The 144,179-nt window shown below is 37.6% G+C and overlaps 2 protein-coding genes across 2 annotated transcripts in view; one reads left to right on the top strand and one right to left on the bottom strand.

The window, feature by feature from the left end:
- Positions 1-10,693: 10,693 nt before the first annotated feature.
- On the top strand, positions 10,694-74,396 carry JMY (junction mediating and regulatory protein, p53 cofactor). The gene is made up of 11 exons (XM_014881388.2): positions 10,694-11,751; positions 29,880-30,053; positions 42,964-43,114; positions 44,953-45,122; positions 50,383-50,548; positions 52,913-53,100; positions 59,552-59,638; positions 62,129-62,224; positions 63,432-63,984; positions 65,575-65,885; positions 69,059-74,396. The coding sequence occupies exons 1-10, from the start codon at positions 10,912-10,914 to the stop codon at positions 65,880-65,882; spliced, it is 2,733 nt and encodes a 910-aa protein (XP_014736874.2). The 5' UTR covers positions 10,694-10,911; the 3' UTR covers positions 65,883-65,885; positions 69,059-74,396.
- An 8,938-nt stretch (positions 74,397-83,334) lies between these two features.
- The window catches only part of HOMER1 (homer scaffold protein 1), an 87,013-nt gene continuing 26,168 nt past the window's right edge, over positions 83,335-144,179 (bottom strand). Inside the window, exons 3-9 of the mRNA XM_088156794.1 lie at positions 140,495-140,626; positions 135,987-136,079; positions 129,755-129,897; positions 106,165-106,321; positions 93,188-93,298; positions 91,476-91,556; positions 83,335-85,940 (exon numbers count right to left, since the gene is read on the bottom strand). Of these exons, the coding sequence (XP_088012920.1) occupies positions 85,752-85,940; positions 91,476-91,556; positions 93,188-93,298; positions 106,165-106,321; positions 129,755-129,897; positions 135,987-136,079; positions 140,495-140,626 (906 nt within the window). The 3' untranslated portion in view covers positions 83,335-85,751. The remainder of the gene's footprint in view (positions 85,941-91,475; positions 91,557-93,187; positions 93,299-106,164; positions 106,322-129,754; positions 129,898-135,986; positions 136,080-140,494; positions 140,627-144,179) is intronic.

Here is a 144,179-nt window from a genome sequence, read left to right on the forward strand (position 1 = left end):
TTCATATTGGATGAGTCTAAGTGCTGAAGAATCCAAAGGTAAATTAATTTTAGCAATTTGAGTCACAAAATTATTTGGATTGGATTAAACCTCAAGAGGTCATCTGGTTCCACTGATGAAGTGTCAATGGGTAAATGCATTTTTCTTAAGTTTAAAAAAATGCCATGAACATACTTCAGCATAAGCAGAGCTTATGCATTCTATCATCTGACTGACCAACTAAGACACATGTACCTGTATTAACATAGCTCTAGGTGAGTCACAGCACATACCTATGCTTACCCAAATGGGATGGCACCCTGGGGAGGGCTGGGTGAGTTAGAGCATTGAATTGAGGATACAGAACATAAATCTGTAAGACAAGAGCTCTGAACATTCTATTGCTCATAGAACTTAATTGTTTGCCTGAGGCAAAAATGTAAGAATTGAAAATAGTAAGACTTATTAAATAGGCTACAAAACAGTAGCATAACATCTGATACAGGTAACCTTCTAATTTCAGTTTAAAAGGTCATATTTCATTGACTTTATAAAGTAATGACACTGGCATTGCTTCTATTTTGAAGGGCCCACAATCAGAAGGTGAATTTTTATGCAGAGTTTGAGACACTGCTTGAAGGGAAAAATATTTATTTCTAAAAATGAAAGCTTCTTATTATTTGCAAAGTTGTTTTTCTTTCTGATCATGTATTCAGCGGCAGTTACATGAAAGTAATACTCAAAGAAACAACCACCCTCTACAAATGCTGAACATTATTCAAATTTCTGATCAAGACTCCTCTTCCTCCTTCACCACTTGCATTTAAATCACAAATTATAGCTCTGTATGATCTCTCTCAGACTTTATTACTCTTCAAAATCTGATCTGAATTTGAGGAGGGATGTTATCCATCTGTTGGGAAGAATGGAGGCTCCTCAGCAGAAGATCTGTACTTGTTTTTAGCAGGACTGCTCTGCTTTCCTCAGTGCAGGCAGTGGGATCACATGGCAATTTATCTGAAGATGGAGCCAGATGAAGATACCATCTGTTTCTTCTGTACTGTGTAACTGGATCAGACTCAAGTATGTAGCAGCTGTGGGTGTAGCTATCTCTATAGACAGCAGCTGATGCTATCCAATACTTCTTCAGAAAAGTTTAATCAGGATGAGAATTCTTTGGTAAGTCAAGTTAAATGTCAGGCCTTCTACTGCTTCAGAGAGAACACCTTAGATCTCCTAGATGTAGGTGTCTCATCTTGACATGCTTTGATATGAACTCTCGGGAGGAAGTCTTGACTGCAACATAACAGCATTATTGTGACCTTTCCCTCCATAACACGAGTTTTACTGCTGTGTGGAGTGTGTTCCCACAGTAATCTTGAGAATTTTGTTGCAAGAGTTTCTCACTCGTGTATTTCTTTGCCCAGCAGGCTGTCCTGTGTCTTGAATTGTCTCTAATCTCATTGGATCCCAAAATGCTGGAACACGTATCTGCCAAACTGTTACTGCTACCAGTAGCTATTTCTGCTGAAAAGCTGGTAAGGTTTAAACTTTAACCTGCTGGCATGTGTTTTACAAGACAACAGAATTTCCAAATGCCTAGAAAAATAGCTGTGTTTAGTAAGTATCATAGAAGTCTAGTATTTTTTATGTTCTAAAGTCTGTCAAAACTGATGTTTACTTCTGTTTTACCTCCTGTCCCAACTCTGCCGCTGTTTTAGTATACTCTGTTGCTCTTGTGGCAACCAAACCGAAATTTTCTAAGATGTTGCTCCTCAAAGGCTTTAAGTATGTCTATAGTGCAGTCAGAGTGGTGACTGATCCCTGCACAGACTTATACAAGGCAGTTTTAACAGAAGCATGTGGGATATTTAAAAGAGCAAAGCTTAAATAGGAGGGACATTAAGTACAGGCTGAATATACTCTAGTTTCTGTGTTGAGGCTAGCAAGTGACTTAAAAGGCACTGGACAACCCTGAGAGAGTATACAAATAATAAATATCACTAATTATTCATGGGCCTCCCTGACCTGTATGAAAGCTGGGCAGAATGATACATATCATAATATCTTGGGGGAAAAAAATCACAGTGTTCTTATAAATATAAATCACAGTTTACAATTGAAACTTCTTAGAATTGTAAATAAAAATAAATCAAGCAATAAAGATTATTGGAACTGGAAAAGATAGATTCCCTGTCATTTCCTGAAGGTATAGCCTTGATTGACATAAAATTCCTTGTCTGGTAAGACAGCTCAAGCACTGAAAACAAACCCTGATGCTTTCTTGGATCAGTGTAGATTTTTTTATGTTAATAAATTTTAAGTTTTAAATTTTAATTTACCAGATTTGAGCTAAAACCTCTTGAGTATTGGCTAGAAATGTCACAGTTACCTCATAATCATGTAATTGAGTCATTTAGGTCCATTACTCAATATACTCTTGGCCTTTTCAAAAAAAGTTTTTAGAAAGTTTACAACCCAAACAGTGACCCAAGGACAGAATTGGCTGTGCTTATAACAGTCTGTTAGGCCAACATACATGCAATGACATAAACCCTGCAGAATCTTTCACAGGTCAGAATGCCTGGAAATGTACTGGAGAGACAAGTGACTCATCAGTGCTCAATATTCCTCCCTCACATCAAAGATAAAACAGCTCAAATATTGATGGGATATACCACGGTTTACACATGAGAAAGATAAGAGGTTGCAGTCAGTTGATCTTAGCTGCCAGGTGGCCACCACATCTGCCCTTCACTGCCCTTCCTCACCTTGATGGAGGGGAAGAAAATAGGATGAAAGACTTGTGGATCAAGGTATAGACCGGGAAAGATCACTCACCCATTACCGTCACAGATAAATAGACTCAGCTTGGGGAGATTAATTTAATTTATTCCCGATCAGATGATAGCAGAAAATAAGAAATAAGAACAAACTAAAGACACCTTCCCCTCACCTCTCTGTAATTATTTGGCTCAACTTCACTCTGATTTTTTTCTACTTCTTTCTCTTCAGCAGTACAGAGGACAGGGAATGGGTCTGCAGTCAGTTCAACACACATTGTTTTGCCACTTCTCCTCCTCACACTCTTCTCCTACTCCATTGTGGGGGTCCCTCCCATGGGAGACAGTCCTTCATTAACTTCTCTAACATTAATCATTCCCACAGGCTGCAGGTCTTGAACTGCCCTAGAGTGGTTCCCTCCCATTGGCTGCAGTACTTCAGGAATCACTGGGCTCTCCATGGAGACACAAGTCCTGCCAGCCAACCTGGACTCCTCTGTCCATGGGTCCATAGGTTCAGCCAATGCCTGCTCCATTGTGGGCTTCCCATGGGGGTTACAGCCTCTTTGGGGCATCCATATGCTCCAGTGTGGGACCCTCCACAGGAGGCAGGTGAATGTCTGTCTGATCCACAACGGATCTTCATGGGATACAGGGTCACATCTGTCTCACCGTGGTCTTCACCACAAGTTGCAGGGAAATCTCTTCTCCAATGCCTGGAGCACCTCCTGCCCCTTCTTCTTCACTGGCCTTGGTGTCTGCAGAGCTTTTTCTCTCTTCTCTCTTGGGCTGCTGTTGCTATTGCTTAGTTTTACCTCCTTTTTTGAATACATTATCCCAGAGGTACTGCCACTGTGTCTGACGGGCTTAGCCTTGGCCCAAGTCTATCTCAGAGCCACCTGGCACTGGCTCCATCAGACACAGGGGAAGCATCTCACTGAGGCCAACCCCTGCAGCGCTCCCACTATCAAACCCCATATAAACTCACTTACAGAGGCCAAAAGCTAAGTGGTCTTGAATGAACTCTTTTAATCCAAAAAACAATGTAGAATTTTTCAGATAAATCTTTTCCCATACATTAAAATCACTTTAGAACAGGCCTGGTATGATCGTGCAGGCAGAGAGATTGATCTATCAGTGCATCAGGGATAGAGATAGCACCTTCAAAATATCTGAACTGTTCTCTTGTCATACGTTCCATTCATTAACCAGAAGGCAGACTGTATTTACTGCCATAGGAGCTATAATTTTCATTTTCAAGATTTGTGTAGGCATTTTATCTGTTGCAACCTGATGGTTGTTCTGTGGCTTGTGGCTACCCTTCCTAGTTCCAAATGTTCCTGATTGAGTTGAATTGCAGATGTGGCTAAATATATTGCTTCCTCTTTCCTTGAGTAATCTCTTTCAACACGCCACTATGGTCTTGATATTGCTGCAGAGACCAATGCACTGTATTCAGTGCCAAGCAGGCATCTTCTTTGTAGAGAAATATTTTGAGATTCCTCAGGAATTACTTATGACTGCAGTTTTTCACTCCTGTGCTCAAAGAAAAAGAGATTTTGGAAAATGTTTTTATAAAATGATATTTTTTTAATAATGAGATATTAAACATGACAAAAAATATTTTTTTAATGCCAGAAATATTTCTTGCATTTTTACACCTACGACAAAAGAAAATCTTTCTAAGAAAATTTTGTATTTATCAAAGTTCCAAATTGCTCTTTCTGTCATCAGGATAATTTTCTATGTCTATGTATTTACATAGACCATGTAAGAATAATGTTTCTATTACACAAACAAGTTGACAAATTGCTTTGTAAACCACTAAAAGAGCTGCAAGAACCACCACTCCAAAATCACTCAGCTTCCACGAAAGGAGTGTTTCAATTTTCTCTCTTGCTGAAAAATGTTTTCTACCTACCACGAAGACTACCAATATCTTTAATGCAATTTAGTAAAATTCTTATTACTTAGAGTAAAAACTAGTTAAATGGCATGTTTAAGTTGGTAACTTTGGGTTTTACATCATGTGATCTTACAAAGAGGGATTCTTGAGTATTATCAACATTATATTAATTCTTCCTTTTATTTGAACAGAAAATCTGACCTTGTCAGTGTACTTATTTGAGTAGAAGAGACTTTTATGAACCATTCTTTTAAAAAACAGGAATTGATTTCTACTTAGGCTACTGTGCCCTCTCAGCAGTAAGCAAGAGATTACATTACAAGTCCATTTCATCACACAGTTGTGAAGCTTACCATACAGTAATAATTTCACGTATTCCACAATTGCAATAATACTTGGCTACAGAAAATCCTTCAGTTTAGAGCCAACATAAATACCCAAAGTACATAGTTGTCGTCCATAAAATGGATGGGCTCTAGCACGCACTGTAGCTATACGGGTTCTGCTGTACAATGCAATTCCCTGTCCTTGGAAACTACCTGAAATGTTTTCTATCAAAGCTGTTAGGGACGGGCACTTCCAGAATCTCAAGTGCAGATACAACTATTACTACAAAATATGCTTTTGGGTGGGCGTTTCATTGCTACTAAGACATCCCAAAGCCAACAGTGCTTGTATGCAACCAGTTTCTTGTCTTACTTCACACAAACAGAATCACAGAAACACTATTAAAACTTTTGCCAGAATGAAATAAGGACTCCAACCAACAACAAAGAGATGTTGCTATTTGGCTTGCCGACACTAAAATTTGAATGATATTATCAACAGAAAACTACTAAAAAAGCTTGTCCAGCATAGCTATGTTAAATATAATAATTAATACCAATTTCAGGACACCTAAACACAGTTCTGATGCTACCGTTCTTTGAAGTACACTATTGAATTACCTCCCCCTTTCACCTCAATTGCCAAAAGAAATTACATTAACTGTGTTAACTGGTTAACTGAGACTCTATAGCCTTGTATTTAGACAGAAATCACTTTTCCACAGCAGGTGTTTGGAATTGATTAAACCTTAAACCAGGCTTCCCAGATGAAGCTTGGCTTCTCACGAACATTTTATACTAAAGCTATTTTATCTGAGGAGTTCAAGGATTCAAATCCAGATTGGTATAATTTCAGCTCAGCCTGCAGCATGCTGCAGGAGTCAGAGACTAGGTGCTGGAATGTTTGTACAAACACTTACAGGAATATTTATATTCCTGTTCATAACATCAGCATGCAAAAGACAATTTAGGCAGCATCAGGTGAGATCACTTTGCAAGGGTTCAGGTTATTCAAACCTTTTACACCTAGCAATTATTAATCTACCTCACACATGTGCCAGTAAATGTATATATGCAGTTCCACAGGATTTTATCCCATTGCCAGCTCAGTTCTGCACTTATTATATATGGATCAGCCTAGGCAGGTCACCTTTTCTGCCAGATTTGGATTCTATAGTTTCCCTGTTCTCTCAACACCAGCCTGAATTGAGACCACTCTGATAGAATAATATAGGGGCTCAGGGAAATGATACTGCTGGGCAGAAAAAGCAGAAAACTCCTGGAAATTTGCAAACCTACTCTTCGCTGGATTACTAGTTCAAGATTTTATTAACTATCACTGCTTGGAGAACGCCCAGGGACAGCAATGACTCAAAGTACTCCCTGCCTTAAAAGTTCTGGCACTTGACCCACTTCTCACAAAGAAATAGGACATCAATTGAATTCCTAACCTTGTATTTCAGCTCACTAGTGACAGGACTCTTGTGGCCCTTCTGTCATGGTTTGACACTGGCCAGGCACCCATGAGAGCTGGTTGCTCACTCTCCCTTGCCACAGGTGGGCAGAGGAAAATTTAATGAAGGTTCAGGAGTTGAGATAAGGGCCAGGAGAAATCACTCCAAGGACAAAACAGGCTCAGCTTAGAGGTACAAAGTGAATTTATTGCTAACAAAATCATAGAAGAATAACGAGAAGTAAAATAAGAACACCTTTTCTGAAGAAGATATTTTTTTTCTTAAAAAAGTCAAGAACACCTTTTCCCCCCAAGCCCTCTCTCCTTCCCACCAACAGCACAGGGAGACAGGGTGTGGGGATTTTGGTCAGTTCCTTGCCCGTGGTTTTCTTCTGCTGCTCAAGCAGAGGAGTCCTCCCCTGTAAGACCACGGACCACAAGACACAGATCTCCATGAACTTCCCAGCATGGTTCCAATCTCATGAGCAGCACTCCTCCCAAAACTGCTGTGGCCTGGGTCACTCTTCCACAGGGTGCAGTCCTCCAAGGACAGGCTGCTCCAGCCTGGAAGCAGGGCCCCCTCTCTCTCCTGGGTCTCCCACAGGATCACAGCCCCCTGCAGGTATCCACCTGCTCTGGCATGGGCACCTCCCACGTGGGCTTTGGGTGGATCTCTGCATCCCCCATGGATCCCCACGGGCTGTGGGTGGATCTCTGCATCCCCCGTGGATTCCCATGGGCAGCAGGGCACAGCTGCTTCACCATGGTCTCACCATGGCCTGCAGAGAATCTCAGCTCCAGTGCCTGGAGCAGCTCCTCCCCTCCTTCTGCACTGACCTTGGTGTCTCCATGGTGTTTCCCTCACACATTCTCACCTCCTCCTCTTCTCTGACTGGGAAAAACTGTGCTTACTTTGTTGTGATTTTCTTCCTAAATATGCTATCACAGAGGTGTTACCAACATCTGTAATTGGCCCAGACTTGGCCAGCAGCATGTCCATCCTCAGAGCCATCAGGGATTGGCTCTGCCAGACATGGTGGAAGCTTCCAGCATCTTCTCACAGAAGCCACTTCTGTGGCCCCCCCGCTTCAAAAAAAAAACCAAGCTGTGCAAAACCAACACACCCTCAAAAGGCTTCGGCTCTATAAACATAAAAAGTCAGATTGTGGCTATTTCCAACAACCCTCTTGGTAAGGTACCCAGGCCTCTCAGGCATGCAGTTTCCATGATAGTGTCAGGATTCCCATGTGCTGAAGTGTCATGGCCTCAGCAGCAGCATGGCAGCAGTTCCCTTCTCTCCAGAAAGCTTTGGGTTTTTTTCAAAGACACTTCCCAGTAGTTCTTTCAGTTGCTGCAAACTTGTCATTTTTTTTAAGGCATGTGAATCAACAGCTCAGGTGGATTGGGTGCTACTTAACCCAGTTCTTTTTAGTGATGAACAGTCCAGTACACCCCACTGCAAACAGCAGGCAATCTAGGTCTTTTAAAATGTGATTTTAATTTTTTGCTAGTTTATTCAGGAAAAATCAGTGATGTATTTCCTTTAACCAATTTTAAACAATTACCTAACATCTGAAAAGACTAGTCTGTATTTTTATGAGTTAAGAGTTATGGATGTCCTCCAAAACAGAAACTACTACGAAGGCTACTCAATGCTTATTGTAAAAAGTTGTTTAAAAGTTATTAAAAAATTGTTACATCCTTGCAAATCTCTTTCTGTAGGGGTACAATTTTAGCAAAGTATGACAGCTATTGAGAGCAGATAGTATGGCTTTTCTGTGCCTGAAAAGAGGCCTATCAGAAACTTGATTGTTGCCAAGTGATTTCAGACTAGTTTTCAGCCAGCTCCTAAATGTCACATTTACCTAGTTCTTGCTTTAATCATACCAGTTTGCCCCTCTGCAGTCTGAGAACAGCCAGAAGACCTCAGCCTCTACACTAGTGTACTTGAAATACCAAGGACTCTCGTCCTTTGTCTGATGAAAAATACTCAATCTGTGTTAAATTTTCTTAAGCCTGGAGATATACATTGCTACATCTACACTGGTTTTTCTTTCACACATTAAAAAGACAAAACTGGCCTGGGGATTACATTCCTCTCCAAAAATTTTATTTAACAGAATAACAAAACCACAGAATAGTCAGGGTTGGAAGGGACTTCCGGAGATTATCTAGGCCAGCCCCGCTGCCAAGGCAGGGTCACTTGGAGCAGGTGACAAGCAACACATCCAGGTGAATTTCAAATGTCTCCACAGTGGGAGATTCCACCACCACCCTGAATACTTAACAGAAAGATACTGTATTTTCTCCACCAATGTATTCTTTGCTAGCTTGCTTGGCCACTTCTGGGTGGGGTATAATCAAATCTTTTTCACATCATTTCACAGGTGCTTTCATCTGATGCCTACATTTACAGTAATAGGAAAGAATACTGCAATCCAAGATGTACTGAATATGTCACCCTTAACCTTAAGAACAGAGATATGGTACATCTTTGGGATGCTGAGCCATAATTCCCTCCTTTTTTCTAACAGCTAGGACTTTCAGACATAACCTCCATTCTGCACGCACGAGGTTGCTTGGTTAATGTCCAGAGAATGTTTGGACTGCCAGAGGCCGTCCTCAAATGCTTCAGCCTCCAAGGACAGGATGCTAGTCAATACAGTAACTTTAGAAAAAGGTTGTGACTCACTCTGACTTTCCTGGCATATTCTAATGAAATTTTTTATTTCCTTGATGCTTCCTCTAATTTGGAGCAGGACAGCAATATCACTGATGGGCTGTATTTGGTCCAGCTGAGACAAAGTTAATTTTCCTTACAGCAGCCCTCACAGTGCTGTGCTTTGCACTGGCAGCTACAGAGGTGTTGATAACACACCAGTGTTTGGCTTCTGCTGTACAGCACTGGCACAGCACCAGCACTGTCTTCCCGACATTCTGCCCCCCATCAATAGGCTGGGGGTGACAAGATCTTAGAAAGGGACACAAATCAACCAGCTGACCCAAACAGACCAAAGGCGTATTTAGCACCATTTGATATATTAATATCATAAAACATAAAAGATGTAAAAGCTAGCACAAGGAGGAAAAGGGAGGATGCATTTGCTATTTATGTTTGCCTTATAGAGCAATGGCTACTTGTGCTGAAGCCCTGCTTCCCAGGAAATGGCCGCTCATCAGTTCCTGCTGGTAAGTAGAAAATGAAATCTGTCTTTTTCCTTAGCTTGCATACAACCTTCCGCTTTTGCTTCAGTAAACTACCTTATCTCAACCTACTGGTTGATTTTACTTTTTCTCCTTTTTTCAGGGGAGAGAAAAGCTGAAAACGGGGAATGATAAAGGGGCATCCGGCCAAGGTCAACCCACTACATGGGCCAATTCACACTGTCCATCTTTTTGATGCAAATACTTTGGGTTTGTTTTGGTAACAAGTATTTTTGTTCATTTGTACATGAAGAGAAATGGGATATCTCAAAAGGCACCAGGAAAGAGCTTTCCTTGAGCTCAGCATCACAGTGGATTGATCTTTCCTGTCACAAGCTTGTGAGAGCTGTCTGTCCAACCTCACTGAAACCCACGTGTTTTGCAATAAAATTGGCAACCTGGGGAAGCACTGCAGACAGTGAAAATTCCCAAGGACTGGCCCATGTGAGCACAAATGGCCAAGTTCAGTGCAGTTTCCTTTAGTTACAAAGCTCGCAGCTGCCTCAACACAGCTATTTCGGAACATGCCCTTGTCGCCAGGACTCATCACAGAAGCTGCACTCGGTTGCAGACTAACCAGGAGTGCAGACTTCTGCTGCACGCCAGGCGCTCCGGACAACTAATCTTTAAAGTATTTTTCTTCAGTCTACAGTCAGAACTAACACACACAACAGCCACGGAACCACTCCCGCCCCGCGCCGCCTCCCGCTCGCCGCCCCCTAGCGGCCTCTCCGCACGGCGCAGCGCGGGGGCGCCCGCACGGCCGCGTAGGGGTTCCGAGGGAGGGGCGGGGCGCCGCCCTGCCACGCCCACCAAGGGAGAGCGAGCGTGGCGGCTCCGCGGCGCGGCTGGGGCGCGAGGCTCCGCCCGCCTCCCTCCGCCAATGGGGAAGCGCGCCGCGGGGGGCGGGGCTGCCGCAAACAGCGCGGGGGGCGGGGCCGGCCCGGAGTTGCCGCAGCGCCGCCGCTTGTAAACAGATCCCGCCCCACGTGACGCGCGCGCGGTGGTTGTGCGGGGGCGCCGCGCATTGTCCGCGTTGGTGACCGGCGGGACCCGCGCGGGGAGCGGGAGGAGGCGATTCCCGTCCGCCCTTCCTCCCTCATCGCTCCGGTGGGGAAGCAGCGCACCCTCCCCCTCGTACCCCGGCCGCTAAGATGGCTGGTGGTGGGCGGTAAGGCGGTGCGGGGCTGCGGAGCAGCTGACGGGACGGGAGCGCGGAGGGCGGGCGGCGTGTGCCCGTGTGCGGAGTCGCGCAGCGCCATGTCCGCCTTCGCCCTGGAGGAGACGCTGGAGGCCGACTGGGTGGCCGTCAGGCCGCACGCCTTCCAGGAGCGGGAGAAGCACAAGTTCGCCTTCATCGTGGCCTGGAACGAGATCGAGGGCAAGTTCGCCATCACCTGCCACAACCGCACGGCACAACGCCAGCGCAGCGGCTCCCGTGAGCTGCGCCGCGGCGGCCCCGAGGTCGGAGCCGTCCCTAAGGCTGGCGGCCCCGCGGTGCGCAAGGACCAGGGGCCGCCCCGGGGCTGCGCCCATCCCCGGGCCGAGGCTCTGCCTAAGAGCCCGCTGCGTGCCAAGGGCAGCCCGGCCCGGAGGCCGCAGCGCGGCCCGGAGGCGGCAGGTGCCGCCGAGGAGATCGAAGTGCTGGAGCTGGGGAAGGAGGACGTGGCCGCCGCGCTGTCGCTGCCGCCCTCGCCACCGCGGGCGAGCGAGTTGGGCGCTCCCGACGCGGAGCCGGCGGGGGAGGAGTGCAGCTGGGCCGGCCTCTTCTCGTTCCAAGACTTGCGGGCCGTGCACCAGCAGCTGTGCTCGGTGAACTCGGAGCTGGAGCCCTACCTGCCTGCCTTCCCCGAGGAGCCCTCGGGCATGTGGACGGTGCTCTTTGGAGCGCCAGAACTATCCGAGCAGGAGATGGACGCTCTCTGCTACAAGCTGCAAGTTTACTTGGTTCACAGCTTGGATACCTGTGGCTGGAAGATCCTTTCGCAGGTGCTCTTCACCGAGACCGACGACCCCGAAGAGTATTACGAGAGCCTGAGTGAGCTGCGACAAAAGGGGTACGAGGAGGTGCTCCAGAGGGCCCGCAGGCGCATTCAAGAGGTGAGGCTGCTGCGTGGTCCAGATGCCGACACTTTTTTTAGTCGTTCTTGTTCTTGCTTTCTTGTTCCTTAGTGAGAAAAATGAAGCTTAACCTTTCCGAGGTCTCTAGGGCCAGGATTTAAGGAGGCGCAGATTTCCCTAATCATCTGAGTGTGGCTCAGTACTTTTTTCTGTGCAATCAAATGTAGGTACTTGTGAATAAATATCCGATGGATCTGGCAAGGTCTTGCTCCCATATTTTTTGTTCTTGCATTGCCTTGCACCAGGATGTGTTTGGCTCTGATGTTTTTTCTGTTAAATTAGAGCGGCAACATGTGTTTATTTTGATACTACAGTTCAAGCGTTTGAGACCAAAAAATTCCAGGTTCACACAGGCTCTGGGTGCTGAATCTGGTATTTATATGGCGAGGTTATGTTTTCCAGTGGAGTTGGAGTGAGCACAACTTCTGTTCAGCTGAGAAGTTCCTAGAGTTGGAATTAACAAGAAGAGCAAGCTGTCTGGTCCTAGTGAGTATTTGCAGTAGGTATTATTTGTCAAGACTTGGATGTTTCAGGACCCTTCATGTTTCTATTACACCATATACTGTTCTAGACAGGGTAGTTGAGAATGGCGCTCTAAATGGCTTGTAGCATCAGTGTATGAGAATTTTTACACTTCCTCTGTTTTCATGCACTGAGCTGTATGAGGACCCAGATTTCCCCGGTAATAAATGAGAATTTGACACTTGTTTTTGTGCTTCAGTGGCCTTGGTCCAGAATGCACCCGGATCTATCAAGGTGTGACTATGAGTCAGGTTACACTGTTCTTTATTTTTGCAAACATCGTCTTAATTTTGTTGTGGATATAGGTCAAGTTTGGCAGCTTCAGCTACCCACGTATGTCCTGCCAACATTCTTTTAAAAAGTGTGTGGTAGTGATTGTTTCTTCCTTGATGGAGTGTGAGCATATCTTCTTGCTCTTTGATGGAATAATTTTGAGTCTGTAGAATTCAGGCCAAGCTTTTTCTTGGTGACTAGAGTTACAGAGTATGAGAAAATTGTAGTATCAGTGATATAATCACGGTAAGAACATCCAAGTATAGCATTGTAAAGTTTATTTCCAAACTGTTGTGTTAGCGTATATAATTCTGATTTTTCTTTTTTTCCCCATGTCTATTTAAAGGACTGGATTAAATCTTGTTATTTGGTATACAATTGGTAATTAGTCTGATAAGATTCAGCAGTGGTTTTAGTCCACAGAATATGAAAACATATCGTCTTTCACTGTTTTCTTTTTTTTGACTGCATGAATGCTTGGGAGTGTATGCTAAGATTAGATTTAGCCTTCAGTTCAGCAGTTTTTAAAATAAGCTGTGCAGGATTAGAGAAGGTGCTGTTAAACATGGAATTTGGGACCTGCATACTTTCTCGAGGGATGTGATGTTTTTGAGGAAATACTAAGTTAAGAATTACTGAGCAAGAATTATTTGTTTCTTGGAGAATCTCAATTTCGGTTTTATTACCAGTACTACTGGCAAAAATAAATTGGTTCTCTAAGCCACATAATTTTATTCTGTGTTAGTGTTCTGAGCTTGGTGCAGACAAAATGGCAGAGCCTGTGTCTGTGTTTGACTACTGCACAATCTGCTTTCCCATGATAACCATTCTAGTAGTGTACCTGAAGTCTATAAAGCTGTACTTCTGTCAGTTGTGTAAGTTGATCCTCCTTTAATTAAAGGTAATTCATGTTTAAGAAAAGAAACCAATGGAATGACCTGCTCTTTCCCTCTTGGCACTCAAGTTTCTGTTTTCCTTACCTGTGAGGGATTTACTTGGTCTACAGGAAATGTCTTTTCTCTAAGCAAATACTGATACTCTTTGTCATTGCAATTCTAAGCAAATGAAGCAGTGGATGATGGGCACTGCTTGGTATTTCTGAAGTAAAGGTTTTTGTACTTTAAAGAAAACCTACTGAATCCATGTTTTATCTCACAACTTACTTTTCCATTTGTGCTGGAATTCTGTCGGCTGATAGCAGGAATGTTGGATCCAAGCTATTTTAAAACATTTTGTCTCTTATAATAATTTTTTGGGAAAAGAGGAAGTGATTGAGAAGCATTCTCAATCACTCATTGAGAACCAGAATGGTATCTAGGAGGAAATGTCAAGGGTCTTCATTAATGTAAAATTGTGCAACTCTGAAGATCTTGACTTAGCATCTTAAAATGTGCCTCTGTGGTTTACAGTTATTTAATATATCTCTTCTATTTCCTAGGACAAATTCCTCTGTGCAGTTAGAATGTTACTTGTGAAATGCTTGCAGTTTCTCTTGATTTGTGTTCTTTGGGGTGGAGAAGCAAAGTGAGCAACCAAGCCTCGTGTTTATTGTTTTAGCATCCTCTTCTTGGGTACTCCTTGCTTTCCATAAATTACACACAAGCCAGTTTATTTTCATGACAGATAGTAATTGTTGCTCTTTGTAATAATAATTTTTATCTCAGTCCAAATTTTAGGCCTTTAATAAATGATAAGAATGTTGCAAGTAGAAACAGATTCAAGATGAGTAAGTGAAATAGTTGTAGAGAAACTGTGTGACGTTTCTTCTGCTTGATTTGCAGTTTTGAAACAACACTTTTTTTTTTTTCCAAATAGAACTATTAATTTTGAAATAATTGAAGTATTTATTTAAAGTAAAAACTTGTTCATTAAGTTTATACCTGTTAAAAAAAATCTTGCGGTACTCAGTTAAAAGATAAAAAGATGTTATTTCAACAGAGAGTATAGCATTGAATCCTTATTTGGGATTCCAGTTTCCTGGACAGTATTTCCAAAATACTGAACTTTGTGTCAAGAAAGTGTGTGCCCCTGTACTCTTGGTCCTGCCAGTTTCCTGTTTATGTTCTTCTTACATGCAGATGAGTTTTTCTAGGCTAAGTATAGATGTTTGTAAATTTCTGTGTAGTAATATCAGTAATGGTGCTGTATCTCTTTGTCCATTCTGTTTTCAAAAGGCTGAAGGTAGTCATGTTTTCCTGAATACAAAACGGTGTTAGTGCAAACTGTGATCAAGAGGGATGGGTGGCATAGTCATGCCCCAGACACATTTCATTGTGTGCTCTTGCATAACCAGTTGAGAGTTTGAGAAGCCTATCTGTATTGTTACATGTCTGCTTGAGCATCTTTGAATTATCAGCTCCTGGGAATGCTTCTGTTCCATACAGCTCTTAGTAGACTGAAATTTGGTCTACAGCCCTGATAGACTGAAATCTCGTGGACAATAGTCTATAGGATTTTGAGTGCCAGGTATGAAACTAGTCAGAAGCTTGCTTTGGTTTTCTTTTTGCTTTATAAAATCTATGAATTCCAGTGTTTGCAGGCTGACAGAGACCATTTTGTATCCCTGCTCTGTGTGTCTTCTTTAATTTTTTTTAATGTGAAAGTTCAAACACTTTTAAGTGCCTGATTAAATTCTGAAGTAATTCTGGAAGCATCTTATCTTCAGTGGCTGACTTTAGACTGCCTTGAAAGTGAGGACCTACTGCTATTTTTACTCTCCATCTCCTGTATAATGATGTATTTGCTAAGCATGAGAATAGTCATTCTTGGCTTAATTTTCTTTTGATTCAAAGAACTAGAAAGGCTAAGGAAAAAAAAAAAATTTGTTACAGTAACAATCTGTATTAGAAGAAAATGTAGCATTTTTTGATGGAAAGCTATACTTTATTTCCTTCATAATCCGGTTTTTTATTTTCTAAATTACTTTTGCATGTTTAGTAGGAAAGTTTTTTTTTTTTAAATGAATGAATGAAAGATGCCTGTCAAATTAGAGGAAATTGCAAGGGATTGGTTCAGTTATATGTAATGGAATTTCACATTTCTTACTTTCCAGCATATATTTCTTCAGTATTGTCACTCATTTCTGTTTATATAAAAAAAGCTAAATAATATTCAATAATGTTTTGTTTTGTCAAAGCAGTTCTAATATTTTAGTAATAAATAATAATCAGGATTGTCTCTGTAACTAGAAGAATTTTATTTCATTGTTTTTGGCCATATGCATTCAGTTCTAAAATAAATGTTTATATGGTAGGTAGTGGGGCCCTGTAACAAAAGTGGAAGTTTTCCAAAAGTGAGGTGACTGGTTGCTGTTTAGTGATCTGCATCTAGACACAATAAGATTTAAAGACGGTTTCTACATCAGACTCAAAAATAATGGAAAAGTGAATATAAAACACCATAAATAAGTATTCATTGTTCAGTAACATGGAAAAAATGTTAGCAGCAGTAGTGTTTCCATCAAAACCAATATAACATCTTTCTAGACAAGAAGAAAGAATAACTGAATGAACTGCAATAGTTCTGTTTAGAAGATATGTAAGGTGTATCAGGAGGGAACAGAACACTGGTTGGGATTTAATGTGGGGAGCACAGAAAATTAAAATAAGATACTGTGGATTTTTTTTTTTTTCCTATTGACACCCGGAGAGTAAAGACTAATGCTGAGCATTTGGGAAGTCGAAGCTACTTTTGTTGGAATACTTATTATTTGTAGAGTTAATGCTTGTTTCCAGTAATACTGTTTGTATTATAAATAATTTGTAAATAAGCTGTTTAAATGCTGAACTAGTACTGTAAGTTAGTACTGACCAAAATAAAATAGGTCAGCAGCTGTAGGGTATGCTCTGTAGAGCAGGCAGGTAGCCTCCAAGCTCTTTGGAGACACCTACATCATATTAATACTCTGGCTAGTATTGAGCTACTGCTAGAGCAAGTTGACAGTGAGTGCTGCAGCTGAGTGCTGAAAACAATGTACATTTCTTCAAAACATGAGCAATTTATATGTACACAAAGAAAAGGACATTGACTTGAAAAATTAGATCTTTCTTGACAGAATTTAAATCTTACATAAAAAGCACATTCTGTAGAATATAGCAGTGTTAGTAAGCCTGGACTTTCTAGACTTTCTAGAAGCTGAAGGCAGCAGCTTGTAAGTCTCATAATTAATTTCCTTATCCAAACACCTGGAAGAGAAAAAAAAAGAAAAATGAAGAAGTAACGCCTAAAGTGGGATTGGGGAACCATTTATGTCTGTTACTTGCGGTAATATACTGATACTGGGATAATTTCATTTGATATTCCCCTTGTTTCCATAGATGCAGAGGTAAATTTTCCTCTGTTTCTTGTTTAAAATTATTGGCACCTCTTTGCAGCATTTTCATATGACAGAATATTTTGAAGAGGTGTGAACAACCTGTGTAATTAATACATGTTCTACAATCCATTGTGCTAGTCATGATTCACAGCTTCCTTAATTTCTCAGCTTTTAGAGATGATACTGGGTTGTACTTTCTTTGTGCTTACCTTTGTCTTGTGTATTTTTTCTCTTTTTTTCCATTGTTAATTTCTTTCTTTTTAATTCGATGTCCTCCCTTCAAGTAAATGTTGTTTAAAACTGCTTTCTTAAGCCAGTAACATTTTTTCCTCTCCTTTTCTGGCTGACATAGTATTATTACCCAGGCAGGTGTTGAATTTGAAAGCAGATTCACTCTGATAGTTTAATCTTTTTACATTTCTGTAACACGAAGACACTGTTTACTAATAGTCAGGGAGGATTGTGTGCTTTACATATGTAAATATTGCTGCCACAAACCTAAAGAAGGCCTTGAGAAGTAGAAATTTTTGGAAATGACTACATTTTTTGTTTTTGAGGATGTGCTTTTAACATTTTTTTAATATTATTAGAAACACAACATTGCAATGCAGCAGGATATTGCTGTTACTGGAGAGAAGGGCTCAGTCCAGCTGCAGATATATCTGCTGAACTTTATTTTTGCAAGAAATGAAAACCTAGTCATCAGAAATATGGTAGAGAGAGAAGGAAGATAGGACAGGAGGAGAGGGAAAATGCTACTCTAAGGCTACAGAGCATCAGTGAGTTAGTCAATATGTATGTGTGTCTGTTTTGATGAGAAGACAGCTTCCCTGGCAAGCCAGCCTTGGACATGATCATCTGGAGCCGCTGGCTGTAGGTGTAAATGGAACACGGCTGATATATCAGCATGACTCCACTCACCAGTTACAAAAGTTTTGGCAGATAGAGCTTTCAGTTCAAAACCTTTCAGTGGTAAGACACTACCCCTGGGTTTCCTTTCTATCTATTCTTTTCTGTGGTATTTTTGTAGGAATATGAAATATATGCCTGTGAGTTTTTTGGATGACTAATGATAAACATTACCCATTCAGACTAATCTGAATGCTTCGTGGACTTGATTTGTTAAGAATTTGCTCTTGGAAAGGTGTTACAAAACACTTCCAGTCATTCAGCAAACTTTAAAATTTTGTTTTAAAGGAACTTGAGTACTTCAGATTTCTTAAAGGCATAAACAACCCAAATTTTTCATTATCTGCTGTTAAAATACTTTCCAAAATGTATTTGTAGGCAAGTGGTTCTGACCTTTTGGAAAACTGCTGTCATATTAGCGTGAGGGAACTGGGTACGTTTGGGGTTTTTTTTCTCTTAAAAATGTTATTTAAATAATCAATCAGAATTTGTTTGTGATGAATTGCAGACAATTTATGTGGGTCATCTGAAATTAATAGTAGCATATCTTTTCACATGACAGTATTGCATCAGGACTTGTTTGAGCTGCTCTAGGGAAAGAGTGTTGTAAAAGATTTTCAATAACTTCGAATCATAGATTATGTTAGCTGGAACCTTACTGCATTTCCTGGTTGAACCCCATGCTTAAAATAGAACAAGTTTTGATTAGGGCTTTCTTTTTTTTAAAGGAAACCTGAACTTTAAAAAAACACTCTTTTATATTTGTTGAAAGGAAATTTTAAAAATTAAGAAGAAAAAGAAGAAATTAAAAAGATATTAATGTATTAATCAGTTGTGAAACTTTTGAGGGGGAAAACCTATAGATTAGTTCTAGAAGTTTCTAAGTTTGTAATTTTTGTACAGTGTGAGAAAAATTACCCTGTGGCTAGAGCCCAAATTCTTTAGCCTTCAGTAATGTGTTGCTTGTTCATGGTCATCAGGTGTCCAAATTTTAAATTGTATAATTTTGTCACTTCAGAATAGTATAATTCAGAAAAAAAAAATCATATATGGGAGGAGGTTAAAAAATCCCAAACTACTTGACTACTTGAAATATTGGAGGTGTTCTGGAGGAGTTGAATGAATAGGTAAATGATGTGTATAATTTCAAATGTGTTTTATCATGCTGCTTTATCACACATGGATTTTATTTCCCTTTAACATTTAAACTGAGTATCTTTTCCCCTTCATTTCTCCCTGAACAGGGATAAAGAACAGGAATAAAACCAATTCAAACAATTAGCACCACAGAATACAACTCTCTGCTCCCTGGTGCTAATATAAATTACTTTTGCCTGAAGTACTGTCCTGTTATGAAAGTGATTTAATAGCTTGTAATTTACTGTATTTGCTGTTAAGGTAGGAGGAAAAAAGTGCATGATACGGTATCTAAGATTTTTCTTGGTTTCTTATTTAGCCTTTAGTTCTTAATAGTGGACTGTCAATAGTGGACATATTCAACTTTTAAATAAAATCTCCATTAATTGGGCTTGGAAATCTTAAAAATTGCACTTAGGGATGCAAAATGCTTTTTCCTTAGGCCTGCCTTTCCATGATTGCACCATTGTATAAGGTGCTGTAGAAGCTAAACTCTGCCAGCATTGAAAGAATACACAGGGCATTTGAGTTACCTCTCATCTATCACCTGGGCTTAAAGGTGGTTCATCAGCTGTGTTGTTGAAGGGAGCTGAAGAACTGGATCATCAGCTTACTAGTGTTGACAGGCAGGGATACTATCACTTTCTGTCCTCCCCCTGTCAGCTTTGTGTTCCTTCCTGTTCTGCTTCTCTGTCCTTGCAGTATGCTGATTCAATGCAATAAACCTCAGTAAATTACTCCAAGAGAGACCACAAAGTAGTTTTTTGCCAGATGCTGTGTTAGTTTGTTGAAGATTCCGAGAAATACTAAATCCAGTGAAGTGGAGAAGAGAGCACCTGGGAGCAGAAGGAACATGAAACTGGAGTAAACTGGGAAGAAGAGAGGAAAGGGGGTGGGAAGTGGAATGTTCTTTCAATAGGAGCAAGCTCTTGGGTCAGCTTTAAAAAGTAAATTCACCCACAGAATATTGTCATAATGCTTTACTTGCTTTGAATTAGATTTTTAAAAGTCTAACAGTAGACTTATCAGACATCTGAGAATTATTTGCTACCATGCCAAATGCACTGTAAAACTGCTAAGAGTACTAATTCAGTGCTGCTGATCTAATTCCCATGAGCTGACTTCATAGTGAAATTGATTGTACCACTTTAATTTTTTTATTTCCATCAAGTGTTCTTCTTTGTTTTCATAAAAGAACATTTGCTCTTTACAGGAGGTGGCATTTGGCTAGGCCTGTGTCCTGACATGACAAATCTTACGTGAAAGATTTTAAGACTAGCACTATAATAGCTACTAACTAAATGTATTTGTTTTATGCAAATATTTATTTGTTTAGATAGCTGACAGTTTTGATGCTCTTGAGTATATGTTCCTGACTACCAACATAGTTCAGAAGGATAGAAGAAAACAATCTGTGGACCAAAAGTTAAATTATTTTATGGTACAGTCTGAACACTTTTAATGTATGTTCTCAGTCTTCTGACTTCCAGAAAAAAAATTACTTGGAACCCATTAGGATACATGTAAAGTAAATTCTTTGCCAAACCTTCAGGGTAAGGTGTTGCCTAGAGGTCTTTTTGTTCAGAGTTATCATGTTCCAACCAACCAGTGATTCATTAGTCACTTTATCTTTTAATTATTTTGCCCCTTTCCAAGGGAAAGGAGTCCCAAAATGTCATAATAACTCTGAAACACAGATCTAAACAGTCCTGTTTCATTTATGCAATTACGTTACAATATAAATACCTATTTCTGTGTCACTAACAGGAAAAGGAAAATCTAGCCGTCTTGTACTATGAGTGCTCCCATGCAGTTAGCCCTTGTTTGCCATGATTTCTGTAACTCATCTGTGACTATCCTACTCTAAGTAATACACTAAATTCAGGCTAATACCTGGTATTTACAGACACTCATTTGGCATGACAGTCTGGCTAAGGAGTGGCATAGCCACATCACACAGTAAGGTAAGATGACCAGACAGGTACCCACTTAAACCCACCACTTAACATGGTGTTACATGTTTGTCTTGTTTGCAGGGAAGGAGATGCATAGTTTGTAGTTGTTGACATCTCCTCCTTGAGCTTTCAAAAGAGATCTAGTGTGCCATATATTGTCAGAGCTGACAGCTTTATGCCTGAGCCTTGTGATTTTCCAACAAGTTATATGTGTACATACAGTTCTGCTGAGATTTCTATTTAGAATTTTGTGTGGGAGGAGAGAAGTTGCATTGTTCAGTAATGATGCATACATGGAAGTAATGTTTTGGCTCACTTGGCTACATTAAAATAGTACTTGAATTTTTCTTGCTCAGGTCAGTTCTTTTCTTTTTCTGTGAAGTTGTATTACAGGTAGTATGTTGAAATGAGGTGTATTTTGGTAGGCAGTGTAAAAGAGCTAGACAAAGGTCATTGTTACTGTCCAGGAGCTGTTTACCTGAGTATAAGTGAGGATCGGTGACGGAAGTGAGAAGAGGCCAAGCAATCTGTGCTGGTCATATACTCCTGGAGTGTGCTCTTGCAGTGGGTAGATGTTGTACACCAGGTGCCCACCAGAGCTGCTCTATGACTTGCCTCAGCTGGATATGGCGAGAAAATGGTGGGGATCATGGGTCGAGATATGGACAGAAAAACGTCTTCACACCACCCCTCCCTTCATCTTGGGCTCAACTTTCCTACTGATTTCTCTACCTCCTCTCCCTGGATGGCATAGGAGGACAGGGAAGGGGGACTGTGGTCAGTTCATCATGTGTTTTCTTTACCACTCCTTCCTCTTCATGTTTTTTCCCTGTGTTAACATGGGGACCCACCCACAGGAAACAGACCTCCATGGACTTCTGGCAGTGTAAGCCCATCCCACTGGGGAGAGTCCTTGGGGAACAGTGCTCCAGTGTCTGTCTTCCATGAGATCATAGGTCCTGTCAGAAAACTTCTCCAGTGTGGGCTCCCTTGTTCATGGGGCCATAGGTTGCCAGGAGCCTGCTCCAGCATTAATTCTCTATGAAATGGCATTTTACTTCGGGGCCCATCTGCTCCAGTGTGGGGTCTTCCACAGGCTGCAAGGGTATCTCTACACTGGTGTTTGGAGAACCTCCCCCAGCTTCTTCACTGACCTTGGTGTGTGCAGAGTTGTTCCTCTCATCTGTTCTTGCTCCCTTCTTGGGCTGCACTTGTTGTGCCAGCACTCCTTCCCCATCTTAAGTGTGTTATCCCAGAGGTGCTATTGTGGTTACTGGTGGATTTGGCCTTGGCCTAGGTCTGTCTTGCAGCTCACTGGCTTTAGCTGTGTTGGACGTGGGGGACGCTTCTGACATTCTCTCACAGATGCCACTTCTGTAGTCCATTTGTACAAAAGCCTTTCCATCCACCTGGAACATCTCTGCGCACATGTACTGAGGTTCCAGGCTCACTGTGTGCAGGTAAAGGACTGTTCTAAGTAGTGTTTAAAGGGGAATAATGTTCATTTTGTATTAGCAGCTCTTCAGAGGCCTAGATGACACATTTTACAGAAGTGTTTTTACTTTGTTTTAAACAACCTGTGTTTTTCTTTCCAGTATCTTTGTTAGGTTTTCTGTTTGCTGTTTCTTTTTTTGAATACGTGTGAACTTTGAACTTGTTTGTTATGTGTGTTTCATCTGTGCTTTTTGGTTTAATTAGTTGAATTAGCTCAGCTCTTCTTTAAACAGCCATTTTAAAAACTATATCCCTGGCAGTGCATCAGCCTACACTTTAATTCCCTGTCTGCAGAAGCCTCTTTGAAAAAACTGGACACTTCTTGTGCACTCAGTGGGTGGTCAATTGCTGTGTTATTTCCAAATAAGTTAGTATGGAATTCACTTGTTCTTATCTTTTTTAAATCTTAAGAAATTAGATAGATGTAGTGCTGGATCCAGCACTTCCCATGCTAGTCAGTGTTATCTAATTTATTTATGACATCCTCCCTCTCTATCTAGATTTTGTGTTTTCTTAGATGATTCCTGCCCTAGCGTAAAATATACTTTAGATGTGTGTGGGAGAGTCAGGCTTTATTACTGCTACAGTAATACAACTGATTTTTTTTTTTACCACAAAGGTAAGGATTATTGATGGCAATGCAATCATGTGAACAGCTGGATATCCTGGCAAGTCTTAATCTCTTAACTATAATGGGTGACATTTAAATACAGGACCACATGTTCGTAAGAGTGAGAAAAGCAGTTTGCCTGTAGTGAAGATTTCATGTAATTGAGACTTCTGCTTATTGTCAGGACATGTGGGACTGCATTTGCTTTAAACAATTATTTCTTTTGTTTGTTTAAAGAGAAACAGTTCTAAGCATGTTCTGATGCAAAACAACTTGCCTTCTAAGTTCAGTTGCTAAAATTTTGCATGCAGATTTTATGTGCTCTCTAGCTTTATTTTTTTAAAACTCATTGTCTGAAGCTTATTGCAGACTACTGCCAGTAGATCATCAGGAGGGTTGAGAATTTTACTCTTCGGACTGCTGTTCTCAGGACAAAGGATGGAGTATCTAAAGCTACTCTGTCTGCACTAACAGCTATCCATAGCTTTACCTGTGAAACTGAATATGCTTCAATAACTGAATATGCTTCAGTTTAAATCTTAAGAACTCTTCTTAGAAATGGCAGATAATACTGTCAGGCTTCTGACAGTTGAAATTAGTAGGAAAATAGGGTGTTCTGTAGTTATGTCAGAAGTATGAAGGAGCTTAAGAAGATACTGAAAAAGTATCTTTATGGCTGATGATCTTAAAAATGGTTGTGTCATATACCAATGTTTTTATAAAATACACACACACACAAAAAAGGAAAGTTTCGGTAGTATTAGCAAAGGAAATGCAAGACTTGACTCTTCTGTGATTAAATCAAGCTTTGGATTATGCGCCCAGCTGAGGTCAACCTGCACATAATTACACTCTCTGCTGTAATGCTTTTAAAGCTTTTTGAAATAAATAAAAAAATATAGAATACAGAAATAATCTTTGCTATAGAGTTCAAATATATGTCCTGTTAAATTCTTTTTAAACAAGTGCTTCCTGCTGGTTGGAGTGTATCTGCATAATAGTTGCCTAAAATATATGGATTCATTTAGTTGTGAACAATATAACATCTATGAAACATGATTCTTAAAATAAATGCAGTGTTCAATTAGAGCTAGTCAGGCCTGTACAGGATGTTACTCTACTCTCCTCCACCTACTTCTTTAAATAATGTGATTTAAAAATTGTGAAAGTCAAAAATTCTTACTGAAACTGTTAAAGTAAATGAGTGGTAACACTGAATGTCTGTGCTGAGAAGTAGTCTTCACTGGGGCATAAAACATGCCACAAAAAAATTTTTAGTGTATCTTATGCTTACACCTTGAACACTGCCTGGTTTAATGTTCTCAGTTGGTCTAGAAACTTGGCTATGTACTCATTTACGTACTGCGTGTGTAAATGGGAGCATACAGAATCAAACTACCTGTGAGTCTTTGGAGGGTGTGGTTTCCATTATGGCGTTAATTCTGTGCTAATCCCAGCATCCCAGGTATCTAGTAGTCTGAATACTATCTGGATGGCAGCCAGCTTAAAAAATGCTTCAGCTAACTTCGATCTGGAACGGGAAAGCTCCATCAGACTGTGTTATAATGGGAGGTACTCTGTGCAGCCAGTTTTGCACCATCTGTTTCCCATGTCAGTGCCCTTTCCAGATTGGTGGCAATAAAGCACCTGTACTCTTTGTCATGCATTCATCTAGAGGTAGAATCAAAGCTGCTGGTTTTCTGCTCATATCACGCTGCATTGTTGAAGCCTTGGTGATTGGTATGCCCTCCAGCTCCAAAATATGAGACAGAATAGTTCTGTATTCCTTTAAACCATTTATATAGAATCATTTAGGTCAGAGAAGACCTTTAAGATCACCAAGTCTAACCATTAATGTAGCAGTGCCAAGCCCACCACTAAACCATTCTTCTACGAGCTAGATCTGCACATCTTTTTAATACTCCCAGGGCTGATGACTGAGCCACTTCACTGTGCGGCCTGTTTTCAGTGCTTGACAGTTCTTTCTTTGAAGAAATTCTTCTACTATCCAGTCTAAATCTGGCACAATATGAGGTTATTTCCTCTTGTCCTGTCACTGGTTGCTTGGGAGAAGAGGCCAATCCCCACAGAGCTACAAGCTTCATTTAGAAAAACCGTCACCAATAAGACAAATTATACATTTAGTGAAGGAGCAATGTGCCATTAGGATTAACCACAGCAACCTTCAGCCCGCATTAGGCAAGATTAGGAAAGAGGGTTGGCAGTGGTATTTCCAAGTGCTGTATTAGCTACACTGTCTTATTTCCCTTTGTTCAATAAACTTAAGAGTTGATTTTCCCAGTTAGTTTATTTCGTTCAGGTGACCTTCCCTAGAAGCTGATCTGTTCATCCTGGGAAGATTGGATATTTGCTTAAATATTTTCAAGTGTGTTTTAAGTAAGCTGTTGTACCATTTTGAGAAGTTCTGTATCTGGAAATCCCATTTAGTTTTTTATCGGTTTTACCTCCATCTTTCTTCTTCAGGAAAGACACATTGCAATGGAATACTAGTTTTTCTGCTTCCCTAGTAGCTGTCAGGGTGAGCTGCAATTTTTAACCAGAAGGAGTTAGATATTTTGATTTATTTAGGTTACTCTTATAAAACTTACTCTCTAGACAATTCACCAGTTCTGTCTTGGTTTCAGTTTGAAACTGGGCAGAAACACCAATTAGTGTAAAAGTTTAGATTTGCCAGTTTCAATACACTCATTTTCTGCTGTAAGATAGATTAGGAGCAAAAGCAAGGCCAGCCTAAAACTTAAAGGATGTAAAGAAAAACGTTATTAACAACATAAAGAAATAATAAATTCAAAATAAAACCTGCAGATCACCCCTCCACCCCCACACACTTTCTTCTCCTTTTTAACAATAAAATACAGAAACACTTCCGTCAGTTACCAGCTTAAATAATCTTTTTCAGTTTACTCTAGGGAGAGGAGTCTCCCCTTGTCTGGCCATAAGGATTTTTTTCCGCAGGAAAAAAAACCCCGCCAATTCTCGCGTGGCTTCACTTCCACAAACTCCTCCCATCTTCACAGTTTTCCCAAAGCTGTGCCTTATGGGCCATGTTAAACTCATGAGGTATTTGCATTTAAGAATTAGCTGTTCAAAAAGTGTAAGTTCTCTTCATCTCTCTCTCTCTGTTCATGCTTCATCCCCAAGAACAGAGATCCTCTTTTTCCCTCGGGGCAATTTCGCTCAGTGATCTGTCAAATTGAACACTCCAACCCTTCATGTCTTTCTCCATGGTTTATAGGCATCTTTAGTGTAGTATAGTCCATCCCCATAGCTTACAAAGGGATTTTCAGCCTAAATTCACGGTGTCTCCTCATTCTCTTCCCATCTGGATCTTGGCTCCTGCTTCACTGACTTTGGTGTATCCTCTCTGTTCTTTTTTCCTTTCACTCAAGGGAGGATTGAAGGTCTGCGAGTTGTATCTGAGTTGGAAAGGTTAAAATCTATGGATGATGCACAGGCTGCAGCCAGCCCATGCAGCTGTGCCAGGATCTCAGGATACTCAGGCCATGCTAGGAGAGGCTAGCCCAAGCCAGAAAACAGCAGTGGCTGCTCTGGAAAGGGTTGGGGGGGACAGCTAGGGGACTCCCTGGGCTCAGCTGCAGCACCCACTGCCCATGGCCACCCCTCTCCCTGCCGGGCCATGCCAGCTCCCCACACAGGGGAGCCAGGCGGGCCCTGTTACCTGCACGGCTGCCAGAAGAGAAAAGGGCCCTTCCTGAGGTTTGATTGCTTTAAAATGGGACTTCACGGAGGTGGACCAAATTCTCTAATTGGTTTCTCAGGCTGTCAACAACCAGCCTAACCTCCAATTGGTCCCATCAACTTACAGAGGAAGTTCTCAAGGAGAAAAGTTCTGTGGCTGCTGTTTTTCTAAATGCCCATTAATGCAAAACCAGCACCCCAGCTTAGTGCCTTTCTTGTAATGCGAGTCCAAAGCTAAACACAGTATTCAAGCTTTATGTCCAAGGTTAGTGTTTTTAGATGGATGGATGTAGTGAGGCTATATGTAACAAGTACTCTCACACTGGTTACTTTCCTGTCTGTTTAGAAGAATACCTCGAGTGAATAGCTTGACTTTGCATTAAACCAAATAAGATGATACTCTTTGGTTTCTAAGTAATTTTTCATGTTTTGTTATGTCTTTTTCTGGAACTGCAGATTAAATGAAATTTGCCACCATTTTCATTCAGAAAGCCCTCATTAGTAACACAAAATTGATCCTGCATGCATCATTGCCTTAGGGGTGAAGAATGGAAGCTTGCCTTGTGTTAATAGTTAAAGAACAAATATATTAAAAATTCGATACTAATTGGTTATGAATAACCTGCCCTCACTTCTGTATTTGTTTTTTTAAATTGAAGGTTTGGTATTTTTTAAGAAGTTCAGAATTAGGATTTAATTTAGGTTTTGGGTAACTCCAGTAGCAGACTAACACAGACAAGACCATGAAGTTATACCCATTTACTTACCTTTTGTATGCACGGGAATGTACTGATAATTCATTATTTTATGCCTACTGTTTTCAGTGATGATTTTTTTTCTGAACAGCCAACTAGTTATATATAGATACTAGTTTTCCATGTCCTTAAGATGTCTTTACTATTCTGATAGTCATAAAATTGAATTGGTCCATCATTTCTTGGCACTTGCACTCTAGCTTGTGCAGAGTTGTGCTCATCTACCAATATCAGAACTACTAAATAGGCCTTAAGAATGGTCTGTAAATAAAAAGAAAAAAAGCCCCTGCATTGTTCTGTCCTTGGAACAAATGTACCTAAGATTTCCCTTTAAATGATAGTTAAATGATTGTATTTTCTTGAATTGCCATTTTATGTTGCCCTCTAGAATTTATATCCTAGTAGAGTAGTAGCGTTTCATGATGAAACAGCGGTGTAAATTTATTTAATAGTAAGATACTAATAGCCTAAGCAACTAAAAGGAAATTCTGACATACTGATAGAATTGCTCCTTCTTGCAATGGATGGCTTGAGAAGAATGATTTAGTAACTTGATGGAAGGATAATTACAGCTTTGAGACTGCAGAGGAATTTCTGATTGTGCCTGGTGAAAATGGGAGAAAGCTGGTACCTGGCAACTCTGCTTTTAGGCCGTAGTTACATGGAAGTGGAGTGGAGGAAGGTGGTTCATTCTTAGACTAGACAGTTAAAACAAATATTGAGTTGGAATAATATGTGAGAACTGTTAAGGGCTTAAGCCACAAATCCAAGGGTATCTGAGTCTCTGTAGTTTCAGGTTATGTTATGTGTGTCTAAGACTGAAAGTTAATGAAGTGCAAGCCTTAAAGACAAGCCAAATGGTTGTGTTGTCGATGAGAACTGAAATGCTATGAAATAGCGTGTGCTACTGGAAGAGTGGAAGACCTTAGGCAGTGACTTTGTGATAGGAGCAATTCTCTGTGTGAAATTTTTTAGGTAACAAAGTTGTTCACCTTGTGCTGGAGTTTCCTCCTTGTGAGGAGTTTCACATGCGTTTTACATCCTCTCTCACAGACCTTTCTTCTCTGCTAAACCTTGATAAAGTGGAAGCTCTTTAATGCTGAATGTATAAATAAAGCTACTACAAGCATGTCTGCATTCTGCTCTGCATCCTCTCTCTAACCTTTAGTGCTTTAAATGTGGAGTTACAGAGATGTTCTAAAACAATCTTTCTGTTATGAAGAAAGGCATTTTTCATACCCATTCTGGTAACTGAAACATATTTCACTATACAGAGAATATTTAATGGATGGCTTAGCATCCAACTTGAATTAACAGATAGAAGATAGCATGTGTTTATTCCACGGTGTTCCTCATCTTTGTTAAATTTAAATGAACTTGGACTGTTAATATGTGCTTTTTGAGATGACAGTATAAAGGACAAGGGATTTTGACTTACAAAATTATATAAGAGGGGAATTAATTTCAGCTAATCTTGTCTTTGTAAATACATTAAGTATTCCACATGTGTGTATGAGATTAGTTTTTATTAAAAAACTAAATATTTTTTATTAGAAATGGTGAAAGGTTTCCAGCACCATGTGAAGTCTGCTCAGGCAAATGCCCAAAATAGATGCAAAAATGAGCATATACAATTTTAAAAAATCATACATACAAACTATCTACTTTGTACAAACAAATGAATTTTTGCTTCATAAGAACTAAAAAAACAGAGAGACTTTGTTGTATTTTCTTATATGAATTAAAGTGGTTCTATACTAACATCTAAGTATTTTTAAAATATTATAATGCTTAGGTAATTCCCATTGTAAAAATAAAATGAATGAAAAGTTCATACATCTGAAGTTTTGTGATTGAACTTTCTAAGAAGTTTAGTTTCATATAGGTTACTCTCTGTCTGAGGCCACACTGATGTAGTGGGGGCTGTGTAAATCTAAAGAACAGACTGACAGAATACTATTAAAACCCAAGCATCAAAAATTCTCAAAAATATAGAAAGTTTAAAGTGCAATTCTCTTTCTGTCTCCTTGTCTATCACTCCTTTTCCCCCTGCTCTGATATCCAAAACCGGCAAGTGTCTGAAGTAGCATACCATATATTATAAATTGTTGTGTGAAGTTGCTTTTTCTCTTGCCTTTGTGCTCATATTCATTACCTTCCAGAAATTTTTGGAAATTAAAAAATCAATCTGAGTGCTGCTCAATTATGGTTATCAGAAATGTGCTCATACTTAACTGGCTGAATTGAAGATGTGTTTTGAGGACTATGATTGTTTTGTTTTGTTTAAGTTGTCTGGTGGTTTTGTGGTAAGGGGAAAATGATACAAGAGGATAGGCTAAAAAATGTTTTTTAAATTACTTTCAATTTCAACGGGAATGTTCCAATATTTTCCTTAAAACTCCTATTTTTTCCTGCAGCTTCTGGAAAAACATAAGAATACAGAAAGTATGGTAGAGCTCCTTGAACTGTACCAAATGGAAGATGAAGCCTACAGTAACCTTGCAGAAGCAACCACAGAGCTCTACCAGTATTTACTGCAGCCATTCCGAGATATGAGGGAACTTGCAATGCTTAGAAGACAGCAGATTAAGGTAGGGTAAAGGCGACTTGAGATTCTTATTAATTAGGAAGTTCTGCTTTTCAGTTGCTATTAACTGGTTCTGTTATTTGGTATATTATGAAGTGATATTTTTCCACTAGATGCTGACCCTATTTTTCTGGACTCTTCACTCAGATGAGTGTTTTTGAAGAGTAAGAACGTCTGACATATGTAGCTAAATACCACCTTTTTATCTTACTGTCCTACCCTTCAAAAACGTGGCTGAATTAAATAGGTCAAACTTAAAATTTTGTGGTTGCTGTTTATGCTATTGTTAATTCTCTAGAATTACATAGAAAGTTACTTTTCATTTTAGTTTCCTGAGATAATCTGGTGAACTGTGGAAAGTCAGTAGCTTTTTATCTGATGTTACAAAGGAGTTAAGCACATGGAACCATATTAAAATACATAATTTGTTGTAACACTTGGGCAGTATATTTTCCTAAGAGCTAAAAAAGTTGTCTGAAGAATACCGCACTTTGGTAAATTGTTCCAGAATGTGTATATTTGTTATATTTGAAAGTAGTTCTAATCTTGAATGCTTAGCTGGAACTAACAGATGTTATCTTTATTGCATCTTGGAAGTACTTTTGATAAAATTATTAGTTCCTGTGCAGGTTATTAAGACTGCAGCCTTCTGATTCTAAGCTAAAATTTTGTTATTTAATCTGTATTGTAAATGTCGGTTTATCTCACCTTGACACCTTGTTCAATTAGCCAACAATTTTTCCACTGTTTTCAACTTAAAAATAGTGTTCTTCTCTGGTTTTCAGAAAGAATGAGGGAGGGAGGCAAAAGGATTTATGATGTACTACTTTTATTTTGACTTATTGCTGTGTGCCTAAAGTAATTTTTCAGAAAAATCAGCAATCTTAAATGAACTCAGTTTTTAATGTGATGATGTTTTAACTAAGTGCTTTTTCTTCTTGTGAATAATAAATGCTGCTGCACAGAGAATTGGCATGAATATTTTTTCAGATGTATTATACAGTTGAAGCCCATAAACACTTCATTTATTAAAAAACTTACTTCAAAGCATGGTGAAATAATTCCCATTTTATTTAAATTTGTAGTAGAGAAAAAGACGATTTGTTTGTTCTTTTGTCAAATAAGACAAGTAAATATTACAATGAGAAGAAATACAAATTAAGAGTTGCGTTTTTTCTGCTTTGTTTTGGTTTTTTAAAACCTCAGTAATATCTTGAACTCCAGTTTTAAAATGCATAATTTGATTTTCTTCCGAAAGATTAACGTTGACGAATTTCAGAGATGTGTTCTGTGGTTGATTATTTGAGTCGTTCGTAATTTCTTCTAGCGTACATTATGTTCTCTTCCTAACTTGGCAATTTTTGAGTTAAAAAACTTCATCATCTGTATAATGCAGTAGAGAAAGATGCCATCTCTTGTTTTTCTTTCATCGTTTGAAAGAAAGCAGTACTTGTATCTATGATGACAAAACATGTATTATACTGGGTAGCTAGGGTTGAAGAAATGTTTTATAAATAGAACTTGTGCATGAAATGGTTCGTATTAACTTGCTGCATATGTTTTTCTGGCAGGCTTTAATGTTTTAGACCTTTTCTGTATTAGGTATATGTTTCTGATTTGTGGGGAAGTTGTTTTTGTTTGTTTGGGGGCTCTGTGTTTTTTTTAAGAATTCGGGAGATTTTAAGTATTTTAATCAGCTTAATTTTGTCTGTTTTCAGAGTGAGTTTTGAAGGAAGTTAATTACATCACTTGTAATCTTTAGGAAGAGTGTCTTCTGCTTTTGGAGCAGGACATAGAAATTGGAATGTATGTCATCTGGTGTTAAATTTCTGCTGTTCCTGTGAAATTTTAAGGAGGAGACAAGCCTATAGGAGGCAGGGGAGAAACAAAAACTTAAGTTCTGTCTGATCAGTGGAGGCTTTTTAGACAGGGACATCTGTGTTGTATCTAGATTCCTGCTTTGAAAGAAAATCCACCAAACAACAAACCACAAACGAAACAACCCAGAATGAAAGTTCATAACAAAGTTAAAAATCGTGTGGAAGCTTGGAAATGTTACTGTTGCCCATTACAGATATGATAGAATCTTGTTTCATTTTATATTTTGATTGTATGCTAATTTTTCAGCTGTATTTTGCTTTGTTTAGTATAAAGGATGGAACATTTAGGTGTGTGAGGCGTCAGAGCTGTTTGTGAAGTACTTAAATTTATTTCTAGATTTGAAAAACAAAATGAAAAAGTTATAAGATCATGAAAGGAAAAAAGGGTGGGTCATTATGAAATGAAATGTCACTGTGGAAAAGTAACTTCTAATGACATTTCTGCTTAATTATGAGCTAGTCATCTGACCTGAAAACAATGTGTTCAGTAAGAGATATGCTTCTCTTTTTTTGGGCTTCCAGCATCAGGAACCTGGTTTTGTTTATATAAATGCTCTTTATATGTGAGTGCTGCTCAAATCCGTGGGGACTTCCCTCCAAGCATGTCAAGATGCTTACCAGATACCAGGCATTCTTGAAAGAGCTGAGCACTGCAAGCACAGCTGTGTTTTGGACATAAATCTCTCTGTGTATGATGCGGGAACAACCCTTCTCGCCCCAAGGCCTTTATGAGGGACACAGAAATAAAAGCCAGCTTGTAATGCGTGGTATTACCAAATTGAGAAATGCCCATCAAAGGAGCAAGTCTATACTCATTTCAAGATTAAAATATGAGATACACTTGGTAGACGTACTCTGTGTGTTTAGTATGGCTGTATTTTGTAAGGTAAATGTGAGAAGTTGTATTGATAAATCAGCCAAACAGTCCATACGTTCACTGAATGCTGGAGAAGGCATAATAAAAATTGAAAACAGTATTATATTTTATATATGTACATGAAAGTTGGGCTGAATTTGTGTAGGCATTTTCTGATTTAATTGTGGACTGTTGCTGGTTTTGTTGTAATAATATGTAAAGACATTCAAGCAGTGAGTTTTAGCATGTTGATTTCACTGTATGGGTTACTGGGCCTTTTCTTCTGATTTCAGACTCATAGGTATCAGGTAAGTGAGGCTTGATATTCAAATGCTGTGTTACGTGTTTTGGGTTGTCTGTATTATATTCTTCCAAGAACTGGGAAGACAACTGTGAACATAAAACCATGGGACAAACAATGTTCATAGATTATTTTATCTAGCATTAATGTTGAATTTTAAATGGAATTTAAGTTACTCTTTTTGCTAAGAATCAGACTATTGGGGACTAAGAAAAGGTGTTAAATTTTTGATTCTAAAAATGTTTCACATTTATGGCCACAAAATTTTCCTTAATCAAAAGAAATAATTTCCCTATGAAAATTTTGCTTCTTTTTTCTGTGTGCAGAACATAGATTGCCATGGCAGAGATGTGGGAGGTAGTAGGCATCAATAGCTGGAAATAAAAAGGCTAAGTATATCTGAAACTTGGAAAAATCCGAGTAGATACCTGTGTTCTAGTGCCTTCGAGTTCAGAAAGCTAAATCTAAACTTCGTGAGATCCTCCATACATAGTGCTGTGTTCTTCAGAAAGTACGTGAGGGAGTGACTAGTTAGTCGCTGATACTTGGCTGTAGAACTACTGGCCAGGTAACTGTGATCAAGCTTTAAGTCCTTTAAGATTTAGACATGAAGGTTTCTTTGATGCAGGATACCAAATCTGGTTATTAAGAAAAGAAAAAAAAAGTATTTAAAAAAATGACTTCATGGGCAAAACCCCAAAGCCTTTTTTGTCTGTACATCTGTGTTCACCAGTCTTCATACAAAGAAACTACCTTGCTGCTTAGAATTTTTATGGCCTTGTAGTTGTGGACAGTACTTCACAGTCATGATGGATAGGCACTGGGGTTTGATGAAATGCCAAGTGGAATCAGTGGGAGGCTTTCTCTTTTCATGCTTGAAGGTTTTTTGGATGTCCTTGATATTGGACTAAAGATAAAATGTAACAAATTGCTTTGAAACCTACGTGTAGATGCCGGCAAAACTTCAAAACATGCATTCTTGAAGGTCTGAGTTGAGCTGGTTTTGCTTAACTGTAAACTGATAGTATCTCATTAGGGGTGAAAGCCTAGAGCCACCATTGCATTGCAGCGCATCTCTGGGAAATGAGAACACTGGAAACTTACCATATGTTAAATATGTTAAACACACTCATAGCTTCGTTGCTTAGGTGTTAATTATTTTTACTTGCATGTTAGTTCATGAGAATGTGAGGAGATTTTAAGGACTTCAGATATATTAATATTGAGGTCTAACACTGGAATCTAGAGATTAGAGCAGCATATAAGTTGATAATTCATAACATCTTGCTTTTAAAATTTCTGATATCTTTTATTTGTCTGTCTGAGGGTTTACTTGCCTCTCATGCTCACACAGATTCTGGTATATTAAAAATACAATTCTGGCTCAATTCTATGTGGATTTGTTTGCTTGATATATGGTGGTAAATTGCAGTAGTGAACTTCATAACTTATTTAACTTTGATTTCTGCTAAATTAAATACTTAGACATAAATTACATTGATTAAACATGTAAAATTTTGGTTAAAAATAGTTTCATGAAGTATGGAACAAGTTCAGGGGAGAAGAAATTTAGCTATGAGAACAGCGGCAAAACTGAGAGAATTACTTTAAAAAGTACTTTAAGAATATGTTTTCTTAAAAGTCTCCAATCACGTAAAGTTATTTTGTAGAAATTGTAAAAGTTCAAAGGGCTTTAAACTTTTAAAAAATCTGTATGTAGCTGAAGCTGTGTCCTGACATTTTCAGGAATAATACTTATATGTAGCTTTTGAAAAATCTGTAGACTGGAAAAGAAATCTAAGTTTATGCAAAATACTCAGAAACTTTGTGAAAATATTGCTTGTTTGAGAATATGATGCAATATAGTGAATTAAGCTGATTGTCTTCATAGTTTGATTTGAAGGGGTTGTATGTCAGTCTCTGATTACAATCTGAACTATAAATCCTCTAGACTATTACATGAAGTCAGAACAGAACATTTTGATGACTTAAAGTCAGGACTTTATGGACTTTCTCAAAAAAAAAAAAATTAATGTTCCAAAGAGGCGATCTGATAGAAAGCAGGCTGGTACCCTAAATCGTTTATTGAAACTTAGTTCCTGGTCAGAGGTAGCTGACTACAAAACCGTGGTGCGTATCTGATTGCTTAATTCAGAATGAATAAAGACTGCTCTAGGTGTTCAGCTATAAAAGTGATTAATAAGACTTGTAGAAAAAATTGATTATGTTTGAATGCTGAAAGGTTTATTGTTTACTTTTTTAAAAGGTTGCCTTACAAAAAGCTAGGCTGGATAATAAAATGGTAGGTGAAATTTCAATAAATAAAAACTCCTCGTACATATGCAGAAGGTTGGTGACAACCTCCAAAAACATATATGCATATTTATATGCACCTAATTAACTATCTACTACTTTTGAGGAAAAACATGTAAGAGTTATCTTGAGTTTGCTGAAAATAGCTTGCTATTCAGCATTTTGAAGGAGCAAAGAAAAAGGTTTTGAATTATTAGATAAAAAAACCAAGCGCCAAATTTAAAACATCACACTTTGGTATACTTCCATGGTATACATAGATCTTGAGCGTCACAGTTTTAATTTCTTCTTGAAAATGTACTACAATATCAGAGTAGTGACAGTATGGAGCATAGGAGTGTTTCCCTATTAAGGATCCTCCGTGCTAGACCAGAGTAAAAGAATCGTACTGCCTTAGGCTGGAAAGCATGTGGTTCATCAAAGATAAGAAAGATCTATAAGCCATGAATGTTAAGGGGTAGAAAGTATAAAAAATAGGGTACCTGAATGAACCTGTGATGCTTTAAAACAAACTGCAAATAAAGTTAAAGCAAACTCTTAGTATGCCTTACACGCTCTATGGCAATAATTTCCAATTTAACTGTGGACACCAAATATATATGTGTTCAGAAAGAGAGTCATCAGTGGCTATTAATCATTTGGATTAACCAGCTGCTTAGGAGCCCTGTAACAGAATTTGGGAGTTACCAGTGTATTGTCTTCATTTTTTTTTTCCCTCAAGTGCTAGTAATGGAGGAAATAGTGCAGAAAAATGCAGAATCAGTGTGTCCATCAGAAAGGCATCTTGATCAAACTTTGAGAGGCTGGTAAATCTTCAGAAAATTCTAAATTATGTGTCCCTGAGGATTAGAGTCAAGGAGGGTGAAACCTAGAAATGTATGGGGATTTTTTCCCTTTGCAGTATTGGAGATACAGAAAGAGAAAAAAGGAGGAGACTTTGATGCAGTGTTATTCAGACTGTGGAGGTCAAGGAGAGGGACTGAAGGCCTTCAGAGTTTGAAAAATTTGTGGAGAGTCTAAATTTTGCAAAAGGATTTTTTACCTAAATAACAATATCTAAATATCTAAATAGTTTGATATCTAGTACTTTTTAGTATATTTTTTTCAATTGTGCTCTAAAAAAAGCCCCTTTTTGTAAGCTTTCGTCATATTTACTAACTTCATACTGAAACTTACTGGGCTTTATTTCTAGTTATTAAAGTTATTTGCAGTATCCATGTTCATGGCTATTTGTATGTCTTTAATCTGATTTCTTATGGCTAATAGTTATGTCACTATTTCTCTTTTTTCCGTATATATCTGTATATAAAAATTGTCAGCCATACTCTTAATATATATACTTAACATTTTGTCTGTTGTATATATTAAGTTTTTTTAACTGAAGATTTAAAAATCCATCCAGTCATTTTCCTGCACAAACAGAATCTATAATGTCTGGAAACACTCAAGCCCACTTGCTTTTGAGTTAACTTGGCTTAAACAACATTTTCAAATAACTAGTAGAGTATGTTTTCTTAAAAATATATGTTTTTTTAAATAAGTACTTTCTTTTTGAATGTGAACTCTTTTAGTCTAGGTCTCAGTGAGTGAAGCTGAAATGTATAGAAAGATTTTATGCTATAGAGATGAATAAATAAGGAAGGTATAATGCAGAGTACACTGTTCAGCTTTAATTCTGTTAATTGCCAATATAAAATACTGTGACTTAGTGTTTTTAACACTCTTCACATAAATCCTGGTGTGTCTGGGAAAAAAACACCAATTAAATAAACCCAGTCTTTCCTCTTACACTTGCCCTAACCTCTTTCTTCTGCCCTAACCTGTATCTTCTATATTTTTCTCTTCTGACTACTTAGTTTTTCAGTGTTCTTTCTACATACCTCTGGAAAAAACACTCACCACTGCAGTTCACAGTAAAATGACATTATTCAGTTTTCTTTCTGTATGTCCTAACATCTTGTTACCTTTCCACTTGTTGCTTCCTTTACAGTCTTGACTGAATTGTGTATGTTGTTTCTCCTATGTTTTAAGATACTCAACTCTCCTATGTTTTAAGATACTCTTATGGGTATATGTACAGAATTATAACATATTTGGGGGAATAGTGCTGGGTTTGTGTTAACAGCTGAGAGCACAGTTAAGCTAACAACAACAAAGAAGTTAGACTAATTTTGAGAAGTCTCTGACTAGGTCAAGCTGAAATACATGTTTTCTGGCTGCTATGTCTGGCAGGCTGTGGTTGGAATTGCTTGTTTGACCTCTTGGAGAAGGCAGATAGCTGAGCCTTTGATCTGAATAGTGCTTTTATGTATAAAGCCATTTCCATTTTGTGTTTTGCCACTGTCGTCCGCACTACTTGCTCAGCTTACTTTTTTTTGTTCTTATAATTAACTGACTTGCTGTTATATCTCACATTTTTCTCCCTTTCTACCTATTATAAGTCCATCCAGGAGAAGGACAACAAAGGGAGCTAGAGAGATATAACACGTCCCTGCTTAAGTTATTACATGGCCTATACCAAGTCTTATTTCTGTCAGTCTTGTCCATTCTCCAAAAAAAACATGGAAAGTATTCAAGACCTTCACTTAGTAGACGTATAATGTATGTGTATATCATCATTTCAGGCCTGTTGCTCATGTTTTCTCTCACTAAGGTTATTTTAGTCTCTTCAGAACTTAACTATAATTTGCAAACTGTTCCAGAGAAGGATGTTTCCAGTACAGCCTTGCCTCTGTTGATCCATTCTCATTTGCTTATGGGCTAGTTTAGGAACCTCCTTTGAGTTTGTTTCTCTGAAGAATTCATTTGTTCTCCTTCAGAAACTTATCAATACAGTGTTGAAATATGTTCTTTTATGTTCCATTAGTCTGAAGCAATTGCTGATGAAAATAGGTGTTTGTGTGATGTGTTGAAGTTAAAGGCTTCTGCTATTTCTATCCCTTCTTCTGTGTTCTGTGACAACTACTTTTGTGAAAGCTGTCATAATTTTCTTAGCTTCAAAGCATCATTTGAAGTAAAACTTGTAAAACATGAAAGTCTACAAAAGCAAGTTTCATCATCAGGGGGAAAAAAGTCATAGCAAATTTTACCATGAAGCTTGGATTCCTCTCGAAGAGAATATAGGATTTTTAAAGGAAGAATAGCTAGAATGTTTTATTGAGAAAGTGATGAGTAGAAAAGAAACTGTAGATTTGGCTTCTGATCTAGTTGTGAGATGAGAGGCTTTTCTGTTAGACCAGGCTTTCTCCAAAACTTTTGCATCCAAATGAGCAATTCCAGGCGAAAAGCTCACTTTATAGAAATGTTGGGTAACTGGAAAGCCTTTTAGGTTAGGAAGAAACTTCAACTATATTAGAGTTTCTTAATTTTTAACTAAAAATATTATTAAATCAGAAGTAGATACACAAGTTTACAATAAATGTCATTAGATGACAGCATTTTTTAGTTATTCTTTGCCTTCTTTTAGTCATATTTAGCATGGACAATAGTAATTTAAAAATTATTTGTGTAGTCTCTGAAATGACATCTGCTTTTTTATGAGCTGTAGAAACTGAAGATGCTTGCATCATAAAGATGAGCAAAATAAAGCATAAACAGGTTATGCATATATTGCAAACGATAATGGGATGCAGAAGCACGTAAGAGCTTCCTTTAATTCCATAATGAGAGTTGTTGTCTTACATCAAGGTGATTCATTATTGAAGGGAATACAGAAAACAAAGTCTTCAAAACACACAAGCCTGTTCATGTTTATATTTAATGGTCCATGGCTATTTCCTTTTTAAATTCTTAGGTGGGACAAAATGAGGGAGTGGTTGCTTCTGTCATGGAGGTGTTTGCAGCTGGGGAGGAAACATGCCTTTTCGTAAGCTGCAAGCTCCAGAGGTTCATTCCTTATCTGTACTCACCAACTTTTACTGCTATTACAGCTGTGGTCTTCATTTGAACTATTTTCCCCCAAGGGCTTACTTTCTATTTCGTGTGATAACATATGCTATCAATAACTTCTATCTTGTATATAAATGTACCACAATTATATTATTTAAATAGAATATTATGATTTAATATATATTTGTATGGATTTACTCTAGTGGCACATTGTTAGACTGAGATAAAATGCTCAGATAGCCATTTGGCAAGGGGGACCATATATATTTCACCCTTTGTCTCAGCTGTTCATCTCTGTTTTTCTCTGGAGATTGTCTGTCCTGCCCTGAAAGGATGACAAGCATAAATTTAATTAATGACTAGTAGATTATAATAATTCTCCCAAGGTTGCACTTGAAAACTGGTAATTCTTCTAAATTGTTGGTGCTGTTAGTATTTGTACTCATAATATGGCTGTCTCTTTTTAATGTGTTTCCCCAAAGTGTGCCAGGTCCATAGCCAAAAGTGGCTTCAGGTATGCCCTCTGTCTTCTAGTTTGTCATAGTTATTTGGTTTTAATTATAAAGAATGACTGTAATTACCTTTGGAAAGGTTGCAATCAAATTTTTTTTATACTGTGATTTTTTGATTGTTTCTTTTTAATAACTGTTTTTCTTTTTTACTCTTTTGATGAAGAAATTGAATCAGGTGGAATGAAGTGGCTGGATGGGAAGGGATTGGTTTTCCCATAGGGAGCATTGGAGCTCCTTCAGGCCAGTGGAGTGGCTCTCAGAGGCCACAGGGCATGTATGTCAGGCAAATCCAGCAAGCTTGGGCAGGAACATCACAAGCCTGAAAGTGAGAAACAGGGAGCAGCAGCCAGCTAGATCTGAGGCACAAAAGGGACTCCTAAAGTTTGCTGCCACTCAGAAAGTCATTGACCTAATCAAAACACAGGTGGGAGCTGTCTTCAAGGAGGCGATGCAGACTCTATTCATTGAATACCATTCTGGAGTCTCCTCCTGACAAGTCTGCTTTTCCCAAAATTAGATCCTGTCTTTCATGTATCCAAAGAATAACAAAGGTCTCTGTGACTGAGGATTGTTACTCAAGCCTGGAAGCTTGAACTTTGTCATTTGGAATTTGTCGCCTTGAACCTCAGTTCTCTCAGGCTAGCATAGCTGTGGAGAGGTTGTGGCTGTGGTATTCTGGTCCAACAGCTTCAGAAGTGAAGGGAACAAGCTTTTCAGTTTAAGGTTCATCCGTAGCTTCTAGCTATTCAACTTTATTAAGAAAGCATGTGGGGTATTTCACCTGTCAAAGACAGTTTCCCACTAGATTCTGTCACCTAGAGTCTTCATCTTTAGGTTGAATCTTGCCTTTATAACAATGAGAGCCTCATTCTTTGTCATAGTTCAGCTGTGACAATCAACTAAGCCCCACATGGCTGCTTGCTTAATTTAGCTCAGTGGTGTGGTGGGAAAGAGCTGTGTCCCTTTCTAACTTCTTGTGAACCCCCAGACTCTCTGAGAGGAGAAGCAGAAAAGGCCTTGACTGTGTCAACACTCCTTAGCTAAATTATCCCTGTATTACTAAGACTGTTTGCAGCACAATTCCAAAAAAGAGCCCATATCAGCTAATATGAAGTATATTAATCCAGCCCAAACCAGCATATCTATCTTCCATTATTTTGTGTCTTCAGAACCAGAAAGTTAACATTGTATATATGTGCGTCCCTTATCCAAGCTGCAGAATGCAAAGCCCAAATATGAATATTAGCTGTACCTTTGATTTTTTGATTGTACTGCAAGACACTCTAAGAACCATGTTCTAAGAGTTTGACTATCTGGCTAAATGTGTAGGTGTGGGCAGGCATGAAGGCACGTCAAGCAGTATTAGGGAAATGTTTCTATCCTTTTTATCTTTCTGGGGCTCCTTTCACACTTCTGTTAAGCATGCCACTGTTCCTGCAGCCTTAAGGCAAGTTGTTGATCTATTCTTGTTCATGCACTTGCTAAAGCCAAGGCTTCTTGGGTTTTCTCTGTGTTGCTATATGAGTACCTTTAGTATGAATGTGATATATGGATGACATGCTTGGGATTGTGGATAATGAAAAGATGCTTCCCTTTCTGGTAAATACGTGCCCTAGGGAACAAAACTAGAATTATATTATGCAATTATAAAACTCTTTAGCTTGCACCATGTGTGAATAATCTTCTAGCAAAACTATGAAAAAATGTTACTTTGAGGCTTACTCTCCCAGAACTCCTGCCTAATAAGAATGTTACTCACATTATTCAGTGATCCTGTGTCAATTCAGTGTCAAGTTACCTCATCTCTACCAAGGAGTAGAAAAGGAAGACTTTTAACTGTATTGGTTTTTATCCAGCTTCACAAGTGAATTTGCTGTTTCTGAGTTTTGTGTAAATGAAAAGCATTAATTTCACCAGTGTGTAATTCAGTGTGTATATATATGTCTACAGTTCAGTATTTGTTTGGAAACCTGTCTGTCCACTCACAAGTATTGCCTGTGGGTAACATGGTACATACATGCTCCACGTAATGACATACTACAATATATCTTGTAAAAACGTTATTCACCTGCCACTTGCCCAGATTATAGTTCATCTGTTGCCTTTCTAAGAGTTTTGGAAATTTAAAAGAAGTAGATTCAAGTACCTTATTAATGTCTTCTAAGTGTTTTTCAAGAAATGAACAATTTGGTTTATGAGAATCATCCATCTAGGACGCGGTACAGGTGGATATGCAGAAGTAGGTCTGGAACAGTCACTTAAAAACCTTTAATTTGCAATTGAACTGTAGAATGAAATGGCTCTCCTAGACCAAATTGTAGCTTTGTGAAATCAAGATTAATACTTGAGGCATTAGAACTTCAGGTTGAAATATTCAGGGACATACAAGGTTATGAGCACTCTTGGTTTCATTCAGTTTTGCCTATACTAGTAACGTGTCTTCTTGACTGATAAATGTCAAAAATATTAATAATTAATACTTTGGTATTGCATGAGCATGCTTAAATTTTTTATTAAGATACAAGATATATATTTTGTTGTAGTGTGACAGGTGTGTAAAAATTCCCAGGTTTGGGAGAGAAAGCCATGTTTTTTATTAATTGTGAAACAAACTCTTAGTCTTTTACTGGCTTCAGACAGCTGTGACCTCAGAATAGAATTGCCTTGATCTTGGCAATGAAAGGATGCTTGAGATCCCAGGCACTACGAAAATATACTTTCTTAAGTCATCTGTAACAAAGAAGAACTTCTAAAATGTTGATGATCACTTGCTGCTACCCAACACAGCTCTGGTTGCCAGCTTCATTCTGATTGAAGAGCATTTATTTACTTGAGAATTAAATAGTCCAGGCTGGAAGAACGCCTGGATGAAGCATGAAGCATGCACGTAATCTGCAGGTAGTAAGATAAGTAATAAAAAGATGCTGATAAATCAAACTTACATATGTGGGTTTTATGTGTCCAGTAAGAACAATAATTAGGAAAGGTGGATGTACTTTTTCAGGAGGAGAGCTTCCAAAGAGCTTTTCACTGCTGAATAGACATGGTGATGGTAATTTTATCTCCTTTTTGTTTTGTTTTCCTTTTTAGCCCTGAAACTGTTTGCTGTTGGCAGAATAGCTGCAATTAATTGTGTTTTTAATTATGGGCTGCTTTATTTTCAGATCTCAATAGAGAATGACTACCTAGGCCCCAGAAGAATTGAGAGTCTGCAAAAAGAAGATGCTGATTGGCAGAAAAAAGCCCACATGGCTGTGCTTTCTATTCAGGATCTTACAGTTAAATATTTTGAAATAACAGCTAAAACACAAAAAGGTAGTTGTTTTCTGTCATCCTATTCATCGCATAAAAAATTAAATTATGTAATATTTACCATATTCTGCATTTTACTGTGAGTTATTTTTTTCATCAATCTTCCATGAGGAAAATGCAGTTGTCATTCCTATTTATTTTTTCTTCTGTGTCTCTTTGAATCTTTCACCTGTAAACCTTTTCAGAACATTATCAAAGGTGAGCAGAATAGAAGTTTTAGGTAGAAGTTTTACAGCCATTTTCTCAATGTAATTGTATTAGCAGTACTCTGTATTTGCAAAGGATTTAGGAAGCATAGGGTTGCTGGTAGATTCTGTTTTCTGTACTGGATATGGCAGACCCCCATAGTAAGTGTTAATTATCTTTCAGTTAATTACCTTTTCTAGTCTTCCTTGCCTTTCAGTAATTTTTTACATAGCTCTAAACATTAGGCAACAGCTCAGTTTAACTACTCAGCGACAGCTGCTCTGTTGTTCAGAAGCCTTCGTAGATAAAACCTTGGCTTTTCTGTGTTTGAAGAATGTGATGGTTTTAGTAAAAAGTGGTGCAGTAAAGCGAGGTCAAATGTACGCCATGTGCTCTCATCCTTACACCATTTTAACTTAAAAAAACAGTTTAATGGAGCAAACAGACCTTTTTCTAGTTCACTGACAAGGTTTGTCCTGGTGTCCTTCCCTGCCTGACTGCAGGTCCCTGTTTCTTTCTTTGCCTTGGTAATAGTGATTGTGCAAGATCCACAGGAGAAATCCTTTTTTGACTGGTAGGTTTCTTGTCATCTCTGTACTTGACCACCACATCTGACTCAAGAGATGCAGGCACTGCAAATTTACTCTGTTCAGTGACAACCCAGGTTAAAGATGATGTGAAATTTCACCTTATTCTGACTGGATGACTTAATGACTTAATAGGTTAAAGCATGTTGGAATAAATTTAATTAGAGCAAATTCTAAATATGCTAATCAGCTTCTCTCAAGTATGACAAAGATGGCCAGTGAGATATACTACTAGTTGATAATGTGTATATGTAGCTATTTACTTGTTGCTTTTGTTCATGTGGTGATTTTATGTACAGCAGTCAGGATTTGGGGAAAAAACAGTGGAAAGTGACACGCCTAAAGGCTGATTAGAGCCACAGAGCTTTAATATACAGGTTATTTACCTGGGTTTTGTGTTTGGGGTTTTTCTTTGCCTTCTGCTGATAGCAGGGTAGTCTTACATACCCTGATATTAACAGATGGTGGAGAAAGAAACACATGAGAACATAAAGGTGTTTCTTATTACCTAAGAACAGCTTGCAAGAGCATGTGGTGACTGAATGCTACCCCTCTGATTCCGTTTCTTTTGTGGCTTTTGGTTTGCAAAGCTAAGTATATTATCACATGATCTGTATATTAACAGTAGTGAAAATCTTGTATGTGTCCACCTAGATGTTATCTGGAGCCCAAGAATTGTAAATCTGAATCAGGCAAGGGACTCTTGCATTTTGAGGTAAAAAATAGATGATTTTTAAATAGGTTTTTAATAGGTTTTTAAATTTCATGCAGTGTTCTTACAGAATTGCACTTGAAGTTAGGCTGAAATCTTTGTTTTACATAGTAATTTTTTTCACTCTTCAGATTTATTTAAATCACACTATAAATGTTATTAAAGAAAACTGGAGACTTCAGTAGCTGATAATTGATATTTACAGAAGGAAAATTTGGGATGCAGTTCAAGACCAAATGGTTGTATTAATGAGATTTTTATTAAGTACAAATGTGTGCATTTTCTTTGCAGCAGAATCAGTGGTGGTCTGAAGAGCAGGGTAGTAAGATGCCTGCCTTTTTTTTTCCTTTGTGTAGCTGTGTATGATCGAATGCGAGCAGACCAGAAGAAATTTGGTAAGGCAGCATGGGCAGCAGCAGTGGAGCGTATGGAAAAGCTTCAGTATTCCGTTTCTAAGGAGACTTTGCAGTTGATGCGTGCTAAAGAAATCTGTTTGGAGCAGAAGAAACATGCGCTGAAAGAGGAGGTAAGTTTTCATGCCAGTAAGTAGAAAATTAAAGCATACAAACAGGAGCAATGTTAGACAAATGATGTTGCAATATAGGTGTGGTGAGTTTTGTGCCACTTATATGTGTTTTCTGTTCACCTATTCCTGCTTAGTCAACCAGAAAGACAGTTTTTGCTGTTAATGTTTACAACTGTCCACTGGGATGAGTAAAATTAAGAGAAAGGATAGGACAGCAACTGGCTGCTATGTAATCTGTGCAGTTTGGGTCTCAGACGCATGACCACCTTTTCAGAATAGCTCTGACATTCCAGATGGAAGGTGTCTGACCATTAGTAAATGCATGGGTAGCTGGTCAGTTGTGTTGCACTCAATCTTTCTCTGCTTACCTTAATTACTAAGGCAATCTTCCAGAGGGGGCTGTCCTTGCAACAGTTTTCCTGAGGAAAGAGTTCATGCATGAAACTGTGCTTAAATGCTTTAGCAGGAGGAAATCCACATTTATTGGGTTTTATGACATCTCCTCAAAAGTAACAATGCTACGAATTCTCTTTTAAACTTTGCTATCATATGGATGTTTGATGTGCACATGCTAATATTAATGTGTGTTCGATTGCAACGATATTAGATAATAGCAATTAGATGATTGTTTTAAGAGAACTTTTCAAATGTTTCAGCAAAATTTGACTAAACTGATGGTGCTGTTATGAAAAGGTTACCCAGAGAGCTTACAACTTCAGCACTTCAAAGGCTGGTAGGTTTGTAAGGCTGATAGACTATGCATCTATTTTAGGAGCCTCTTTAGAAGACAGCTTGATCTGCAGGGAAGAGAGAGTACGTGCAAGACCCAGAGCTCAAAAATAGGTTTACTGCATTTTAGTCCTCTTTAGATATGGAAATCCAAGAGTTGTCTGAAAATCTGTGTTTAAGCTGTTGTCATCCTTAGCCAAGAGTTGATGAGACAATCCAGCAGTCCGAATTGGAAATATATTGAATATTTTCACTTAGAATAACCACACATCTTCTATTCATGGCACATCTTATTTTTCTCCCTGTGGAGACCTGTAAATTTTTGTTGAATGACACTTTAGTCTGGTACATGAGTAAGTGTTTGGTCTGATATGCTAAAGTATTAGGGGCTGCACAGGAAAAGGAAAGATTCATTATAGTATACGTTGGGATGAAAGTGCTGAGCTGTAAGTTTGGAGTTTTTGGGGACAGAGAAATAAGGGACATCTAATGGGCACGATGCTTTGGGATGGTATATTGCGAGGTATAGAGAGCTCTGGGTCTGAATGCAGTGGTAGTGAGATACGAGCACCAGCCAGCTTCTGCTGTGATACACATCGTGTGTTCTGAGAATGTAAAAGGCTTATGTACACAGAGTTGAATGTGAGAAATACGACTGAGAAGCCCATCTTGGCGAAGGACGGTGCAGTCTTATAAAGAAAATGTTTTAAGAACTGAAGTACCTCCTGGCAAACAATTTAGCTACTATATTCTAGAAGATAAAAACAAGATATTTGTTTGAAGAGACTAAAATGCTCAAGAAATTAATATATCTGGATTTTAGCTGAGAAAAAATGACAATTCAGAACAAAGACATATGTCTATTTTTGAGGACAGTGTTGGTGTTCAACAGGTTGTCTATGGATTTTTGAACATTTAGTCTTGGAAAATAAATTTTTTGCTAGGGCATATTGTGGTAGGAGAAGGGGAAATGGCTTTAAACTGAAAGTGGGTGGGTTTAAATTACTTACTAGGAAGAAAGTCATTACTTTTGGAACAGAAAGTCATTACATTGGAACAGATTGCCCAGAGAAGTTGTGGATCAACATCCTGAGTGTTCAAGACCAAGTTGGATGGAGCTCAGACCAACCTGGTCTAGTGAAAGGTGTCCCAGTGCGTGGTGGGGGACTTGGAACTTGGTGAGATTTCAAGTCCCTTCCAACACAAACCGCTCTGTGATTTGGTGAATGCAACCACTCTGGTTGGTATGAATGCAACAACAAAGACTGTAGAGATTAAATTATTTGCTTTCATTAATGCAGAAAGTTGTGGCATTCCAGGAACTTGAACTTGGATCTCCCCAGTTTAAGATTTTGGTGCAGTGGTGTTTTAATCCCAGCCAGCAACCCAGACCCATGTGGCTGCTCACTGGCTCCCTCACAAGTGGGATCAGAGGGGTTGAAAGCTAGAAAACTCATGAGTTGAGGTAAAGGCAGTTTAATAAGGAAAGCAAGGGCTGCAGACATGAGCAAAGCAAAACAAGGAATTGACTCATGGCTTCCCAAGGGCAGACAGGTGTTCAGCCATCTCCTGGAGTTCAGGACCCCATCACAAGTAACTGTGATTTGAAAAGAACAAAACTCCACTACTCCAAACGTCCCTCCCTTCCTCTTTCCCCTTGTAATATGCAGGGCATGATGTCACATGGTCTGGAATATCCCTTTGGTCAGTTGGGGTCACCTGTCCTGGTTGTGTATCTTCCCAGCCTCCCATGCACTTTCGTCTTCCCTGCTAGAGTGGCTGTACAAAAAACAGAAAAGGCTTTGGATCTGTGCAAGCCCTGTTCAGCAATAACAAAAACATCTCTGTATTAATCAGCCCTGAGTTCAGCACAAATCCGAAACACAGCCCCATATCAGACACCGTGAAGAAAATTAGCTCTAGTCCGGCCAAAATCAGCACAATTGCAGACTGTTTCCTATACTGTTCTTATGTCAAATTTCTTTGTGTTTCTTTCATTGTGTTGATCAGCCTGAGAGCTACCAAGGATACAGCAAATTAGTGGTACAGATTAGGTAAAAATTCATAAAAATTGCTCTCAATTACAAAGAGAATTTTTTAGCAGCATATCCTGAAATATGCCCCAAAGTGATGATACTGTTTTGAATTGCGACACATTATTAGTATCTTACATGAAGTTTTAACATATATTGTTGAAATTCAAGGTCTTCATTTTACTTTTTCATGGGGAGCTATTCTGTAGCTAGACAATGAACCATACAGCTGTACAAATTTCCCATTTCTTTTGCATCTGAAAGCTGAGTAGAGTGGTGGTGTACACCTAAAACAGGACAAGTAACTAACAGCATGTGTAATGTATGCTCTTTGTAGGGCTAAGGTACTGTTGTCAGATCCTTTATCAGGCAGATACCAGTGTAACTGAATGAAGTACTCAGCTGCTATAACTTTATGAGGTGATACTTTTGAAGATGGTTTGTGTGTGTCTTCATGTCTTTATTCAGTTTTTATAGAGACTGTGGGTTTAAATTTGGGAACATCTGATTTTTAAGAAAAAAGCTGAAGCTTTGAGTCAATTTCACAGTTCACGGGAAAAGGGAAGTTCTTAGGTGTGGTCACGTTTTATAAACTACGTTAATTTAAAAAGCAGACAAACATTTCCCTCACCCACTTCCCTCGCCCCCAAACCCACCAAATTTTGCAGAATTTTTACCGTGAAGAAATCCTTGAAAAATGCCAAATCCCTTGAAAAATTATAATATCCTGCCTGAACAATAAACATATCCCTCTTCTATTGAAAAATTGAAGAGTTAAGAGAATCAGTCGTTTTGTCTTGAGGAGTAGCCTGTAGTTCACTCCAATTATGTGATCATTATGTCATTTACTGTTCTAGTCAAATTAGTAACTTAATATGGATGCAAAGTAATAAAATGACATAAGCCGCTTTTGTGTAGCACTGGACTCTAGCATATACATGGTACATTAATGATTAAAAGGTTTCTAGCGTTCACTTAAGGACTTACTGGAGTTTTCAGATTAATAGTTGATATACAAAAGATGCATACAGAGCTACAAAATACAGCAGAGGAAACCTAAAATAGAAGTTAGGAGAATTGATTCACAGATCTTCTGTCTAGCAGTCTTATATGGAAATAAGTATAGTACATGGAACTATTTGTGTTTAATTGAACTGTGAAATTCCTGTCAGTAGATAATGATGCAGGTGCTAAAAGCATGCATGTTTAAGAAAAAAAAAGAAGAAAAGGGATAGGACAATTTTATGAATTAAGTCCAGTACGTCTGTTTTGTATAAGAAGCAGTAGTGTGGTTTAAGTTGTGCTACAGGCTGTGCTAGAGGCTAGTGAATCATTTTAGGAAGATATCACTGCCCTGCCTGTTAAGTTTCGTTTTCCTGAACTTTTGTAGTTAACATTTTCCCAAAACAGGGTATTGAGTAAAATGTATCATTGGTTTAATTCAGTACAGATATCTTTCTAGTTTAGTAGTCATATTTAAATACATATGATAAATAAAACTCAAGGAACCCTTGAGTTTGTGGCTATTCATTACAGATTCAATTTTACGATTTGAAGATTAAATCCTAATGTAGAGAACATGCTGGCAAATATTTTTTAAATGCATAGCTAAATAGGTCCTGTATTTTTGCTTGGTAGACATCCCTTTTTAATTAATTTCTGTCTGTTACATGAAACTAGACATTTGTTCTGAGGAATAAGGTAGACAGATAACAAATCTCTGTTAAAATTTATCGTTACTTTCATCCAGTAGCTGAGAGAAACTATCAGATACACATATTTTGAGCCGTAAAGAATTTAAATGTGCCCTAACTCTTCTGCATGCAGGTTGTAGAGGTGCATGAATTCTCTCCAAACTCTGTACCTAAGATTCCCTTACATGCAGGTATTTCTTAAATATGATCTGAATTGCTGACTGTGTTGACGAGATAAATCTTGCTTGAATGAAAGAGAATAGTTGCAGTTCACTTTGGTTGTGGGTTACTTTTCTATTCAAACATATGATACAAATGAGTATATATATTATATATATTGAAATATATATAAGTATTTTAATCCATATATTTCTTTTTCTGTAAAGGATGAAACAACTAAATTGTTATTACAAGATGATCAGTGATAAATGTATTTATCCCTGTTTCCACATCCTTTCACATTTTTTCCTCAGTTCTGCTTTTACAAGTTTTCACTAGCTTTTTAGATGCCTACTTTTGGACTTTAGGGATTGAAGATAGGAGAATTCTAATTTAATTATGCACCTTCAGAGAATCAAGTGGTAGAAAATGTGGAAATGGAGAAAGTGTAGAAAAAATGTCAGATATAAAGGCATCTTAAAGTGTGTGTCTGATGAGAATGTATCTTAGGGACTTAATGTGTTCAATTTTAACATGTTACATTTGTTGTGCCGACAGTGTCTAGCTTTAGTTATAAAATCTCATCATTATTTTGGAGTTGTATGGTGTTTGTTTGTTTGTTTGTTGTTTTCTCTCTTTATTTAGATGCAGAGCCTGAAAGGTGGTACAGAAGCCTTAGCCCATTTGGACCACTTAGAAGCTGATTACTATGATCTACAGCTTCAGTTATATGAAGTGCAGTTCGAGATCTTGAAATGTGAAGAGCTGCTCCTGACAGCACAGCTTGAAAGCATCAGAAGATTGATGTCAGGTGCTTTATTTATTTCAATTAATACATAATCTGTAAAAGATAATTTTCTTCCTAAGAGTCCAGGGAAGCCTGTGGGAATGAAATGAGAACAGATTCTTTGCCATGTGAAGAGCTGTGAAAGTACAGTTTCATTAAAATTTACACCTCTTTCTAAGGCATATACATACACGTACAGAAGTTTTGGTATGGTTCTCAATGTCTGTATTTGGAAGTTTGCATATGAGATATGCTCAACTATATAAGTTTTGAAAAACTAAGATCAGGGAGGAGGAAATGTCTTAATTACTGGACTTGGCTAGCTAAAAATACGCAGCATGCTTTGATATTACTCGCTTCTTGAAAGTGATTGGTTTTCAAAAGCTGTATCTGCAAATTGGATTCCTTTTGCTGCACTTGAAGCTCATACTATTATCTCAAATTTAGAGCAGCAATGCGAACCTTACACTTCCAGATTATCCTACTACACCTCATGTACTTACAAACTGTGGAAACAGTACCTGTAAGTCATACAACATTTTTCAATCCAGTTCTATCCTTTAGACCTTTCTATCTTTAATATTTGTATTTAAGCAAGCTTTGTTTTACTATTTTTAGAGTGTAGGGCTTGCATAAAAAATTTGCTATGGATAGAAAATTCTCCTAGGAGAGATTTGAAGCTAGATTGTATTGTGAGTTGCCTCTGGAAAAGGAGAAAACATAGGTGTCACAGATTCGTCTCACTGTAACATGAATCTCCACTTTTAAGGCTGGTGATGGAAACTACTATAGCTGTATGTTTGGAACATAAGGATTGGAAACTTTGTAAATGGTTTACAGAAATGTGGCAGCTTTGACTGAGTGCTTCTGTGGAGAATTAATTAGTGGTTTTGAAGTAGATAGATTTTGGGCTGGGAAATCAGATAGGTAGTTTTGGTCCTGAAGACATGGTAGGGTCTGCTTATTTATAAACTGAAAGAAATCCCCTGAATGGGAGACAGAAAAGAAATGTGTATCAGAATCCTTTGTCTTTGGTGTAGTGATAGTAAAACTTCTGGGCTGTCAGAGACTAAGCTGTAAACATGTCACAGGGCAATACAATTTGTCATTAATATTTTCTCCAGAAATCTCAAAAAAGCCCTCAACTCACAACCTAATCCAAAATAAAGCCCTCAGTCAGCTAAACATCTCCCTGTTCCTTCCCTCATGGCAACAAAACAGTTCACTGTTCTACCTTTCTTTGCTATTTCAAATTTGTAAGATACTGTTTAATAAAAAGTCCAAAACTATCCCATAGGACCTAAAATGAAAAATACAGTTCTTAAATGTATGGGAATTGTTCAATGCATGAAATTACCTTCTTAGACTTTGCTTAGGTGGATAGAACAGTTAATGTCCCCAAATAATCAAGTAGCTGAAGTAGGAGAAATTACAGTCTTTCTGAAAATCGTTGATAAATTTGAAATAAGAAAGTTCGGTGTTGCTGTGGAACAGACACTTGACAGACATGCCAGCTGCATCTGCCTGTTTCAGACAGCAGTAATGCATTTCCTTATTGGTGTATTATAAATATATCCTACTTTGTATGCCAGTGGAATAAAGAACAAGAGGTCTTTGCTGCTTCTTCATCCCAACATTCTTCAAGAATTTATAATCACCACTCTTTCCTGCTTGGCAAGAGATGAGAAGGCAGCATTTAAAGATGAGCTCAGTGTTATTCCAAATGCTTCACTCAGGAAGCTAAAAATCATGAGTGTTGATAAAACTATTAGTAATTACCTCCTTTTCAGGCCTGTAATGCTTTGAAGGATTGCCTTGAAGTTGCCCTCCCTCTCTCCCTTCCTCCCAGGAGCAGTGACTGGGACATCAAAAACCTTTGAGAGGATTTTTGGTGTCCTGGTGTCTGAGTCCCCTTACATGAAATTACTAGTTGGTTGTAACAGAAGAATCTCATGCCGAAGAATTCAGATATTCTTGTCTGTCCTGAACTTCATGGTGAAGACCAGAGAAAATTGTTACACACCATGGGTCCCCTTGTGAGACCCAAAGACATGCATGGGCATTGTGTTCAAATTAGGCTACATATAATAGCTATACATTTAGAATTGCATTTGTGTTTCAACCTCTGAGCCTGCCTAAATAGCAGGCTAAGCTTCATTGGTATTAATTTCTGTTCCTCCTAAAGACCTTAAAGCCATACAGTGCCTTTCTGTTTAATGATTTTCCTTTGATCAATTGATTTTTGTTAGTAGACCTCTGAAAGGGCTGTGGCGTTCTTCTGCATTAAATCTTGTGATTCAGTGGGAGGATTGTTGTTGAGGAAAACAAAATGTTTATCAGTTACGAGCCATTGATTTGATTTTCTTATCGCTGGCATCTTTAAAACAGAAAAGAGAGATGAAGTGGTGTATTATGACACTTACGAAAGTATGGAAGCCATGCTTGAAAAAGAGGATTTGGCAACATCTGTACACTTGCAAAAAGAGGAGCTGCAAAAGTTGCAACAAAAAATCCGCCAGCTGGAAGCAAGGCGTGGACGTATTTCAGCCAAGAAAGCCTACCTCAGAAATAAGAAGGTACTGTTTAATTGCCTTTTTTTGGACATAATTAGCAAATTTAATAAAACTTCAAAAGGTTTTCTTTCAGATACAAGTTTCCCAGAATTTTTGTGGATTCATTGTTTGCTAGAAGTTATTTTGCAGAATACTAAATAAAATAGCATGTATTATTAAATTGATACATTTAAGATTCTGTTTACCTTCCTTCTAGCTTTGAAGGAGCCCTCAATTACTTTGAAGTTAACACATAAACTTATTTCTATTAACTAATCAGAATACTTTCATGTGGGAAGTACATGCTAGAATAAGTGCTTTTACAGAGAGTAGTTTTGTATATGTTTGCAGAAGAGAATTTTCAAATGTGTTTCTCACTAGTGAGCTCTCTTTTTATTCTCATACCCCGTCCTTTTAAACTTATGTCCTGTGTTGTTGATACACTGTGTTTAGCAGATCTATATGAAATCTGGTCTACATTCTTAATTTGTATTCTAGGTGTGCTATTTAGGTCAAAGTTCTGAGAGACCATTGTAACACTTCTTAGAAAATAGGTTCCACCCCATACTGTATACTATAAAACTATGCAGAAATGTCAGTTGAGGCCTGATTGTGGATTAGGATGAGTGGTCGGTTTGGTTCTGTGTTCCCAGTCATGTCCCTTTGTGTGAAAGGTGACCCCTTCATACAAAGAATTCTAGCGGATTGATGGTAAACCCTTCAGGTCCTGCCTCCGCTTCATAATTAACGTATCTATTTCTATACCGGAATCCGAAGCATAACAGAGCAAATTAAAAGTTGATACATTTTCTGTATTGGATTTTTTGTATTTTGTCAGCCACTGCCTGGTTTCTAGTTAATCCAATATGGAGAAGACTGCAAATGAAGTATTAGAAGAAAGGTCTCCTGTTAGCCAATTATGTGAAGTAGCTTGCTTTGTCATTGTGTTTGTTTTACATGAGTTTGTAAAGAGAAAAAGTATCAGGAATCTTGTTAGTATTTTAAGTAAGGGAACTCATCTGTCCTGTTACACTAATTTACACAGGCTACAGTATAACATGATATTTTCTCCAAGATACGAAAAGAAACTGCTGGCACCTTACAAAATAGACAAACCTGTTTAAAAGTGACAGCCTGTTTGCTGTTCTTTGCTTAACTTACTGGAGTTCACAGGTTAAGAAACCCTGAAGCAGGAGTAGAGATTTATTAGCATGCCCACAGTCTGTATAATGAGCTAGTCACCTTCAGTGGCTCATTTGTTTTAAGGTTATGCTATGATAGAATACTTTGTTTAAGCTGAAGGAGTTGATTTTGTCTGTAGCAGGAGTAGCAGCATGCCTGGTTGTGCAGACCTGGGTATGGTTGCTTGTCTGCATTTGCATGCAGGAGTGGTACAGTTACATCTTCTCAACATTGTGCTGGGATAGCTGTGGCCATACTGCTTTCAGGACCAGAGGTAATGTCTCCGTGAGCAATTTGCTTATGTCTTTGCCCAGCATAGCATTCTCTTCAGTTGAGTGCTGCAGGGAGATACTTAGCTTTCAGCTTCTAGAAATAACAGCATAGAACAATGGGTGTTTAAACTTAGAGGAGAGAATAAATTATCTTTGAACAAAAAGAAAGGGTGTAATCTGTTGTGTGCCATTGTGCGGCATTTGTTGGGCAGAAAAGAGCAAGGCCATTTTTTAGCTTCTCTTCTTACTGCTGGATAATGCAGAGTCCTTCTGAGTTTTCTGGCAATTACTTGAAAATCAAAACTTACAGATTTGTCTCATTTTTTTAAGCAAGCTTTTTTCAATCACCTTTCTAGTGATATTGTAAAACATTGTTAATGAACACTATTTAATGTGCCTGGTGTGAGTACCTGTATTTGTGTGAGAAAAAAGGGCTTCTTGCTCTGAAGTGTTTGCAGGTTAAGTCAAGTATGCAGAACTAAGATACAGGTGGGATACAAAAGCAGACTGTAGATGGTGAGAATGAGGGCAGTGGTGACTGAATGCTATGTGTAGAAAAGTGACTTTTTGAGGGGAAATATGGAAAGTACATACTGTGTGGCAAATATCTGTGTCTGTCTCAATTAAGAGGCATTTATTGCTGAACTGAGATGAGAGTGTACTTAATGCTTTTCAGATTGTGTTCCTGGCGGTGTATTTCAGCAAAGTATCTTGAAAACAGACTCTTATATAGGTGCTCTGTTTTGGATTGGGTTGGTGAGATTTTGGTGGTGAATTGGTGGGCTTTTTCTTTTTTGTTGTGGTTTTTTTATAAGCTTGTCAGTTCTGTAGCTGAAAACAGAAAGCAAGCTATGCATTAAGTGGTGTATAGGACAGTCTTACGGTATGTTTAGAAATAACAGTTCTTTCTCATTATCAAGATAATGAGAACTGGCAACTGAAGATGCCCTTGGGAGAACATCTCCTTTCTAGCAGCAGATATCAGAATTAAGAAAACAATAGGAAATTTTGCTCTAGCATCAGTTTTATATTTTGGAAGAAGGTAATTTCATCATACGGGTATTTGAAAATCTTTTCTATTGAGGAGATAACACAGTGAAAGGAAATAAATTACTCTTTATAGAGTAAGACAATTTGTAATTTAAATATAAACTTCAGTAACTATAGTCTCTATTTTGTTTTTCAGAAATTCCTTCCCTAATTTTGCAGATGATGCATCAGTTTTTCAGTGATGTCATCAAATAAATGTACCAAGCTTTTATTTAGAAACTTTCATTAAGGTGTGTTAGAAACATAATTCAGTCATGACTCTAGAATAACTGAACCGGCATTTTAAAAATCCATGGTTTTACGGAGTTTGATATTTTTTCACTGTGCTACCATGAGTATAAACTCTTCTATTCTCTTTTTTTTTTTTTTTAAATACAAATCTGTTTGCATTTGTTAAACAACCATTTCCTGATGTTCCTTTGTGTTGGTGGCATTGAGTTATTAAAAAAAAATCTAATAGCAGTTTCACTTTTTTTCCCTACTTCTAGAGAGCTAGCTATAGATTTTTCATGCAGGAAATTGTTATTGTTATGCCAGTCTACCCCCTGCTGGCTACATATCAGTATTAATTAGATTATCATATGGAACAAGCACCTGACTTATTAGGAAGCTAGATTTATAGCAAAGAGTCAAGGTTAAAAAAATGGCATAGAAGGTGTATCAAAAATATCTTTATAAAAACAGTTGTGATGAAATTAAATTATTTTGCACTTGGGAAGAGTATTCCTTGTCACAAGCAGACTGGGAGAAGCAACTGGTTGGTGAAGGTGTTTGGGGTGTGTTCATTATGTGTGCTTTCATCTAGGAAACTTCTTCACATGCTTCTGTGTTCATTGAATAGGACACCTTTTAGAATTTTGCAAGCCGACATTTTAAAGCACAGCCTATGCCAAAATAGGTGTTACAAAGATGCAGTAACAGCTGGCATAGGATTATTGGTATTCTATTACTATTGCAACAACAGCAGCAAAAGAACATAACTACACTGAATGCTTATAGTAAAATATGCTTGCTGCACATGGAAAGCTAACATTTTCATTGGAATGTTTTTTAAGCTGAAGGCAAGACTCACTGGAACTAGTTAGATATAATACTAGTAGATTTTTTTTACATATATTGCTAGTCTTAAACATGTCTAGTTACTAGTCTTAAACTAGTCTTATCCTGTGACAAAGGTTGAAATGGTTCCTCAGCATTCCATTTTAGTGTCTAATAGAGGTATAATCTGAAACTGTGAAATCAGTTGATTAAAGGAAGAATGAGCATTACTTCTTATTGTTTTCCCAGTTTCACACATTTGATCAACATATTTCTTGTGGTGTGCCTCTCACTGGGCATAGTTTCACAGGGAGGTGATAAAATCATCCCTGAAGGTGTTTGAGAGGTGTCTGGATCTGGTGCTGGGTGATGGTTTGGTGGTTACAGTGGCAGTCCTGGGTGGACAGTTGGATGGAATGATCTTAAAGGTCTCTTCCAAACTTGATGTTTCTGTGATAATGTGCCTGCTTCCCAGTGCTTAGAAGTAAGGACTACCTTGCATGTGCAATTGGCTGTGTATTCCTGCTCATACACCCAATTATTATGGTTTTGTTGTTTTGGGTTCTTTTGCCAGAGTTCATTGGTATATATTGAACTTGTCATCTGCCATAACCATCCAGTTCATTTTCTTAATGCTGCCATCTGGGTCCTTTCTATTTCATTCTTTGTTTGAAGTCACTTAATCTTGTCTACAAGTACACTTAATCTTGTCTACAAGCAGAACCCTGCATTTGTCTCTCTGAAATTGCAACCTTTCCTTTTTTCTTAGACCATTTCTGTAATTAGTTAAGATGATTCAGATTTCTAATCCTGTCCAGCAACATGTTTTCAGCCCCTCCTAGTAGTTTTTGTTATTTCATGTCTAAGAGATCTAATTACATTGAGGTAGATTGTTTATGATTAAAAAGTCAGTAGCAAATACATTTTGGTTAGGTTTGTCCTCTTCACATACTTAAAACATCTTTCATTATTGCATTTAATCAGAAGGGTTTAAATACTGATGCTAAATTGAAAACATGACATAAAACTGTGGCCCCTGTCAAAAACCCAAACCATGATCAACTTACATTTTCTCATTATTTTGTAATACTTAAAAGCTAAATAGAGAATAAGCTATAAATTAGTTAGGAGTATTACAGAAAGTATTATAGGAGCACTACAGGAGTTGTTCAGATTCTCTATTAGTATTATGTAGCTTGCTGTGTCTTTGAAAGACAGAGATGAAGCATTTTGTTCTTTTGCAGCTACAAATTAAATTGATTGACTGTTCCAGGATTAATTCTTTTCACCAAGGGAAAACAGCCTCCAGAAAGACATGCAAAGCCCAACCGTGTTTGACTCTATATATGCGTGGACCTGTTAGAGCAAGTCCACAGTAGGTCTGCGAAGATGATCGGAGGGTTGGAGCACCTCTTCTGTGGTGACAGGCTGGGATTGTTCAGCCTGGAGAAGGCTCTGGGGAGGCTTCAGTACAGCCTTTCAGAATGTAAAGGGAGCTTAGAAAAAAAAGGGAGAGAGTGCCTTTTGACATGGACAGACATTTTATATGGACAAAGGGGAACAGTTTTAAACCAGGGGAGATACGAGTAGCTGTTTGAAAGTAATTTCTTTATTCTGGGGGTGGTGAGCTGCTGACACAGGTTGCCCAGAAAAGTTGTGGATGCCCCATCCCTGGAAATGTTCAAGGCCAGGTTGGATGGGGCCTTGAGCAGCCTGGTCTAGTGGAAGATTCCCTATCTGTGGCAGGGAGGTTGGCACTAGATGAGCTTTAAGATCTCTTCTGACTTAAGGCATTCTGTTTTATGCCTCTGGTGAAGGTGGGACAGTATTTGCACAGAAATCTTTGATTTTGTCAGTTAACTGTATACAGCAGTAACATTGGTGATTTTACTGTCCTGTACAAGAACACTGGTTATTTTTTTATGTGATCAAAGCATGTCCATAGAAAACTTGCAGAAGAACAGCTTTTTCTGCGTTTTTAAGCGTCCAAAATAGTGAGGTTTCTTACATTGCTTCCCTCCTTACGTTTGTGCGTTACTTCATCAGCTCCTTCAAACAATGATTTCAATGGCAAAGCTCCTTTATCCAGGTCTGGCCACAAAGTCATACTGAATGGTACTTGGGAACGCCATCAGCTCCATGCTGTATCTGAAGTCACACTCCAAACTGCTAACATTTCACCTTCTCTCACAGCTGTGAGATTTGTTCATGACTCTACATCTGACTTTGCTTTCGTTCTGTGTGGCGCTTATACCAGGTCTAATTCCATTGCTTATACTGTCCAATTTCCTGACCTTCAGTATCATCCAGTAAAGTTGTCTGTCTTCTTGAAGTTTGACTGTCATCCTCTTTGTCAGCTGTTGTAACATGGCCTAGTTTTTTGTTTTTAAACTATTCTTATTTGCAGACAATGTAACAAATTATTGTTTTAAACCAGATGTTAGAGATGTGAACTCAGTGTAATAAATGAACATGATGAGTTGTAACAACTTTATTCATGTCTGTGCTTGCATATAGTACATGGAAAAGATGAACTGACACCTGTAAATGGGAAGCTGTCTATTTGCATAAACAGAAATATGTGGTACATTCAAGAGTTAGTTCTTTTCCATGTGTGCAAATACATAGGGTTAAACAAGGGCTTTATGAAGTGTTGACAGATTGGTGTTTTTTGCCACTCCTGTTCTGGTGCTGGAGAACAGACTTTCCAAGCAGTTGTCACGTGGATCTATTCTTTTGATGGTTAAAAGTAATAGATTTGGGGTTGTCTGGCTTGGTTTTTTTTTCAGTTACAGTTCATTTTAAGTTAAATGAGCTTGTCTGATATAGGCTCTGCAATTTGTATTTTTCTAGATACCGTTTGCTAAATATGACATTATGTAAATCTGTATTTAAATTACATACTTTATAGGTTATATTTTATGTCCCTGCAGGAGATCTGTATTGCAAAGCATAATGAAAAGATCCAGCAGCATCACCAGAGCGAGGAAGAGTACAAAATGCACCATACTGTTCAGCTGGTAAGTTTGAGTTTTCTGCTGTTGAGCTTAGCCTGTAATTAATAGCTTGCATTCCTCATTATACATTAATTAGGGTTGCATTCAGAGTGATAGCTCTTTAAAAAGATAGTGTGTATCCCTGACCTTTGCACCATGGATTTCTGTGTCATGTTATGCTGGTAAGGGGGAGTATATAGTTGGGTTAGGAGGACGTGGGAACCAAGCAAGTAGAATGGTTCTTTATGCTAGGTTGAGAGTCTCAGTGATTTATGTTTATCATCACGTGCACATAGATGATTCTGAACATCTCTGAGGACCACGCCCAACAGGCTGATAGGAGTGAGGAAATCACACATATTTGTTCTTGAATCTTAATTAGCCTGGTTGCTACTTTTCTTCTTTCTACTAAAGTAATTAAAATTATGTTGTATAAACTTGTAGTTCCAGGTGGATGCTCCACAACTTTTTTCATGGTCTTGTTGCAGAGAATAAGAGTAGCTGGTCTCTTATGCTGTACCTAATAGACTTATCGTAAAGAATATTCAAATTTTGGACTAGGTCTTGGGAGCTGATATAGTATCAATATTTGATAAAGATCACTGACAAAGATGCATTGAAATACAAGTCACTTTAATTCAGGCTTTAGTTAGATTAGTGAAAGTGATTCTATTTCATCCTTATACATTTTTAACATTGATATATTTGTCCAGGAAGTCAGCTGCATAATTTATTTTATAGAAGGGCTACTTGTCAAAGGTAGTATGTATTGGAATAGTCTTTCAGGAATTTAAGAAAAATTACTTCTTTTATCAGTTCTTAAAATAAGGCAGATGAAGTTGTTTTGTGGACTGTAGACTGTTTTTCAGTCTTACTAAGACTTGACAAAGCCAAAGGACTCCTCTGTCTCTCAAGTACTGCAGAACTTTATATTATGGAGTTGCCCACTTGAATAATACAAAGAACCTTATGCAAAATTTTTTTAGTGGGGTTTTTTGCTAAAAATGTGACTGAAAAGTTCTAGCATTATGGTAAAATAGGTTTTAAATTACTGGTTTTTACTAAGAATTTTGAAAAGATAACTCTTAGAAAACTTTCAAAAAGGGGAGTGCAAATTTGAAACCAAATAAGAATTGCAATTTTACTATTTTACTTAAAAGTGAAACAAAATCAAATAAGCAAGTCACCCAAAACAAACAAACAAAAAACTTTGAATTTAACACTGCTTCAGGAAAAGTTTGATCTGAATGCATATGTAATATTCAGGCACAGTGATAAAACTACTTTTTTGTCTTCTTTTATGCTTCTATTCTAACTTCTTTCTCCATTGTTCTTACTTTCTTTTTCCACATGCTTCTCCTCCTCTTCACCTTTTTCTGTTTTCTGTTTTTACTATTTTTCAGACATTTTCTCATCTTTCTCTCCCTAACGCATCTATACTTCCTTCCTTCCAAATCACAGGAGTTGGCTTTTTATGAAGGACACCAGGCCACTAGCTGATTTATGAAAATGGCAGGCAGACATTGCTTTTGTGATGACTGAATGAGAGTAAAAGGTTCAGAAAAGTGATCAGAATTTTTGATTATGAAGATACACTTTCAAAAGTAATATTAAATGCTGTGAGTCATCTTAAGAATTAAAGCTGTTTCTGCTCAGGGTTTTTGCTTTGTGATCAGCTGTTACGTCACTTTTCCTGATAGCTCCTGAACTTGCATGCAGTGAATTTCACCTTCTGGTAATTAGCTTCCCATTTCCAGTAAATTTGATAAGGAGTTAATGTTTGTTACAAAGATGTAGTAACTCTGCTGAAATTCTATAAGAAAGAATGATTAGTTAAAGGAGATGTATCCAAAGGTGTGTTTTCCATAAGCTAAAATCGCTGTACAAGAAGAAACGCAATTGTCCTAGGTGTGAGGAAGAGCTTCAGACTTTTACCTAAGTGCAGTTACATAAAATCAAGCTGGATTAAATAACAAAAGCTGGAGTAAATACAAACTTATATTCACTGTTGTAAATATAAGTCTGAAAACATCTACTTAATTTGATCGCTATTGGGTTATAAACTTCATGATACTGAGTTCTGTGAATTCTTGTACTTTGAAAATACTAATATGACTTGTTTAAAAGCCTTGCAGTTTGGACTGTCACTGTTCTTGGAATGAGGGGGAAATGGATACTGCTTTTCTCTCTGGCTAATTTATGCAATTTTAATTCAAGGGGGCTTCTCTAAGTATAGCATTCTGTCACTTATTTCTCATCTCTTGAAGTAACAAGTCTTCCAAGTGCTCCTATTCAAGATTGAAATTTTTTTTCTGAGTTTTGCATTTCTTTGAGAAAACAAACTGGGAAATATATACTATTTTTTAAGGGAAACCAAAGGCCAAGTTTTGAAGTTACATTTATTTGAGAAGTACCTTTTTAAGTAAGTCTTCACATTTAGAAGAGTTTTTTCTAGTGAAGCCAAATAGAGTACTGGATGTAATATTTACATGTTTTTTTCATATATTTTCCCAGAAAAGAGATCAGCTGCAAGATGAAGAGGAAAGAAAAAGCTCCTGGGTTAGTCAGGAGCGACAGAAAACCCTGGACAGACTCCGTACATTTAAGCAGGTAACAGACGAACAGTTGTTCTTTTCCTTTCCCAAAGAAATTCTCACTCATTCCAGTAATAGCATTCACTGTGCTATTAGTGATTTTCTTTCACTGTATCATTAACTGGTCTTTGGAACATTCACAACAAAATATGGCATTGGTGGTAACAGATTCCTCTAGCTGTTGCATTCCCAGTGCTATAATAAGTTTCTATTCACTCTTACACCTATACCTTGTGACAAGACACTTGGCAAATGTTCCTGAGGAGTATAATCTAAACAGTTCCCACAAAGAGCCCTATCATCTGACATGCCCCCCTACTGCTGATTGCTAGAATACCTGCCCCTTCCTATTACAATGGAAGCATCAGAAAACACATGGAAGGTGGAATGAAGGGGAAATGATAAGGAAAGGACTGAAAGTGAAAGAGAAAGGGACTGTATTAATTGGTGAAGACTTTTTGTTGAATACATAAAAAAAAAAGTATGAGAAGTTTCTATGCTGAAAAGTTGTCTTCTTAGCAGTATACTCTTCATTTCCTTATTGTTTCTCTTGAATTCTGTCACTTCTGTAAATTGAAGCAAATTTATTTATTTTAACTAGCAACTGTTCATGAGCTGACTTTTTCTATGAACCTACTAATATTGTTACATGTTATTGCTTTAGGCCTACCACAATTGTGCAAAAGGTATTAAGCCTGTCTTTCAGAAGCAGCTTAATTTTTTGTTTTAAAAAAGCTATGCATGAAACTAATATGAAAAGACTGAAAATGAGGCAGCAAATTTAAAAGTAAATAAGTCTGAGAATCTTTGATGTTCTCAAGATACACCTTTTAAAACAGTATGATTCACATACAAAGCCAGTGTATTAAGTCAGACTGGTCTGCACTTGCAGAGGGAGCCACTGACCCTTTTAAAAGCAAAAGGGAATTTTGAATTTTAGTGTCTAGCAAAAACCAGTTTTGAATGTGCAATCTGATTCTTATTGAAGTCCTAATTCTAACCCATGTATTTCCCTGACTAGACAAATCATATGTAAATTGTGGCTTAAATAAGAATAAAAACTAAGAATATGAATAGTTTTTTGCATAAAGCTGGGGGTATATTTGCTTTGGTTTTACATATGGAGCGAAATTTAAATTGTTTGTCAGAAATGACAGGTATGTAAAATCTAAAATAGTCCATTGCATGTGCTTATGTAATTGTCAATACCTTATTCACTTTAGCGGTACCCTGGGCAAGTAATACTTAAATCAACCAGATTACGGCTGGCTCATGCAAGAAGAAAATGTGCAGCCAGCTCAGTGCCCTGTGTCGAGCAGCCTCAGTCTTTGCCAGCAGCCATACCAATTCAAGAGAAGAGTGAGGAGGTGGAATTGGAAAAAGCAGTTCAGCCTTTGCAAGTGCAGGAATCCACAAGCCTAAAACAACTTCAAGATGTCTCTTTGCCTCCTAATGGTCTTACCTCTGAACTGCCCCATGTTAGCACTTCTCCACTCACCAGTGACGAGCTTCAACCAGAGACTGCTACTGGAGCACAGCTTCCACCCCCTTTGCCCCCACCACCTCCGCCTCCGCCTCCACCTTTGCCCTCCAAGGAAGATGCCTCCAAACCCTTAGAGAAAAGTGACAGCTTTGTTAAACGTCAGAGTGTGGAGAAGGGTGTCCAGCATTCTTCTGGTGTCCCACCAGCACATCTGTTCGATAGCAGTCAGCTAGTCAGTGCCAAGAAAAAGCTTAAGAAGACCGGTGATCTAGAGGGTTTACAGAGGAGGAGAGGTAATGCCTTAATTTCTGCATATTTAGTTTAAAATTTACTGTTGCTACTTTAAAAATTGTAATGCACATGAGTTCATCTTTTGAATTGCTCTGTAGGAAAGTGTACGCTGTTATTAATTTTAAATTAATGGGAAAGTTGTTAAATCCTTTTTAGCTGAGAGATGCTGGCAACATCAGTAGCATCTACAGCTTTTTTGACAGTGTGGCATACTTGTTCATTGGGAAAACGTTTGTGAAATTGAATCTACACTGTATCATGTTAGACTAGATAGAAAATGGACCTGAGTGCTGGTGAAAAGAATATTTATGTATCTACTTACTGCCAGCCCTGCAAATATTCTAAGTTTCACCTGAGGATGTAGTGTCCTATTTAATAGCAGAATAACAATAATGTTTATGTAGTCCTATTGTTTATTTTACTGGCTCACATTTTATCTTGCAGTTTTTTATAAAGCACCTATTGTGTGTGCAGTTTTATATACATCATAATATGATAAATATAAATTCAAATCAATCATCCCTCTTACGAATATTGTTAATGTCTGCATCAGCACTCTACCTCCTGCTCCATATCCCCTGAGATGTTCCAAGTTTCTAAGTGACTTCAGAAATTTGTCTGTATGACAGGGGCTTTACAGTCCTTCCTTCCTTCCTCCTTCGAAAGTGCCATCCTGTATTCGTTTATTTCTCTCTTTTCATTGAGTCTTTTCTGTCTGAGACTTCAGTGGGATGGACAAAGCCTATTCCTAAATGAAAAACAGGTTTTAAAAAGCATATTGTAACAAAAAAGAATTGGAGATGGATATGTATTGATTGAGAAGTACTGCACAAATTAGGTGCTATTGTATGCGAGGTGTTTAAACTTTATTATACTTTATTATAATGTATTCTCTGGGATGAAGATCCTGCCCACTCATGGCCTTTCAAAGACCCCAAAACTGGATTTTTGTTTTTGCGGAAAACTAGTTTAAAATCAGTTATAAAGGAAGGATTTTTCATAAAAAACTATCTCTGACGTTTTTGTTTTCATACATTATAAAGGAAGACAATTTTAATAACTGTACTGGGACTAGGTGCTAATAAATACGTGAACCCAGAGAAGCAGGAAAATGCACAGTCTTGCGATTGATTGTAATGCTGAGTCCCTTGCTGGCTTGTAAAAATAGTGGGTAAAATTAGCCTAAAAATGCAAGTGGTAAGAATGGATTGCACAGTCCAGTACCTATGATATGTACTCATTACCTGAGTTCTAAAGTAAAAAAAGATGATGCAGTAGATGCTTTCATTATGTTGAATTCCTTGCCGTTTATTTGATTTTCCTGACTGCAAACAGAAAAGCTACATTGTTCAGAAAGTTTTACTTTCTTATAAGAAGTGAAGTGGTTACAAAAAATAAAATTATCTGTATAAACCAGTTTTGACCTGGTAATAAGGAAGATTATTTAGAGGCTAGTATTGGAGCTACCATTGTACTTATAGTATGGGACTATCACAATAGTAGTATGCAGGTACTTTTTGGTCTGTAGGAAATAAAAGTTAAGATTGATAAAATTAGTGAAAATAAACTGAAGGTCTTTTGATTTGCTGCAGTGAGTTCCCCAATGGATGAAGTGCTGGCTTCCTTGAAACGTGGCAGCTTTCACTTAAGAAAAGTTGAGCAGAGAAGTCTCCCTCCTTTTCCTGATGAAGATGATAGCAATAACATCTTGGCACAGATCAGGAAAGGGGTGAAACTGAAGAAAGTACAGAAAGATGTTTTGAGAGAATCCTTTACAATTCTGCCTGATACTGACCCTCTGACAAGGAGCATCCACGAAGCATTGCGAAGGATTAAGGAAGCATCGCCTGAGTCAGAGGATGAAGAGGAGAGTTTGCCTTGCACAGACTGGGAAAACTAACCTGTAATTAAGCTACATTTAAAGAAAATATTTCTGCAAAGGTTTTTCAATAATAGTAGCAGCTAAGCCTCAGGTTGTGCATTCTAGGAGACTTAATAGGAATGTGACCAAACTGTCTGACATCCAGTGTGGTAAAACATGCACATATGAATTGAATATCACTGACTTTACAAAGAATTTAAGGTTCATAATAAGGAAAAATTTTTTTAGACAGTGTGTTTGCCTTTTACTGTTCCAGTACTTCTATTGCATATTGACTGGACTTCTGAAAAAAAGCTCTATTTTATTTAGTAAATTTGAAGGGACAGTTCCCAGGTTACCAAAAAAGTTTAAACAGTAGCACAATCACTCTTGGATGCACCTTATACTTACTTTCTGATTATTTCTAGCCTTGTAAAAATTGGGCATGTCTTATCATTTCAGGCTGGGTAACTAGTAAGTGAAGGACAGTTAGGTTTGAATGGTGAAGAAGTTGAAATCCCATGGGTTACTCTGAGTGTCTGACTTCTTGATGGCTTGGTTTCCAGTCTCTAAAATATATGACTTAATTGAATTTCCAGGCTATAAATAGTCAATTTATACTTCTGCTAGCCATATGTGAACTTGCATTAATACTAAACTACAGTGCCTGAAAGTACAGATACCAGACTTCAGCAGATGGAATTAATAATTTCAGAACAAACCAAAAATTGGCAAGAAATCAGTTTTCAAAATAACTTCTGCATCAGTAGCACGAAGAGATTTGTGACTGCAGAAGCAGCATAGAACACTCCTCTGTGGGGGCTCTCTTCTAAATTTTGAGAAACCAGAGGTATGACAATCTGTAAAGAAATTAAAAATCTGTTTAGAAAGGTTGTTTAAACAGAATGGAAGACAAATATTTGTAATCCTTGCAACATAATCAGCAGTAGAAAGAAGATAACATTTGTGAATGTTCACAATCCAGCATTTCTACCCTGGTTAGTTGTTACCATAGCTGGAGAGTGACTGTTGGTAAAGTGCTACAGCTGTTTAAAAACTGATTCTGACTTAGCACATCATCTGCTGAATGTTCTGGTGATTATGAAATACTGTCTCAATCTGTTGCATTGGTATGGTATTTTCAAATTATATTTTAAATTTTTGAAAAGGAAAATAAATGCTGCCTTCAGTTCTTCATGAGCTAACCACTGGCCACCTTAATGATTTCATACAGTTTAATTATGGCTTGCTCCTTCTATTCCCTACCAAATGTACTGCTAATTCTGGAGTTGAAACTCCAGGACTGGAGGTGTACTTAACTCTTGCTGAAACTCCAAGTGAAAATAATCTTGCTTTCATGTTGCTTCTTTCTATCCTTGCATACTGAAAACTCCCACTACCACAGCTCTTCAGAAATCAAATGACAGCTATAAGAAAAGATATGTCTTGGAGCTAACTAACTTGGCTTTCTTAGTGCAATTATTCTAATTTCTAGATAACAGATCAAATTTGAACTTTGTGATTTGACTGTGATTTTAGTAAATCTGTTTGACTGTTAAGGGTTTTGTTTGCCGTTTATTGGCAAGATACAAAGGAATTTTCTGAGACTCACTTAATTGTTTTTAAAATCAAATTGGTTGGCCTCCTAAGGCCATTGGAAGTGCATCTTGGAAATCCTCCATGGTCATTGTCACACAACATAAATATATGTTTTCCTCTGGTATTTGCAGCCCCATAAAAGGAGTTCAGAATGCAGGCTGAAAATCACTGCCACACAGTCCCTGGTTGTTGTCTCCTTTTTACCAGTCTACATCCTGCTGAAGTCCTGTGAAATCACTGGACCTAAAAGCAGGATTCAGTATCAGTTCAGTGCCAGGAGTATGTGCTCCTTGTTCTTCACATATCTGAGACCTCTTTTCTTTTACCAGTGTCTTATTTTATTATGACAACAACTGTGTAATACGTAATAGTTTAGATTGAAAAATGGTTGTACAAAATAGCTGAGAAAATACCTCTGAGCTAACAGCTCAGAAAAAACAAGCAAGACTCTTGCTAACCAAGCACATGAAATAATTTGGGAGACCAAAGATTGTGATGAACTCAACTGAAAAACTCAACTTGAAAAACTCAACTGAATAAATAGACGAGCATACTTGCTTGAAGATACACACTGGTTTACTAGCATTCATCATATAAGAGTAAAATAATGAAAATCTGCTGTAGCAGGCTAGTAATTTTTACTTTAAGGTTATCCACTAAGTATTACGCTTTAAGATTGACCTACTGGTTTTTAGCTTGTAAGCTCTATACATGCCAAAAACAGTAGCATAAAGATTTTAGGTTGGAAGCATGTTTATGAAAGTGTGTTGGCACACATTTTATATGAATTATGCATAATTATATGTACATCTGTATGGGCTAAATGTAATGCAGTTATTATGAACTTATTATGAAGGCTAAATCTGATATAGTGAGGTAAATTAAGTGCCAGAGAGTTCCTTGATATATGTGAAGGGAGTATTAGCAGTGCTCAGTGAAGTGGTTTAATTAATTATTGAAGACAAAACTAAAAGTAGCTAATTCTTGCAAGAGATCTAATAATCTCTTGTATTGCCTGGTCTGTGAGTTAACTTCTGCATGAAGTTATGACTTAACTTTTTTAAGAGAGCAGTTCTTTCCAGACAGGCTCTGAAACATGTGAAAAGATACTGAGGCATTCTATATATTGAAGTAGCTGAGCAATTAGTATATATATGTAGTAGCTTTTGTATGAAAAATTGAAAAGATTACTGGTTATCAAAAGTGTCTTGAGAATATCTGTTTGTGAGCACATAATAGTGTACATAAATCACCATAGTACACTAAGAGTACTACAAGGAATGCAGAACCTGAGTTCCTGTCAGTGGTGGACAAAGTAACAAATAAGAAGGGAGCTTTCGTTCTCCATAGTCTCTTAATCCAGTATTTTGGGCCTCTTCAAACTGTAATCTGTGTTAACTGCCAGTAATACCAGAAGGCAAAAAAAAAATAGACCCGGTCCTATGTGTGTTCTGGCTCCAGAGTCACCGTGTCATTACCCTGAGAGCAAAGAGAATCTTTGCCCAGTACACTTTGCTCAGTTTATTGCATGTTAGAGTTGCCTAATATGTTGATCAGAGAATATTTGTACAGCCGTTTAGCTTTTCAGATTTTCCTTTTTCTTTCTTCCCTAACAGGTGCTTGACAGACACCAACGTGGGAAAAGAAACCCTAGTTGAAGATTACTTTTCTTCTGCATTTCTGAGAATTCAGAGCCAGCAGTTATGACCATCAATTCCACAGGAGGCTTTCTTTGGCAAAGAAATAGTCTTTCTTTGGCAAATAACTCAGTGCATGGAAAAAAATGGCCTGAAATGTTAATTTCAGGTCACTTTTTTCTTTATTTGTTCAAACAAATTTTGATTTGGGCAGAAAGCTAAGTTGTTTAGACGTGCATTTTATACTATCAAGAATGCCCAATTCTTAAGCACTTTTTATATTTGCGTTAGTAATGTATGGCCAGTTAAGTGAGGGGGCCATTTTGAGTTGGGAGACTACTTGCTGTTAGAGTAACTTTGGGGTTCCAAACCAGCTATAAAATGGCCCCTTCACTGCACTGAATATCTCATGTGCTTGAAAATTCAACTAAATGGCTCCCTGCAGAGAAGCTTGCTGTGTAGCAGTCTGATATTCCAGAAAGAGAATTCATAGTTGCACTACAGTAGCTGAAATTCAGTAACATGCAACTAAGACTTTTTTTCTTCTTAGCTTGAAGAAGCACGTGTCAGTATGAAAAGCAACAAGTGACCACAGCACAATGAGAATTAAGAGTTGAATTCAGTACATATTCAAGAATGTTTTGTTCCCATCATGATACGTTTAGCAAGACATACTGCAGCACCTTTTTAGAAGGTCATGTTTAGTCTGACATCTTTTTAAAGTAGACATTTTCATGCTTTTTTAAAATAATATTTAGGTATGCTGAACCAAGTTAGTTATACTTTTATCATTTGTTATAAGAAGCAATATTTTGTAATTTCATACTTAAAAATATTTTTCTCTTTTGGTTTAAAATGGCTTTTGATTAGTCTAAGCAGCCTTCTTTAAAAAAGATCGAAGCACTTAAGCATACTGGTAATTGAGTTGTGAAAATCATGCTATTCTTGCTGGTTTTCATTATTCCCTTTAATGGCTGCAGAAATGTTTGTATTTCATACCCAAAAGCCTACTGGCTGAAAAAAGTTTCTTTTGATTCTGTTTTATTTTTAAAGGAAAGTTGCAACTTCCTCTGCAGTGAATACTTAGGAGTAGTCCTAAACCTCATGACTAATGGCTGCAGGCAGCTACTCTTACAATACCACAATACCAAGAGGTATGTCAATACAGAGATACAAGTAGCCTTGTACCACCTAAAAACCTCATGTGGTATTAAAAATCAGCCCATTAGACTTCTAGGAAAGCTGAATTTTCACTAGCATTTTGTTTTTACTAGCGTAACGTACTCTGTGTTTGAGAAATACACAGTCCCTGTCCTTTGTGTTGTGTGGTCCATTCACTGTTCCTCTTTTGACAGATAAACTACTATATGGGGATCTGGGTTCTTTTAAGTGGAGTTACTCATTGCTGCTGTCGTGTAATGGAACACGTACTGTGTTAACATTTATAACAGGGGATTTCACGTCTTGCCGTTTACTTACAGAGAGAGGAGCAGGAGACCTTACCTTAGCAATAGGCTGTGTAGTCTAAAGGAACCTCAGCTCTGGGACCCTTCAGTCTATTGAAGATGTTTTGCTGTGGCTGTCCAAAAATTAAAGCACTGTCAAACATCTTGAGAGGATTTTCTTAACCATGTTGCCTTACTTATTCAAGTTAGTGAACATTGATTTTTCAAAGCACCTGCAAGCAGTGTTACTGTAGAATTGTATCGATTTTGCTGTGTTAGTTGCCAGGTCTCTATTTTTCAGCTGTGTGAAACAACTGATACTGGCTTTTCACAGGCCTAAAACTACATGATGCTTTTTTCTTATTCTCTGAATTCTGTGTTACATGGTATGGTTGCAAACTGTCTGATGCTGTGTTTATGCAGCAGTGGCAGCAGTTTCAAGATTCATCAAAATAATTCAACACCACCTGTACCATCAGCTGTTTTGTTCTACATTTGTTTGTAGTTTCAGTCACACCACACATTAAAACCAAGGTAATCAAATAAACTCTTGGCTGTAGCACAGAACAGAACTATGATGTAGAATAGTAACTCACATTGCACATTTCATCTGAAACTTAGTGCTAAATTAACAGTGGTGAACAAGCAACTTTTATGTTCATTTTTTCCTATTTTCCAGCCTGCAGTTTCATTCCTTGGAGTATGCATACAGAACACTAGCAAAATTTCAATCCGAGGAAAAATAGTGTAACTCTAAAGTATTTGTGCAGTGCTTCCCTTGCACAACACGTTTGTCTGCAGTTTACCACTGTGTTGTTACCTAAATAGCTCCATGCTGTACTGTACTACGGTTTTCAGATATGTTTGCCATGTGATCTGTCATCTTTGCCTTGAAAAATGTGTGCATGATTGATGAAAATTACTCTTCTTAATCTGTTTCATATTTAGCTGAAATCTTAGATTTCTGTGGTAACTTAGTCTCAATAGAAATGGAATTCTCATATGAGCATGTATTTTATTGGCACACAAAATGTAGTTGTTACGCTGAGCATAGCAGTAGGTATCAGTTAAAAACTGCCATCTTCTGTGTGGAAAATGAATGGGGATTTTTTCCACATCCTGCTCAAAAAAACCCCAAACCAATCCTGAATTTAAATCTTCATGAGTCACTAGATGTCACAATTTCACATAATTTTCACTTGGATAGAAAAATTGTGCATATGTACTGTACACAAGCTAATGCATAGAAGGTACCATCCTGTGCCATGTAAAATTTTCCAGTGGGATGGCTACCGCAGAAGATGAGGAAAGTTGTTGAGTATATTCACAAGAAACTTAAGGAAGTTATGACAGTCCTGCGTTGAGGTCAGTTCCTCCACAGCTGAGAAAAGCTGCAGTAGTTGTGTTGGTCCGTGAGAAATCATGGCAAGCATCACTAAGGAAAAACACGTAAACATGCGCAAGGAAAAAGAGCCTCCATAAAAAGACCTGCCTATTGATATTTTTCATTTTATTGTTGTGGCTGCATTGTTCTGTTGCTAGTTATTTATCTTAAGTAGTTCATCAGCTTTTGGCTTTTTCCATTTTTAGAAAATTCTTTCTTTTTTCAAATTAGAAGTTTTACTATGGTGTAACTGATCGAGTGAAGTAAAGATTTGGAATGCATAATGTTTATTGTACAAATGCTTATGTAAGGACTGAAAAAATCTTTTATGAGTGGGAACAAGAAACTAAATATTCAGTTTCTACTAAAATAACCAAAATGTAAGGTAAACAGCAATAGCCTTGTTCAGAAATTGAATTTGTATCAACAGGAATTTCATGTTCTCATTCATGGAGGTTCCAGATCCTTTACAAATGACCAATAGTCTTACTCACTTTACTGTATTTTCATGTTAGTTATCTGTCTAGGGTAGATGAAGGCTTTTTTATTTTTCTCAAACATCACTTTTAAGTTTTGCCTGGTTTTTGTTTGTTTGGTTGGTTTTTTTTTTTTTTTTTAATCTGACAGTCTGCATTCTACACCAGACACTTGTAAAATAAATTAGTATGATTATATATTGTGTTCTTTTGTGACTGAATTGGGGATAGAACTCAACATACTTCACTACATTATTTGTAAAAAAAATCATTTTGAGTATAAGCACTATATTCTGTACTGTTTAATAATAAAGTAATGATAGATGCATTATTGAAGATGCAACTTATTGAGAAGAGGAGGCAGAAACTTTATTGGTTAATGTTACCCTTATTCCATTTGTTGCACTGAATTTCAGGAGTGTAATTTGTAAATCAAGTTTGCTCATGCTTGTAATCAGATTTTATTTTCATTGTAATGCTTATGTAATTAAATTACCTGGATGTATTTCTGGTAATGATTTCATAAGCATGGACAATATGTTGTTGATGTTTCACGCTACAGAATTAATGTTAAGAACAAGCAAAGCTTCTTGCAAAGAAGAGGAGTAACAGAAGCACCTTACTGAGAGAGCATGTTGCATGATTTCAGTCCTCTTGGAGCTGACAGACAGTAGGTCATCCTAAACTTGACTGCAAATTGCTCTGTGATGTAGTAAGCACATCAACATACTGCTATCAATGCTATCAACACAATGGCTACTTTTAACCTATAAATATACTGTAATTTAAGTTTTCCTACAAAGTGAATTTATATTTAATTGCTGCCTAATACATAAATACTTAGAATTTTTGGGAGGGTCAAGGGAGGGAGGGCAGGCATGCCAGTGTATTTGTGGGAGGGGCTGTTGCATATATGGGTCTTTGTATTTCCAGTTCAGTTTGACTGTTAATCCAAAACTCACAGCTCTGGCTGTGGTGAATCTGCAACCTGACATTTACGTATTTTTATTGTGATTCAGGTCTTCTATATTCTGTGGCTCAGAGCTTCAGAATTTGACAGAAAAGGTCATCTTTCCATTCTCAAATGTGAATGCTTTGTACCTCTAATAGGGAAAATGACCAAGCAATGGATTTTATTCTGATAAGTTTTTAATATTAATGTATAGAGCATTATCTAAAGCTCATTAACCAGTAGTTTGTGCATTGGAAACAAGTAGAAAGGATGAAGACCATTTTGGTGCATATAGTCCAAACTCTGCAGAGACTTTATTCCAGAGACTGTCACCTAATGAGTATAAACATAGTTTTGACTTCTGAATTGGTAAATAGGTGTTGGGCATTGGGGATATTCACTTAACATCTTCCAGTGTGTTGTTGCTGTTTCTGTATGTTTTGAACTTCATTTTAAGTGTATACAAATGCATCATTATAAAAGGAAAGCTAAAGAAATAGAGATGGCTGCAAGTTGTCTTATATGAATGAAGTCAGTGAAACTAACTTCTTTGTTAAGCCTGTTAAATAAATAAGAAATAATGAAAACAAATTTTCCATTCACTAGCTTTGTGCAATATTATCATTAGACACTACTAGCACATTGTGCTTGGCTTTAAGAAAATTCTTTAATTCCATTATATTCAAAAGGACATATTCAATGCATATTTTATTGTAAACAACTCTGCAAATTTACTATGCCTGAAAATGCTCAAAGTTATTAAGTATTAAGCACAAGTATGTTTTAAAAAAAAGTTTAAGAACTAAACAAACATTTCTAGCAATACCTAGAAACTAAAAAAAATTTAATTGTCTGCTTCTTGGTCTTTTTTCTTTAGTGCAGCTTTTCTGCAATGCAAGTTTATTGCTGTGTATTTCATGGGGTTTTATTATCATTCATAAATTTAAACCTGTACGCAAAGTACTGCATTCACCTTATTGTACATGCGATGTAACATCATACTCACAGTTTTGGTGCTTTAAAATTATTCCTCTTTCTTTATTAAAGGATATTTATTTGATCACTGTCTTGGTTTTAACTTTGATTATGTACTAGCATTGAAAAAATATTTTTGTACAGTTGGTTCCCACAAAAAACAATTTCAGATCGAACTCATTTCAGTTCCCATTGCTATTCTTACAGCTCCTCAAATTCCCTGTCATGGTTTCTTGGTAAGTCTAAGCTATTTCGCAGCATGGAATATTTGTTTTTAGGTAATATCTTTGTAAATGAAGCCACATGAAAAATTTAGGTCTTATAGAAGAACCTTGCTCCTAAATGATGCAGGGTAGTTGTGCATAATTACAAATCACGCCCACTTTCCATCTCTTGATCAAAAGCCAGAAACTTCCTTTGTAAAAGGGTAAAAGTTTAAATATAGAATTGTTAAGAGTGTAGCACCCTTATTTCATTTACCATGTCCCTAATTAGGGTTCCTAGTTGTCTGTGGGTAAGTTCTTCATTTTAGTCCTCTAGCCATTTTGTCTTATTATTTATGTAGACATAAATCTTGCAAAAGAGGTATCTTTATATTGTATCTCTCTTCCCTATTGTTTCTGTGGTTTTGGTGCAGTGCAGGTAGGTTCTATTTCTAGCTGGTTCCTTAACATGAGGAAACAAAAAACAGTGTATTTCTGGAACAAGAACTTTGTAGTGCCATTACAATCCTGAGAAAACAAGAAAAGGGACATTTCTAAGAGTAACATGAAACCAACTTTGTATTTGCAGTACAAATCTACATTGCAACACGTCTTACACAAAATTCAAGGCCTATCTGGCTTTGGTTTCCTAGTGTTGTTTTTCATGGCAGGTAATTATGACTCTTAATTCTGGGTTATGGCAGAACATGTAGAACAAGAAGGAAATGTGTGTTGAAATAATCAGATTTTTGATCATTGCCAGCTTCAGAGAGAAGAGAGTTGAATTTGTCTGAGGTCTGTTCCTGAAGCTCTGGCAGTGTGTGACCTTGACGTGGGTGCCTGCACAGGTTTTGCTTTGCAGGACAAACTGGTGCTCCATCAACTGGTTTTGCTTGGCACTGGCTTCCATGGATATCTCTACAGTATCCCTACAGGTTGGAAATGAATTCAGTGTATGCATCAGGCTTGCAGATGGGTGAATATATCTGTAGGCAGACTTGACAGGCATGCCATGCAGAATAAGGCGTCTTGTTTGTACAACAGAAGATGAAAGATGTAGAACTTTTTTTTTTCCTGTTTGTTATACGTCAGATGTAAATCAAAGGGACATTGTAAATAAATACTCAGTGGGCCACAGTGCCTCTGAAATAGGGGAACTACATGCAGGGTTTGTCTCTGTTCCACGACTTAATGCTCAGCATTACTGCTCAACAGAAGCAGTAGACACAAGGGTAAGAAGTAAAAATGGAAGGTAGTTTTGGCAGATGTATTCCAAAACCTATGAACTGTTACTTTTTCAGCAGTTCTTACTGCTGCTTCCCATCATAGGGCGAAGCCCATTTTGTAGGCTTTATTTTTCCTGCCATAAGAGGGAACTTAGAGGAATCCTGGACTGCCAGAGTATCTCTGAATCTTGGGATCAGCAAGCCATCAGCATGTCACTGCCACCACCACAGCCGGGGCTTTATGCTCACATCACAGATCATTGTCTAAATCTGCTGTTTCAGAGTTGTGCCACTGTGCTTTTACCGTTTGTAAAGGAAGGTTATAATGCCCATAAAAATGGATAAAAGGGTGTCTTAAACCTTAGAGGTACCATGTCAGCCATTTAACTGTTACAGGCATCGCTTTGCTTACACAAACTGCCCTTCAGCAGAAAACCATCCCAGAGGTGTTGCCAGGAAGCTACAGCATCATCACCATGTAACCTACCTTGCTCATAGAAGTGCTGCCAAGTCTCTGTCCAGCTCTCCATCCTGCAGAACTGATCCCACGGAGAAGCCTTTCTGCCTTTCCCCCTTTGCACTAAGATTCTCAGTCTCTATTACTTTTTCTAAACTTTATGCAAATCTTCAGCGCAGTCATGCTCACTGTCCAGATTTTCATCAGCTCAAAGACAGCACATCTCCCTTGAACTGTTGCCTCCACAGGAAGGGCTGGTGGATAAAAACGGGCACAGATTACTCTCTGTGCTGTTAAAGCTGCTGCCTGTATTGTTGCTGGGGTTCCCGCATCATTAATCTACCAAAATTCTGGGAAAAAACCTAAACCAAAACAAAAATTATATTCACATTCACAATATATCTGCTGTCTTATCCCTTTATTCCTACTATAGTTTTGTGCTATCTGTGGGATGTTTGTTGGAGATTCTTGTGCCACAGGCAAATCATCTGTATTGCATTCTTGTCACTCTTTCCTCACCATGGAATGCAGCAGACTTCTTGACTTTTCTGAGACGTTTCACTACACCCCGCATTGCTTACATAAGACTAAGCACATTCACAGTCTTTCAGACAAAGTCACTGTTTACTTTGATCTTAACAACTTTTCTAGTTAGCATCACATTCCCTCTGTGCATTACTGTTTAAAAGTCACAGGAATAAGGAAGACTGAAGAATCACGCAATTCATACAAAGCACTTATATTAACTATACTTTTTCTTCCTCAGTACTTTATTATAATCCCATTCAATTTCAGTAAGAGTGTAAGTGAGTTCTTAGCATACAAAATCATCAGTGCATGCTCAAACTGCCATGCATGTTAAAAGCACAATTTAAACACTGTAACAGACATTTATGAATCAACTTCTTTTGAAGCACCACAAAAGGATGGCCATTTTCCTCTGCACATGCATTTGCTGTGAGTAAAATGAATGCTGAAGTGGATAAAGTCCTATGAAAACAATCTGACAGAGAAACCACTGCACATTGCTCTTAGTTTCTAATGGCATGTTAAAAAAACCAAAAATACCAAAAAAGCAACAAAAAGTCTTTAATTGGCATTATAAAGTAATATTTATAGTATCAAAAAAGAAAAAAAATCATATCTTATACTGTTGTTGATGGCATACATATAGTTCTGTCATTCCTATAATGGTTTCCTAAAGATTTCTGCTGCTGAAAAGGCTTCTCTTAATAACAACGTAAGTTGAAACATAAGGTTCTTACTTCTCCTCCTGCCTAGCACCACTGTAGGAGCATATTTATTTCCCCCACTTTGCAACAGTGTTTTATGTGTCCCCTGACACACCCATACCTTGTTCTGTCACTCGGCTGTATGTCAAACTGTGGTCAGTGAGTCAGGGTGTTTGCTTTTGTGAGGTCTGGCCGTTCTTGCATCATTCCATCAGTGCTTATGGCCAGCACACAGGGTCAAAAAACCCAAGTGGAGGGTGCCTACTCTTAGAGGGTGCCTACTCTCATTAAGACATTCTGGGAAAAGATCAGAGGAGTGCAGAAAATTGTCCTCGGTCAAAGGTTGCATTAGTTAAAGCAAATCTCTCTTCAGGAGATAGGGTTTGTCACTCTTTAAAAATGAAAACAAAGAAGTATCTACTTGGGCTATGTATTCAGGGAAAACATGAGCCACACATTGCCTACCAGGGCATGCTTTGCTTAATTTGTGTACAAAATAACACATATTATATTTAAATACTCAAAAACAGTTTGTTATATTTCCAAGTTAGTGCTATGTCCCATTTTGCAGAAAACCCAACCCTTCAAGTATTCAGTTTTAATCTCTATTTGCAGTAAGAAACTTTGAACAGAAACTTTGTGTGCCACGACAGCATTTGCTGAGACTGCACTGCCAGCAAACCTAGGTTCTGCTCCCAGCCATTAGCTGCCTGAGATAACTACAGAATCTCTGCCTTTTGAGGCCCAGATGAATGAATTTGCTGCAGTTCTTGGTGGATGCTCAAGGTCGCAGGGATGCTTCTGAATGAGGAAGCGCTTGGTATTGTCAGTACCAGCTTGGCTAAGTGATGGAATGCAAACTTTAGCTTCTGCTCTCTCCCAGTGGAAGGAGCCTAGGTGTTCCCCGAGTGGATACTACAATGTCTTCTGTTAACTGATCAACATGTCATTGCAATACCAAGCTGTGAAGTTTCAGTAAAATAAAAAAACAAAACTTACCCTGAAATACGTAAATTAGAATTTCTTTACTTAAATCTGTCAAGACCTTCCTGCTGATGAAGGCCTGATCCCTTGACATGCCACTGTCACCAGCTAACTGTTTTCCAAGTAATCCAGCATTTATGCTGTGTAAGACCCAGCACTGTGCTTGTGGGGTCAGCTTACAACTGCCTCTAGTAGAGGCCCCCTCTTCTGGTGCAGCCCCTCAAAAGAAAGATTTTAAATATTATGGCAAATTCCACCTAGCAGCAATTCCATATTGCTGAGCTGTAAAACCAGCCTCAGAGGCTGGTGAGTCTGTTTTTATCCCATAAGTGAACCACCCTCACTGCCAGGTTTAGAGAGGTGATTCTGTGTTTGGACAAATCAGCAGCTCCAGTGCAATTGCTTGCTCAGTCACAGAGCTAACCAATGGAGTGCTCTGTGAGGCCTTATTCCCTTCTGGATTTTAGATACCTATGTCCTTGTCACAGCTTCAACACTGCAATTTGGCCCAAGTGTCAAAACTGCTTTAAACCCCTCTGAAATGACAGCACTGTTTGCCACCTGTCCAACCTGCTAGCCCAGACTAATTCCCATAGCTGGATTTCCCAGCCTGACTCAGGTACAGAGAACTGCTCTCGTCTTTGTACTTATTCTCTCATGGCGACTTCCAATGTAGCTACAATTTATTTGCAGAAGACCTGTCGCCTATCCTAGCTGATGACAGAAATCCTCTAGCTTGATGGGAACTTCTGCTGCCAATCCTAACACATTTTTGCATTTCGACTTGAGGAGTTATATGTGCCTTATAGGTATTTCCCGTATGTGCAATACAGTCATCATCATTGGTGAAGAGCATGAAAACTCATGTCTTCTGAAAATAATTGCATTACTTTCTTTTAGACAGCTCTGATTCAAGGTACTTCATAGTAGCATGTCTCAGTAATGCTTGTTTAGAAGATCCCCGATGCTTCCTCACTGAGGCTGAGGTGTTCATGCACAACAGTCAGCACCTTATACCCACAGGTATCTTTTGTATGGGTGAGTTTTGAGGTTTTTTTGGGTTATGGATGTTCCTGATGGGTGAGCTTGACACTGAATATTTATATTTCTCATTCCATACGCCGTTTAGGACTCATATTGACTGTAAATATGTCTGGTTGTTCCATGTTATGGAAGAGAAAAGAACACAGATAGAACAAAAGGAAAAATGCGAGAAATAGAGGATAATAAAAGTTTTGACTGGTAAGTTCAAATGGTAACAATAACCACCTCAAATAAAGCTTTCATAACTTCTTTTCAGAGAGGTGGGGAAAAGCAGCTTATATCAAGTCAACACATTACTCTGCTTCTTTAGGATACACAGAATGAAATTTCCCCTTTTCTCCCCCTGCAAGCAAAACTCTGAATGTGCAAAATGGTCTGGAGCAAAAGGCTCCAGACTGGTAATGACAGAGCTACAGTTTTGAAGCAGCAGCTTCTGAACAAAGGAGAGCAAGCCCTCCTGGGTTGCTTCTGGGACAGACAGCAAGTGCAACTGGTGGGGTATAGCAGTGAGCAGTGACTAGCAGGGACTAGATGCAGGATGCTCACATGAAATATTACTTGAGACACTCAGCTACATACTTCTACCCTGGCTCCTCTCACTAAGTGGAAGTCTTAGAGAGCTGTACCTTACACTGATAAGATTTCTCGTTCCCATTGCTGTAGATTCCTGAGAAGCAAAAAAGCTGGAATTATAAAAATAGCCATGTATTCAGATGTGGAGAAAGTAGATTTAATGTTTAAATTTCCATCCATATGTAAGGACTATGATCTTTCTCCTGAAGGCAAGTACAAGGTCACTTTGCTTCACATTTCTTTTGTTTTGTTTAGAGACAATTCCACTGATCATTTAACAAAATAAAAGCTGGACTCAGAGAATTTCAAAGGTCTTGTTCCCTCTGCATGACCATATTTAATTCAACAGGAGGAAATCCATACACACAGATCATATTTACACATACCTTTTCAGTGTAGCTCTTCCTCTCCCTTAGCACCTGGATGCATGGTATTGTTTGTGAAGGTCCTTAGTTCTGCCCTCCTTCTTGATCTACTGGGAAAAAATCCTTCTTCTTCAAGAATTACCACAGTCACAGAAATGCAAGTTCTCTTCCAAGAAAATGTCTATGTTGCTATTCTCAATCTAATGGTAGCAAAAGCAGCAGACACACTGCTGGATCCATGCAGTGAGATTAGGCTTGGATGAGAGCAGATGAGAATCCTCAAAGCAGGGATTCCAAAAGTTGGAAACTACTTCCAAGTTAAAAGAAAGAAAAAACGCCAAACCCAGCTCAGAATTCTATTACGCAAACATCACAGGTGATAGCAACTGATGGCAGCAGAAAACAGAGCATGGATGGCTAATACTGGTATTAAACCTCTAGAGTTGTGAAGGTAAAAGACTGAAAGGACATGGGCTTTGCAGACCCTCAGGACTTCAGCTGTGCTCATGAAACACAAGTGCTGACCTTGGGAAGCCTCTAGCAATCAAGAGTGGAGTTTTGGGGTAAGCCAGGTATGCTCAATGTCAGAATGATGTGAGCACCTAAGGAAAGTGAGATCCTTTCAGGTGGTTTGTCATTCCCTATGCAAATCATTCTCGCCGATTTTATAGCTACACAAGGGTTCCACACTAGGGAATCTTTTTGAAATCTGTGTTTCCCCCACCCACCCCGAATTTAAAACACCTTTGATAATTACTTTCCTTCCAATGCCTTTATCTGAAAATACTAAGAATTGCCAGATATATTGTTGCATCTAAGCTCTGCTTATGCAAGACCCAACAATGAGGGGGAAAGTAGGTATATTGTGTTTCTTTGGTCCTATGATGAGCTGCCAGCAGTGCAGAAGCAGAACTGGCCACTACAGGTCCCTGAGAGGTTGTAGCGGGCAAGCTACGAGACCCCTTATGGTGTGAAAACCCACTTTTGTCTATAGCATCTACAGGTACTATGACATTTAGACTCACACCTGCTTTCTGGCTAGGCATGGCCAGAAGAGTGGACATGAGCTGAACTGACTCTGGGATCTAACACAAAACTCCACTCATTGTTCCAAAATGTTTAACAAAACGGGGAAAATTCATCCATCTTGTCTGAATTAAGTGGAGTAAAACGAGGAACTAAGGCTGCTAAGCAAAACCAGAGATTTCAAATAATATGTGTTATTCTGTGATATGGTCTCTGCTTAGCACTGTTCAGAGGTAGTGCACAAATGCAGCATTACTAAGAAAATGTAAACAAGACAATTTGAACATTGCTTAGCAGAGTCAGGTCCATTTTCTGAAAAAGAAACCCCAATGTATAGGCGTGCACTTAAACTGGCGTGCTCAGTTACCGAGACTGAACTATGCACATTGGGATGGAGTTTCTTGATGGTGTTTTTAAATTGTGTTCTGACATCCAGATCTAATCTCTCATTAGATCTATCTTTGGCCTTAAGATTTTTGCAATTAACCAAGTTAAGCGCTTTTACTGATATCTGCAGCTCTGCAGAGAATTAAGATCTGCAACAGTTTTCCATTCCTCTCTCCATGCAGTATTCCAAAAAATGGCTTTGATTTTGACATTTGAATGCAGTGTTCAGAGAGTGCTGTTCAGCAGCCACTTCAGTACAGAATATATAAAATGATAGAATGAAATGAAATTTAGCCTCTTATCGAAGGCAAACCTGAAGTTAATCCCCAACTGGTAGAAAAATGAGCAGAAATCAGAAGCCTTTCACAACTGACAACTAAAAAGACATATTGCAAAATACTAATCTTTAATTGATGCACTGTTAATTCTAAGTTTTTCTTTAAAGCAATTATCCTGGGAATGCCGCCGATAGCATTAAATGATACTTATTTGTGTAACAACTGGTTTAGCCCTTTATTTATTTATTTCTTTATTTATTTTTTACCTGAAAATTATTTTCTTAGAGATCTTATAACCACATTTATGCATTATCAGTTCATTTTGTTCTCCTCTTTCCTGGATATATTGCCCAGGAAAAGGAATTTCCAGTCTATAATGGACAGTTTAATTCACATGTTTTACTTTGTCTACATCGAAAAATGCAATTTCTGGATCATTGAGGCATACGGATTATTAACAACACACTCCAAAAACTAGCTATCTAGACGGGGATATACTTACAAAAATCTTTTATGTCAAAGTCAGGATTTCACAACATAACACATTAATGCAAAATCCAGTAGCACCTGAAAGATTAAGGTAGCTGCTGCTATCACTTGCACATACTTGAAAAAGATTTAAGGGGGAAAAAAAAAGAGTAATACATTCTCCAGAGAATAGCAAGTGTATTTCAAAATTTAAAAACTGTGGGTTTGATTTATTTTTTCTCTTTTTTTTTTTTTTTTTTTTTTTTCTGTATTTCTGTGAGGTTTATGGTAATTCTTTTCTTGGCTTTTTTTTTTCCAAGACTGTAGTTGCCATGTAACAAATTATACACAAAGTGACTGCTCTCCCCTTCAGTGCAAGTTCACGGTCATGTTTTCAGGCTATTGTACTGAACACTTATACTGCATATTCCCATAGTTTCATTAAAGATAGATACAATGTACAGTACTTGTCTCTGGGACAGTAACATTTCAAATGGGAAAACCTTTACTTTAAAACAGAAGTGAAGAGGCTACCGTAGGTATAGCCACCTAAGTATGAACTTTAGATCACAATTTCTAAACACTTGCCTACTGTACATAAGCATTAAAAATAATCTTAGACATAGGATTTTATTTATATGTGCACGTATGTCCACCTCATCCCATATTTATGTTTGGCAACTATTTGGGAATTCAAAGGTGCAGCCCTCAGTAATTGTATTCTTTAAAAAAAAAGAAATGAAGCTTATCTGTTCTATGAGAAAAAGAAATTCTCAAATATCAATTTCCAATTTTAAATTTAATTTCAATAGGAAAATATTAAAAATGTGCACATCTAAATTTTTCCATGTTCTGTATATACATATGTGTGTGTACTTATACATAGAAATGCTCATGTACCACACATATTCACAAAATTTAAGTGGAAATATTTCTGTCCACTATTTTCCCCACACATATGACATCATATCTTTAAAAATGTCAATAATAATATCATTAAAAATAATATTACATTTATTCCATCATTAAGTTTTTTTTATTCTTTCTTCATCCTTATTATGTCCACTGAGCATTAACAGGCCAAATTCTCCTTGCACTTCCACGGATGTTAGGCCAACGGAATGTTGGTGACATCACATCAAGGACACATCTGGTTTACAGCAGCACAAGTGACAGGAGAATCAGGCCCAAATATCCCCAGGAAAATTAAAAACTGGCTGTATCTGCTCATATGGACCTGATGAAGATATACACATCACTGTCTAAAATCCCCTGAATGATTAACATGTAGCTCACCACAAATTTTTCAACCAGTAGCACAATGAAACAAGCTCCCCCCACCCCTTTAATAAATGTGAGAAAATACCCTAAAAAATATGGAGAAAGCGTAAACATTGTGTATATTACATACCATATAATACATGACAGTTTTAGCATTTAACCTAAGCCACTTCCCTGACTAGTCAGGGGAGACCTGATGAATCACCAGTTAAGGGAAAAGGAAAAAGGTATTTTAGAAATAAAGCATGTCTTTCCAATATAAATAACAACCCGTGTGTATTATATGGTATATACACACAGTACATACATGAAAACAAACTTATCTTTTCTAGTTTTGAATATCAGTCTCTAAGTGAAGAAAACTGTGTTCTACAAATTTAATAAGCAGCTAGATTTCATGTTTAACATTCAAATTAATTTGGGGAGCAAACAAAGGTTCGTGCATCTTTCAACTCTGAGGTCTGACACTCATTCATACATTTTAAAAAAGCCCTCTTCAGCATTACAAGCAATTTATGGCAAGAATGCACTGTGATGCAAGACACATTACAATTGGCTTACCTTTCAAAGAGTTGGGTTCTTTAAAATAAATCTATTATATAAAGAAATGTGTGTTTGCCAAAAGTCTGTTAAAATTACATCAAAACAACTTTAAAACCTGCTCACTGAGAATAATTCAATTCAATGTCCTGTTTTTAAATACTTAGTTAACAGTTCAGAATATTGCCTGGTGTAGTTTTGATAAAGATGTGATATGAAGACCCATAAAAGAGTAAACATGTCTTCAGTTCAATTTGCTATGACAACAAAACTTCAAGAAACAGCCTTTTTGGCTAGACACGTTCAGTGCCACAAGCAATGCCTTGTGGTACCTCTGTGCCCTTAATGAATCTGTAACACAACAATGCTTACCATAAGCCAGTATTCACAGAATCTCTATTTCATGTCACATTCTGAAAAAGTCTCCTGCAGAACAGGTTAACAGCAAATTGAACATTCAATATAAGTATCAAGGCCAGAAAACAAACAACTGGCCATTCATTGTTATCTGTGAAGGTCAAATCTAAAATTTTAAATTTACATTTAAAATTCTTGGGGGGGGTTGGGCTTTTTTTTTTCCCAGTGGAACTCACCTTCTATCATTGGTTGGCTTCAAAACTTAGTTAAGTGGAAGATACTATCTCATTGTAATTGCATGGAATTAATATGAAAAACTAAACCTTATATTGGACAATATTGTAGAACACCAAAGTAAGCTCCATAAAGAAATATGGTATCTTCCAGTATATATGTATACCTATTAAAAAAATCAAAAAACCAACCAGCTAACCAACCCCAAAAAACAAAAAGGAAGAAGTTTATACAAGCAGTTATAGATTTGTTTCAATTAAAGATGCAACTCTCTCTCATTCCTGGCAAGAATAAATTTGTCTGGGCACTGTTTCTCCACAGTGCGACTTATCCTGAGAAATTATTAAGAACAACAAAATACAGGGCTGTCATCAGTAAGTTCTTGCACAAAACATAGCATTTAAATATCTTAAATAAAACAGCCAATAACCTATATTGTATCTGTCACAAAATGGGGTGTATCCTGGGACACTGCTAATTCTTCCATCATTGATAATTAGAAAAGGACTGCATTCAATTATTGTAATTATCTTTCAAGTTATCTGTGGCCAATAATGTAAAAGGAGGTAATTTGTAATTCAAGTTTTTTTGTTTGTTTGTTTTTCTTCAACTGGCTACAAGCTGAGTTCTAAATTTTACATTGAATTACAAGTCAAATTTAAAACAATCCCTCTCAGAGGAGTATTTTCTAATTTTGTGCAACTTTGATGCAGAGCCCAACACAGTCCTATGAAGAGAGACAGTGCTGCATCTTTAAGCTGATTGGCACTGAAATCCCATTTTCTTTAACTGCATTCTATTAGCTTGGCCAAGTTATCTCGTAATTCTGTTAGTTCAAATATTTTTCCATCAAGGATTTCTAAAAGTGTCTTCAAGTTATTGCGAAAAGCTTCTTGCTCATTCTGACTTTTCTCCAGACGTTGCTCTAGATCGGACAGCTGTCCTTCCAGGTCTTTGTTTCGAATTTCTACTTCCTTCAGAGAAAATACATAACATGTTATTGTATTGTCTGCAAACAGAAAGCAGTCTAACGTTCCTGTTGGTACTCATGTGCTATTTTTATCAAGTGCTTTTTAAAATAATTTGTAACCCTTTATAGTTCACCAAGTCAAAACCAGAACCTGAATTATTACTATGATTGCATATGTACTGCCATATCCTCCATTTTTCCATAATTATCTGAAGGACGGAAACTTTTGGAGAGGGACAAATTTTAGTCAGTGAACAAAAGATACACTTATGTATGTTATCACTTCTATCATTCAGAAATGTACTGCCTAATGAAAACATCTCAGAGTCATGTTCAAGTATGCCCTGATTTAAACTACGTGAATTGCTCAAGGGCATGTTTCTCCATCAGGAGTTCTCGTGCAAAAACCCATCCAGAAAGCTGCTTTAGAGACAGAGAATCACCACCTTATTCCCATCCCACATTACGGGCTTTGATTACAATTAAGACAGGAACATAACTGCCCAAGCAGATGTCAAGGTGACTGTAACAGATGTAAAGCAGGAGGTGCAAGCTGCACATGGTGCCTCGTTGCACAGCACCACCTGTGTTGGACACAGCCCAGGGGGTCTGACCCTGAGCAAGCTCAGCTCTCACTTACTAGGAGAAGCCCTTGGCATCAGCACCTGGGACTCCTCATAGCTCCAGCTTGCACCTGATGGGGGACGGTGCCAACTCCTCTGCCCTGTGCAGGCCAGGTGCCCTCTCTTCAATAAAATCCCAAATGAAACAGTCACCTGGGTCTGGAATAGCATAGTGTTCTTTGTTCCATTCATTGCACACCTCATAAATTCATGCCAAATTTTGTGATTTCAAAAACCACTTTCAAAGGCAGCACAGAGACAGTGTATTTAGTACACCATGCACCCTGTACAACCATCTCTGGAAAAGTGCACAGTGAGTTCATATTTATGTATGGTAACATGTTTTTCAACACCTCCTCCCTTTAGAGTGGCTTTGTGTCACACAGCTTCAACAGGCCTGCTCTGAGATTTCACTACAACTAGTCTTACAAATAGGAAGGGATATTTGGCAGCAGCCAATGATCGCAACATGAGCAACTCCTCTTTCAGCCCTCCAACTCTCTCACTGGTTTTGGTGTGATTCTTCTGTCTCCGTCAAGGCTAAGAAATATATTAATGTTTACATTGCCAAGATCTCAGCTAACTACAGAAAACAACCTGACCTATACAGAAAATATACTGGGTCAATTCAAGAGTTACAGGTATGTAATGGCAGCCCTGTGTCAAAGTCCATGACCTGAGAAAGGTATCCACTTGTGAGGAGTCTGATGGCAGCATCGATTGGGTGCTGTATCCCTGGCCAGAGGAGGGATGGGGTGACATGGCCAGTGCTCAGTTTCAGCTCCCCACCTCTGCAGCAGGGGGGAGTTCTGGTCACCCCAACAGTGGTGCAGGGGGAGAAGACAGAACATCAGGACCTTCACTGCCTCATAGCTGTGGCTGCTTGTGGAGCAAAGGGTTACCTCCCAGCCAAACTGAAGGTCTCCCTTACTTCTTGTTTGCAAATGGACAAGTAAAAAACTCTAGTTTTGGGCACCAGGCTTGAACAGCCAGCACATCTGAGAGCAGGAATTGAGAGAAGGAGAGCTCCTTATTGGTAGGATCAAGAGAACAATTAATCTGTTTAGCACTGAATAATTTAGTTGTCAAAGCACTAAAAGAAGCTAACTGGATAGAGCACTTGTAGAAATCATATAAATAAAATGCATACATGCTTATAGTAGTAGTAGTAGTGAATAGCTACCCCACTGCTGCTACAAATGAAGAAGACAAATGGTTATAACCCAGTCACTTCATGCAAGGGTTTTCCTTCATTGGGTCTAGTCCTTCCTTCCAAGCCAAGTACTTAAAAGTACTACCTGGTATAGTGACTGCACAGGTTCAAGACCCTCTAAGGGCCAAGTGATTACAGTACAGGACGTAAAAGTGACATTCAAGGTCCTCTCTGCTGTTTTTCAGCATTTGCCCATCCTGTCATTACTTCTCTTCTAGCCTTGTGTGCTCTAAGAAGTCTCCTTGACACTGCTCTTACATCAGAGATAATTAATTCCTGTAAGCAGGCAAGCCACTGATGATTTTGGGACAAATCTATAGATACTTACATGGTTTTACATTGTGATATCTGGCCCTGAATAGAGAATTCTGTTGGCCTGTATCTAACACTGAAGAACACCTTTCAAGCCCTTCTCAGACACTTTGAATGAAATATGCCAGAAGCTGTTGCTTTTAATTTCTGGAAAATGCTGCTTCTTAAACTTACATTTGACCCTTAAGCATATTTACCCTAAATTAGTATTAATGCTTTCTGCAATGTTGTTGCATTGTAAGTTCATGTCTAGCTCATGTGCAATTTCCTATTTCAAATCAGTCAGCCTCAAAACTTGCTTCTTGATTGGAAGAGGTGGATTACATGTAACGTAATCTATTCTCCTAGCCATACCATTTTCCTTTACTGGCAGCTGATCTCATCCAACAATAAATTGACTCTTTGATACATTCAGATGCTTTGCAGAATGTATTTTGCACTTTGTTTTTTTACCTTTGGTTTTTTCACCTTTGATTTTTTCAAGCTCTTCTTTCATCAGATATAATAATTTCTCGTATTGTTTTCTCTTAGAGACTAAATAAATCATTAGTAGTTATGTTTGTTGTTTGCACTATAACAGTATCTCACAGAATTCAGTGCAAGGATTGGAATAAAAATATTCAAACCACACACAACAGCTATATTTAGGAATCAGCCATATTAATGAAGATATTCTGACCTACTGTGAGAGTCACACTGATCATGACTCACTGATATGACTTCTCTACATTACTAATGGAATTAATAAAAAAGACCCCAATATTTAACCTTCACAGTGGTAACATACTGTTCTTCACTAGAGTTTCCCAATGATTGATATCTAATTAACTCCTGATACACGTGTATCAGAAATGCAATACACCTTGAAATATTAATTTCTTTGTATAGCATTTTTCATAGGGTTTTGAGCAAAATATTTCAAAGTTACATAATCCACTTGCAAAGTACAAGAGGGAAAAACAAAGCACAAGAACAAAGAGTGAGAGAAACAGATATAAGCCCTGGAGAGAATCACTCTCATAAACATAAAGAATGAGTCAGGTAAGTAAACATATATGAGACAGTGTGAAGCTATAGCAGACGATGTGACAGATGTAGGGTGAAGTGGCTCAGAGAATACCAGTACAATCAAAGCAGGACAATTACAGCAAAGCACACACCCAAGATCTTTTTCCTGGCACCAGGATCAGGGCAGTAATTAAGTTGATGCTTAATAAAGGCAGCTTTTAACTCAGATCCTAAATGATCCTTTAAGTTTACTTGAATAGAAGCAAACAGAACCATTTCCAGAAACAGATCACTTCAAATGTGACATACGGACATATATACAAAATATATCCATTTGGTGATTAAAGAATCACAGAATCATAAAATGGATTAGGTTAGAAGGGACCTTAAAACAACCCAAAAAAGGATTTTAACTCTTTGTCGTGGGCAGGAACTCTCTCCACTAGATAAGGTTGCTCAAAGCACCATCCAACCTAGCCTTGGACATTTCCAGGGATGGGGCACCCATAACTTTTATTTTGGGTTACTTGGAGTAGTGCCTCACCACTGTCACCATATAGAATTTCATCCTAGTATCTAATCTGAACCTACATTCTTTCAGTTTGAAGACATTACTCCTTGTCCTATCACTGCAGCTCTTGATGAAGATTCCCTCTCTGGCTCCCCTGTAGGCCACTTCCAGATGCTGTAAGGCTGTTATGAGGTCTCCATGAGGTCTCACCTTCTCTTCACCAGGCTGAACAGCCCCAACTTTTTCAGCCTATCTTCATAAAGGAGGTGCTCCAATCCTCTTATCAGCTTCATGGCCTCCTCTGGACTCCCTCCAGCAGGTCCATGTCCTTCCTGTGCCGGGAGCCCAGAGCTGGATGCAGCCCTGCAGGTGGGGTCTCAGCAGAGCAGAGGGGCAGAATCCCCTCCCTGCCCTGCTGCCCACACTGCTCTGGATGCAGCCCAGCACACGTTTGGCTCTCTGGGCTGTGAGCACACACTGCTGGTTAGTGTTGAATTTTCCATCTACCATCACCCCAAAGTCCTTCTCTGCAGGGCTGCTCTTAGTCACTTATACATAAATATACCAAAATGGAACTACTGACTTTATAAGATAAAATTTTAATAAAAATGTGTATTTTCTAATCTTTCATCTCTTACTAGTCTCATAATTCTGCTTGCTAAGGATAGCTAATTCCTGGCTCACTGTTATTTTTCATATGATCTTACAATGAAATTACTGCATTTTCTACTGCTAGAACAATTTCCAACTCTCATTATAGTGTCTCATTTTAGTCTCTAGCATAAATGCCTTTTCAGATGAAAACTTGTATTTTTAGCCTAAAGCCAGCAACAATTTTTGGTACAGGCAAGGTCAGGTGTACTCAAAACACTCTTCAAACACTGTTCAAAGTAATAACATACTTTGTACAAACAAGTTGACATAAGAATGGGGAAAAATGAATAAACTCATTTTGATCTTTAGTGGTTTATTGTGTAGGCTAAAATTCGATTCATAGAGGTTCCAGTTTATATAATGCGTTTCAAAGAATACTGCCTAGTGATTTTTAAGTTGTGGCTGTGATCGGTTGGGGCTTGCTTTCAGCATGCTAAGCCACAGAACAGAGAGGATCCCCTTTCAGCACCTTAGGGTTGGAGCTATTTAATGCCTGAGTTTCCAGTTCTTTCAAAACTCTGAAGGTTGAACCGAGAGTGTAATCCACCTAAACTTTTGGTCATTCCAGAGGCAAGTGTGACAAGGAATGTGCTGGCTGGTCAGCACAGAGACATACAGGCAAGAGGTCAGATGGAGCAAGAGAGGATATAATGAGAGAACATCAGTTCCAGCAGCCTCAGGTATCTGGCATTACACACAGGAAGAAACAACAGCTAAAAACCAAAAAAACACGTTTCCAAATAATTCCAAGAAAATGTAGAAAGAGTGTTTTTAAAACCTGTACTACTTAAGAGCACTTTAACCCTTACTTTCTCAGGGCATGTTTAAAAGCTGAACACAAACTCATCCCAGGCTGATGATACACAGACAGATAGTTTCAGTGGCATGCAAAAACTATGGGAAGACATTGCTGTGAAAATGAGGCCAGAACTGTCCAGGATATGTATCAATGAAGGATGTTTGCTAATCTGAGAGTACTTTGTGGACTCGTAAAAGCAATGTGGATCTGTTTCCTCAGACAAAAATAGCAATCTACAGCAGGTAGAAATTTTGATACAAATTCCTAAGGGTCATCCCAACCCAGCACTTTCAGGGCAGTCTAACTTACACATTCATCTGGCACATTCAGTGAATATAGCACAAGTTGCACATGTGAACTGCTCACTTGCCAATAATTTTTCCCTTTTCTCTAAATAAAGATGATGCACTATAGCTTACCTGTAACTTCTGGGTCAGAGAATCTCTCTGTGCCTGGAGCTCTCTGGCATTTTCAATTTCTTGTTTCAATCCTTCTATTTCCTAAGGGAGAAGAAACAACCTTGCTAGCAATGTGTTACCTGGCTTGGCCTCAGTGCTGGTAATCTGGCTGCTGCTTCCTCTTCTGAGAAAGTCATTGCAACAATACCAAAACTGGCAGTGGGCTACTGCCCATCAGAGAACATGAACTGCAAGCCCTGCTCCCAACGTTTCTGAATCACATTCCCAAAACAGCCACTCCATTGTGAATGAATAATAGATATAAACATTTTCTTTTGTAAAAGCACAAGTTTTCTTTGCACCCCAAAGAGACATGAAATAATTCTTGCCCAAAAAATTAAGGTCCCTTGTAATTAAAAAAAAACCCCAAACTTTAAATTCTATAAGAATCTACCCTTCTCCATGTTGTCAAGAAAAAAAATCCAATTTACAAATGTAAACTTCTTATTATGTCACCAGTAGCAAGGCTGAACATCAAAAAAAAGCTGCCTGTTTTGATTGATTTCTGTAAAAAGAGAATCTAAAAGAAATGGCATCCTTAATTTAGCAATTAGAAAATAATAAGGTACAAAAATAAGAAATATATATGAAATAATGAACAGAAGAGAAATCTATTCTTAGCTTACTTTCAGGAGAAAAGAATAGAAACAGTTAACAAAACTAAAAGGTATCAAACTTAAAACTATTAAGGGCTCTTGTCCAGATGGGCATACTCACCTCCTAGAACTCCTTTTGGCAAGATTTTTTTGGAGTCAATAGCTCAGCATAATTCAAAAGTGAATGGGCAACAAAATGGGAAACATTACCAAGCTGAGCCTAATCTATTAAGTAAAATGGAGTTTGGAAAAGGCTTTGTTCCATTTTGAGAGGATATTCTGTAATGACTGTGCCTCTCCTGCTTCCTCCTTGGAAACACCTCACAGCACTGAGGGAAGCTTGGCTAGACACACTGCCCCTCCAAGCACACATGCCAATGCCCACAGTTTCTTACACAGGGAAAATAATTTTTCCTATGCAGCTCCTTCCATCGCCTTTTTCCATGCATAAAGGAGTGATCCTTGATCCTTCTGTGGCACAGATATGCCTTCCTCTAGGACCCATGCCAATGTAGGTGTTACTGCAATTTATTTACTTGCTGCTGGTCCAGGCCAAGGCACAAGGCACAATAAATACCAAGTTTCAGGCTGGGGCTTGGCATGTGTTTAAGGAAATTGCTGATTTTAGGGACCATAAAGGTCAGCTCTATTAACAGAGCCTGAAAAATAGACTGGCTGGACAAAGGCATTGATCTATTACTTGTTTCAAACCCTATTCTCAAGAAAAAAAGACCGAATGCCAACAACAGTCCCTTTCTTAGGGAATCTAGACTGCATCAGTGTGGTGATTGTCATGCAGAAACCACTTATTACTTAATTTTGCAAACAGAAATGTTTGGTAAAAGCAAACAGGAAAACATGATACTTTTTTTGTTTCTATGCAGATAGCCAGGTATACATTGGACTGAGGTAATTATATAAATGAAAAATACTAACAATTTCAAAGAAGCTGAGGAAGAATTTACTTTGCAACATTTATAGAAAATAATTCAGTATGTAGCAGCCATCATAAGCTTAATATTGAAAGGTTTTAGAAATTATGCAATAGAAAAGCTCAAAATAAATGTCAGCAGATACCTCTTCTTTTTTCTTCAGTGTAGACTCTAATTCCTGTATTGTCTGGTTTAGTTCTGTTTTATGTGTGTGGACTGCATTGGCTTGACTGCTCACACACTCTAGCTCAGTCACCTGTGGAAATAAGTAGAAGAAACACATACAGAATTAATTTTAACATATTCAAGGTACTATTACTTCTTTGCATCAATAGCTGCCTTTGAAATACACCCTAACTTCTGGATTACTTTTGTTGATTAAAATGGTGAAAGTGTTCCTACAAATATTCCATATTATATTGTTATGTAAGTGGTTGCTATGAATTCCTGGAAACAAAAAAAGATCATTTGCTATAGGCTGAAAATAACACTAATTAAAACTTACACTAATTATTGTAAGTTTTAAGAAAGTTCTGAATTCCCACTTCAAACACAGTAATGGCTTGATGACTAAACACAGATCTGTCTGTCCAACTAACCTCCCCATCTGACACGTTTTTAATGTTCTACCACCTTACTAAGCCACAATGTTCACACACTTCCTAGAAAGCCAATTAACATTTCACAGCATCATTTTCTGACTCCGCATCAACAGAGTAATAGCAGACACTCAGCCACCGAAGCACAGCTGCCAGCTTCTAACTTTCCCTAGTAATGGAGCTAATCTCTCAGTCACAAAGGCAACAGTTAATACCACAATTTGGATTTGCTCAGTTCCCCTTTCATTAGCAGGCAGCCACCATGGTCCATATGCCCTTAGATTCCTGGCAGTGGTATGCACTTTTGTTTTATCTTATAATTAAAAGGATGCTAATATTCTCCCACTCACAGATAAACAGTTTCAAAACACAGGTTCTGCATGAAAGAAACAAAATCCATGCAGCTAGAGTCTTTGCAGAAAAGTCTCTGTTCATGTACGTCTCACATTACAGGTGAGAATACTAGAAGCTCTCACACCCCATGTCTGCCTGGAAGTGTGCACTAAAGCATTTCTGTTTAGTAACTAAAACCTAGTCACAGATTTTTCTCCAGAAGTTATGAGCCTGCCAATCCTAATATATAATTTTCAACAGAGCTGCACCACATACCTACAAATCTGGCCCAGAAACTCCTTTGAATAAAGTGCAAATTAATTCTGCAACAAAAACCTTTAACACTGAATTTAACATTCTTGGAGAGGTAGTCAGAGGGCAGACATTTTCCAAGACAATTTTATTTCTTAGGTAAAATAATATCTCAGGGAATCAAGGTTGCTGCTCTCCAGCACCCATGTCCCCCAGCTAATAATACTGTGATACCATTAATTTCAGACTCTGAACTATTTGTAGGCTCAAAAGGTAGATTACTGAATCTAGTCCAAGGGAAGTCAAGATGAAATACAAGGACATTAAAACAACTTTTCCTTTCTGAATCGCAGGCCACAAACCTCTCCTCTGCAATAACCATGATGAATCTAGGTTCTTCTGCTGGAAAGCTATTGGTTAGACCTTTTTGCATAAGGTTTATAATGGAGAGAACTGAGACTAGAACAAATTCTTGGCAGGGGTAATGGGACTGAGGGAGTGTGATATAACTTGGTAATGCAACATGCCCTGTCCACCCCAAAGAACTTTCTTATTTGCTGGTATTGTCTCAAAAGGAATACCAGTACTCATGACAAAAAGGAATAGTAATTTGCTTAGTTTTATATGCCATTGAGAATTACAACTGAAGTCTTAGATGATTTTCCCAATTACACATATACATCTGTATTTAGATTTTTATAATACTGTTACAGTGTTCACCACTGCAATTACACAAACAAGCATTAGAACACATCGATGAGGACAAACCTATGTCTGCACAATGTCTGACCTAGCATCTAAAGAGAGCAAGAATCAGAAGGCACAGAGCAATTTAGGCTGGAAAGGGACTGATGGTCATCTGGTCAAGGCCTCCTGCTCTAAACAGAGCCTCCTGCTCAAAAGAGGGCCAATTTTAAGGTCACATTTGCTTGCTCAGGGTCTTCAAGAATCCTTCACTATGAAACAGACAGTTCTGACATTGTGGGTTTATGAAGAGCTCTAGCTCTCTCCTAAGTTTTGCTAGAACTGTAAAACTTATTCACGCCATTCACCTTCAGCCCTTCTGATGTTCAATTTCTCAAAAATTTCCAAGCTTTCCTGCTGAGATGTTGAATAGTAACTTCCATGAAGACAATCCCTCTTTTAAAGCGGTTGCACTCAGCAAGACCCAGTGGCTGCTAGCGCAGAATGTTCACTTACACAAAACCTCAGCTGCAGAGACAAAAGTAAGCCCAGTCCCCAAACTACCTCTGTCCTAAAACCCCGTGCCTTGAAGCAAGCCTGCAAAGGTCTCTCATCCTGTGACTATGGAAGCACTTGGACTCCCACTGTTCTCCATATGGTTTCCTCTTGGCTGGTACATATAGAGAGGGTGTATGTATTGGTGCAAGCTTGGAATCCAAGGGGCTGATGAATTGCACTGTTGGATGAAATGTTACTATTCTAGGTTGCCTCTATTATTGCTGGTCAAAAACACCTCCTGCAGCACCCCTGCCAGGTGCACAGCTCATGTGGATACTTCCAAGTACACTCTGGTCCACACTAACTCAACACACAAATTGCTTAAGAAAACATAGATGATTATTCTTAAGCAGAACAGGCAGTGCTCCGACAAACCTTCTTGCCAACAGAGGCAACTGCTCTCAGAAAGACGATTAATTACCAGCACTAAAAGGGCTGTGATGTCTTACTCCAGTCCAGTTTTCTCTGGGCAAACATCCATCTCTTACTGATTATGCAAGAAAATAATGTTCAACTGTTTTGTTTACTGTTGATTGAAAACTCAGTAAGTTGGGAAGAAAAAGAACAAACTCAATTAAAAAACTGGGTTACTTTAATCATTTTTATTTCAATGCCCATTCCTACAGAGATCTGAAAAGATGTCAAATATCTTCATGTTTTTATCTTCTTGAAGTACCTATAAAGAAGAAAAACATATGACCCTTTCAAAAAGATCTGCAGAGTAAGATGGGCTGGAAAATTACGTGATATAAAGAATATGCAACTGAAAACAGAAGAAACAAAAGATAAAGCTCTAGGCAAAAAAATCTGGATAGCATTTACTTGTTCTGTTTCTCGTTTCAAATCGCATTTAATTTTCTCATGACAAGTGGTCCAAAAATCATTACAAGTAACTGTTTATGCATTATGCACAGAAGGGGGCATAGAAAGAAGTTAAAGTGCTTTAGTCTGACCCTCCCAAAGGCTATTATCAGGGACACCTCCTCATTCAATGTTTCAGGTCTAAAAGCAAGGCTCAATCAATCCTTCAAACCCTTGCACAGCAATATCGAGCAATGTACCTGTGATTACAGCTCATTTTGAATACAGAATTCAGACTGAAAGAACAGTCTTTGAACAGTAACTGACTGAATAAAGTCCTGCTATTGTGCTACCATAAGACTGCACTGACTTGCATATCTGAAAATGTTGATAACTCAGGCTTCGTATTTGAGACTGCAAAAGAAAAAAGGTACTGTTCTTAGCCTCTGTTTCGTTATTTTTAATTTATCATTCAGGTAAGGATTGTATGTAAGGAAAATATTCTGAAAAGGCTTTTTAGTGACTATTCAGTGTGCAAAGTCTTCTAGCACGTGGATAACATTATACTTAACTGCCTCCTTCAGTGTGAAATACATCAGCTGAAGTAGGACAGCAAGGCAACTTCTGGTAGAGCCTGGACCCTCATGGCAGAGGTCATTCTAGAGAATTTTATGGAAATTTTAGTCTAGGTCCAAGAACCTATAAATGCAGCAGGATTCCAGGAAGATGTCTTCACTACAGCAGGGAGCTAGCACACTGGGCTGCTGGGAAGACTGGAGGAGTGAGTCTTCAGGCCATATAACACAACAAGAAGTAACAGCCTTGGTGTGAGCTTAAGACAGTGTCTGCCCAAAGCTCCAGAAAACTGAAAAGACTCTCAAGAAAATCCTGACCACAGAAAATTACTCTGCAAGCGGAGACTTCAGGCAGACAGAAGCAAAGAAGTGGAATGACACAAATATTTTGAGTGGTGACCTGCCCCAAGCAATTATTGACTGAGTGATTCTGTGCTGTGTTTGCTTGAGCTGGATTAATTTTTTCAAACCACCTTCTTGACAAATTGTACAATTCATTACCAACAGATAATTAAACTCCTTTTTAACTACATACAGAAATTATTCCAACTTCTACAGAAAGGCAAAGCAAGACAAATTAGAATACAGAATCCATCTAGAACACAGAATCCGTCACACGACTGTAGAATAATTCAGCTTGGAGAAGACTGTTAAGATCATTGAGTTCAACAGTTAACCCAGCACTGCCAACTCCACCACTGAGCCAGATCTCCAAGTACCACATCTACACGTCTCTCAAATACCCCTAAGGATAGTGACTACACCACTCCCTGGGCAGACTGTTCCAGTGCTTGACAACCCTCTCTGTGAAGAATTTTTTCTACTAACTAACCTAAAACTGGTGCAACTTAAGACCATTTCCTCTGGTCTTCTTGCTTGTTATTTGGGTGAAGAGACCAACCCCCACCTACAGTCTCCTTTCAGGCAGTTGTAGAGAATGATAAAGTCTCTGAGTCTCCCCTTCTCCAAGCTAAACACCCCCAGCTCTCTCAGTTGCTCCTCACAGGACTTGTACTCCAGATGCTTCCCCAGCTCCTTTGCCCTTCTCTGGACTCATTCCAGCACCAGAACGAGCTTCCTGAAGTCAGGGGCCCAAAACTGGACACAGGATTTGAGCTGTGGCCTCAGCAGTGCCCAGGACAGGGGGACCACCCCTGCCCTGCTCCTGCTGGCCACACTATTGCTGATCCAGCCCAGGATGCCATTGGCCTTCTTGGCCACCTGGGCACACCCTGGCTCATGGTCAGTCACTGTCACCAGCACCCCCAGGTCCTTTCCAGCCACTCTGTCCTAGCCTGTGGCACTGCCTGGGGTTGTTGTGACCCAAGGGCAGGACCCAGCACTGGGTCTTGTTGAACCTCACACCATTGGCCTCAGCCATGATCCAGCCTGCCCAGATCCCTCTGCAGAGCCTCCCTGCCCTCCAGCAGATCAATAACCCACACAGCTTGGAGTCACCTGCAAACTGACTGAGGCTGCACTCCATGAGATCATCAGTGAAGATACCAAACAGAACTGGTCCCAGTTCTGAGCCCATTTCTGTTCTGCTGGGGAACAGCACCTGTGGCCACCAGCTGGATGTTACTCCACTCACCACCACTCTCTGGGCCCAGCCATCCAGACAGTTTTTTACCCATATTAGCAACATATATTCACTGTGGCTGTAGCCTATTTTATGTTCCTGACACTGCTAACTTGTTTCTACAATGTCTTTTTCTCCCTTTTATTTACTGGATGTAAATAGTAGATGGAATATCCAAGATATACTAGCCCAAGCTACAGTGCAGAACACACAGAGAGCTCACATGCAAGACTGAATTTAGGTATTAATTATGTATTTTTAACTGATTAAGTTACATCCCTAAAAGGATCGTAACTATGACTGTGACAGTATAGTTGCATCAATAATTGAAGACGAACTTCCCACAAAGAAAAAGGAGCCCTTTGCTTTCCATGAAGACAGAAACACTATTTCATGGGTGAGCAAAACTGTGGAAAACTGCATAAAGTTTCACATAATTTATATAGAGAAAACTTCTCACTTCTTAATAGTAGACAGTACTAAGAAGCACAACAGCATGCAACAATCTAATCATAAACATTATTCTAGTGTAGTTTTCAAGAATAAAAAATTCTGGAAAGATTTTTGGTGTTAAGAAATGTGAAAATGCAGAAAACAAAGAAAATTGCTTTTCAAGGAGGATTCTGAAGGAACATAAAACACACAATGGTATTATTCATATAAATCACTTCTGACAGGAAATTAATTATTGTAGCTTTCCGAGATTTACCCATAGATAAATTAATAACCTGGGGGAGAATGTTGTGCACTACCAGCAATTTATTACATTTTTTAACAGAGAAAACACTTTGAAGATTTTGCTGAAAAAACACATTTCTATCTGTGGGCAATGATGCCTTAAGCCATGGAAATACTGAAATGTTTTCCACAGTTACTCATTTCTGTACAGATGAAATAGGAATGACCTATCATCTTTTTGTGAAGAAAGCAGTGAAACTGTAGTAGGAATCTTTGAAAATATAGTAAGTTTACCAAAATTGATGATTTGACTTTCAGCCATGCATAATTATTCACAATTGATAAGGTATACTACATTTGAAGCACATTCCTTTCCCTACAATCTAATTAGCAAATACATTTTCCAGTAGCCTGGACAGTTCATGAAACATATGCAATGACAAACACTGTACAGACATCATACTTCAGTCCTGAGGATCTAAATCCAGTCCTTTTCTTATTCTCCTTCAGAGTTTTGGAATTATTGGATGTATTTAATTCTGCAAGCTTTAACTATGTAAACATCCTGTCACATGCCTCCACAAAGCATGTATTTTATAACTTGGAGATAAATGTATCTTAACACTTTTCTTAGGATTTTCTAGAAATAAGAAGGTGGGAATGAGAGAGCACTTCTGTGAAAAATTATTTTATTAGCCAGAGTAAGAGTAGCTTAATCCTTTATTGGGATTTTTTTTCCAAATTATTATCTTATATATGACACATTCAATGAAAGTGAACTCCCAAGGGAAAAAAAAAGAATCCTAACAAAACAGTGTTGGGCCCTAAATGCAAGTCTTCTCTAAGAACAAATTAAGGCAAACTGAAGAAGACCAAAAAGACTTCCATCCACCATAAACTTTTTAAAAAAGGAAAATTCACATTTTGTTTCGAGGAACATAACCTGATACAGCTGCTCTGTCTGAAAAGAGAATACCTTTTTAGTAAAGTGCAATTATCAACCAAGGGTTGAACCTTTGTAAATGCTAGGTGGATCATCTGTATGACGAATCATAGACACAAAGGGAGATTAAAATAACTGCTGGGTTTCAGAATTCTTCTCCTAAGTAATGCTCTAACAAAGGCTGACAACACATGCCGTTTCAAAAATAAAAAAGCACTTATGGTATCTGAAATGGATATTCTAGGGACAAAAATGTACATCTGAGGAAAAATCCCCAACATATTGTCTGAAATAAAATGCTTGTATTTGTTTCCTTTGATATCCACTAATGCCATGCAAAAAAGTGGTCATCTATTTTCATTGGAAACAAGAAGTACAAAGCTGCTATCTAACCACATGTTAATTACAGTATCTTAAGGAGAAGATTACACTTAGTTAACTTTTTTCCTTCAATCAATCAAACCTCATTTATTCAAAATTTATTCAAAGCTAAATTTGAATTGTTCTGTAGGAGGGACACAGTCTTGAAGGGAGAATAAGAGATAGGCATCACATAAAAAAGGTGAATTACCAATAATTTTTTGGATCATAACTCCATTCATAAATTTGTTGTTAGCATGGTTTCTGTCACCTTCCTTCATATTTCCATTCTTAAAGAATTTTTTCCTTGGGCATATAAGGCCAAACAATTCTCTACAGTAACAACAGAACTGCTTCTACAACAAGACTTCTCAGCAAATATGAAGTCCATGGTATGAGCTCCAATTCAGAAGACAACTTCATCACATCACATTTGCATGTTCAAAAGTTAGTTTTGGCTATTCAAATATTAATGCAGCTGATGGAAATTTGGAGGTGACTTCTAAAGCGTCTGCGAAGATTTTTTATAGATAATCTGAACAGATGGCTTATACAGCACTCCACACTTCTTGTGAACTTTCACAACTCCTTTTACAGACTGTTGTTTTCTTTAAATGACACAGAAGCTGTCCAATAAAATGACCATGGTTTTATTTTGGTATGTTTATGCAATTTTTTAATATCCATTTTAAAATTTCTTTCAACAGTAGGAGAATCGTGGTCCATTATTTGCCAGGTGGTTTTAATAACTACATAAGATATCTCACACTTATTTCATTCATTGAATGAAAGACCTAGAATACAATAGCCTAATTTTGTCTTATTTTCTGGGAAATTCTTGTAAAATAACAAGCTAGAATTCAAGAGTTTACCTCTCCGTTGTCTCATGAATACTCAGGAACTTGAACCCTTTCCTTCATCTCTTTTTATCTTAGGCTTCTTTTCCTGAAGATGAATGATCTTCAAGGACTGCAGCTGTTATTATTATGCACTGGTGTTATTACTTTGTGCTATTGCCCAGTGTCATAGTATAATTTACTTCAGCAGATAGCATGCATGAAAAAAATTCATCATTTTCATTTTTATCGTGGCAAAGACAGAACTTTGGGTTACTTTCCATAATTTATATCATCATTCAATCCTTTCCTCTTTGTGGTATCAGGATTAATGTTAGGGCCCATGCTATTCTATTCATCTGAAGTAACTTACTTCAATGTTTTTCTTTCTGTTTACTGAGCTATTCTAAACTCACGAATCCCTTTTGATGTCAAAAAGCTATGCAAGGTGTGTAGGAGTGCTCACCAGTCCCATTTAAGGGAAATTTTTTGTGGTTTCTGAGCAGATTAGAGAAGGCTGAGAGCTTCAAGTTAAGCTTCTGACTGGGTGGGAAAAATCCATACACCCATTTTTTGAAAAATAAACGGACAAAATAGCAAATACTGTGTTTCTGAATTAAGCTTACAATATGTGAGGAGAAAGCACAAAACTTTAATTTACTGTGAATGTTTCACTCATCCACACTGAATCTGTATTCTGTTTTATCTCAGCTCTAGGCATTATTAAGGCAGGGCACACATGGAAGAAGGAAGATAAAGGCCTAAGAGAAAGCAAACAAATGTAGTTTAACACATTTAAAAAAACTGAACTGATAATGATTAACTGTTATACTTACTCGGAGATGACAAAAAATTAAGTGAAATTATTTTTAAAATGCAATCAAAATCAAAGAAAGAGAAGCAACCTTAGTTTCCTTAAGAGTGGGACATTTACTCTTCATGATTTTGTCTCTACAAGATCTGCTAGAAAAAAAAGATGACCTATCTTAGACTGTGAGAGACTGAAATTGTCCATGGGTAAACACTGCTAAAATCATTGGAGGACTTTTGCCCACCAGAGCAAACTGCAAAGAAGCAGCTGTCCATCTATGACCACCAAAGCCCATCCCTCCCCAAATAATACACCTACTAACCTTAATTTGGATTGTGACTGGAACTTGAGATAAGATAAAGGAGGTGCTATTGTCCAATCAACCCAGGCCTGGGGAGAAAAATGTATCCACAAGCAATACTAGAAGAGAGACTGGAATACTAAAGTTTCAAACATTCAGGGGCCAACCTGCTGATGTGCAAAGGACCCACCCAGGTGCAGAGGGCTTCATGTGCCTGAAGGGGCTCATCTCTGCTGATGATTTTAATGGGCCATATTGGACTAAACTGCACTGCCATAACAGGCAGCTGCAACGACTTAGACCATCAAAGACCCCTGAAGTTTCTCCCGAGTCACAGTGAACCTGAACACTTAAAATTCATGAAATCTTTTGAGTTTTGTGGACTTTCCCCACCCCCGACGGACCAACATCTTCACTTCAAGCGGCAGACATCAAAGTTGTACCAAGTCTCGTTTCTGGATCCAACAAGGGGAATTGACTATAAATCTTTCTGTGTTTGCCCTTTTTACCTCTTTCTTTTCCTTAGACATTTCAAGTGCTATTTTTATACTTTTATATTGCTATGTAACTGCAGATAATGATGACTAAAATTGCTACATACCTGTCTTTCTTTCCAAACAAATGGTTCTAAAATTTTTCTAAAATAAACTGTGTATATATATATAGTTATATATGTGTGTATATATATATATATATATATATATAGTTATGTATGTGTGTGTATATCTATATACACACACACATTTGCTTACAGACACTGACTGTTCAGTGTGGTTTTGCTCTAATCTGCCCCAAGGGATTTATTAACAAGAATATGGGTTACCCTTGCCTTCTAGGGCAGGATGTAATATAGACTTCATTAATCTCAGGTGAGATTAATTCCAGTTTGGGGAACATTTTTTTGATCAACTGCAGCTACATGATTATATTGAAGAGATAAACTGCGCAGAAAGATAGCATAAGACAGGGACTAAACACTGCTTGCTGCCACATGTGCTCTAACCAACAGTCTCTAGATCTGCCATTTCAACAGCACATTTTTGATCTGTGTAAGAAAGAAGCATTTGACTTGCAGTTTCTTTTTTGAAGTGAGGTACTAATTAATCTTGAAAGATCAGTCTCCAGCACGCAGTTTAGAAGCGTTTTTGTATTGCACTGTACTGTATCGTAACAGATTGAGATCGATTTTTTTCAACATTATATGCATTTTTTTGCCTACAGAATTCAAATCATTGGGTTTGCCAAGTCTACATTTTTCTAAGAGAAAATCCAACAGAGGGCAGTACTCCCAATGAACTACCCTATCGTAATTTACTGGCATTCCTAGTGAGAGTTAGATACAGTGCTCCTATAGTCTTTGTGAGATACCAACAAGTCTTGATGTCACAGGTTACAGAACCATATTATAAAGGCACGTAAACAATGATAAAATAATACCCTGTTATGGATTTTGTGTTTCCTCAGAAACACGAATAAGTGCAGGAAATTTGTTGAGAAAAAGTTATGAAAAATCATCAGCTATTAATGAATGTAGCCTGAAAGACTCAATTACTACTGTTAAATGTAGTATCATATAAAAGTAAAATGAAATGCTAAAAACTCCTATATTCATTAATTTTATTTTCCAATAGCAGACTTTAAACAAGATTTGACCAAGAGTGGGAATAACACCAAAAAAAAGGGGATCTTTGCCTGTCTTGTCTGCTTGAGCCTCCCAAGGTAAACAGAGTTGCTGTTGTTGTGCATTACTTTTCTTTCTTAGATAAGGATTTTATTGTCTCAGCTTTGCAACATAAACTGCACATTTTTTTAGGAAGAATGCTACCTATTATGTCCACATTTTAGCCATGAGTTCTTCACTGTAAAGCCTATCTAGTATTCAAATTCACTTGAACATTCACATTGTAGTAACTTTAATACAAGGCTGTAATTTAAATAATTTTATCTACAGTGGCTGTTATCATCTATTCACAAACCTTGAGCACAGGCTACAACTCCCATTTTTCCAAATGAGAAGCTTAAATGAGATGACAGACAAAGTGGAAGTCTCCCTCTGTACAAATACACATGACAAGCTTCTGCTTGACTGGAACATTTCTGAAGCAAAATTTTGTCAGCAACTGCCAATATCTTGAACTGAAAGAAAAAACACTTTGCAAAAAGCACCAGTCTTAATTACATTTCATGTGCTTTGTCCAGTCAGCTATGGCACACACAGTTACAGTCTGTTGGAAGTTGTTGTTTTTCCCTATCAAATCCTTTGCCTGGGACTTCAGGAGTGTTGTCTGCAAGTCAGTCTAGGTGTAGGACATCCTCAATAATTTGCCATTTTCCTAGGTTTCTTAAACTGCAGGGTACTCTTGTTTCTCTTTCACACAGGTTAGTGGTAGCCCACTGGATTTCTCATACCTCAGATGAATACAGGATTATTCTCAGACTACCTAAACAGCCTCCAGTTAGACAAGTCCAGCATAGGACTGAAAGATGGATTTTGTAAGATTTGGTTCACTGTAATTATCATATCTTATTTCCTATAGGTGAGTACAGCATAGAAAACCAAATTGAGAGGCCTTCAGTATTCACCCTTCTTTTTCAACATATTCATGAAACCTGTTTTCATGCATAAAATTGTAATGGTTTAGTTTGCGGTTTTTGCACTTTTTCTTAAATATCACAGAATATAGAGTGGCCTGAGTTGGAATGAACTTTAAAGATTATCTCCTTCCAACCTCCCCTATCATGGGCAGGTACATCTTCCACTAGACCAGGTTGTTCAAAGCCCCATCCAACCTGGCCTTAGACACTTCCAGGGATGGGGCAGCCACAACTTCTCAGGGCAATCTGTTCCTGTGCCTCACCACCATCACAGTAAAGAATTTCTTCCTAATGTCTAATCTAAATCTACCACCTTTCAGTTTGAAGCAATTCCCCCTTGTCCTATCATTACATGCCCCTGTAAATACTATCACTCCAGTGCTATGAACACCTCCTTGATTTTTTCTAAGCAAACCTTTATAAACACAAGTGATAAAGCCTCATCAAATACATCTTTCCTTCACACATGTTAGTCGTGCCTTCACTTGGCAGATAAATGTGCCCTAAGCTATGACGAATTCATATAAAGATTGATAGACTATACAATATAGAGAGTTACATGTGAAAGAAGAAGCAAAATTAGATACTGAATACTTGTTTTCATAACTTAGACCTCAACCTTGCATGTTACATTCCTTCCTCAGACATTGTCCTTCCTTCCCCCATTATGACCTTCTGGTTTGCTGAATGACCTCTGTAAAACTTGCCATGAAGGCAACAGGACCCAGTCCCTTCTGTATGAAAATAGGTACAGATATCTACTTGCATATAGTGGCCTTGGTTTACAGTTGTGTTTGTGCTCTTTAGAGTCCTTCATGCACAAGGATGTCCATCTTTGTTATAGGAGGGCATTACAATAAGGTTTCTTGAACTTACAGATTTGATGCCAAGTTTCTGAGTGCTTAAATGCAGAAGGGACTGGACTTCAGCGCTACAGAGAATGTAATGAAACACATGTGATGGCATCAAATAAAGTTAAAGCTGACAAACCTGACATAAAATTTGATAACTTCTTGTGACAAAAACCAGAAAAAGAAGTCCTACAAAGCAAATAGTTTCCAGCTGGAGGAAATGCTTTTAAGGAAATAATTAAATTCTGTCTCAAAGATTAACCTGAAGCTGCAATAGTAAACTTGTTTTACTTGAAAATGAGTGAGTGAATACAGTCACTAGTACTTCCACCCCAAGGATTCTGGCCATTTGCCTTGACTTACTCGCTTATGAAGACGTTCTGCTTCCTCCTGATATGCGGCAAGTTGCTGTTTCCATTGTTTCACATTGGCAGTGGACTCCAGCAGGGCTGCTGTGAGCTTAGCGTTATTACCCTTGAGCGTGGCCAGTTCTGCCTCCCAATGCTTGCTGATTGTCGAACTGCACAGACAGAATGAGAATGGTCAGAACTCCCAAATCTCTTCCTTTATGCTTTTTAAATGTGTTAGATTTTTTCAAAAAATATCTAGCAAAAAGAGAATTACACAAAAAGTTAAAAAACTAACCAAATATGATATCTGTTTCGTACGTAATTAATATACCAAATAGGATAACTAAATGAGAATCCAAATGCTCAAATCATCAAAACTATAAATTAAGAAAATATAGGTAATACCATTATTGGAGAACAATATCTACCCTCCCAGTTCAACATGGTATATTTACAAAAATAAAATGCTAAAAATCATGAAATCCACATCGGCTTCCAAAAGCAACAGCATTCAATTCAAGAATATGTATATGATTAGTCACTCTTTTAATATATGCACATTTAATGGAAGTGCTTTTTAAATCCACTACTTTATTAAATGTGTTGTAGGAAAATATTTGTCATTGACTTGATTAAAGACAGCTAATTGTATGCTTTGGAAGTGCAGCTTTGTTGTCTTAATGTAAGTCTTCCATTCCTGAAATATACTTTCTTTATTAAATACCATATTTAATTTGTTTTTGCAAATTCAAAGACCTTGAATTTCATAATACTGTTAAAATGCTTTTCCTCACTAATATCAGCAAAGAGAGTAGACATCAAGTAGGATGGATATACTACTGCTTTACTTCGAAGTGGAAGCTGATGTTGAGGTTTACTGAAGTAGCCTCTACTTAATAGAGGGAAATTCCTGCTTACAATATAGTTGTTCTCCTAGCAAACACACGGCTTTAAATGTCACAGGTAATTAGTTTGCCATCATCTGCAGACAATACCTTTACACTCAGTATGCAAAGGAAAAGTATCTCAGACACATCAGGTGAATACATTATATGCATTATTTGCAAATAGCTCATTAATGTGCACTTGTATAATGCTAACAGCATGTGAGGTGCACACCTCCATGGACAGCACATACAGAAAAGAATAAATTTTGTTTAATTAGCTCACTATTAAAGGCATCAATGAAAACCAAAAATCTGTAACTCTGACCAAAATGATATTGTATGAAGAATTATTATAATGCAATTATATATTTAAATATAACTGTTAATATTATTAAATTAATTATAATTAATTACTATTTTGAATGTATGTTTATAGATTTATTTGAACTTAGCACACATGTATAATGAAATATTATGTCATAATTTTGTCCACTAAGTTTCCTTCTTCCACTTTCTCATATGCAAAGTCCATCCCATCAAAACATATTTCAAAATCATTATGACTCCTATAAATGCTCCTTAGGCATGCAAAATTAACCAAAAACTGCGGAACATTCATTACTTGTTGTACCATGTGTACTGTTTCACTAAAACTTTATATCTGATTCTTCCATGGTCCTGCATTTCTTTCCAAATAGTACTTTGTCTCCTTGAACAGGGATACAAGTTCCTCCAGAAGAGGAATACTCTCTTACATTTAATGATACAACTAATTACAAGTTCACCACTGGAAATTTTACATCTTAAAAGACTAAACTAAAATAGTAACGATCCTACTTCCTCAGGGAACAGAGACTCACATATAAAAGAAGATAAGCACGAATTTCTGTAACCATGTCCTCTAATCAGATTTGAGTTTCACTTACAGTAGCCCAGAATATCAACAAATTGTATTAAGAGAATGCTCAAAATATCTAGTTCATGAGTATATTCATACTTCCTTCTTGATGTTCTGATCTGACAAATATCCAATCCAGTAGTTTCATGTGAGTTCCATTTAGCAGTCCTGCAGGACTATTGGCAACTACTAGCTTCTAGCAAATTGTTTATATGTGACACTGATACTCTCTTACAAAATGTGCCTTACTACTCATCTTTGCCCTCAGAAGATATGTGCACACAAACTGATGTAACACAGCTGTATCTGAGGCAGTCAAAGACTGAGAACTGTTTGATCATTCCTTATCCTAAAGAAGTGAAAGGATTTTTGTAATCTAATAATGCTTATACTTACAATGATATCCTTCTAATCCACTAAGAACCCAGAAGTTGGACTCTCAGGCAGTGATGAGCAATAATGTGAGGGTGATTTGTGGTGTGTATCACTTTCACCTTTGCTTGGTGCCCCTACTACAGTGCCTCCCAAGAAAACAGCCAGGAGCTTTTAAGTTATTCCTTGTATAATGAAATGCCAGTATGAAATATGAAGTATGTATTTTCTATTACTGCTATGGTTACTGTAGTTCAAAAGCTGTAAAGTTTCTTTGATCTGATTATTTTTCAATTGGTTATTCTCAATAGGAATGCATCAGTACTATTTCTCAACTGCACTCTTTTTCCCTAGGAGATCTGCATATTGGGCAGGAATGTTTCTGTTGTAATACAGGTGTGACTTGTTTGTAGCATACACTGAGTTTTTTTCTACGAATAATTGTTACTGTATCTTCTACAGATTCTACTACTGTGCCATCAAACAGAAGCATATTACTTAAATTAGTCTAGTTTTGCATTTGATAATATACAAAGGCTTCCTAAGCCTTTAGACTTACCCTATTTCTTCTTAATGGATATCATACTGGGAAACACAGTCCCAAAGCTATGGATTTGTTTGCTTCATAAAATCATAATTTGATTAAAATAGCCCATAACCACTCCCAGCTGTTCTGTCTTTCTTTTCTCAAATACTTTCTTGAGATTAAAAAAAAAAAAAAGGAAAATAAAAACCAACAAATAATGTAATGAAATTATATTCTGTGGATTAGATTGGTTAAAACTGGATTTAGATTAGATAAAAACACACGGCAGGCTGTTCCTAGGTTAGACTGGGAGTATCTGCATTGAAGCCTGTATCTGTAGAGCTACATTGGTTCAAATTTACCAACACTTCCCAACTAAACACTGGGAATCGTATAATTCAGACAATGAAATTGTCCCTTGGAGGAGGAGATGCTGAGGCTAACTCCTGTGAAAGGGAACACAGAGATCAAGAAGATGATGGACACATGGAAAGTCCAAAGGGGTCCCAGAAACTGCTCAAGCACATAGCTGGAATTTTGATGGTGAAACAGGTGGACTACAGTCCCTTGGGACAGGTACAGGAGAGCTGCACATACTCTTTCTCTCTAAAACCTTTTACTACATTCCTGTCTGAAAGGCTTGGTGCTAAAAGGAGTTGATTTTGCCTTCACTGCATTAGATTCTGTCATGAAAAATACATACACAGCCCCGACAAGGTTGTCTTAGGAGTTGTAAATATCTAAACCTAATCTGAATCATCCCTCATGTGTTCTGAGACCATGTACTTGATAAAGCACTTAAAATATGCACACTTACTCAGCGATCACACTGATCCAAACAGTAATTTCTATCAGAGCATTTTCCAGCTCTGCACTGTGGTGGAAAGCTGTTTAAAGACACTAAAGGGCACAGTTATATACACTTGCAGTACAGTGGTGCAATAATTCAACCTGTGTACATGTTTCGTCTTCTTCTTAAAATATCCATCCCTTTGCAGGCAGTGTCACAATTTTAACAGTTATTTCTTGTAACCTGTCAGAATTAACATCACTGACTGCCTGACAATCCCAAAGTTTCAAGATGGTCCTTCAAAAAAGAAACATTCTTAACACTCTGGCTTGTTGCCTGTTTTTCAGCATGAAAAGCTACACAAAAGTTTTAAAAATACCCTAATAGAGAATAAAGCTTAGTCATTTCCCTTGTGAAACTTCGGAACGTCTGAAAACACCAGGACAAGCTGTTTTGCATATATCCCATTGGTGCCAAATACAAGAGAAAGGGCTCCTCTAAAGAATAAGAGCAAATTCTGAGTTTTATTTGGTTAACTACCATGCTAATACATTAAAAAAAAAAAAAAAAAAGACAAAAAAGAAACAAGGAAAGAAAAAGCGGAAAAAAAAAAAGCTTTCATAGCAGAGGTTTGGGTCTGACAATGACAACTCGTTGTGGGATTTCAAGTGCCCTTTAGTGTGCAAAAGGTCAAAATTCTCCTGAATCTCCAGTCCTTGGTTTAGGCCGCAGTATCTGGTATGTGTGTAACATCAGACATGCCCACAGTCAGAACACCACATGGCACCCCACTGTCAAGGCTAAGGATTCAAAATCTGATATTTAAAATCTGTGATATCCAGTAATTCAATCACTTTCACAAAACACTTCTAGAAAAACTGCTGGCTGGTATCACTCAGCCTAACTGTAATACCCTCTGAAAATTAAAGTAGGAGTCAATGATCTTCCTTCCATACATTTAGGCATTCTGGCCAATTAACATCAGACCAATCTCCTTTCTCACTGGGGATTAGTTACAAGCCCAGTAAGTCACTGAGGAATAGCTTTGGTATCTGTCCATCTGTGACCTGAATAGTGAGCCAGAGGCTATAAATGCATGATTATCTTTCTCTGCAAAGTAGGTCACTTAAGGAAAATTAATCCGAAAAGCTCCAGTCACCACATTTAGCCAGTTGCAGAAGGCTTGCAAAAGGAGGGGGGATAATCACACATTGATGAGTTCCATTCAGAATGAAGTTATTTTGAGAAATGCTTTCATGAAACAAAGAAACAAAAGCACTACAAATTATGTTTCTGCTTTTTAAATCATTATTGCTCACTCACTGTTCACTTGAATGCAGTACCAACACTGTGAAACATGGTTTAAGCTTTATTTCAGATTTATAGCAATAAAAGGTGCAAAGAATTCCACTTTATTAATATTTAGGGGGCTTAATATTACATTCATTGCATAAAATTAATTAGTTCAAAATTTCTTCTATAACATAGTCATGGTTTGAAGAAACTACTGTTATTCAAGAGCATGTAAATGATTTTCTTCAGGTGTCACTGTGATCTGCTCTGATGGTATGTGGTGAGCAATCTTATTTCGGGACAGCAGATGTGAAGAGGAATTTAGCCAAGTAAAAATGGAGCACATTCAACATAAATTGTGGATTCTGGTATAATAACTAAATCCATAAGACTTGACAAATATGAACTGAGCAGAGTCCTGGTAGCAGCTGCCCAGATCATAAATAGTGGCATGTGTTGGATGCAGCCCAAGGAGTGAGCATTATCAAGCAGAGGGAGTGGTATGTCAACCAGCTGGTAACAATACATGAGCTGTGCTGGCAGCAAGAAGTGACCCCTTCTGACAGCTGGGCTGGTAAGCTTTTCAGAGCTCTGTACAGCTTCATGCTCTACAAAGCACAGGGGCATTGTGAACCATTTAGTTTTGTTGCAGTAGCATCCGAGAGATCCAGTGAACAAAAAGCATGGCTTCTTCTCCTTGGAAGGGTAAGGCAAGTGTTTGGGTTTATGTAAAATTCCCTGGTGCATTTGGAAAGGAATCCTGCAAAAAGCCCTTATGAAATCTCCCATACCAAATAAGCTTCAGTTAATGCTGAAGGTTGGAAGGGCAAGATCTCTGCAACAGAATAGGCTTGCTATTGCCTACATTGAAATGAGGTGACTGCTTGATTTGATGGAGATGTTGACTCTGCTGATACAGCAAGGGATTGCAGCATCTCTCAAGGAATTCCAAAAAGCTCGCTATAAACCTCCTCTCAGTCATGCTGAAAATGAGACACAAGCTCCTTAGCTTACGTCCTCATGTAGAATAATTTTTTAACAAGCAATTTGGGAATTGCACCCCTTTTTGGAGATTTCAAAAAGCATATTCTGTGGCCATCCATTAAATGTCTAAAACAACTTTGCAATGGAAAGGATTTAAACCTGATGGGTTTTGGGAGTTTGTGCTCTTGCTAGTCCAAAGCACCATAAACCCTCAGTAATAATGTGGAAATGTCTCCCTCTCTCTTGAATATTCAAAGCAATAGGGAACAGAAGGGAGTTTTTTCTTCCAATACTTTATGAATGAGGAGAAGTCCTATAATGAGCCAGAAGGTGAGGGAAGAGCCATGGAGTGGACCAGGTTTTATGTCACTACTCCAGGAAGAGGCAAGAAAGAAGGGGTGTGACTTGGTCTGCCATTTTTGTCTTCCCACTGAGCTGTCTGCTTGTAGGGGCCTAACTCTGAATTTGTGTACATGTGGGACAGAGTCGCCTAGTTAAATAATTAAAGAACAGCAAAAGAGGGAAAGCTACAGCAAGAACAACAGATTTTGTAAGAAGAAAACTTGAGACACAAAACAATTGCCTCTTCACAGCCACTGCTCCCTGTCTTACATGTAGTTGTGATTAACTGTGCACTTACACAAGGAAGTCTTACTTGATAAACTGGAATTTATTTTTCAAAAAGCAAATCTTCTCAAAATTATAATCCAGAGATAATTACCAGGAAATCACTTTGAGTTAAATATTTTGAGTTCTGCCAATGAAAAACTAATTAATATTCAAAGAGATCCTTATCCTTAATTAGAGTATTCAAAAGAATTTTTAGCAAAGGAGGATAGGTTCCCCTGGGGAGAGAAGGAGGAACATTAACATAGCATGAAAGATCTGTTCTTCCCTTTGGGATAAGGAATATCTACATGATCTCAATGGAGTTACATCAGCACAAAACCAGAGAAATGTGGTTGTGAATCAGCTCATAGCAAAAGAGATGAAGGAGGCCCTTGAAGCACATTGTACTTTAAGTGAGGTGCCTAGTATCAAAGCCACCCTGCTGAAAAGCAAGAAAGGCAGCTGAATGGATGAAATGAGCAATCAGCAGGTGAGAGAATTATGTGTCCAGGAGTCTATTGGTCTGTACAAATATTAAAGGTTCATCCCACTTCAGGATGTGTTCCTTTGTTTAGCACACACCTTTGTTCAACTTGGACCTATAATATGCTTGAACTCCCAATTTCTATGTCAATGAAGAAGGCAAATGCTGCAGCTTCTTTATGCAATTTTGGGCAGCTACAATATATGGAGATAGAACAGATTTCTCCCTCAAGATGTTTCACATATGAGCTTTCACTTTCTTTTAGCCTATCATCTTGGCCAGCTTCTTGACTGGATTCTCAACCACCCAGAGTACCCATGCAGCCCATGAACAGGAGAAGACTTGCCTTTCCAGTTCTGTTACAGGCAGTACTGCACTTGGGCAGGTCTTATACTGTACCTTATTAGGTCACTGGGGAAGGATCAATCTTTGTGCACTTAATGGATGAAAATGACAAAAGAAGTTGAGTAATTATACAGACTCTTTCCACTATAGAGCAGAGGGTGGCCATACTGTATTTAGATCCACCACTTAAAGTCATGCTCTGTATGTTGTAATACAGCCTTCATTCATCACAGGGCTATAGAAGCCACAGACTGCTTTCATTTTGGGATTTATCTCTGAGGAATAGACTGGATATTACACTCTTTTTAAGAATGGGAATTTTCACATAAGTACTACATCCAGTAACCCAGCAATATATGCCTGCAAAAGGCAACAAACCAGAGTTAAAAATGGCTAAGTATGTCTTCACTGCTTATGGAAACATTAAGAGTTAACAGAAGAGAGGAGCTGTTGAAAGACACTTCACGGGATGCAGAAGATTGTATACTAACAAAAAATTAATGCTTCAGCAATGATCTCTAGACTATGGGACTTAGGTCCCAGTCCTGACCCAAGTTAAAGGGAGGAACAAAGCAAAGACAAAACAATGACATTACTTAGTTTCCTGTACTGCATGTTAATGCACTCTGGATGTGTTTACCCATGTAGCATTTAAACTCTGTTTCTTATTTAAATTATGCTGTTAGGCACAGTTTTAAGCATGATTTTGTTCACAAATTGAAAACCCTGTATTTAACCTGAGCAAAGTCCCTGATCTCTCTGAAGAAGCTCAACTTCTAATGTTATGCTTTTAAAAAGGCCTAATTTTTATCTTAGTCACTAAATTATCTCTTTGTGAAAGCCATAGAGCATAAACAAAGAACAGTAACTCTTTCTTAAAACTTAAAGCCCTTTGAAAGCACAAGCATGGCTAATTAATTTCTAGATTTTTTGCAGTAATCACTAAACCCTTATTGACATAAAAATTATCACAGATTCTGAAAAAGTAAAAGAAGAAATTGTCCTTGTTCCCTTATTGAAATAGCATATTGCTGTCGTTGGAAGTACTTTACTCTCAGATCTGTACATATAACCGATACACAGTAAGATATTCAGTGCACTGAAAATTAGGCATAATTCCTTGCTGTTGCTATGGTGCTGAATACTTCAAATATTCCATCAAAATACATTTTTAAAATCAACTAAAGTTATTTAGGAATGTACATTCTATTTTCTGAAATGACTAGGTATTTGACTGCAGAGAAAGTAAAATTGACTCTGGCATTTATGGCACTTAATCACTTTTAGAAATCAATTAGATGATGTGGCTATCAGCAAGTCAGATACGAGAACACGGTAACCCTGACACTAAAATGATATGAATTATGGACACCTTCATTGTGGAACTCATCTGTACACACAAGAATTTAAAGCAGTTTAACTGCAAACTCTCACTCTGAATTAGAATGGATTAATTCTGCTAGGCCAATGGTTAGGCAAAATTCCAAGTTTCTTTCAAAAATCCTACTAATAACAATAATTTGGATGTGCACTGAATCAATTTGCACCCTATCATCAATGAAACAGAATAGAGTATTCGACTTCCCTACACACCTCTTACCTGCGTTGTCTTTTATTGCGTGCTATTCAGATTTTAACAGTTTCACTGAACTGTGCTCTCAGTTACACTTCAGTGAGTTTGAAAAACTTCCCATTTGCCACAAAAATGCTGTGGTAGTAAGAAGAAGGAACAACTTCTTTCACAGTGATTAACTCCTCCACTTAGTAAAATAGGGCCAAAAGCTCTGAGCTTCCACAGGTGTATGGACTGCGGAGTTTGCACTTTCTGCAAACTGCCCTGCTTAGGGACACCTGGTCAAGGAGATTCTAAATACAGTTTTCCCATAGTCGGATTTAGCACCCTTCCATCTCCACAGTCTTCTGAGGCCTTGTGGGATCTGTAACCCTTCCATTCCCATCTGAAACACTCCTGGACAAGCAGTGTTTAGCTGTGTTTTTGTGTAAAGAGAATACCATGCAAATGGGAGACAATGAAGCCCTCTGATCATTGCAGGTATGCTGGACTGGAAAAAAATGCCATACAAAACAGAGTTACTGTGTTCTACAGCCACAAGGACTGCATGGGCACAGAAGAGAAAACATGAGGAAACTATTCAGCCCACAGACCTCAGTGCCAAGTCACATTTTATTTAGCAGTCTAGATGTGGCTCAGAGGACTTTGAAAGCTGAAGGTTGATTCTACAGGACTCAGCACGGATTTTCAGCTCTGTAATAACAGAGTGAAAACAGTAAGACCTACTCTATGGGCAGCTACCAGCCAAATGCAGAGCAGTGAGCTGGATAAAAAGACTTTTCCCAACCCTGTAAGCCTGACATAAACCACAGACAAACAGTGGAGATCTTCAGCACAAGCCTCTGCCTCCATTTATAGGTGCTGTCACAGCTGTAACTGGAGTGTGTTGTGCCTCTGCTGAAGCTGGAGTGGCTGTTACAAGTGGTTCAATGTGAAGGACTTACAATGCCTCTTTTAGTTCTTAGCTGAGCCTCCTGTTATTGATACAACAGGAAAACTAAGCCTGTAAGACCCCTTAATTCTGGTACCTATTTTACTTTCATAGCAAACATTGACCTCAGCAGAAGACCAAATACAGCTGCAGGGCTTTCACAACTCCACTACCAGCAATAGAAAGGCATTTTAATAGAATGACCTACAGAAATAGTTCTATGTCATTTGCATAGAAATTCAGATTTATGACTACTGGGCCTCCGCCCAGATAGTATATTAGGTTATCTTATGATTTCAAATAGTAGCTACTCGTGCAATTCATTTTTGCATTACAATTGCCAGTTTGCTTATCCTAGTAAATACAAGGACATGCATTAATTACACAGGTAGTACTAGAAATGGACAGTCACATGCTGACAACAAAATAAGCCTATTCTATTAAGGGAACTGAAGCTACATGGAAGCATTGAAAATTTAATTAAGGTTCATTTATCTCCTGTGGCAGCCATGCAATTACTTAAGAGTCAATAGCCTATATATAAAGTCCAAACAAAATCATCTATGGAGCTCTGAGAAGTACTTTGAAGAACAAGCAGTAAGTCGCATGATATGATCACAGTAAAATATTTATTGACTGTATATGGTTGAACAAAACACATCACAAGTGAGTTGCAACACATGCAGATACTGCAAGTCATATTTTTTCCATTCCAGTTCTTTAAGAGAATGGAAGTATTACATTTTCTTTGTTTAAACCAAATGTGAATCCAAGAAAAGACTATCTCACTTGCACTATGTTGACTCTAAAGCCAAATTTACTAAAACCTAATTGAATTGATGAATCAAAAGAGTCAATTTAATACATGGGAAGTCTCTTATACTGATACTTTTCCCATTAACTACAAGTTAACACTCAGCGGAAGCAGTCCCTATGTAAGTTTCTCTCCCTAATTGCAAAAAATTGCATTTTTAAAGAAAAAAAACTAACATGGCACCTGTCTTAACCAACTGGTAGTTAATAGTTCTTATTTATTCAGTCTAGACTAAGTGATTTTAGATTCCCTTCATCTTCTTTTTGGAATAATGCAAAGGATTACGTTCAATAATTCAGCTGGAAGGTAAAATACAATAATTTATAGATCCATTCTTTCCAATTCAACACTTAATTGATGTAAAGAAGAATATGCTTGGCTCCCCTCTTACTTATTCCTCGTCCCATCTTACTTATTCTCATTTAACTTATCCCAACCCAACAGGGAAAGAATAAAGTTGTACATGGGTTTTGTGAGTTGTGAGTTCACAGACAGCAGAGCAGAGACTGAACTTGCAGCCTTTTATGAGGCTGTGCCTATGTGCCACATTTCAGCACGTTTGTTTTCTAGTATTACAAGCTCTATTTCACTGTCCCTCATAAGGCCTCTAGACAAGGGAAAAGGTAGGGCAAACACAATGATGTGAAGATTTTTAAAAGCCAACTTTCTTCAGCCTCCCACTATGCTGATCATAAGCCCAGCACAAATGATTCTTAATGTGCCAAATAATAATTAAACCAGAATACTAAAAACTCTGGAGAATATAAAAGAAAGGTACTACATGACTGGTGTTGTCATGTAATTACATCAGTTTTACATTTCAAAGCATTTCCTAAATAAAGTGAATAGGTAACAGTCATACACAGAGATCAGTTAGAATACACTTCACCCACATAGGAAATTATTTTGGCTATTTTCTTAAAATCAGGCCAAATTAATCTGAATGTATTGCCTACATGCATTTCACTTCAGACAACAAAACTGTATTTTTCTATCTATTTGCATTATAGTGAAGGGAAAAACCTTTCTATTTTTCTTCTTTAGCAAACTATTAGAGCTGAATAACTTAGTAGAATTCAGTCAATTCAGTTTCAGGGTTTTGGTTTGGGTTGGGTCTTTTTGTCTGAACCATATTATTTGAAGAAAATTACTTCTTAATTACCTATGGGATTGCAGTCTCTCAGAAGAATGGTTTTCACTACTCTAGCTTTAATTTAGAAACTAAACCCTCTGCATTTCATGTCAGAAAGACGGGACATCACAGTGCCATGGAGCAAAATCTGCAAAGATAACAACTGTATACTGAAAGCTGATCATAAGATGTGGACCACTCATAATGCTTTATTATTGTGTACTTGAGAAACCAGGGTTCTGGACATTCCAGATATTTTATTTCAGCATGCTCACACAGATCTAGCTTCATCTGCCAAATGACTTAAAAGCTGATTAAAAAACTCTCTTATATTCTAGTTCATTGCTTATATTCTAGTTTCATTGCTTATATTCTAGTATCACTGCTGTAATGAACTCAATTCATTACAGACAAAACTTGATGGCTGTTTGGTGTTACAGTGAAATACTCTTAACCTCAAAAAGATGATACATTAAGTACATATTTTTGACAGACAAATTAGTTGTGTTTATGTGTGCCTGCCCTTAATCTTTACCCATGTCTGCCAGAACAAGGTTGACACTATTGATGTCCCACTTCAAGGGGTCTGCCTACTACAATGTGACAGAAAATCAACATGACACAATTAGGTTTAATCAAATGACTTGTTCAGGTGCAGACTGAATGCTGTTTGCACATTTAGAGGCATCCTGAAATGGCTTAGAGGAAAGCAGCTTTGGCTGTTTACTTGATCAATGAGCTTTTACTCTATTCTTCTTGGGGCTTACACTATCTGGACAGGAACCTTGACTTGGAGAGAAGAAAGAGTAATTGAAACACTCCATCAGGGAGCCATGGCAAGGTGACCACAATCTGAGGGAGCATCATGCTGTGTGGCCTCCATAGAAAACAGAAAGCAAAACTGTAGATTGCAATGCTGCCAGGAGGTAAAAATAAAGGCTGTATCTGGGAAAGAGGATTTAGTGGATGAGATCTATCTTCAGCAGTTTTAGATATTTAAAAGCTAAGAGAGGTTAAGTATCCCAATATGGGACTTCATCCACCCAGTCCTAGGTGCCTATCTAGGAGGAAAGGCATCAGGCAGCACAGAAGCCCCTCAGGTGTTATTTTTTTTGACCTCATCATCACATGGATGTAGCTGAATTTGCTGGTTCTCCTCCAGAGAACCCAGGCCACAGCATCCTCCAAGGGAATTACTACCTTAACCTATCATCAAAAAAGGGAAAAATCTTTAGCAATCTTAATTCATTTGACAAAACCAAGACACTTATAAAGTATCATAGAAGTAAAATAGCATGGATCTTTTGCCTTGGACTTGAAACTAAGCCATTAACTTCATGTAAAAATTAAGAGCTTCTCGTCCTTGGTCCATTGGTCTTGCAGAGATGTAAAATGATCCCTCAAAGAATATATAAATCATGTATACGTACATATATACGTACACACACATAAAGATTTTATGCATTCCAGATGAATTCTAGGAAAAATAACTTAGATGCAATCTATTTTTGTATAAGTGATACATTTAAATATGAAATATTCCTTTTTAAAAATACACTATATTAGTACTCTTTTAATAGAGAGAGTTTTCTAAACTGCTTTTCTCTTCTTTGTTGAACTTTAGCTTTTATATATGCATTCTTTCAAGAAGTGGGCAGAGGTAATCCATTTGACTGAATCCTATCAATAAATGTCTAAAACCATCAAGTGGTTTCACAAACATGATCTCTTTGCACCACACAGAAAACTGTATGTTGGCTCTGAACTGGTGAAGTCAAAAGGTACAACAAAGTTAGCTCCTAAGACACATGTGCCTCTGAATGGAAAATATTCCAGGGACAGAAGTGTTCTTGCAACTTTACCCCATCCTCCCCACTCTGTGTAATCGCTGGAAGAGCAAGCAAGATTTGGTATAGCAGCACTTCTACCTCATATCTTCCACAAGAATAAATCCATAACTTAAGCAGCTCTTGCCAGCTCTCATTGCTTTTGAACTTCCTCCTAATCCTCTAGTATTGACCAAAATTAGCTCATTTGAAGTCCATATGGGCTTCATTAACACCATCTAGGCACTTTATAAATGGCAAAGCCCATGGATGAAAGAATCCGTGCCGTGTGTTTCAGGGGAATCCAGTTAACATTTTACCAAGACTCAAAGTAGAAATGTTTCATGATCGAAAATGCTTGGCATCTTGCAACTCTGGTCAGATGTAATGTAAATTGCCCTATCATATATCTAATACTTTTCTCATAAATGACATCACAAATAAAATGAAAGACTGGCTCTTAAGCTTAAATACTTGCGGAAGATGGTGCTAGCCATCCCCTTTCTGTTCTCAGAATGTATCTCATGTCCAAGAAGAGAGGGCAAATAGGAAGGGAGCAATACAGCAAATTCTAAAAGGACTATAAAAATTCATAAACTAAATTGGTCACTTCATCTTTAACATGAGATGTTAAAGGATGAAGTTCCATTTCTTTATTTTCTTCTTGGAAGTTTGAGAAAAATGAGTTCTACACTGGTTCAAGAATAGGAATTCATTAGTCTTTCTTTGACATTGTCATTATAGTTGTTTTTTTATCATCAGGTCAAACGGATAGCAATGAAATCATATGCACACAGTGTGCATAAAATTTAGAAGCAGATATCTACCTATATGTGCAGCTTCTCATACAAGATGTGCACATATCTCACAATCCACCGCTACATCTCAAATAACACAGGAGGCACAATAACTTGTTGGTATCAGTAAAAAAATCTGAACTGATACATCCAATGGAGCTTCACTTTTGCTAAAAAGTGTACTTTGCTACTGGCTTTTTTCTTATCCCCTCCCTCTTTAAAAAAATACTTTCTTCAAATATTCTACTGGGTTTGGCCCCACTGCCTAAAAAGTGTAGCATACATCCTTTCTCTTAGAATAAATCAGACAGATAAGGAGCAGCAACCCAGGGAAGTTTCAGAAGAACATCGGAGCCAGCAAAACAGACACAACATCTGGTGCAGGGCAGATGGGCCAAGGCACTTGGGAACATAAAGACCCTACAGTTGAAAAGAGCCTCTAACTGAAGGATTCAGGCTTGTTTTATTTGATATATCATAAAATCACAGAACGGTTTGGGTTGGAAGAGACCTTAATGATAACCTAGCTCCAAACTGCCTGCCATAGGCAGTCATCTTCCACTAGACCAGGTTGCTCAGAGCCCCATCCAACCTTGACTTGAACAGTTTCAGAGATGAGGCATCCATGACTTCTCCAGGCAGCTTGTTCCAGTGCCTCACCACCCTCATTTTAAAACATCTGGGTGAAGTACTCGATCAACTGAACAGCTGGAGAGGTTCCCTCATTAAAAACATAACATATTCAAACATAAAAACATAAATATTCAAGAAAGTATGGCTTGGGTAGCCAGGTTTATGTGGACTTTAATGGAGTAAGCTTTAAAGCTGTATTTTGAAGCTATATTGCCAATATGACTTGGAGCATATTTTAATATAAAAAAACTGACAAAAAGCCAAGTTTTCTCTTGCTGAAGTTTTCTTAAAGATGTTTTGAGCTTGTGGACTTTGAACTCTTTAGCAACAGTTGAATTTCTTTCACTAAGGCAAATGACAGAGGCATTCTTCCATGACAACTGACTGTAAGTTGTGTATCTGATTTTATTAAATGAAATAAAATTAACATGAAGTGAACACTGGGACTAGTAAAACACACAAGAATTGAAATATGATAGTGATGGAGATTGTTCTGCACAAATCTTCAATTCTCTTTAATTTTTTTTCTCTAAAACTGTATAATCTTTTCAATAAATTCTTGGATGGGAATATATACCCTGAAACCCAAGACCAGATTATTCCTGCATTTCACAGTAACACATCATAATGACAGAATCAATTTAGAGACAGAAAACAGTAAATTAACAGGTCTGGAAATGTTTCTTTAGCATTTGCCTACCCATATAGATGGTTGCATAAGGGTTGTATTTTGTGTTGGCAAAGGTAAGGGGACTGTCTTGCACTTGAAACGAAGCCTCTACACAACAGCTACTAGATGTCTTTATTTTCTAACATACAGTTCTGAGTGGCTGCTGAGGCATAAGACGGGGAACTGAAGAGGTCTCTTTGGTGAGGCAAAGGATGTGCTTGTGCAGAAAGGTATAAACTGTGTGATACTCTTACCTGCAGAACAGACTGCCATAAGAAAGTCTCATTACAAATAGTCCAAATTTCAGGTTCAAAAGAAAACCCCCAGCTTTCTTATCAAGAATTAATCTTAGGCTGAATTTACAGGCATGGGTGGTTCAAGTTATGTTGGTCTTGAAATACTTTCATGTATCTCATTTCCTAGCCAATGAGGAGGAGACTGTGATGTTTGAGTGATTAGACTTCATGAAAAATCTGTTTGTCCTGCAAAAATCCCCTCTGTATTTCTTTTTTAAAAAGGCTTCTCTCCTCCAGGTCAAGACTTCTGGAAAACCCATTGAGACTCAGGAGATCATTTGCTATTGTGGTCGTTTTAGCTTTTTCTTCCCTGGCAAGTTCAGGTATTATTGGCTTTCTGGTTTTGTGTAATGGGAGGCTGAAAAATGGTGAAGTTTCAATGTGAAGAAAGCATGGCATTTGTACTTTCAAAGTGCTAAATCTTTCCACAGACGAGTTTAAAAGGAAAAGCAGTTCTACACAGTGTCTATTTCCTCTCAGAGTTTTTTTGTTTGCTAGTTTTCTTGGAGAATAGTGTGTTCATACCTGCAGCATTTCTTTGTTTATTTGTTCTCTTTGATATTAACAACAATTTTCAGTCTTGAAAAAAAAAATTCAAAAGACACCCCAAAGAAATCTCTAATATATTACGGACAGGACTTTGGTCTACTTCATGGTGCTTCAGGAAAATTCAGTTTGCATAGATATTGATAGACTCATAAAATCACAGAATGCTAAGAGTTGGAGGAAAACTTACAGATCATCTAGTCCCAATCCCCCATGCCATGGACAGGGATACCTCCCATTAGACCAGGCTGCTTAAGGCCGTGTCCAACTAGGTTTGAACACAGCCAGGGTTGACACATCAACCTCCCTGGGCAACCTGAGGTCCAGTACCTCACCAGACGCAAAGGAAATAAATTTTTCCCTAAAATCTAACCTAATTTCATGTCATTCAATTTGCACTGATTACTCCTTGTCCCAGCACTACAGTTCCTGATGAAAACTCCCTCTCTGACTTCCCTATAGGCTCCTTCATATACTGGAAGGTTGCTATCAGGTCCCTACACAGCCTTCTCTCCTCCAGGTTCAACAGCCACAACTTTCTCAGTCTGTCTTCACAGAGAAGGTGCTCCAGTGCCCTTAATCCTAATCATTATACCTAATCCCTTCTTACTGGTTGACAGGCTTCCTATAATGACACTAAACAATATCAAAACCAGTGATGGCAGCAGGAGTAAAGAAGACATGAGATATCAACTGTCTACATTAGATCTTCTAAAACTACATCTTTTTTGAAAAGATGATGGCATGCTTAAATTTACAATTCAAAATCCATCCAATTTTAAATAATATACGTACAAGTCATACCATGTACAAATCCCACAGACACTGCTCACAAATTCAAACAAGTATTCACTCTGGTATCAAAATGCACGATAGAAAAAGCTTGTTACTCAAGTAAATTACTTGGAAAATCTAGACTAAAGCGAGTAGCTCCTCCACTACTACCTAAATTTACAAAACCAGGCGACTTCATGCTTAAGAGTAGACTCCTAAAATGAATTAATGCAGTTGAAAAACTGTATTCTTGAGAATATTAACAAAAATAATGATTTTTATATAATGGGTGCAACAAAAAATTCAACCCGAGCCACTCACCCTAATGAATTTGATTTAGTGATAAGTACCACATATCCCAGTTCATAAAGCCAATGTTTAGAGTTGCTGAAGTACCAACAATCTTTAATGTCATCCACACTTCGAATAGGTTGGACCCAATGGGTATACTTCAAAAACAAATTTCATTCCTTAAGCAAGACAATTTTCTTTTGGTTTTAACCGTTTTGGGTTTTTTTCTCTCATTTATGTGATTAAAAGGGGAAAATCACATAGTAAAAGTAGTATGGTTTTGGCTTGTTTTGTTGCTTTGGTTTCTTTAAAATATAAATTGCATAAGCATTACATGCCTCCTCTAAGAATGTACTTGACAGGAATGTTTCAAGAATGCTTTCTTGTCCCTGAGGATGGTATTTATATCATCTAATTTCAGACACCCAGCTAATATAATTTACAACTCTCTCGGAGTTCTCACTAAATAAACCTTAGGAAGTAAGCAATTCACATACCCTAAATAAGAACATGCATAGGTGCACAAGGGAGATGGTGAAATTACTCTCTTAAGCGTTAGATTATTTTTAGCTTTTTGCTTTCACCCATTTCCCCAGCTATTAAAATTAGCTCTATTAGTTCCAGTGTTTCTTAATTTTGAATTTAAGCAACACATGGAAATTCTTCCTCTCTGCCTCTCCTTCCATTACTACAGATACCTTATAAAAATGGTTTAGTATGTATTTCAAAGATATCTTAAAGAATCATCAGAAATTGCCAAAATGAGGGAAGTGAGACATAAAAAGAATAATTGCACAAACACAATGTGAGACCTTCCTTTCAAATTACTAGTTTCCTAGCAGAAACTTTTATTTTTAAGGAGACCGGACTTGAGCTAGATTCCAGCAGCTTAGGCAAAAGTGCAGGAGTCTGGGAAGCAGCAGGAATTGGGTCAAGGAAGGAGGGAAGAGCACCGGGCTCATGCCACTGGAGCACAAGAGGCCAGAAGAGCAGTACAGCTGGCCTTCACAACGTCAAAATATGTTGGTTGAGGGCAAGCAGATCTAGGTCTAAGTTTCTGTATTAACCAGTTCTTTTTTTATACTGACAGCTGAAACATATAATCTCTGAGTTTCTTCTCTGAATGTGACACAAGAAATGATAATCTTGTTCAACAGAGCAATTGAATTTTGCAGAATTCCTCTAGTGTGCCCTAAAATGTCACAGTTCACTATAGTACTGTGCAATGTGAAGAAGTTGCTGCCTTTTATGTTATACAGAAACCTTTCAAAAAATGCCTGATTTTTACCCTTTTTCATTCCAGAGAGCTTTCAAAACCCAAGCAGATAAAGTTTACAGCAGCTTGATATCATCTCATAGCTATTCTTTGAGCAGGAGCTTTGATTAGAGAGCATGTGAGCTTCCTCAGAACAATAAATTATCCTCTGATCAGGTTAAATAACATTCAAACCCAATAATTTTTTATAAAGCAATATGCACCCCAGGGCTACCTAGTAAGGAAGCATGACTCTATTATAAACATCCAAATACTAGGATTTCAGTTTAAATTCAAATTAGAAAACATCCCAATAATTTTCAACTCAAAGATTTTCCTTAAAGCCAAGTAAACAGTTTTGCCTGATTCACAAAGTACCTGTACTATAACACAACAGCAATATTTAAGCTTGTAGAAGTGAGTAGTTTTAATACACACAGTGAAAAAATCTACTGAAGAGATTTCTATATACAACTTTTAATGAAAACTCAGAGAAAGAATATGACCTAGCAGAAAGACTTTTTGCTTTAACTTTGTTGTACAGCATTGGATTTACATGCAGCATTATTAAATTATTATCTATCTAGACAATAACAAATCTAAGATATAGGCATCATTCTAATTAATTCCATTTTCACTAAGGCAATGAGTCAAAATCCCCTATTAAAAATTTGAATACAAAACCAGGAGTTTTAACTAACAAGAAACAAACACACACTTTATATATTGTCTGATCAAAACATTATGCAATAGAAATTCCAAGTTTAGGTATTACAAAATAAAATGAGGTAACAGGTACAGGTCAGGGTTGACAGGAAATTGAAGACTTTCAAAGTTTGTCCAGAAGAATTCTCTTATATTTTCTTTCTGAAAATGTGTTTTATCAGCTTCATAAGGTGTCAAAAATGGAATAAAGCTTGTTATAAGCAAATGTATTTTCTTCAAGAGTGAAAGAGCAAGTTTGACAGTTATCAAAAAGCAGCACTTGCAAAGTTCACCAGATACACTATTCAGCCTTAGAATATAATTCAAGTATTAAAACTGAATAGTTTAATAAAAGTTTTAATCCTCATGGTACATAGTAGACAATTCCTGGTCATGTGAAAATTTCAAAAGTCAATCACATCTGTAGTAGTCAAAAATTTTTAGCAACTTTTTTCTCTCCAAACCCCACTTTATAATCAACAATTTTCAGTTGGAGAAAAAGACAAAAAAATCACAAACTGAAGAACGTGGAAAATATTTTAAACAGGAAATATATCTGAGGAAACGAAATTTTACTTAAAAACAGAAATATGTATATAGAACAAAAACATGTATATTTTTTAGTCTTAATTTAAATGTTAGATTTGATTACCTACATCCTGCTAGAAAAAAAGTCTTCTTGGACTAGATATTGTTCAGAAAAGGACTGATCAGTGTCACAGGCAAGACTTTTAAAAATTCTAATGCCATTCCTCAGGCTACATTTTACTTCACTTGTTCTGGCAACATTTACTCATGACAGCAGTGCTCAGTGTATATTATATTCTAGGATGTGGGATTTCACAGTAATATTACTTCATTGTTCAACATTAACCAACATATATAGTTTAAAAAAGGAAAGATATTCCATTACAAGAGTTTATCTTTGGTGCAAGACTTGTAACTGTTTAGTACACTTATTTCTCAAGCAGCTGATCTAAATTACACTGCTTGGAAGAGTATTAGGACTTTTGAGATGAAAATTAAATTGAAGCAGCTAGATTTCAGCACTGCAATGTTCAAGGGATAATAATGGAATTTTAGACATATTCTGGAGAATGTTAATTTCAATTCTCACAACTACTTACTGAAATAATAAGACATTTGAGTTCTTGTAAAACTCAAGTAACTCGAGTAATGCTGATTTTTGCAGTTAGAAAATAACTATAAATACAAAAGTAGTCTACGCTTAGGCTGCTGAAATAAAAGACCTCAGCTACTTATACTAAGACCTAAAGGGCAGAAGAAAACATATATAGGCTGCAAAGACATACTATAACAAAATCCAACTGGGCATTTTTCAGGTGTGCAGATTAAAAATGACAAACAGTAGGATATAAACTAAAGTACAACCTTCACACCTGTAATTTCTGGCCTTTTTCACTCCTGTCAGACTTCCAGTTCATACAAAGACATGAAATCCCTTACTTGAATCACTGTTTTCAGTAGCCCCCTTCAAACCTTTAGTTCTCCCTCTTCTCTGCCACAGAGGCACATGGCTCTGCTGTGCCTGACAACTCCCTTGGCAGCCACAGCTCTCACCTGGCCAGCCACTGCTGCCACACAGAGTTGCTCACCTCATCCTACACATGAAGCCACAACACTTGCCCCATGACTGCATGGGCTCCTTCTGTGCTGCCCCACACCTGCTTCCATGTGCTCCAACACACACTGAGGACCACACCTTTTCGTTCTTCACACAGTAAGTATCTAGTGTTAAGGCCAGAGCAGAATGGAGCTTTCCCATTTATTGAATAAAATGATTTGCTATGGCAGTGTTATTTCAGTGCAGTGTAAACCAGCCTGGGTGACTCTCATGGGCTCTACAGCCAAACCCATTGCAGGGAAATCCACAGTGCCTTTTCTTCTGAAAGGCACCTAGAGATTGATCAGCAGTTTCTGGACCAAAGGCAAATAAGTGAAAAGAAATGCCATAAGCAAGAGAACACTCAAATGCCCTTGCAGCATTACCTTCCTCACCCAGAAGTGCTGACTAAACTTTACCTTTGCTGAAACGTAGGATGCAGAAGGGAAAGGCTCAGGATCAGCAGAAGTTACCACGGTGCACAAAGGAAAGGGTTTAGTTAAGCAACTCTTCTCCATCATACGTGGAGTGCCACATACACACCACATCATCAGAAAGGCAAGGAATAAGGGGAAGCACGGCTCTTTTCTGTACTCCTGACACAGGAGAAGTACAGGGAATCTCCAATAACTGGGACATAAGGTTTTAATTTTTTTTTGCCTTGTATGTCAGGGCAAACAGACTGCCTGCAGAGAGCACTCTTTTAGACAGGACAAGCAGTTAGGTGTGTCTACCTAGTTGCCAATTTATTATTATGAAAACCCTCTACAAAAACATGCCCATTTAACCAGGATTAACACAGTCCTGGAGGCTTCACTTTGCATGTTCTTTGTGTATGTGTTTCATGCATCTTTATTTATTTATAATAAATAAATAATGCTTATTTATTTATAATAAAATCCTTACCTATTCCAAAATTTACTTTATTTCAAAGAGGTTTATAAACATGGGTTTTCTTCAGTAATAGTTCACTAACAAACTCGAAGCTATCATTAGCAAGACAAAAAAACACAGGTATTTTGAGAATGAACAAGAAGTAAACCTCAAAATGCAGAGTTATTGTTGGAAGATTAATTCTAGCTGCTGATATCTAACAGGGCAAAAACCTAAAACTAGACACCCACACTGCATACATTAAGTAGATGGAAAAATGAAATGCATGTAAAAGTTTTGTAAACTCTATTCTACATAATTAAAAATGACAACAGGGTTTCAAAAGTGTCTTCAGTAATGCTCAATGGAGGGCTAACTTAGTTACTACACTGGCATACCAGAAAACATTTACATGTGCAGAACCAGAGGGGACATCTTCAAACTACCATTTTTTTTAAAGAACAAACCATACTAATCATGTGTGGCCTTCATCACAACTCCTTTTCACAAAAATATTTATAGAAAGTTTCAATAGTCAGTTTAAACAAACTTGTTACAGAACACGGATAGATCTGCAACATTTGTAGTACTCCTTCACCATGCACATAGCATTCTCACAATGCACCATTTCTTCTGAAACATATAATACATGCACTAGTGACAGTATAAAAATAAACAGAATCATTCTGCTAAAAAAAATAGTGTAAGAGTATTTTTCTAGTTTCAAAAACGCATATTATTTTTTTCCAGATGCTTAACAGTATTTTCTCTTACAAAAATGGAGATGTTCTGCACAATTTTGATTCCACTTGTGCTCACTTCGAATTGCATTACATATCTAAAGTGTTACTATTGCCCAAACTTTCGGCAAGAGCTCTTAATCTCTACTTAGGCTGAATTACACAATGCTTAAAAATATACCTAGTATTTCTAGCTATGTTCTAACTTTATTAAATGTTTCACTTACTCTTCATTGTCCCAATAAATTATGTGTTTTATTGAGATCAACTCCTTTACAATTACTTCTAATAGGCAAGATATATCCATTGTAACTCATCACTTGTATAATTAAATAAAAAGTCCTACCTTTCTCAAAGAGCACAGCATTCCTAGTGCAAAAAACTAGAATTCAGTTTGAGGCAGAGCTGCACTTCTCTCGTATTTTGAAAAAAGTTGACAAATCTTACAATTGTCAGAGAACCGTTCAATTAAAGTCTGCTTTAAACTTCATAATCCAAAAATGCTGTAAGAGTCCCTTTTCTTCCAAGAACTTGTCAATGTAAGGTTGACATCCAGTCCCACCAGCCATTTAAAGAATGTGTATAAAAATCATTTAATTGGAATATTCTATGAAGCAGGTAATTTTACTAAGAGCTCAGACATTGAAACATTGATTCCTGTTAAAGGGACACCTACACTAACCAGTCTTCAAGGGTTGATTTAACAATAATGTTCCCCCAAATCTTATTCCAAGAGATTTTCTCTCTCTCTCTCTCTCTCTTTTTTTTTTTTTTTTTTTTAATTAGAGAAAGAAATTACAAATCCAAAAGTGAGTCCATTTTTGGGGCAAGAGGTGGGTTTGCTTTGTTTCCCCAAACAACATGGGAGAGAAGGTCCCTTTAACAAGGAAGGAGATATGCATCACTTAATCAGGATGTGGGAATGGAATCTGTACCTATGGGTAAATGGCAATGCGTTCTGTGTTGGTTCAGCCCTTGGTTCTGAGTTCTGCGTCACTTCTGGCATCGCTCGCTCGTCATCTGTCCCATTAATGCTTTCCGGAGTTAAAGGAGACTGAATATCCCCTCCAGCTGATTCCTTAAGTGAACAAACAACACATTAAAATTATAAACTGACCTGCCCAGAAAGGTTATGTACATAAAGGCACTAACATCCATTCTTAAACAACACACAAATTTCAGCTAATATTATTATAATGTTCGGATTTCCAGCATCCCTCATGGTCACATTTCATCATGTGTATTTAATATAGAAGCATATTACCAAAAGATTCACATTGTCTTGTACAAAACACAAGTGGTCTATGAATTCTTTGTAAGATCCAACCTTCCACTTATTACAGACCTCTCTCACATGGAATTACATTCCACCCTTATTCTGATACGTGGTGGGTGACTCTTGACACTCGGAAATCTTGTCTCATACTTTACATTCTAATGAAGTGAAACAAATAATTCTGGTATTTGTTTCAAAATCTAGCTTTTGTTCTGTTTATTAACCAAAGTGAACAGTGGGAGGACCAGTTATGGTTCCCAGTTTCACCTATGACCCACCTGTAAAGAACACTTGTATAGCAAAGTATAGGCATTCATAGGCATGCTAGCCTGGCCTAGCTCTTGCTGGTCATGGAATTATCTGGGAAGGAGAATACACAGCTACACCCAGGTGTACACATAGCTATGGCTATGCAATTGGACACCTGAAGAACTTAATGGTTGCCTCCCAGCAGAATGCACTGCTGTGGTTTTCATTACCCTTCATCACACCAGCATGTATATTTGAGTGTACATTTAAGTATGAAAAAGAACAGAGTTGACAATATAAAGAGGCAAATAAATTATTCTATACAAATGGCATGTTTTTTCTTCTACTATTGTTATTATTTTTATTATCATCATCATCCAATAGGATAGACAATAAATGAAAGGCTTTCTGGATCTAAACGGTTTTCTTCTCTTTTTTCTTCTTCTCAAACTACATTATGTAGTCTAAAAAATTACATACTATAGTCTAAAAAAATCTGGGTAGCTTGTATCTTTAAGATAAAATTCCTGCAACACTACTACTAGATACATAAAATCAGAATCTACTTATTAAAGTGTTTTAAATGTGCACAAAAATTATTTCAATAGAACGGAAAAAAAAGTACAAGTTACATCTAGGCTTATTTTTCAGTGAAGTACTTCCATAGAATTCTAATATGAATGAAATTCAAGTAACAAAAGTTAAGGCAGAAAAACATCCCAGTCTATGTAATAGCTAAAGGATCGTGGTCTGGAAATTCATGAACAAAAGAAACATCAGTTTCTAGTGCGTTTCTCTTCCACAAAAAGTACATGTTAATGGGTGCTTTCACACATTCACAACTACCTCTGCCTGATAAGTAATTTATTTGCAGACAAGTCTAATGGAGCTGACTCTGAACAAAGCATCAAATATAATAGAAAAAGCCACTTACACGGAAAAGATTTTTCACAAATGTTTACAAATAATATGTGCCCATTTTATATTAATTAGAAGAGTTAAAAATATTTTAGAAACATTTTGTAAGAAGTGCATCTGTAATTAAGTTTTTATTGCATACCGTTATAACTTCACATAACCACTCCAGATTTTACAAAATTGGAAATGACATTGTGCTCTTTTGTATTTAAACTAAACATAATTGTGGGGTATTCATCAAAAAACATCTTGAAGTTCAATATCTTAAAATAAACCCCACATGCACTTAGAAGAGTCCTTAGAGTAAAAGAAGAGTCCTTAAAGTAAAACAAGTAGACATTACATTACAGATCAAATCAGCTTTTAGTAATAACAATAAGGAACAGGAAAAAAAGGAGAGGTCAGTGGCTCTAAAATCATGAACAAACAGGTCCAGCATGTTTAGTGTTGTAGAATACTGTCATCTCAGTAAGGATTCCATACACTTCCCTGGCATAGCTATTTTTCATGGTGCTTCTCTGCACTGGCTGGCAATGACATGAGTCTCCTGGCTACTGCCATCCTAACATGTATGAAACATTTGCTTCAATATTTGTTGTAGAAATTAATGTAACCTCGCAGAACGTAACCTATGTCACAAGCTCACAAGTAAATTTTGTACTTCTGCAGAGAAAAAGACAAAAAATTATAAACCAGGATCATTTTGCCAAAATCAACTACTTTGTGCACTAATAATTATGTGATTGTAAAACTTTTCAGGCAGTAATTATTCCTAATAATTTGCATAAGAGGGGCTCAGAATCACAGAAAAGACTATTCTGACTAAATTACCCCCCCCCACACAATTTCAGAAACCAAAAAAGTTCTTAATCTGAAATGACCAGGGTAAAAAAAAAACTATCAGAGGACACTCATCCTTAGAAGAAAAGAACTGAGGTTCAGATGCCAACTGGCTGGGGTGAAACCTCTCGAGACTGATGGTATACAACTACACACTGTACAAACTGCTCTATTTGGTTCTGTACTCAAACCTAATTAAGGTTACTTTTAATTTAAAAAAGGAGTGAGGGTAGGTGGACACAATTGTCAGGCCATTGTTTAATGCAGTTAACTGAACTCCAGATCTACGTGTATGTGCATGGAGAAGCTTTTAACTGAGAATGGACCATGGGTGGTTTGCCACTGCAATATCCATGAGTTGATGGCAAGAGCAAAATGATTCCCCATATTACAGGATGAATCTGGGAATTAGGAAGTGGCAGAGCAGGGGAACCAGTATTCCAGTTTTATATAAACATGCTAAGAGGACTGCAAGTTTTTATTACCTAAGGCTCAGTTAAATGGACACCAGATGGTATGGCTATGTGCATAGGTGGCCTTAGAAGTCCCAAAATAGACAACTTCTTTCTAGACAAAAGCCTCCAGACATACCAGATATAGAAAAATTCTGTACTATTATATGAATCTGTCTTCATACAGATGGCTTTAAAGTACAGGTTGTCTGACAGAAACAATGTGTTTCTCTTCATCTTGAGAAAGCCCAGTGCACTCAATGGGACTTATGTACAACAAAGCAGCATCTCTCTTCTAATTTCGTGGTCCAGGCCACTATCTTTCTCTGAACAAATTCCCTTTATAGTTAGGGTAGATGGTGATTTTATCTATTATCTGATATTCTGGAAAATTAAAGTAAAGCTTGCTGGTAGACAGGCAGAGAACAAGCAGAATGAAGAGTTTAAAATTAGCAGCAGCATTGCTTAGGGGAAAAGGAACTCCTGCTATTAAGTAACTGCAAATTAGGCTATGTATGGTTTTATTTCTACCATGTGTTTAACACATACTAAAAAAAAAAATTCAGAAGAACATAATCCATCAAATGAAATGAAGTATAAAAAAACCCCGCAGAACTTCTACTTCCTGGTCATTGAGGCACTTTATAGGAGCAAGACTTTGCTAAAGCACATAACACCTGACAGAATCAACCTAATTTTCATCATCTTCTGTGGACTTTAGGCAAAATTGCTCTGAAGTTTTAGCATGGCTAGAGTCTGCTAAGTATTTGAACTACAAATACATACCCAGTTTCTGAGATATTCTTGCTGTTATCTCTTAGTTTCTATTTCTCTGTAGTTCTCAAGTTTTTGCATGGCATTCAGAACTGAAACTCACATGTAGCAAAGGTACTTTCAGGCTTGCATCAAACAATAGTGAACAGCAAATGTCTTGTGTAGTGTTTTGTTACATTAGTTGTAGAGATATTTCATAAACATTCAATCTGTAAGGGCATACTGAGGCAGAAAAGTGCACTTTTACTCTTTTAGAATTCTGTAGTAGAGAGGGTGGGAAATGTACCATATCCAGCACTTGAATTAACTGGTTAATAAAGAGGACATTTTTTAAAGCTGTATCAAGAGAAATAAGACATCCTAGTTAAGTTTTAAGCTTGATGTGCATATTTTCCAGTTTTGATATGCAGTACTTTCCTACTTATTATTAATTTAACACAGAAAGATATTTGCATATCCAAGGCTGCAGAGGGACTGATCCCTTTAGATAACTGAATTACCCTTAGAGAGGGTATATGTAGTTACCCTTCATATACCTCCCAATGTCTTTCCTGTCAAGGCTGTCAAAGCTCCATTAAAAAAGCCAGGTTCCTGCAAAGTGTTTACTGACCACTAAAAATATCTCCTTCCTCTTTCACTCTCCCCCTTTGCAATGCATCACTATGCAAAAGGGAAAGAAGAGCTATAAAATTATTCAGAAAGACAACAATTGAATTGTTTGCCTTGCAGCCGCCTTTTAGCAGTTGATGTCTCATATGTCTCTACAGTCCCACCTCCCTCCCTAGTACCAAGTAAATCCGACTGAATGAGCCCAGTACTACGAAAGTGCTGGAGTTTGCCATGATGTCATTGCTTCTTACCTTTTCTAAACTCTGAAGTTCTTGATTTGATTCCCTTCTCTCTAGGGAACTAGTATGTGAAGACTACTATGCTTATGATGCTCATGTGTCAGCACTTGGACTAACTGTATTACTCAGAATAATACACGACCTTATCAACACAGTGAAAAGCCAAGAGAAGAAATGTAAGGCCTGAAGAGGAAATTATTCTTAAGTGTGCCATAATGAAATTACAGCCCTCAACAGGCATTATAGAATCACTCAGAGTAACATTTCTGTAACTGCCTACCGTATAAAATGTTAGGTTTCAAATGTAAAAAGAACTCTGTGCAGGAAAATGAACAACATTAATAGCTCACACAGTGTAAGAGAAAGCTTAAACCCTGATGAGCTGCAAGACAAAAACATCTTGTCTCTGAGTGAATAGCTCAAATTTATGTCCAAACCACATAATAAGTCACTCCATGTGACAGTGTCAGATTTAACTTCTGAGTCCAAAATATTAATCAATGTGTCAAAAGAGAAGCATAATATTTTTTTGCCTATAACATCAAGTAACTAGAGGCCTGGGTGAAGCACTTCACTGTTTCTAAAGTCAAGTGTATATTATTGACAAGTGTATAATTTTGAAATACATAATTCCCATTGTCTCTGTAGAATTTATCAGAAATTTAGAGACAATAAAGTAAATTCATAAAACTCCCTGCCTTATTTTTTTTTCTATTTCAGTGGAGCAAGCAGTTTCCCATTACCAGCAAGAGCCAGCCTAGTGTTTGGGCAAAATGCCTACTGAGGAAACAACACGAGGCTTGTTCATTGTGTTCATCTGATTTCCACTGACTTCTCTTGGTAGGACACCAGATGAATATTTCTGGTAGCAATAAAACTATATGTGCAGCACGCTACAAACTGCCTGCCATCCTTACTCCATCAAAGAGAAGGAGCCTATTACAGTAAAAAGCACTGAAGATACACTGATTCAATGAAAAAAAGACTCCCCAGAAAAAAAGGTTCAGTCTACTCAACTCAGGAATCCCTGATGTAGTTTTAAAGCTGTTGCATTCTCCAAGAGAAGGAATTGTCTTTGTCTTCACTATGGCTTAAAAAAAAGCAAACAGCTGAGTCAAAAATCTTGGGCAGGGGGAATACAGGAGAGATGGGGAATAAAAACCTCAAGGAATTTCTTTTTTCAAAGCAAACTCAAAGTATTTGTAATAAATTTAGCCATAACTAATGTAAGTGTGACTATAGTAACTGGCTCTCCCATTATGCCCTCAATTAACTCAGCTCATGTTTTGAGATACCTTTTATAAACTCTTTCTGTACATCATGGCTAACTGTAATAAAACTCCGGAACCAGCCTGTGAATCTATTGTCTCCTTCAACACATCTCACAAGAGAAAACTACACAGTAGAAAATAAGTAAAAATAGTTTGCTGTTTCCACCTTTATTTCTGGTGCAATGATCATTGTATAAAAGTTATTTACAGTGCACCACCAGAAACAATAGGAAATAGTACAAAAAGTGTTTAGTATAGTTCACTTACATAACCATGTTTACTCATTTTCTTGAGAAAGCTGAAATAAAGGAAAAGGAATAAAGAAAGCACCCAATGTTATTTTAAAGCAAGTCCCTTTGTCTTGTTTGCAGTATATGTTAAATATTCTTAAGACCTCTTGATACTCTTGTTGACTGATGAGAGGATTCGAAGTAGCTGAGAATTTGCCTCTTAATTTTTAATACATATGTATGTAAGGAACAATAGAGTAAGTAGCACAGACAAGAAGTATGATGCTTGAATCAGGCAATAAGACTCACTTGAGAAGGTGTACTTGTTAGCTCCATCTTTTCATGGGATTTTTCCTTTGCTATTCGCGCAGCTTCTTTGAACTCCTGAAATTTTTCAGCAAACTGAGGTACATATGTTTAAAGAACAAAAAAAAGAAAAGAGAGAAAGAGTAGGCGTGAAATAATACATTACATGCAGAATAGAATACTGTACTTTGCATTTCACAAAGTCAAATTCTGTCAGTAATTTTAAAAAATTTTCTTCTTATTAGATACTCATTTAAATGAGTTACACAGTGACATATCTTTCAGGCATAATGCACAATCTTTACATGTCAGGAAAATGACAATGCAATGAAGCATGATCTGTTGCTGATAGTTTTAAGAAACTCACCTCAGAGATAGCTAATAATAGAGACAAACTGCCTTGCACAGCTGCTTTCAGATTCAGGCTTTACCCTTCTCAAACAAGAAATAATCTGCTTCTGAAGCCTAATGTGGTCACCATGAGCCTGGAAAACTTTCAGTGTACTTTGTTCTTTCATGACTGAAACAATACTGATGTCTTTCTAAATTTTACCTGCATTTATAATTTCAATAGCTAATTAGAAAAGCAACAGTGGAAATACTGTGTTCATCTCTAGAACATTCATTGACATCAATCAAGTTAAAGAACAAATTAATTGAACTAGAACTGCCTATACTGAGCACTAAATCATGAAATTGCACATGGAATTGCCATAGTAGGCTTTATTTCTATGCTACATGTATCTCTTCCAGAAAACAGCTAAAGCAGCAATTTAGAAAGATATGCCCCCTTAAATTCAAAAGGTCAAATCAATTAGTAAGAATAGGGCCTGAATTCTCTGGCTAGAAAAAAAATTTGCTTCACAGTTCTCATCTTTCCACTAAACTAATTGCTAGAGTAGCCACATATTTGTTTTTGTGTCCTACTGCTTTTATACAGGACATTATCTAAACATGACCAGCTTATGTGCAAAATGATTTTTCAAAAATATCAGAAGCTTTTCCAGCAACTTCTAAATCTCTTTGGCAGCAGCATATGAAGAAATTGTTTTGCACTTAATGTATATGACAGGTACAAAGGCTACCTTTTGTGTGGCACAACCTCACCAATTATTTCAATCAGAACTTCACTTACTACACAAGACCTAAAAAACCTTACTGTCTTTAAACCTTTTTCTGGTGGGCTACTAATATCTGAAGAAATGCAATTTCTCTCCACTTGTATCCTGTATTTCATTTGTTACATTATTTAAAAGCTTATTTTTCCTGAAAGTTTAATCCTGCATCAAAAAAAGTCTCAGAAGAGATGATGAAATTGGCAACAGATCACCAGAACCAGATAATACTTTTTTAAGACTTGTGCCTAAACCTCAAAATCTCATGGGTAACTTATTATTTAAATCAGCCTTAGGACCACAGAATTATTAAATGGCAAATATGATGCTGAGGTTTAGAATAAATGGCTGAAGACAAAGGCAGTAAATATGACAGTCATAGAAAAGTTTAAAAAAATATATAATATCATAGATCAACTCTAAGTAAGAGCCATAAAAGCCCAATTTGGTTGAGATTTTCACAAAATTTCTAGAATTCTTTGAGACAGCCGGGTGATGGATAATAGCTATCTCTTGATAAAATTCCTGAATAACAAAGATGAGGTCCATGGTATGTAAGAAGTTTTCTGGAAGATCACATTTTTAAGGAAAAGATGAAAAATTGTGCATGGAGACTATGTAAGGCTGCTGCCAGTGTCCATGGTGGCACTTTACATTTAGCATGCTCTTTAAGTTTTATGGAATAAATCAGGCCAGCTAACTCAAGAGGATAAGACTGCAAACCCTAAAAGGAGCATTTCTTCTCATACATCAGGATACTATCAAAAGCATAGACATATTCTGAATGAGAAAGTAATCTTAATTTTTCCTGGTAGTGAAAGGACATTCTGTTTCTCCTACTGCAGCAGCAAGTGGGACTCTGCTAACAAATCATGGTCCTGTGAATATTCTCCAACACAGGTGTCTTTCAAGTATCACGAACATCTGATGGAGCAGTCTTGAGATGAATTTGTGGTCAAACATAGAGAAAAAGCCTAGAGAACAGAAATAAATGTTTAATTTATTTTCCTCTATACTGTTTGTATGTGAACTTGATTAGAGTGCCAATACTTTTCCATCAGATAGTTTCACTCCACTAATTCCTATTCACAATAATTGTACAGAAAAGAGGTTGCCATTGTTGCATTCTACTCAAGCAATTAGTTCAGAAGGACAGGGGCACGTGAACAAAAAAACAAACAGTACAAAAGTCACACGTACTACAAGATATGCAGACAATATTGTGAGAATAAACAGTTTATCTGCTGTGATTATTTATATTATTAAACTGTGGAAATTGGTCACAGACTAGACCAACTTTTTTTTGGTTGCAGGCTGCTTTATGCTCCCTTAAACCACAATCCTAAAGTGCTAGCTGTATCAGAGTGCTATGGTAAAGCTGGCTATGATGCATAGAAGTGAGAGTAAGTAATCTGAGGGAGAGACTAAACAAGAAAGAGAATATAGACATGATTTCTCTAAAATTACAGGGCAGATGTAAATCAGCTCTTCTGATTCCCAACCAAACATACCTGCCAGCTCCAGTGGTTTAACAGCTTCTAATCTAAAGAAAAGTTTTCTTCCCACATCAGTATGTTGATATTTTTTTAAATAACACAAAAAGTTTAATCTTTAGGAATTTTAGTAGCAACAACTGGCAATTGCAACTCATATGAACATCAGTTTAATAATTAAGATATAATAAAACAGGAACGGTATGCTGCAAAGGGCCCAGAGATTCACCATAATCTCCAGAAAAGGTCTGTGATTGTATTTTTCTTAATAAATTTGCTTGTTCTCCACAAAACAGCAATCTGAGTAACCGCTTAACAAAAACATAAATTAAGAAAAAATGTCTACTGTAGCTTTTCGGATTAATTTTTCAACAGCAATATAGACCCTTATGTCAAAGGACTATTTAAAAGTCCTAGACATCTGCTTGAGGGCAGTGAAAAGAATGGGATTGAAAGAACTGTAATTAAGAAGGCAACAGAGGGTGGGCAAGAGAAGAGGTGAGGACAAAGCAGATAAAAAAACCCTAGTGTATTTTCACTGGGAAAGATAACGTAGAGCTTGAAGTCAGGCAAACAGTGTGCAGGATGCTTTGCCTTCATCATCTGTGAATAAGAAAATAAGCTAGTCTACGAGAGCAGTAAACTAGATCAGCATTTGTGCTAAAGTCATTGAAACGTAAGAAAGCTTATTACCATGTTGGTAAGCAAATGCTTCTAGGACATACACACCAAATTAACTGACGAGGTTTCCAAGTTCACCGAAGCAATAGGTGTGCAAATGCACATGCAATACCAGAATCACTCAAAATGTCCTGTGTTTGTGTTGCTTTGTGGAAAGGAAAATCAAGTGATTATGAAAGGAAGAAATCTCACAAGTTTGATGCTTGCCCAAACAGAGTAGCTGTACTGGGTCTCATTTTAATGGTTTTCTGGCAGGCTGTGCTTATCCTTGGATAGTGGCAAGTATTTCCCAAAAGAGCTGCTATGATTACTCTTCCTTCAAACAGCTAGCCACCACTATCTCTTCCTGAATTATGTATTTCTCTTATTGCACTTGGGTGTCCAAATCTTTTCTTTATTTCAAATATGAAGATTTTCTGCTTAATATATACACAAATTCTTAAACTGAACTGAAATTCCTCATCTGAAGAAAAATCATACTTGTACAGGTTCCTGGACTCATCTACCAGGGCAGTAGCAAAACCAACAAGTAATGTAGAAAGGATGCTGAGAGGATCTATGCCATCCGTTTGAGAAACAGGGATTACTGCTTTCCTTGGAATGAGGTCTATTTCCTTCCCACTGAAGTAGACTAGAAAAGAAATTCACGTACGGCACATACAGCTTTAGCAAATATTTCAACTTTTGCATTCTAGTAGAAAATGTATTTTTCTTTTACACTGAATATATTTCCCACTAGCTTTATTTTAAGGTGGCAAACTTTGAAATAACAGTCATTTGATGTACTACATAGTAGAAAAGTGAAAGTGAATGTAGCCTAAAAGACAAAAATACGTCTGAAGACTACCAGCAGATTTTTCTAGGAGATCTAAACACACAAGAAACACTAAATTGTTTACTTTTTAAATTCTATTTTGAAAAACTGTAGCAGAAGAACAGTTCTTAAAAAAGAAAAACCTAACAAATCAGTAATCAGAAAACATTAACAACATAAAGCGTAATAGGCTTTAATCTCCCTCCTTTTCTTCATCAGTTAAAAGAAAATTTGAAGATATCACATTATGCTTGTGCTTTTATATTTTATGGATTGATACAAAACTTTTTTTGTAAATTATTTTTTAAGTAACAACAGTAGTGAGTACTGAGTCAAAATATAGTGAGTAGAAATAAAATACATTTAAGTAGCTTCACTAGCTGAAGAGTCACTACTGGTCATACTTACTTTCGAAAGGTGATGTTCAGACGAAAATCCCAAGCCATAGACTGTATTCGCCCTGCTGTCTGCCCACTGGCCAAACTTCTGGGATGTTTTAGTAAATGTCATGTTTGGGGTGATGGTGCTGTTTATTATTGCCTGAAAAAGGTAATAATTGTTAAAAATGGACTTCATGGTTTTTATTTATTTTAAAGACAACTCATAATTGAAAATGCCAATATTGTGGGCAGTTAACTTAATGCACTGAATGAGACACACAGTGGGAACTAGAAAACAGTTTTCTAATTCAAACATAGCTAAAATTGCAAAGGCATACTTTTGCATACACTGTGTAAAAGGAGGAAAGCTGGGGAGAAGAGTAGGCATCAATTTGCAATTGCAAGCAGACCTTTAAAGGTTCTACATAGAAAGACTATCAAAGTCTTTTTTGTCTCACACTTGTATTTCTTTGTCCCCTATGGCAATGCCTCTCAAGTTGCCTGTTGCTCTCCCCCAACCCTGTTGATTATGAGATTCTCACTGAAAAACACTCAATAAAACAAAGGAGCACATTTTCTTTTTAAATTTCTGTTCTACAAGAGTCTGTTTCCTTAACACACATACAAGCAAGGTTAATAATGGCAGGGTCATACACCAACTACAGAATAATTTTTCTTCTCTGGTTCGTGTTCTTACATCTACAGGATGCAAGAATATCATCCTCCAGCATGTAACTTCTGATAATGCAAACACAAAATGCAATTTCTAGGTGATATGCTGGTTCTGCTAAAAGCAATGGAAGTTTCACTGTGGATTTCAACAGCATTTCCGTAACATTAAAGAGTACATAGGTAAAGCACAAACTGTACAAATGTGAAGAATGTCACAAGATTTTCTCAGGATGGTGACTGAGAAACTTCAACATCACAGAGACCAAGTACTGCTGTCCTAGGACCAAGATCCTCTAGAAGTCAAAATCAGTCTACACTACTTGAATGTTATGGATTTCTGGATAGATATTGAAATAAGTAGTTTTTTAAAGGTGTTTACTTTGCACCTTTTGCTTTTGCTGAGAGATTTGGGTACCACTGGAGCACAGCAACCATCAGATTAAAATTTTCTGTGAATTCTACAGGACAAGCCTGAAAAAATTAAAGCTGAGGGTCCAGCCAAGCTCTCAAACAGCACCCAGCATACATGATTCTCAGATGAAGTGGAAAAGAGGACTATTGCAAGAAAGTGCAAAAGAATACATTGTAATGCAACATGTAGAAAGACTAGCAAAGATACTGCAGCACAGATAAATAAAACTCTTTCTTGGTGACTTTGGCAGCCTCACTATACTCACACTAATGAAGATGAGCAAATCTGAACATAGCCAATTCTTTCTGATAATCTTCGCATCCAAATACAAATTCTGCCTACCACTGGGAACAACCCCTTGAAAATTCTGGAATGCCTGAAAGCTTACATTTGTGCTAAGAAGCCTCATCAGATCAACGACAGGATTTGCTGTGTGGCCAGAAAATGGAGGACCATCTCCAGCATTATCTGGAAGACATCCCTCAGATTTTCATATAGAAGCTGCTCATTGAAATCACTGGGACATGAAACATTATTCTCCTTTGTTTAGGTATAAAGTTTGGAGCTCAAATAAAGCCATCAGACTTCTTGCACACTCATCTCCAACTGACTACCTTGAAAACAGCCGTCTATAACACAGGACAAAAGAGAGAATGTGAGACAGGACTTCTCTGAAAATATGTGCTCTGGAACCCTTTTTTACTTGTATGCTTCTTGTCTTCTTTTGCACTGTTAGTGATTGGAAGCTCACTTTTGAAATAACCAGGTGGAAACCCAGAAGAGAGTTGTGCAAACTCATTTAATGGATAATCTCACTTCCTGTGGAAGTGGTCAACTGTAATATGCTTGAAATTAAATATCCTGGGGACTATGTATAACAAATTCTTCCTCCCAGCTCGAGGTCTAGCTATGTTTTCTAGTTTGCTTAAACCCAGGCTCATCCATTGCTTGATTAATTGAAACTTGCATCACATATTAGGGAGCTTGAGTATTATGTCATGGACATAAATTCCTCAATTCAGAAGACTCCTGTGCTAAGACTCCAGAGCTAAGACCTCCAAGTAGAACATAGGTTTAAAGCCTTCACAGCTGCCATTTCCTGCAGTGACAGCAACTTAGCTTGTTGCAGTTTAACCCAGTCAAAAACCTGGGAGAAATGCTTCTGCTGACCACATGACAAGCTACAGCATGGAGAACATGAACTGAGTGCCTGGTCCAGAATTGGATACCTTTTTGACAGCCATCTGCATTTAGTTTGGGTCACGTTGACTATCAAATTGCTTTCTTGCAAGAGAGAAAGGTAGGAAAAAAACTTTTTGAAAATAATTGTGTTGAGAGACAGCTGGCTGTGATTCTTCCCTTTACTTTCCAACAGAGAAAAACAAAGAGGCTTCAATTGTACAAGGAAATCACAGTTTTCCATCTTCTCTAAATTGAAAGTCTTGGTATGCTAGGTCTCTCACATTCAAAACCATGATTTAAAAGTGTAATGCTAGAGCATCCTACAAATACAGTCCAGTGTCAGCTACCTCTGGAAAGAACTAGATACCAAACCTTCGTATATTTAGCTTAAAAAATGCATATTTTTTTAATCAAAATTTATAATTAAGCCTGTCTTGTCCATTCAAATGGGTGCTTCTTTAACTGCTCTCCTCTAATCCAGATTTCACTCCAGAGTTATCAGTATAACAAGTGTCAAATATTTAATCAACTTTTAAGAATGTTGTTTCCATAAATGAGCAAGAAGATCTTAAAAACAGAACAGAGTATATCTGACAGGAAGACATTTAGCTTTTGCAGAAAACTGATTTAGTTATCTTCAGGCTTTTTTTGAATTATAAAATAGCTTTCATGTTTCCCTTTCATATTACTTTAGCGATGAGAAAATAGGGCATGTATCTGAGCTGTTCATTTTACCGACTGCAAACCCAACAGCTGCAAGATATATAGTAGTGGTCAAATACGATTTTATGTTGTGCTAAAACTAATGGTAATAATTTAAGACGCAGAACTTTCTAACTTTTTCAAAGGAAAATCACAGAACACTTGTGGGTACAGGTCTTACTTAAAACGTTTATTGAGCATTTAAAGGATTGTCACTTTAAAGTGAGACAGTAATTAAGATAACAAGATCATCTCCAGTAACACTGATGGGAGACTTGACTGAGCAATAATATATGCAAAGTCCATGGAACCTGCACACTGGGGAACCACTCTTTTCCAGAGCCCTCTCTCATTCTAGATGACTATAAAATTTTAAGTTTGTTTTCCTACCTTGTATCTGTGAAAAAAATACCAGAGAGTTAACTAGTATAGCAAGAACCACATTATTCTTGATCTCCTTCCTTTTCTCAGAGATGGCGAGAGACAAAATGGAAAAGACAGTGGGACTCGGAATAATCCTAATGTCTGCCTGTACTGTTATTGGAGAAATAATGGAAGCTTTGTTCCATCACCCAGGAGAAAGAAGTACTAAAATACATTTTTCCAAGGAACTCTGAAATGGGTATATAATTAATGAGAAATGAAAGCCTTAGCAACAACTGCTTAACGTTGTCATGCCATACTTCATAAGAAATCTAATTTTTCAAGCTTTGTCTTGATTCTGGGACTGATAGGAGAAAAAGGT

This window comes from Sturnus vulgaris, chromosome Z (genome assembly GCF_052056855.1).
Source record: "Sturnus vulgaris isolate bStuVul1 chromosome Z, bStuVul1.hap1, whole genome shotgun sequence".
NCBI lineage: Eukaryota > Metazoa > Chordata > Aves > Passeriformes > Sturnidae > Sturnus > Sturnus vulgaris.

Excerpts from the sequence above, each read along its gene's own strand:
- JMY (XM_014881388.2), top strand. The coding sequence starts at position 10,912 with ATGTCCGCCTTCGCCCTGGAGGAGACGCTGGAGGCCGACTGGGTGGCC. Across the intron at positions 11,752-29,879 it reads CCCGCAGGCGCATTCAAGAG|CTTCTGGAAAAACATAAGAA; the intron begins GTGAGGCTGCTG and ends TTTTTCCTGCAG. Across the intron at positions 43,115-44,952 it reads AACAGCTAAAACACAAAAAG|CTGTGTATGATCGAATGCGA; the intron begins GTAGTTGTTTTC and ends TCCTTTGTGTAG.